At 39.1% G+C, this 121896-nt stretch overlaps 1 long non-coding RNA gene across 5 annotated transcripts; it reads right to left on the bottom strand.

The window, feature by feature from the left end:
- Positions 1 to 38742: 38742 nt before the first annotated feature.
- On the bottom strand, positions 38743 to 119911 carry LOC137861242 (uncharacterized). Of its 5 annotated transcripts, none has more exons than XR_011099485.1 (7): positions 119784 to 119911; positions 118705 to 119249; positions 101092 to 101210; positions 88938 to 89062; positions 88723 to 88821; positions 59066 to 59196; positions 49788 to 50341 (listed from the first exon to the last, which is right to left on the bottom strand). It is a non-coding gene; the product is annotated as an uncharacterized lncRNA (long non-coding RNA). The 5 variants fall into 5 exon arrangements; XR_011099486.1 differs by having other exon boundaries at positions 88723 to 88834; XR_011099483.1 differs by lacking the exons at positions 49788 to 50341; positions 88723 to 88821 and adding an exon at positions 38743 to 39634.
- Positions 119912 to 121896: the final 1985 nt, after the last annotated feature.

A 121896-nucleotide genomic window follows, 5' to 3' on the forward strand; every position in this document is an offset into this window, starting at 1 on the left:
TTGTGCTTCCAGGATATGTCTGGGAAGTTGAAGTCCCGCAAGAGAACAAGCGCCGATAATTTCACAACTTCTGTCAGCTTCTCATCCATCTTCTGTCAGAACTCCTCATCCGTCTCCTCATCCTGGTTCAGCGGTCTATAACAGACCCCGACCAGGATGCTTCCCTTGTTGGCCTTCCCACCAATCCTAACCCAAAGGGACTCAACTTTGTCATTCCCAGCCTCGAGTTCCACAACATTGAAAGATTCTCTAATATAGAGAGCCACACCACCACCCCTTCTGTGCTGCCTGTCCCATCTGAAGAGCTTATAGCCAGTCACTGCAGCACTCCAGTCATGAGAGTGGTCCCAACACGTCTCTGTGATGGCAACGAAGTCATAGCCTGCCTGCTGCACGATGGCATCCAGCTCCTCCTGTTTGTTACCCATGCTGTGTGCATTAGTGTAGATACACTTCCGCTGGGCCATTGCCTTATCCCCCGGCCTTGCCATTGTTCCCCCTGGCACAGCTCCAACAAGCCTTGTTTCAGCCCCATCCCCCATCTTACCCAGTTTAAAGCCCTCTCAATGAGCCCTGTCAGCTCCTGGCCCAGGACCCGTTTTCCCTTTAGAGATAGGGACCTGTCTGCAGCCATCAGGCCGGGTGCCGAGTAAGGCGCCCCATGGTCAAAAAAAAACAAGATTTCTGTGCTGGCACCAGCCCCTGAGCCATGTGTTTATCAGGTGGGCTTTTCGTGTCCTGTCAGTACTTCTCCCTGCCACCATAGGGATAGACGAAAACACCACTTGCACTCCCACTCCATCCACTAATCGCTCCAGCCCCTTAAAGTCCCATTTGATAGCCTTGAGGCTTCTCTCTTCAATGTCATCACTGCCTGCCTGGACTATCAAAAGGGGATAATAGTCAGAGGGGCGAACCAGGTTGGGAAGCTTCCTGGCAACATCCCTGACCCTGGCCCCAGGGAGGCAGCAGACTTCCCTACAGGTAGGGTCAGGCCAACAAATAGGGCCCTCTGTTCCACTGAGAAGAGAGTCTTCCACAACAATTACCCTTCTTTCCTTCTTGGTGGAGGCAGTCCTGAGGCATGGAGTCGACTTCCTTGCCCTAAGCATCCTCCTGGGTACACTTTCTACCTTTTCCTCAGCTACCAGTCTCTCAGTCTCCAGGGCCTCAAACCTGTTGCATAAGGGCACCTGGGAAGGTGGGGCCGGTGGGGGAGGGCATCATCTGCGATGTCAAGCAGGGACCTGTCTCCATTCCTCCTCAACTCCCAGGTCCCCTCTCTCTGCCCGACGGCGACAGGGCAGGGGGTCCACCCGCATTTGGGGTGTCTCACCCCGGTACCTCTCCTTGAGGCCCTGCAGGGAGTTGCTTCACCAGTCTATCTCCCGCTCGCACTCCCTGATATCCCTCAGCCTCTCCACCTCCTCCTTGAGCTCCGCCACCATGTGGACCAGGTCATCCACCTGCTCACACTTCACGCATGTAGTTTCTTTGCCTCCCACCGATGGCAGCAACAGGCTCAGACACTCCCCACATCCAGTGACCTGAACTGCTGCATTTTTGAACGGGTAGTCAGTCTGGGTGTGTACTGACTTTCTGGAGAGCGCACCGTGCCTGGTGGAGACCATTGCAGTCTAGCTAAGGGCTGTCGTTAAGGAGGTGTTCGTATGGGCAGGGGAGAGCACTCTGCCCTTCCTGCTCGCCCTGCCACACCACTCCCTTCTGACGCACCACACCCTGTTTGCCCGCCCTGTTTGCTGTGCTCCCTAGGGGCAGATTTTGAACGGCTGGGGAGGGGGCGCTGCTGGCTCCACCTACGCCTCGTCAGCCTCCCTCATGAGGGCTGCCAGGGCCTGGCGGCTCCCTCAAGTAAGCTCGATGCCGGAAAATTTAGCCCTGCCTGGCCTGATCCCCAGCTCTGCTGCAGAATGCGTCTGCCCTGGAGCCAATCGCCTAGGCAAGTAGACTCATGATCATGAGTCTACCAGCTGCTCGTAGAAGGCCTCATCGACTTACTCCTCCTGATCTGGAGACCTGTAGTAGACCCCTACCACCATGTCTCCCATACCAACCCAGCCCTTAATTCTTACCCACAAGCTCTCCACTTGTCCTTCACCCTCCCCCAGCTGGAGCTGGGTACACTCTTAATTGCTCCCTCACATAAAGGGCAACCCCACCCCCTCACTTCCACAGCCTGTCTTTTCTAAAGAGGACATAGCCCTCCATGACAGCGTTCCAGTCATGCAAGCTATCCCACCACATCTCAGTGATCACAATGAGATCATGGCCCCACGACCGAACACAGATCGCAAGCTCATCCTGTTTATTTCCCATGCTCCATGCATGGGAATATAGTTTTGTTTTTCCCATAAGAACTAAATAAGAGACCAGGGTTGAACTCTTCCAAGATCCCATAATACAAGTAAAAGTGAACATTTATCTGTCTCACCCATGTGGGAAAAAGGCTTTAAAACAAAACAAAACAAAACAAAACAAACAAAAAAAAAAAAACAGAAACAAAAAAAAAACAGAAACAAAAAAAAAAAACAAACAAACAAAAAACAACCCAACCCATCAGTACACCACCCATAAAGTGAATTTGTGAATTTGTAATGTGATATCGCTGTTTGTTGGCACTGTATTATTATTTTATTTTATTTTTTTTCTCTGTACAAGACAGATTCCAAAAGAACAATGCTGTGGGACTACAGGGAGAAATCAGATTTACTCATATAACTTATGTAATTAGACATCCTGCAAAATATTAGAGCAGTTACCTTTTAAACTGTGGCTGTTTTACAAAGAGAGCCCTCCCATTCTGCTTGATTTTTGACTTCTCACACAAGATAATTTTCTAAACCAGAAGTGGTCATTGCATCTGAAGCTAGTTCACTTCAGGGTACCCAGTGCAAGTACCCTAAGCATGTGCTTAGGTTCAGAGAACCATTCAAGGGACAGTGAAAGGGATGATCAATACTCCAAATATTGTTTCCATCAACAGTCTGAGAGATACAATGAAAGACCATACACTGAATCCCTACCAGAAATGGTCCAAGATTAAAACCTCATAGATAATGTAAAACATGAAGAAACTGGGTAACTTCAGCTAGGGTTTTACAGAAACAAGGGGATGAACTAACGTGCTTTGAAATAATCCACGACAGATAAGTGATTGGAGGCTCTGTATCAAAGCTGAAGGACCTAACAGTTTCCCAGCACAAGGGTACCATGATTTCCACTTTGATGGCTGTTTTTCTGTCTACATGCTGTGTGGTATGAAAGGCATGACTATTCAAAGGGCAGACTAAGCATTTGGGATACTAATCTTACATTAAGCATGGTAGAGAAACTGAACTGTCAACAACGTCAGAGTACACAGTGCTGCAGAGATGGCAGATAAGATGTCCAAACAGCATTGCCTGTTTACAGCTAAGTGGGATTATGTGATCCTAAAATGTACAGTTCATTAAAAATACAGATGAGAAAATAGAAGATCTTGAGAAAGGATGTATAATTCTAGCAAATTACCAGGAAGCAAACGATTAATTCCTCCTGAAAAGGACATTCTACTGCAGAATAAACATACTTGAGGAATGTTCACATTCATTCTTTGGAGAAGATAAGGAAATCTTTTTGCCAGGCTGTTGCAAGAAAATAGCAAGCAGTAGGTGAGGTGAGAACAATAACAAAGACAACATATCTAGGCTCTGAAATGATTCTGTTCCTCTTGAACTTACAAGTGAGCTACAGACTGCTACTACTTTTCTTCCATTATGCACAGCAGAGCTTTATCTCCTAAAAATGGCCATCTGTTTAATTTTGAATTACTTAAACCGTTACAACATGTGAACTGCAGGATGAACCCAAGAGGACTGTTCACAGCTGCTCACTGGCAATATCAAGCTTGGGATGGGACTGGTGGAATGCCATCATTTGGCTGTAAGCTCCCTGCTACCCAGCAGTTATGGTGAGTGGTCCACTGCAAAAGGTAGTCAAAATTCTGTGAAACAGGAGTAGAGGCCACTGCCACATAGGATTCACCCTGTCCGCTTAGCACAGAAAGAGAAGATGGAGACAGCACGGAAAGAAGAAGGGTTCAAGAACACTTTGACAAGTGTAGAGAGGTGCTGAGGCAGGAACAGCATGTGGTATCAGGTAAAAAATACCTGCTTTAGCCAAGTACAGATAAAGACAACTCACAGACTTTTAGAGTGTTGCAAAGGCAGAGATCAGTGCAGAGCCTTAGACTTTGAGCAGCACTTCTTTCTTCTGTGGACAGCAGGGGCACATGACTAACGCAAGATTGCCTACAGTTCACTCTTAAGAGACTTCAGAAGTTGTAAGAGACCTCTTTATTCCCAGAGAGCCTGGAATAACCATTGTAACAGATGACACGCTCATAGTAGACTGTGGTCGTGTGAAAGAAACAGGAGATTTCTCCCTTGGAAGAAGTTCTGAATCAAATGCCCCTTTCACCGACTCTGCCATCCAAGCAAATTCAAATTTACTTGTCAGTCTATGGTCAGCTGCCCATCTCAAAAGCCTTTCCATTTACACAAACATAGCACTGTCCAGCTCCTTCCCTTCAGCAGGACCATATGGATTATCCTCTCATAACCCATTCCCAGAGTGTTCTCTGGAACGATCCTAGCTTTGGTCAGGAGATCCAAGAGGGCTCAGCACTCCACATGGCTCACCCCCCTCAAAGCCTGTCAGTAAATCTGTAGAGAAAAGAAACAGCTCTTTCAAAAGAAAAGTTCAAGCTCGGTGCCAAAGAACACACAGTTTAGGAAAATGGGTCCAAAGCACTGAAGAGCATTATCTAAATATTTCATTACCTCAGTGCAACCACTTATCCAAATGAAGAGGGATCCAGCTCATTCCTGCCTCTCCTGGAAGACTCAGCTCTCTCTGCCTGCATCTGATCCAAAATGCTCACAAAGCCCTATTTCCTTTGATCTAAAGTTTAGGATTGAAAAAAAAAATAATCTAGTCCAGGTAAAGATTTTTTTAGGTCGGATGGATACAAGCCACAGTTATTCACTAATTAACATCTTCCCGATTGTGCTCTAGGAGCATTAGTATTATCTAGGATAGATTCTTATCTTTGCCTTTTTCTCTGCCCCTTTGTTTGATTCAAAATCTCTTTGACCAACTCTGACCTGACTAATAGGTAGTGAAGGTCTTCACTTTTTTTCCCCCTCCCTACTCAAAAGTAAAGTTTATCTCAAAAAGTTTTTTCTGTTACACTACTTAGAACCATATTCAAGTTAGGAGTGTATTTCGTGAATGATTTATAAACTGAATGCTTTACAGGCTACAATTCTCACGTAAGGAAACAAATGTCCTATGTACATCAAAGGCACACCCTACCGGAGAATAGGTTTCTGCCTTGCTATTGGAGCAGTAAACTCATAATTCATTTTCCATTTGCTAGTCTTGGCCACTGTATTGTATAAGCAAGAAAATGCCATACAATGAAACCTTTTCCATTGACTGTTCTGACAGCAACTCACAAGAACCACTAGAGACCTAAAAGGAAAACTCAGACATTTCTGGGTGGGAGGCAAGCAAAGCTGCATAGTGTGTGGCTCTGTCCTTATGCCCCCTAGACCCTAAATACAGTCAAGTGATTCAGATCTCATACTTGGGATACATGTCCACAATGGCAGTGGGGTCCTTGTATATGGAAACTATAAAAGAAAGAGATATTACTTGTTTATTTACTTGCTTCCAAACTGCAGTCCACCATGACCACCACATTATTTCCTACAAAATTCTCATCTCCCCAGTGCTCTCCAGGTCATTTACGTATATGCGTAAACCTGTTGTCTCACTCCCCATTGGGAATTCCTCTCAGTTTGGCAGCACCTAAAAATTTAATAAGCTACTTGCTGGCCCATTATTCAGGTCATTAATGAAAAATAAGAATAATATCAGATCCAGAACAGAACCTTCTTGATGTTCACCCAACACACATACTGGTAGTGAACCACTGATAATTCCTTGCTCTTTACATATCTTTACATATTTCAATGTCTTTCCAGCAATTGAAATAAAGTTGTGTTCTATAAATTTTTCACTTTTCCCACTCCTTAAACATAATCACTAACTTCACATTTTCTCTCATCTAGGTAATTTTCTGTCTTTCAGAAGTTCTTATGGGTGACTGTTCAAGACTCCAAGATTTCATCAACCAGCCCATTAACTACCAAGTAAAAACTTCACCTGTGCAGCTGATTTGAAAACATCTAAATTTTACCTATATTACACCAACTGTTTCTATCTTGTTCTTTCCTTTTGGTGCTGGTGTAAGCCACGTTATTGCAGCAGACCTTTATATTGAAATCCACACAAAAGACATAAAACACTCAAATCCTGCCACTCTCACCTTCCAATAGCCTTTCCTCCCTCTCAAATATTTTCTCTGATTTATATGCTTGCAGCTGGCCTTAGTGAGCTAACCTAGTTTCTACTTCATGTGATCCTCCTTTTCATGTTTGAAGTACGTGAAGAGCTCTTCATTTAGCCAACTCAGGCTCTTACTGTATTTCCTATCTTTCCTCCACAATGGGATAATTTGCAGTGCCCTTAGTAGCATTTCGTTAAGGAACTGCTAGGTCTCTTACTACATTTTTTCTTAGACCAGCCTCCCAAAAATCTAACCTAACTGTGTGTAGAGCAGACATGCCCACATATGTAAGTCCTGATAAAGACATCAAGGATCACAAAAATCAGGTTTGTAGTACTCTCATTTATTGTGTTTCTTTGTTTGTTTAAATTTCAGACAGTTACCAAACTGTTGATAAACAGTTTTTTCTCTTCATGCAGGAGTGGCTGGGTACCCTCTGGGTACATCTACACGCTTCCACATCTTCTGAAAAACAGATTTTCTTCAAACTATTTTAAATTGATTGATAATGGAATTCATTAAGAAGTGAAGAATACAAACAGTGACTGGTCATGACCTCCAGCAAAAATAATATGCAGGTGATAGCTATGCATATTATTTTTCTTGAGATTCTAGTCTAATGATTCCAGTCTCACTTCTCTAGTGTATCCCTGCCTCCAACTCATTCATTCTTTTTCCTTGAAGTCATTCTGGTCAATATTGTGATCTTTGGTATTCCCAAGGTTTCTAAGTGCAAGTGGCATCTGTCGGCATTGCAATACAAACAAGAGCACAAAGAGGAATAAATGTAGCATACTACAAGACTAGAGAGTGTCAGTCTCTTAGATCTGCATCCATTAAAATGTTTTTGTTGTTGTTGTTTTTGTGTTTTGTTTTGTTGTTGTAGATGTTTGTTTGTTTGTTTGTCTTATTCAACTGCTTTTGATGGAGTTACCAAGGTTTGGATTCCCTTCACTTTCAAGTGATCCCAAGCTCCTAAACTTGAGGTAAGTACAATTTTTTACACCAAACGTGAGAATTTTAAGTGCATAATATAATCCAGAAAAAAAGTCCATCCAAGAGTAGTGATTTATAAAAAAAGAGGAACCAAAAATTAATCCTTGTACTGTACAAAGATTTTAGTGAAGAAATAAGAAGAGAATTAAGTTATCTCATCTTTTCAAAATAATCTAATTTAAGAGCACGTATGCCATGGACTTGTGCTCTTGTTATTTAGACACCTTTGAAAACCCCTCCTCTGCACTACCAATTTATTAGTGCTCCCTCGTCTCTAACACTACTGAAATAAAAGCATAGCTTGTCTGAAATTGGGCTACTGCAAATTAGTGTTTTATTTCTGATAAATTGTATTGATACAAGCAACTTGTATTACTCCCCCATAAAAGTTGATAAAGAGCAACACATAGGACTTGCATTCATGCCACTATCAATACTACAAATTGTTAATTGAAACAGTAACTACCCTGTAGTTTATAGAAATGACTGGCAGACGCACTAGACTTACTATATTTGGTGACCTAATGTGTCCAGAAATTAAGACTACAGTCAAAAAGAATAAGGCTAGAGGCCATTTAGGCCTAAGAGAATAAGGCCTAAGGTAGTTTAAACTGTGATTGGAGAGCTGTTAATTTCCTCTCTTGCACAGAAGGTAGCTGGTAACGGGAAGCTTGCTTATGCTATGTGCATTACACCATGGTTTGATGGTTCAGCTGCACAGGCCAGAAAGGGCACAGGCTGAAAACTAATCCCTGGCAACATCTCTACCCACCCATTTATCCTGGAAAAAACATCCATAGATAAATCACCTACTATAGATGATCCGGCCCTTGAGGCCTTAAAAGATTGATGGTTTAGATTCACAAGCCACTACTTCATCAGCAAATTCTGATGTAATTTATGTGAAGAGCTGGATTCTGAGAAGTTTGTCTAGCTGTATTTACTCAATGAACAATCTCCTTGATATTAACAGGAGAAATTCATAAATCAACCTACTTTTTAGGGTGAATAAAATCCAACCCATGATTACTAGTGGTAATACTTCATGTTATAACACTTTCATATGGTTTAACTGTCTATTTTGCAGGAGTAGACACAGATGGGAGTATTCCCATCCAGATGTAATAAAATCATTACTGAAAAGAGGAAATGCATTGTGAAGTTTTATCCAAGTTCTGAGGAAAAAATAAAAATAAGAATTATAAATTGGATTTTTAAAGGACTAATTGGATTACTTTGATTTTATAAAAATAAAGGAAACATAACACAACACAAACAACATCAGAAGAATTTCTTTGCATGCTCATAGGAAAACAATATTCATAAACAAAATTATTTTGTAAGATGAAGTTTTATTAAGAGATGATTTTTAAAGAATTTTGTAGAGATCTAATATCACTCCTGTTAATGCCATACCCTGCTTGTAAGCAGAAAAATCCTTCTTCTTGAGTTGACTTGTCAGTGGAAGTCTTCATGTACAGGTGACTCATATAGAACTAGACAAAGATTATATATTCTCTAAAGAAAGCAAGTATTTTCAGAATTTGCCAGGCACTGTTTCTGGTCTTCATTTTTTGATTTATGGCAATAAATTTCGATTGACTGCTTGACTGAGGAGTGTCCTGGGTAAGACCCACTTGACATTCTCAATCTTTTTTTCCTGAAGTCTCCAGAAAATGAACCGGTCCCTTTTGCTGTTCTTTTACCAAGCCTTATGACTCTGTATCTTTATATGGAATGAAAGACTCCAGTTCTAAAGATAATCAAGACCACATGACTGAAGTGTGAGCCACTTGTATGCAGATCTAGGATCCAACACTGTAAGGTTAATACCTCCTTGTTGAAAGCATATAATCATTTTGTAGTATCTTTGTTTTGTTTTGTGTTTTTTTTTTTCCTTTGTTTTTAAAGAATAACAAAAACAGAGCCTGATTTTATGTGCCAGGGAGTAGCTATCTAAGCTTCAGGCAATACAAACACTGCTATTACTGGGGAGTAAAAGCTCTGCATAATTAACAAACATCATCAGCCTTACAGTTCCTGTAGAATGTAGTAAGTTCCTTGCCTGAAGGCTGCTCTCAGCCTAGTAAGTCTGTTTACCCTGTCCAAGATTAGATTAGTTTAATTATTATGAAAAAGACTGCTAAGATCTTACAGCCTAATTATGCAAATGTTTCTAAATGTTCACAAAAGTAATTTATTTATTTGGAGATAAATGAATCTGTTTTGTCATAAACCAGATTGCAGTCCTGGCAATGTACAAGCAGGGTTATGTGCCCTTAGGCATATCTTTCACCACAAATATCAGTGGGACCCCTGGATTACAACATTTATAAATACGTAAGTGGTTTTTATCAGTTTTTTATTGTTTTTGTAAATTATTATAATCCCAGAAAGAACTATCGCAGGTTTAATACTCACCAACCTTGTTATGAAAACAGGGTTTCTCAGCAGAAGCATTTAAAAGATGCTAACAGCTAAAACATTCCTAGTAGACCTATTAAGGTGCACCTGTTTTATTATGCTTTGGAACTGATATCTTCTAGAGTTCTCCTCTCCTAGTACAGAGTCTTGCTGCTAAAATAACCTGCATCAATAAAGCACTATTATTCTAAATACTGTGGTAACATTCAAGGTAGACAGTGCTAAGCATAACTGGAAGCAACCCCTTTTTACATTAGAAATTATGTAGGCTTACCTTGTAAACATCATTGCAGTTTAGAGATTTAATTCTTCATCTATTTGTAATTACATGACAACACATGAAATAGATGCAGAAAAACTGTTCTATATTTAGCTACTGCTGTAGTTTCATTGCTATTATCATGGAGATAATCCCTAGGCAGCACACTGCTTGCTGCCTTCTGTGAACTCATGCACATTCAAGACAGAGGGCAGAGTACTTATATTTTGGAATGGTAGATACTTAAAACCTGATCTTGACCCCCCCCCCAAAAAAAAAAAAAAAAAGGCTTAATATGTTGCACAACTATGTAAAATGGAGCGGGACGTATGCGCAAAATAAGACTGGCCTTCAAAGAGTTCAAATCTTTTTATAATGAGACAATTCATCTGTGGGTAGGAGATATTTTGCACACTGCAGAGCATACACCCCTAACTCCTGGAGGCATCAGCTTCTGAGGGAACTAAACAACATGCACCTTTAAAACACAGCACAAGAAAAGTTTAGCTGCATGCTACCAGCAAAGCAGGTGAAACAGAATCACATCTCTATGTAACTGGGACACTTGGAGCCAAGTTCATTTAAACAGTATTGTCTGTTTGATGCTGTAATGCTTTCTGGCATCAATGTTTGTTTTCTATTTGAGACATCAGCATGACATTTTACTGGAAATATACTGTATTAAAACCAATGCAGAGTGACTTCCTGATTTGTTTATAAATTAACCATTCCTTAAATAAGCAGGGAATCTCTATATGGGAATTATACCCACAGTTCTGTGTATTAAATGGAGGATGTGAGCAATGATTTTAACTGGCTGCAATGACATCACCATTATCATGGATATTCAAGACATTAGAAGCTGCTTGCTGTCAGTTAAATGATCACATCTCAAGTGCACCTGCTTTATAATTATTCATTTGGAGCAGGATCATTAGCATATTCCTTAAGTCATTTACAGGCAATTTGACTCTACTGTAATGATTTTTTTCCCTCTTTGTAACAAATTAATGATATATATAAATACGTGAGTACAAATGAAATTCACATAATTCATACCATAATTAGTGTATACTGAAGGACTGAAGGTTGTCTAACTTGCCTTTTGTTGTTGTTGTTAACAAGGCTAGAGAATGTGGAGAATCATATGACTAGTTGACAGGCACACATGAACACACAGGAGCATGTCCAAGCACCTATAGTATGTATTTTAAATACCGGTAACTCCTTTGGGGATTTTCCACAGCTCACATGCTGACAGAACTTCCCTAAAACCTCCATCATTAGTGCAAGATAGTGCTGATCTCACCTTGGCTTGCATACAAAGCTCTTTATAGAGAACATTTCTGCTGGGGTGAAGGATACTGTAAGACTGTCAGAAAACTGCAGTGCACACTCATTTTGGCCCAAAGAATCACTTTCCTGTAACACCTGAGATGCCATAATTGCCTACTCTAGGCAACATCTCTTCCTCACAAGATGCAGTTGCCTGCAAAAATGCACAGCAGAGTTTGCACAGATCATTCCTACGTATTATTTGCTCTTAGCATGTGGTTAGCCAGTGTCATTGAATTTCTGCAGAGAGGCAGTGAGGAACAAGGGAATCAAGTCAAATTCCTTCATTAATGATATGCAAGTGAAGGGTAGCATGGTTCAGCAAATTACTGGGTTGAAGTCCATTTACCAAGAGGGTCTCTTCTGTCTCCAGCAGCCCTGTTCATTACATTGGCAATGTGACAGTGAGCAGGAGACCTTCTGCAGGCACACAAAGAAGGAGAGATGGGCATGGGAGCATTTCTTCTTCTAACATGACTCACCAAAAAATGTGTGGAAAACACCCACCATTTGGGGAAATTTCTTTCTATTATACAGCTGCTCTTCAGGACTAACCTGAGAGCATCTGAGAGAGAGACATCTATAGATAGGGTGAAAAAAATATTTCCAGCTTCCTTTCAGGTGATGGCAGACGGTTCCTGAGAGTGCTAGAAAAGCCCCAAAGGATATCCACAGGAGCAGTATCACCTCTGCCCCTGCTGAGCAGTCCCTCTCGGACAAGTGTCTAAGAGGAACTGAAAGTGACCTTGGAAAGTGTAGTTGCACATGAGCATAGGAAACTTGGAGGTAGCATTTTTTAACTCCAAGCACCAGACCAAAGACCAAAGCATTCTGGATGCCATACGTGATTTTGTATGTCTAACAAATGCAAAAAAACTCTTGGATTTTTTTTTTTTTTTTTTGAAATTATTTTTGTGCTAGACTTCTGACTAGAAATCTTGGCCTTAAAAACACCATGATTTTTCTATTAGCTTCTGCTGCCATCAAGATACCAGTCAGTGCTGGTGAACCAATGGCATATGAGAAACTTAGTAGCATGATGCAAACATCCCTGAGCTCGTGATCTGTTTCCCTAATTATCCTGAGAAAATTACAGCACCCTTTATGGAACAAAAGCCTTATAAAAATAATTGTTTGTTATATGGTTATCAAATTCTCTAGTTACAATGTGTAAATTTGACAGGTGCATAAAAAATTAAATCAACTCATTTACTAATGTCATCGGTGGGTGAAGGTGCCACTGTTATTAAAAATGTTACAGAAAGCTGAAGAATACTAATCACCAACGGACATACCAGTTATAAAAATCAAAGCACAGAGACACTGTGATGGAAGTAAAAGGAAACTGAGCCCTCAGTTGTTTTAATTTTTTTCTTCCAGGTGATAAACTACTCATACTTAGATAATCTCACAATATAACAATACCTACTGTGCAGGATATATATCATTCCCAAGTATCAGTTAGAAATGGAGATTCAAAAAGACTGCTTAAACCTTTGTAATTACACTCACTCTATCAGGGTAATTTACTGTTTTTAATATACAACTAAAATGTTACAGAAAACAAAACATTGGATTATAATTTATTTTACATTACTGAAAGACACTCCCTCCAACAGTGTATTCTGCATTATTGAAAAGTGAGCACTTGCCTTCCCTTTTCTCTTGGTACAGCTCCTGTCACCATTACTGGACCAGATGGCTCTGCTCTGCAGCCCTTTCTCAGGATCTGATGTCTGCGGTGTGGCATGGGAGAGGTTTTACCTCTCCCAAAATGAAATCTGACAACTCACCAGCTCTTAAAAATGACCTGCCCTGCACATCCCTGCATAACAGCCATGGTTAGTTACTCACCAGACAATAAAGCACAGATTCCTCATAGGATTTCTCCTACTTTCCACCATGACAGCAACTGATTAAAGCAATTCACAAACAGAAGAAAGCATTCATTATTCTTTCACTCAGTGATGGAAAGCATCAGTGCCACAACAGAAAGCCAAAGGAGAGTCCCATACCTATATTCTCCTACCTAACGCAGACTCTTCCTTCAGTGCTCAAGCCAACCCAGTCTACCTGCCCAGCTTTGGATAAACGGCAAGTCCTCAGCCTGCAGCTTCTCGGTGCTGTGATTCTTCCCTGGCTCTGAGCTGCCACATTTCTCTTTTGCCTTCTCTACTACACCCTCTCTAAATCCCCCTCTCTTTCCTCAGGACAGAAGAATGGGAATTCTCCCCGGCCATCAGATAAGCTCTGGAAATAGTAAACCATCCTACTCTGCATTGTTTCTATGCCAAATTAAAGCTGTGCATCTGAAGCTTACCTGAGCCAGCACTTTTCTTTTCCTTCTAACTTTAAAGACCATTTTACAGCCTTCCTTGACATAAAGCTCCATTCACTCAGGCAGCAATGTGCAAGTTTGAAGAAACCGGTAATACGTATCAGAATAATGCAGAGAGCTCATCACGACTCATTCTTACTTTCTTGGTGCTCACTGAAAGCAGTTTTAGATTCGTGAACCGCATGATACCACTGAACAGTACCTGAGTGCCTTCTCTGGGTGACAAACTTACACAGCCAATTTGTTGGACTTGTATTCAGAGCCAGGGCAGAGCAGTATCATTCCAGTTCCCTCCCGCTGAATGCTCCTTTCACCCTTCTTGGGCCCCTTTAGCCATAGCCACTGACTCACCACAGCACCATGGATTTCCAATGCCTTTTAACTTAGGGAAACAAAGGGCAATGGACCTTATTTGCTCTGGATTGCTGCACTATGGTGTGTGCAAGTGAAGCAGAGACCCCTTTTCCCCATATCTTTGCTATAGTTCTATTTGGATCACCTGCTGGTGTGTCTACTGAAAATACATGCCCCAGTAAAGCAGTTATCTTCTTTACCATCAGTTCAGGTGCATCGACATCAGACTGTCGCGGTTCCCCTCAAGTGGGCAGCCGAGCTCCACCACAGCCGCTCTCTCACTCCCCCTCCTCAAAGAGTAATGGGGAGAAAATATGATGAAAAGGACTCAATGGTTGAGATAAGGATGAGAAAATCACGCAATAATTATTGTAACGGGCAAAACAGACTCGGCATAGGGAGATAGTAAGATTTATTGCTTATTACTAACAAGCTAGAGAAGTGAGAAACAAAGGAAAGAAACCAAAAGCACCTTCCCCCCCATCTACCCTCTTCCACCTCCTCCCCCTGAACGGCGCAGGGGAACGGGGGAATGGGGGTTATGGTCAGTCTACAGCACTTCTTCTCTGCCGCTCCTTCTCGGTCACTCTCGTCCCCTGTGCTGTGGGGTCCCACCCACGGGATACAGTCCTTGATGAACTGATCCGGCATGGGCTTCCCACAGGCAGCAGCTCTTCCAGAACTGCTCCAGATACGGGTCCATACCACAGGGTCCATCCCTCAGGAGAAAACTGCTCCAACCTGGCTCCCCCGCAGGCAGCAGCTCCTGCCAGGTCACCTGCTCCTGCGTGGGCTCCTCTCCACGGGCTACAGGTCCGGCCCGGAATCTGCTCCGGCAGGGGTCTTCCACAGGTGGCAGCCTCCGTCGGTGCAGGGCCACCTGCTCCACCATGGTCTCCTCCATGGGCTGCAGCGTGGAACCCTGCTCCACCGTGGTACTCCATGGGCTGCAGGGGGGCATCCTGCTTCACCATGGGCTGCAGGGAACTTCTGCTCTGGCGCCTGGAGCACCTCTCCCCCTCCTTCTGCACTGACCTTGGCACCTGCAAGGCTGTTCTTCACTCCTCTCACTCTCCCAGCTGCTGTGTGGTGCAGCGTTTTTTTCCCTGTCTTAAATATGCTCTCACAGAGGCGCAAAACAACATCGCTTATTGGCTTGGCTCTGGTCAGCAGTGGGGCCCTTACCAAACATGGGGCAGCTTCTAGATCCTTCTCACAGAAACCACCCCTATGGCTCCCTGCAACCAAAACATTGCCACGTAAACCCACTACACAGACAAAAGATAAGGAAACATTATGGCATCTGTATGTTGCAAAGGCAAATAACCAAATTTAAATCAAGCACTACATCATTTTTCATCTCTGACCATTCAAAAGTTTAAAAAAATAAAATAAAGTAAAAGTGCACTACACAGTACTTCACACTCAGAAGAGATTCATTTCATTTTACCGAGGCTTTCTGTATCACTCATCACTGAGGTATCCAAAACCAACATGTTTTGCTTATGAGAACAATAGCCTGTAAATTTCTGAATTTGAAATATTCATGAGAAATAAGTAAAGACATTTACAGCTTAACACACTTTGGGCTTCTAATGAATGATCAGAAAAAAAAAAAAAAAAAAAAAAAAAAAAAAAAAACAGAGTGTAGTGTAGCATTATTCTTTGTTTTAGACTATTCTGAAAAACTCATTCTACATAGGAAAACAGCAAGTGGAATTGGGGGGTTTCCAGTTATAGAGGTCATTGTCTGGGAGAAGATCTATGGCTTACCCAAGACAGGGTGTCCCTTAGCACTGCTGAGTAACTCTTGCACAGCAGCATCCCATGAAGTGGAAGGGAATGTTATTTCCTATAGCATGGAGCAGGTCTGTGGCCTATCAGTTACTAAATACTGCTAAATTTTTTACCCTTCTTTGCATTTGATATGTTTACTTTTTAAATTTCTTTTTTCCCCTCTGAAAATGTATCATTTGGTAGAGAACATCTCTTTTAACTGAATGGCTAATCCCTGTTTTGAGATAAAAGAGTAATGATAAAAGGGTCTGACAATGTTATGCCTTATTTCATTTTTAAATCAACATTATCACATCATTACAGATTTGCCAGCTCTATACAACAATTATTCAGTTGATTATTTCAGATCCCACGCCTCACTAATGCTAAGTCTTGAAAACTTTCTTTAAATAGATATTACTCTTATGATACTTAGAAGCATTTCTCACAATTCAGTCTAGCTTCCCAAATCCTGAACGTGACAAGTCATAGATATTGCAAATATTAAATTACAACAAATAGAGCACTGATGGTAAAAACAAATCAAATCAAAACCCTATGTTCATTTCTACATCAAAATTTAAAGTATGCTGTGATTCTGGTTGCAAAAATTTATCTCACTGTATATTTACTATTGATCTGCCAAAAGAATACATTACATTGAATTTGATCTCTCCCCACTTCACATCAAAACCATTCCTTAGCTCACAAATTCTTTGTAATATAAGGAAGAAAAAAAAAAAATTAAATTTTTAAAGAATGCATCTAAACCAAGGCTGAGTTTCCCATTGGTAATGAGACTAAGCATGTTAAAAGGGATCTACATCTTTGATTAACAGGAATTTCAATACCCTCAGAGCACCTGTTGACTACAGTATTCAACGTTCTGGATAGCCTTGTGTTAATCAACACATACATGTTTAGATACATGTATGTGATACCCAAAGAACATGCAATAAGCCAACTTAAATTGGTTCAGCCTATTCCCTCTGCCTTCAAAGGGCATTTCAGTGACCTGGAACCACTCTTCCTCACCCCACACACAGGCTGAAAAGTTCATCTTATTTGCTTAACTCAGGAGCAGAAGTTAGAACATTAGGTGCTATTTTCATTTCTCTTTTTCAAGAGTTCTGACCTTCCTAGACAGGCATCAGGTGTTCTTACCAGGAGGATGCCCTCTGCTATTTTTCTTCTACTTGAAGTGGGAGCCCCTCTCTGCTACATATAAGATCTTGTCATTGTTGTCACATGGCTCACAGCTTCATTACAAGCATTTTGCACATCTCTGGCTAGAAACCGTAGATGAGAACAGCTTTTTAATGTTTGCTGTAGTCTGAAAGAATTGTGCATTTATTCAACTGAAAGCAGTAACAACAAAGGAAAAAATATTATTTTCAATGGTACTTTCACTGCACATTTCCAAGATGAGGCACTGAAGCTTCATTTGCAGTCTGTTACAAAGGATATCAAGACATATTTAATATCTAAATTGTGCACAGCAGCAATACAGAAAGAAGAGACAAAATTGCTGACTATGTAACTCAAGACTGGGCTACAGAACATGCTGCTCACATTCCCTGCTCACTTAATGTGCCTTTGTGCAGAAGCTGACACATCTGTATAAATGTTGTAGGATGCTGGCTTGTAATTGAGGTCTCTCATTGCAAAAATAAGGTCTACGGAATTAAGTTTCTGAAGCGTCTGGCTACTAAAACTTGAAGATAATTAAAGCAGTCATCCACAAGATGGCTCCCTCTCTCTATTCGCATTACTGACTCAGACCTGAGCAGAGAGAACATAAATAATATTCAGGTCAAAAGTGAGATTACGGTTTGGAGGAGTAAAACTGCCTCCACACGGGAAGAGCTGACTTAGCTGACTTAGGGCAGCCTATGTGACACTCAGGAACTACACATCGTCCGCTTTCTACAGACGGGAAAGTAGATGAAGGGTTTGGTGGGGGGTTTTGAAATCACGTCAAATTGTTAAAATCACGTTAAAATAAAGGCATGCACTTACTCCATCTGCACTCTAAACTAGTGGCTTCAGTTCCTCAGCTACACACCTCAGAGGCAGTGTCTAAATTAGCAATCCCTGCCCTTCAGGGCTAACAGAAGTGTTCAGCTTCTGGACTGGATCTGAACAGATAGATCCTGATATGCTACACACATGGGCAGTGAGGCTTCTTTGCAAAGGGGAATTGAAACTGGCATTCCACATTTCGGGGGTGGAGGGAAGGAAAAAAAAAAGAAAAAGTGCAATAATAATAAAACACATTTCCACTGATTTTCTTTACAGTTTTTTGTTTGCGAAATTTTAATTCATCTCTTATACTACACCTATGGAAAATATCTTTGTGTCATCTGAAAGCATATACAGTTGAGTGGCTTTAAAACCTACTGGACTCACAGAATCCTTTCACACACATTTATCCTGGACCATTATGTATCTTTGCCTTATTTTCAGTGTAATGCAATTTACACTGTAAATTAACCTTGTTAATTAAACAATTAAATTTACCTTGTTCTGTTTATATGCTTATACATGCTTACCTTAAACTTGGGCATCAGACTTATTCTTGGGAATGAATGCTACAGATTTATTTATGAAATGATTGTTAAGGTCTAAAGAAAATTCTCAGAAATCATATTTCACAACAATCTAAAATACACTCGACTGAAACAGAAATTGTAGTACCTTGCCTTATTCCACCACCACCAATAGCTTTACACTAAGTGATGATCTGCTTATACAGATATTCCTCATTACAAAATGTGCTCTTTCTATGCCCAGCATTTGAAGTAGCTTATCTTTAGGTGGTTCCATCAAGTGGATTCAGGATAGTTGTGCTTTCAAATAACTGCCCTGATGAGCAAGACACAGACACCAAAACATGAGACTGGGAACATTTGTCACACTGTGGCTTCCTCTGACTCCCAGCAGTACACTGGGGCAGAGATAGATGCAGGGAGCTGTCTCTATCCCCCACTCTCTATTTGCTGCAGAAAGTGGCAAAGGGCTGCAAGCAAAGTCTTCAGTTCTGTGGGATTCCTAGCATGGTTTGGAGCTGGTGCCATATGGCGTTCTTAAGTATATCATGGGAATAAGCTGGGGCACCCTCTTAACACGTTATAATCTGAGGCATCTCCAACTTCAGGCTGCCTCATCTTTACCACAGCAGAAGAGTATATCACTGGCAGCTGCAGCAGGTGGGACGCTTTGAGATTACTGTATAATTTATCCTCACACACCCATGTTTATTGACCCTAGAATATAACTTCCTTGGTTGTACTCATTTTGACAGAGGATCTGTGTGGTGTGGTAGACAAGTACCTTCTTTCTTCTTGCATCATCATGATGTTGTCTCTGCAGAGCTGTAAGAGGGTACCAAAAATGCAGACCTACATCTGACTTGATAACAGCCAGCAGAGAGCACTGCTACTATAGGTCTACTTCATAGTCTGAGCACAGGAAAATACCTACAGTGTCCCCTGAGATTATGGTATATTACATTAGCAAAATGGGATTAGGTCTAGCATGATAAGGAGGTCTGGTCTCCCCTATTTTATCTCACGCATACTAAAGCAAGCATTCCTCAGTCCATATCACATGATGTTACTTGGAGAAAACTGAGCTATAAAGAGCTGCTATTCTGCCCTAGCTGCTACCAGCCACAAGAAGGACAAGCAGCTGAGAGATACCAAGGAAAAAGAGAGAAATGCTCACAGTCCTGTCTTTGCTCATGATGCCACTTACACTAGCTTTATGCTGAAGCAACCCCATCATTTTCTGCGTGGCTGCACTAATACACACCATCAGGAGAACAGTCACACTCACATGCTTGCACAGCAATGTGTAGCACATCACTGGATCCCATCAGCCTGTTCTGCCTCCATCTCCCATCATAAACTCACCTCAGTGTTCATAAGGAGTTTCTGGCACATTTCATATGTACTATTAAAATTAAGCAAAGAAGAAAGATTTTTTTTCCTTAAGTTTTCTTCAGTTCTGTCAATACCTGTTAATAGTTTCACCTGCAGCTTTGTAACTACCTCACCTCCCCAGCACATCAGACAGTCTGCCCCCAGTGCTATCTCACAGCCCAGGTACTGACCATCTCCTTCTAAACACTGACCTCTTCCTCAAAAACCATTCCCGCTTTCTCCTTGTGCACCCATGTATCAGCACTGCTGAACAGAGTTCAGTTATCATTTGGCAGGCTGTACATAGTAAAGTACCTTATCCTTCTGTTGAGGTGGGAAAAAAGAGGGTTGTGATTTATAATGAATATAAAGGTTGTCCTGGCAGCAATATGATTCATCTCCATGCTGCCAAAAAGCATGGAAGATTTTTGAAAGAAACACAAGGATATATCCCTCACTTGCTCTCAATCGGTATTAACTAAATGTTTTTTCGTTGTCAGAGAAGCTTAAGGACATTACTAGAACCTTTAAGATCCAAATCTGATGCCATACTGATTTGAATTTCTTGTAAGAATCTTATTTTTTAGAACCAGTTAAAAAGAAAAAAAACAAACAAACAAAAAAAAAAAAACACACACACACAACACCACGCACTAACGTTTTTGCTTGCAGCCTTGTAATTTCTCTGAATCATGCTGTGTTGCTGACTTTTAAGCAAAAGTCTTTATTGAAATCCACTGGAAGTTCTATTTAAGAACTGGTGGCAGGGTATGGGCCATTGACTTCAGTACAATTACCCCATGCTGAACTGCCTGCGTCTGAGAATCTGTCCTTTGTCCTTCCTATAAACTTAGGCATGCTTAAGATGCTTCACACAAATAAGACATTCAACTGAGCAAAAACATGCACAGGATTCCTTTGGAACCTGTATGAACCTCTCTTCTTTTAGCTTTTGCTTCTGGGGGTCTAATTTATGCTTGAAGATGGACTCAATGAAAAGCCAGATCTCTTTCCCTGCATATCAAAGTTTGCATTAAAATTGCTGAATTGCTGTCATTGCATCATAGAATAATTTTTATTTTTTTTACTTTCTATGAACTTTTAGAAGAATGCCTATGTCATCATTATTGCCATAATTCTTAAGAAATTACATTAAAAATCCAAATAAGGTCAACTGAGTGGTAAACAAAAATGGTGTATTTACCTCTGCTGGGATGTTTCAATATTTGAGGAATATTTTATGTCCACAGAGATGCAAAAGGCAAGTCATTTGAAAAGCAGTGTGCATGCAGAATATCATCATAATGCTCTGTAGGACCAATCTGAGCCCATCAAAATCAACCAAAGTCTGTCCACTGACTTCAGAGACTTTCAGCACTGGTTCTCAACCTAAAGAATCATTAGGCATTCTAACACCTCTCTGTTACCACCAGCACTTTAACAGACTCAAAAACTCTCAGAACAACACACAACTAGAGGCTGATGCTGTACCACCCTATGGACTGCCCAATCTATTTTCTTTCCAAAGTGGTGAGAGGAGCCAGACATATGCACTGTGGCAACTGGAATAAATGGCACAGATGGAGAAGTGTCAGATGCTGACAAGTTTAAGATCTAAGAGCAGCCCCTCCTCTAAAAGGAGATTCTTTACTACCAAATAACACCAACGCCAGGATTAAAGGCCAATAAATAGAATTATTTAGTGTATATTAAACGGAGCTTGACACTAGGAATGCAGATCAGTAACACTGGGAATTTTCACCGGATATCAAAGCACTTCCAAAATACTAATGGCCTGTGCAACCAGGCCCCCAGATCTGGGACCCAGCCCCTGAAATCATATTGCCACAGCTGAGATCAACAGAAGTCACCACTGCAGAATTATCTACACTGAAATAAAATAAAATAAAATAAAATAAAATAAAATAAAATAAAATAAAATAAAATAAAATAAAATAAAATAAAATAAAATAAAATAAAATAAAATAAAATAAAATATAAAATAAAATAAAATAAAATAAAATAAAATAAAATAAAATAAAATAAAATATAAATAAATAATAATAATAAAAAAGAAATTCTAAAACCTCTCTATTTTGTTTCAAAGAAAGCTGCAAAACTTGCTTTCCTACCAAGCACCGCCAGAAAAGCTTAAGTGGCTTGTTATGGAAACTGTTGTCATGTCTGTTGCATATTTACTCTGCAGAGGAAATATCAGTCACATGTTCTTGCATAATTTGAATTAAGCTTGTACGTACAATTACTATAAACATTAATTTTTTAAAACTGAAAACGTTAAGTAGAAGTAGCTTGAAAAGCTAGGTCTGTAGCTTGAAGTGACTAGGTCTGAAAGCAGCCCTACTGTTTTGGCTGCTAGTTAACTTCATTTTACTCTTGCAAGTATTTTTGGTGTGAACATATGCTGGAGAAACTCAGTACTTGAATATTACAAAATATAAATTGCTTACCTATATTACTGACTTCTATAAACTCTCAGCGCACACAATTTTGTTCACGAGGATTTCTAGAAGCAGCATTCATTGTGAATACCTGTGCAAATATTACTCCCTGACACAAGTGATTACCACACTATATTTAGGGTGGTCAAACACTTCTTCCTCAGCCTCTAGCTGGCAACCTCCTGCTGTGGGACAGGTACCAGCAAAACATACATCTACACCTCTCTAGGGTGCATCAGCAAAGGTCTGTGAATGCAGCCAGGGAGAGCTGAATGTGTCCTACAAGTATGCTCACTACCAAATCCTGGGTACTGCATACAGCAATGGCAGTTGCCCTAACCCCAGAAGCACAAGCTGAGCTGCTGCCTTATGACGAAACCAATTTATGTAGGTTGAAGACTGGACCAAGATGTTCTAATCTCAGCATTAAGTATTGAGAAAGTTTTTATCTGCACACGAGAAGCGTACACTTTTGAAGAGAAAAAAAAAAAAATTCTCATTTGAAATAAAACAGTTTAGATTTCAGTCAAATTATCTCCATTTTCTCAGCTAGCTTTAGGTGAGTTCTCTATTTTTTTTTCCATTTTGTATTTATTTAAGAGTTACACATTTGCCCATCCCTTTTTTTACCCACCCAAGCCAGAATATGAGAAAACTGGGAATCCTTGTGGACAACATGCAAATCTTTTATATAACGAGCAACTTTCCAAAAAGCTTGGAATTCCTGTAAATTACTTTTTCCTGTCATGTGGATGAAAGATAGCTTTGACCCTTTATATAAAAGTCTGACAATCTTCTTAACAAATATCTCCAAGCTATAGCAGCTAACACATATTTATATGAAAGATGGCTCAGAATAATTGATTAGGTTTGCTAAGGTTCCAGTTAAGGAACTGCAGCTGCAATCTGCAAAATTTATTTATTTATTTTACCTTCCCTTACTGTTTTCTTGCATAACAATTTCTTCCTTATCATTGCTTATTTTCATGCGGAGCATGTTTGCTTATTTGTTATGGTCAGTAGACACTTCATTTTAATTACTTCAAAGATAAATGTATTTAAAGGCACTTGGCTGTGATTTCAGGCAAGAAAAAAAATAATAAAATTGTTATAAAGCTGCATAGGAAAAATGGCAGAAGTATGAGCTGCCAACACCTGAAAAACAGATAAAGTAATGAATATACTGTTTTGCTTTTGCCTAGACCTTTTTCTAATGAACATAGTAGTGGCAACATGGTAACTTTTTTACTACCTAAATCTTATCAGAGGCTACTGTACAGTTATTTATCAAATGCAAACCTACAACTTCATTACTATAATTATGTAGTAACCATCCAATTAACTCCTGGGGTAAATGCATATTGCTCTTGCACTTCCTGTTCCAATACGCATTCAGCTTTCAATTCTTTGCCTTACCATGTGTGTGTTATTGGAGCAGTTATAAGGCCCTTTAGACATGAATCCCACTGTTACTGATCCTGGGCAATCAGATAACTTGAAAATGCAAGGGTAGCTTTAAGAAGTTGTTGCTAGGTAGGAGAGATTTATCGTGAAACACCATGGAAGGCAGCAAGACAAGGAATTCCACTGTGCTGTAGACACCTCCTGTCCATTCCAATATGGATAAGTCAAGAGGAACCAGATCATAAACTAGCATCAATCACTGCAATTTCAGTTAAATTCATGAAGTACATGAAATATCACCAACCCAGAAAAAAACTGCCTTTCTTGCCATGTCATATGATGATCATTGAAAGAAAAAGGGAAAAGAAAAAAAAAAAAAGACATAACAAAAGGAAAGTAGAAAGAGAAAAAAAAAAAAAAAAAAAAGAAAAAAAAAGGAAGAATAAAAAAAAAAAAGAGAGAGAGAGAGAGGAGAGAGAGAGAAAAGAGACAAAAACCACAACTTGATACGGCATGAGATACTGATGTAATCTAACCATACAGGTCCAGATGCTTTACATGAAGCCAAACCAATAGTAAGTAAGCTGAGGCACAAAGCAGAGGTGTTACCTCTGAGCACCTCCACCCTACCAAGGCAGCAGCAGCCCAGCATACAGCATGTGGCCCTCTCCCCAGCATCACGCAGGGCTGCACATCCCCCGCCTCGACAGCCCTGCAATGCAGCAGCCACAGTGCAGCTGCCTTCCGATCTTCCAAGAGGCAGTTCAAGGGCAGGAAGAGAAACTTTGCTGTTTGGTCTTCTAAAATAAACGTAATGGCCTTTTTTTGTTATGGAAATGTGAATAAATGGGATACAGATTCCTTTCCAGAAACAGGACAAAGAGAAATTTAAGAAAGATGTAAGCAAGTTCTTCCTGAAGATGTGCAGTCCATAAAACTGTCCTGAAATCCAGCATGGATGAGTCTGTTCCTTCCCTCCAAACCACTTCTGGGAATACGTTTATTGCCCTCATCCTCTTTCGCATTCCCCAATCTCTTCAAGGGCATGTAAAAAGAATTGCTTGGCAAATAGAATTTAATTGCATTAAATAGCAAATTAATCTTTTCCCCCTAGATATTCTACATTGTGACACCACACCAAAAACAACCGAAAACACAGCCATGCAAGCGGAGTCTCTTGTAAAAAGTTATTCCAGAATATTGGCTTCTATCCAAAAGGTAAGACTAACGGAGGTAATTTAAATATGCTTTGAACACAGAAGTAAATGCCTAAGCTCTGTCGCTTTCTTTGTTGAAACCCATTCTTTCAGAAAATCATTTTCTTTACCCATTGGACAACAAAATGCATTGTCAAGAAATTTTATAGCAATAATTATAAAAGATGTCCATTTGAACCCATTGAGGTCTTACTGATTTTATAACACCCAGCAGACTTCCCTGCAGGAGAACACTATATTTATGTTAGCAATATATGCGAGAATTGAGATCGTAAAATTAAATGACCACATAGAACTGTCATTTATATGATGAGCACCTACATATGTGAAGGCTGATTTATCTTGCCAGATAGGGTAGTACTAAATGGTCCACTCTCAGTCAATGCTTTTAATCACGCATTTCTTCACCACTTCTGCAACATTACACTTGAAGGACTGGTAAGCAGTTTGCTATGAAATGTTAAATGGCTACTGACAGTACAAGCCCAATGGAAGTGCTCACTAAAATAGAAGTACAGTACATATTGTATGCAATTGTTTTATGAGAGACATTATGGTTACTAGAATAACATTTCACCATTACCAACTGCTGAGAGAAAAGTCATTAAGATATTTGGCAAGCCAGTGTAATTTTTCAGCAGAACTACAGTACAAGACCTCTGAATAGCTTCTGTACAAAAAGGCAAGCTGTCTCAAGAAAACAACTTAAGTCTTTGGTGTCATTTTATTCAGAGGGGTTTATTTTCAGATTCCAATGAGAAAGTTATTGCTGCTGGAGAGTGAACAATTGAGCCTTAACCCTTATAACACTGCAATTTCAGAAGCACTATAATAAATCTTGCAGCAGTGTTTACATTAAAAATCTCTTTTCCAAGGAGCTTTTATGGCCTGTAGTGTCCTTCAGACACTTTTATGAAAGATTTCTTTAAACTATTGTTCTAAAACTAAAGAGAGATTAAACGTGTGTTTAAGCACTGTTAAATGCTGAGATGGAAACAAACAAAACTCAGGTCACTGTTTTTATCTCTGCCTCTTTCCATGTTTTCTACAAATTCTGCAGCAACAGAAATGAAAAATGCCCCCCTCCCCAAGGGAGACCCCTTGGGGAGGGGGACAGAGTCCCTCTCAGCACCACCGCTTGTGTCCACAACCACGCATTTGTCATATGGCCATCACCATATTAAATGGGGACTCGCAAACGCACAGATGTCATTCCATCCCAATCGTTTCCAGTGATATGCCTTTCCTCTTTCTAGAACTGTACTTTAATGATGTGACGAGACATTGCAGCTTCAAGGTACAAACATTTTCAACCAAACAGCCACTATGCGTCACCGAACTAAATCGTTTTCTCTACAACAAGAACGGTAATGCCATATTACAGTATTATCACAAGGTAACAAAACATAAGTAATGAGGCCCAGTGCAACCAAACACTTCTAGTTGTCAGTGTTTCCAATGGAAACAACGATTTCTGGTTAACACAAGCTGACAGCAGAGCTCACAAAAGCCCCGTAAACAATGCAGGCCAGCATTAAACAAACTGCTATTTTATTCCTCTTTCGTTCTTCATGTGCAACCATGACAATTTCCAAATGATTAGAGGTTTCAACAGGACTTGCTATTTATTGGATTTGGAAGAAGGCAAATTGGATGTTTGATTTTTTTTGTAATTTGTTTTTGTATACTTTCCACACAAATACTTCACAACAGAAATTAAAACATACCATCTAGATTCAAGCTCAAGGAACCATTTACCTGGTGATCCATTCACTAACAAGAATAAATGAGCAGAAACATGGTCAAATGTGGTAATAGTTTCAAAGATGAAAAATCATAGTTTATTATGATATTTGCCAGAAGTAACACCCCCCAAAAAGAAAATATGCATCCCAGAAAGTGATGGTGGAAATGAACCAGTTCTCAGGTAAAACCATATGAATACCGAGGTATATTGAAATTTCTGGCCAAAGCCATTCCATTCAGAAAGGCAGGTCTCCCATTCCCAGCAGAAGCTTGCATCTGTACAGCTCTTAATTTGCAAACTCTGCCATATATGTTTGATTTTACCACTATAAGCAATTCCTACTGGTCTTCCTATTCTTTTATTCACAAGAATAAAATGAAGCCACTCACTTAAAGAAATGGTTAAGTCACTGACAGCATTCACATTCGTGTCCATCACCTCTTAACTGCACTATGTCACTTAACTAGGACTGCTCCTAATGACTACCAAGTGATCTCTGTAGTCCCTTAAGGCATTTAATTGTAGGGCAGGTATTAGTGGAAGGACAAGAATTTTAGAAGTAGGGAGCTACACGTTGAGAGCCACAACAGAACAGAAGAAAAAATTAATGAATGCAAAGTTAAAAATATTTTCTAGAACTCAGCAGCTGAACTACACAACTAACATATTAAAAAAAAAATAATAAAAAATAAAGCATTAAAAGGCACATTTATTTTTCTTACAAAAATAATGGCCAAGAACTTAAAGTAACTGCTTTTATAATCATTAAACTACTCCTCATACATCAGCAAAATAATCTTCACAACTTTATTCTGCAAATTAACTGCAATTTATTAAAGATGTATTTTAACTTTCCTGTCTCCTAATTTCATGAGTTTGTTAGTACTAGAACCAGACAACCAAATCACATATGGGAACACATATCTCTAAGCATTGATAAAAATTGTTTCCCTTTGGTCTGAACAATGAATAAATTTCACTTTTATTTTAAAATTCAGTTATCACCATTTTCCCTCAGAAAAAAAAAAAAAAAATCCTTTCTTAAAGCTTTTACAAATAATTGTGAACATACACACAGATAAACTCAAACAAATGTTTTGTCTTTAAAGCTCATCTGTTGTGCCAGAAGGGTGTGTTCTTCATCATTTTTAATTTAGAATGCTAATTTTACAGAACGTGTGAATTTAGAGAGAGTTCTTCACAGCTGCTATTCCCATTAGAGCTCTCTCTGAAAAGTTAATAACATTAACAGTTTTTCTATTAATTTTACTTGTCTTTACACTGTGTTGTTGTTTTTTTTTTTTTAGGGTCCCAAGAGAAAGGAAAATAAACTTAAACTTACAAACATTTAAAAAAGAGGTTGGTAAAATTTCCCACATTAAATTGAAAATATCAGAGCTGCTAAATGCTTCACCAGGCTTTCTAAAAAGTCACCATCATTTCAATATCAATTAGCAAAAATAAAATAAAATAAAAATACAAAGCAAACAAACAATCCCCTGATACCTAAAACTTAAATTCATTTACAAAATTTTATGCATTAACTGGAAACACACCAGTAGTTGCATCAGATGTTCTAGTGCACACCTTTCTTACTTTCTCATGCAACCTCTGATGCAAGTGACCCACAGGTATCAAAACCTTTATGCTTCAAAATCTTAAAAGATGTTGGGTTTTACATTTCTTAGAAGAAAATGTCGGCTTTTAGGCCGTTTGCAGTTTCCCCATTCAAAGGAGACTGTTTTCATATCTGTAAAATCTTGGGTGTAGTTCTTCAAACACAGACTGCTGCTTCCGTTTTAAAGAACAGTTCTTAGTATTAAACTGCTGAATAGCAATACTTCCAACAGAATTTAAGGAAAGATACACTTCAGCCCCAAAGTGGAGCTGGGATAATGTGATAAGTAAACAGGATTACTTGTTTAAGCATTCAAAGTTCGACAAGCGGGAAAGCACAGAAAAAAAAATAAAATAAAATAAAATTTGCACAAAGCAAACTGTTCAGTTATTAGTGCCTGTGGGATAGTTTTGCAAACATAAGCCTACAGCATTCTAGGTTTACCACGTACGGACCCCATTTACATAAGTGAAGTTATGCTGGATTTATGGTGTTAAAACTGATGTATGGTGCTAAAACAGAATTTTGTGCATTCAAACAAAGCAGTGATTACTACCATGCCTTTCTGACAAAGAAAAAAAAAAAAAAAAAAAGAAAAAGAATCCCTCACAGGTCTCTTCACTATTTTGACTGATTACTTAGCTATTTCATTTACTCAGCATTTAGACATGGTGAAGATTTGGGATCTGATTCTCTTCTGTGCTTCAAAAATCTGATGCCAATAAAACTTACTTAAAGTCCGCTTATAGTGAATATTTATAGATAATAATGGGGAAACAGGTTCTTAACTCTATCAGCACATTATTTTCTTGTAATATTTCTGCTTTACATCATGTATTAAGGAGCCGTATTCAGTCCACATTCAAAAGCTTTCAGGTAATATCAGTTGTTTATCAACCACCTAGTAAAGATGAAAAGCATTTTGACAAGAGCTCACTAAACTCTTAGCAGCCTTCTGTATGCCACTTGATGTATTAAAAAAAAAAAAAAAAAAAAAATGACATAGGCAAAGCAGAGACGCTTAACGCCTTCTTTGCCTCTGTCTTCAATGCCAATGATGGGCTTTGGGACCCAGGGTGCCCTGAGCTGGAGGACCGGGACGGTGGGGATGACAAACTCCCAACCGACCCTGAATGTGTGCGGGATTTGCTACTCCACCTGGATCCCTACAAGTCCATGGGTCAGGATGGGATTCATCCCCGGGTGCTGAAAGAGCTGGCGGACGTCATCGCGGAACCTCTCTCAATTATTTTTCAACGATCCTGGGATTCTGGAGAGGTCCCGGTAGACTGGAAGCTGGCAAATGTTGTGCCGATTTTCAAGAAGGGTCAGACAGAAGACCCTAGCAATTACAGGCCTGTCAGTCTCACGTCAGTGCCTGGTAAAATCATGGAGAAGATGGTTCTCAAACTTAGTGAGGCGCACCTGGGGGACAAAGCAGTCATTGGTCCCAGCCAGCATGGGTTTGTGAAGGGTAGGTCCTGCCTAACTAACCTGATTTCCTTTTATGATAAGATCACCCGTATGGTGGACCAAGGGAAACCAGCTGATGTGATTTTTTTGGACTTCAGCAAGGCTTTTGACACGGTTTCCCATAGGATCCTACTGGACAAAATGTCCACCATACAGCTAAATAAAAACATCATACGACGGGTGAGCAATTGGCTAACGGGCAGGGCCCAAAGTGTTATGGTAAATGGGGCTGCGTCAGGCTGGTAGGCGGTCACCAGTGGGGTCCCTCAAGGCTCCACTTTAGGGCCGGTACTTTTCAATATTTTTATAAATGATCTGGATGTAGGAATAGAAGGTATTTTGAGCAAGTTTGCTGATGACACCAAACTTGAAGGAGTTGTGGACTGTGTTGAGGGTGGAAAGGCCTTGCAGAGGGATCTGGATAGGTTGGAGAGCTGGGCGATCACCAACCGCATGAAGTTCAATAAGAGCAAGTGCCGGGTCCTGCACCTGGGACAGGGAAACCCTGGCTGCACATACAGACTGGGCGATGAGACGCTGGAGAGCAGCCTAGAAGAGAGGGATCTGGGGGTCGTGGTAGACAGCAAGTTGAATATGAGCCAGCAGTGTGCCCTGGCAGCCAGGAGGGCCAACCGTGTCCTGGGGTGCATCAAGCACGGCATCGCTAGTAGGTCAAGGGAGGTGATTGTCCTGCTCTACTCTGCGCTGGTGCGGCCTCACCTCGAGTACTGTGTGCAGTTCTGGGCACCACAGTATAAAAAGGACATGAAACTGTTGGAGAGTGTCCAGAGGAGGGCTATGAAGATGGTGAAAGGCCTGGAGGGGAAGACGTACGAGGAACGGCTGAGGGCACTGGGCCTGTTCAGCCTGGAGAAGAGGAGGCTGAGGGGAGACCTCATCGCAGTCTACAACTTCCTCGTAAGGGGGTGTCGAGAGGCAGGAGACCTTTTCTCCATTAACACCAGCGACAGGACCCGCGGGAACGGGGTTAAGCTGAGGCAGGGGAAATTTAGGCTTGACATAAGGAGGGGGTTCTTCACAGAGAGGGTGGTTGCACACTGGAACAGGCTCCCCAGGGAAGTGGTCACTGCACCGAGCCTGTCTGAATTTAAGAAGAGATTGGACTGTGCACTTAGTCACATGGTCTGAACTTTTGGGTAGACCTGTGCGGTGTCAAGAGTTGGACTTGATGATCCTTAAGGGTCCCTTCCAACTCAGGATATTCTATGATTCTATGATTCTATGAAAAAAAAAAAAAAAAAAAGGCAAAGAATGGCATAGATTCTTAGATTCTCAAATTTTTATAGAAAACCTGTAGCAGCAGCAGATCATCCCTCCTATCAGTCCTGCCCCAAGCCATCAAGTCAGCATCCTTCCTTTGGAAACTACAGGGCATCCAAAAGGCTGCAGAAATTTCACAGCTTTTTACCGCATCAGAGAGCTCTTTCGTTCAATTAAAATAACAATAATAATAATAACAACAACAACAACACTATATTCCTTTCAACCATGTACTGCTGTACCAATCCAGCTCTTTTAGCAACTTTGCTACAGCTCTGTGGTTGCCTTCTGAAAGGAAGAAGGCTTGCAGCATTCCCATAGCAGGATCACTCAGCATTTTGCATAGGCTGGTTTGTCACCAGTCCTCAGGCACAACCAAGATTACAAAGTGCTCTTCAGGTTGCCAAGATGCCAAAGTGTCTGAATTTTAACAGGCTTGTTAAACAATGTTTGCAGGTGTGGCTGGAGTGCAACACAAGTGCAGGTCAGACTCAGATTTGACGTAATAATGTCACTCAGTTTGATGCATTTAAATTCAGTTTAAGCTACAGCAACATGCTGCAAATCCCAGAGAAACAAATCTGTCATGGTGGAACAGCAACTGGCTGCTATCTCAAAGGGCTTTAATGTACAACTTCCCTTTCAAATGGATTGTTTGGGCTAAGGAAGGAATTTCTTTAGCCAGACAACTGGCATGCCAATAGGAATGTGTCCACCTGCATCACTGTCCAATTTTTTAATGAAGCAGAATAAGAACAAAAATTGAAATCTGAAAAATAACAAAAATGAAATGTTGTCACAAATAGAAGGCTAAAAGGCCTCAACTTTTCCTCAACTGGAGTTTTATGGAACAAGGTATGTTGCAGAGGTGTCACCCTTCACTTTGGCAGGTGATCCAAAGGGAAATACACACAACATTTAGGCTTAAAAGAAGGAAGCTAAGCCTAATTTGTAACAAGGTACCCTGGGAGGTACTTAGACCTATTTAATACCTTATACTTAAGTGGAAAAGAGTACTGTTATCTTCACCCATTTGTGTCTGCTCGTCTAATTGATAAAAATGACATGATGTCTCTTTGTCATCAGACACAACAATCAGTGCTCCAGCCACACACAAACCTAGTAAAATTCTTCCCAGTGATATCACTTAAAAAGTTTTTTGAGAAAATCCAACCACTATTGTAATCCTCTAGTGCTATTCGAAGAAATGTCAGTGTTACTTGTCAAAGAACTGTTGTTTTACCTCTATGAATAAATGCAATATATTCCTTCTAGGAGTTTCTTTCATAGTTTTGCAGAATTGTGAGATGAGGTATTCCTAATCAGGAAGGGAGATTTGAAGACAAAAGGAAAGATTAAAACTGTGGAAAGGACCTTTGTAGGTATTGTGATTACAGAAATTACATTTTTTCATAGAGCAGATAAATTTTTTAAATAATAGTCAAGAAAATGGTATCAGAAAGAATACGCTAAATGAGTTTTATTTACGAACCACCATGTTTAACTGGGCAAAGTCTCAGACTTAAATTATCTGCCCACAGTGACCCCTGAAAAAGGCTTATCTTTGCAGTTTGAATATAAAAAGATCAGAAATGCTAATCATTCCATCTGGAAATCAAAATCATAAACTGTTAGATTAATGAATGCTACAAGTAGCTCTCACATGCAGAATAGCAAAGACATTGTTAGCAATTTGTTTTGACAAAAGTGATTAGAATATTTATTCTTTGTTAACACTTCTACATGTGGGCCTGGAAAAACGAAACATGTTTGTATAATTCTGTAATACACAAATCTTTATTAAAACTCAGAATGTTGCTAAGTTAATTATATGATATTACCAAGAAAAGGGATAATCAAGAAACTCTTCACAAATTCATAATCTCAAAGGCAAACAATGCTTCACTGGTCTAATCTGTAGTGCCACTTAGAGCTCTTTTAAATTGAATTGCTAGTTTTTACTATAAATTATTAAAATGGGGAAAAAGCAGAACTGCTGATTATAGTTGCTTCTGATCATAAGAAATGCAACAGCATCTAAACCATTACATCTGGTTTAGCTGCTAACAAATAGTGGGTCAAGAATGAGGACAAAATGTGAAGGGTTGTTTTGTGATCTGCATTGCTTCTGCTTATTCCATTGTGTGTAACACTTGTCCAGAAATCTGGAACAAATATATTTTCTTGAAGAAAAAAAAAATCATGGTTTTGACTACACTGAAAGTAACTTAAAAAAAAAAATAAATCTAAAATTTAGTCTATGATTTCAAATTTCAATCCAAACTGTAGAATTTCCCTCCTCTTTTGCTGTTAAAGTAACCACTAGTGCAGAAAACAGGCAAAAATTACTAGCAATTATTCACAGATTTCTAGTTCCATAGGAACCATGTAGTTCAGGGCTTCCAGAATAGCATAGGCTACAGATTGAACATGATTTCTCGCTCAAGCCCCTTAGTTGTGGTTGAGGTTTACAAAGACATTCCTCCCTGATTGCTAGCAATAGAGAATCTTAGCCTCCTTCAGTTCCAGTGATTAATTACTCTCACTATATAAACCAATTTTGTCTGCCTTCAGTTTCCACAACACGGTTTCATTATGCCTTTTTCTACTAGATTAAAGAGCCCATCTAGTATCAGAGCACATTCTCCTATGGGAATAATGATAGGTTATAGGCATCACAGTTTAGATGAACAATTCCTTTTATGTTTGATCCCAAATGCAAATTCCAGCCCTGCTCTGAAATTCCCCCATACGCTCCCACCTGGGTGGATGAGCCCACAAAAGCCTATGGGCCTTATAGCATTTCTGCAGCCTGCAAGGGCCCAACCACCACAAGGCTGGCTCTTCCTGCAGTGAATAGGAGTTTGGCTTCATTTTTTTAATATAACCAAGCCCCGAAGTCTGAACACATCCTTTAGATGGATAAAGAGTATTCTACTGGTTTCAGAGCAAAATTTACTTTTCATGTGTCCTTAATTTTAGAAATGTTTGTTCTGAGAAAGTAAGTGGAGGTAAGGAGTGGAGGAGAAGAAAACAAGCAGCAGGTCTGGGGAAGGTAGAGGGATATGATGTTTTGAATTGTTTTAATGGTTCCAACAAGGAGCAGGGAGTGTTGGTAAACACATGTATTTTACTGTGCACAGCAAGCAGAAGTTCCCCTACCTGATCTGCACTCTCACATTCATGCTTTCTCTGATTACTGGCAAGGCAGCCACTAACCCAAAGCGAAGGACAGGCTCCAAACTACGGTGTGCTTTGCTGTTGTGAGGAAACTGCTGCTGTGCCCAATCTCCCCTGTGGCTCAACTGTGGTTTCCTAGAGGAATCCACCCACATACAGTTGTAATCTCTGTCCAAGAGCAGCAGCCTGCAGGCCTAGTATGCTAGCAGAAAAGAGGAACATAGAGAGGCACCAGTGCAGGGAGAATCTGCTACAAAATTCAGAATTAAGGCAGTCCGCATTTTCTCATTCATTTGGGACAATGTGTTTTTGTTATCAACTCTGTTCATATCTGCAAACCGTTGTCACCACCTTCTCCAGGCAAGCAGCTGCCTCTGAAATGTTCAGACCCATCTCTTGGCAGCAGCCTTTCTAGCGGTGCACCAGTGAAGCATTGCCTCTCCACAAAGCAGCAGCTGCTAATGCTGGTGCCGTACATAACAGTACGCTGCCACAGCAGGTTGGGTCCTGCAAGAAAACAAATTTCTCTGGCCTAGATCATTTGACAATTGCTATCGCATGAATAATTCAATTCACAAAACCTAGCAAATGCAAACAGCAAATAAAACAGCAACCTGGTACTGTGCTGTACAGCCAGAAACGGCACCAGTTCAGCCAAAGGGCATGACAGCTGCTTGCAGATCGTGATGGCCATAGCCACTGCATGCTGGCTAACCACCGAGCCAGTGGGAGGCATCCCAGGAAAATATTTCCATGTTTGGAAAACCTATATGGCTTGCTATCCTGGTCCCGTTGCTTTCAGTTAGTAAAATTAGGTCTTAAACCTATGAAAGTAGGTTCATAATAATTCCACCTCAAGATTAACTAACCTAGTTTAAAAGCATACATTCAGCTAAACCCATGCAATTTCCTCATGTCCATAAAGCCTTTAGCTTTGCCTTACCTTCTTCTGGCTTCTGGGATTAAAATTGTTTGCAAGGACAGGGAGCATGACAGTTCTGTTCAGAAACATTTTCCCAGCTTTAACTTTAGCAATATGCACAGGAAATGTACATTATTGGAAAGATATAATGCTTTCTTTTCCACCCTTAAGTTTGTTTTTTTTTTTCTGCCCTGGTCTCACCGTCTCTTAAAGCAGGGAAGGAGAAAGCATTTAATGAGAACTTTGCCACTTCTGCCTTGAATTTATTCTGCTCATCATTTAAGAAATTATCTCCAAAAGCAGAGGAGACTGCAGCTCCAGCCCAGGCTGCATTGTGGGCTGTCTCACACCTTTTGTGGTCCACCTCCCTGGCTTACAGGCAGCAGCCTGGGAGCATGGAAGCCCCAGGCACAGGGTAGCCCACCTGGCCGAACAGACGAACAACCTCCACATCGTCTGCATCTCACTTCATAGCTGGTGTGCTTCCAGTGAGCTGCTTGGGTAAAGCAGCAGGGAAGCAAGTTAAAACTTCACATATTTGCAGAAATAACTTTGTCAAATTGAACTATTTGCATTGAGAGCTTGGATGAATTAGCAGCCCCAGCGCTGCAAGTGTTCTGACTCAACCTGTTCAGTGTCCAGCTTAGTGAACGCAGTGGCCAGTAAGTGCCCCATGCTTGTGGGGGCTATTAATACAGGAACAGGAAAACAAAAAACACAATTTTTTTTTTTTTTAATAACAATAAAACCTGGCTGTAAAACTACAATTGTCAGGGATATTTTCCAGGTTAGGAACCTTTGACACCCAAATTCACATTGCCTCTTTTATGTTTTTCTGCTTTGTTCACACTAACAACTCCCATCTCACCATTCCTGCTTACCCGCAACCACTCCATCACATAATGCATTACCAACTTCTATTTCTCCATTGTGCATAGCCTCTTCTGGTCAGAGAGGCTATCACCTTTGGTTTCTTTGTTCTTCAAACATCTGTCTACATACAGCAAGAATGTAGCAGGATATCAACGGAAACACCTAACTGTACTGCTTACACAGGAACTCTGCTGTGTCATTTTATTTGACCAGATAAATGAACAGATGACATTTATTGTGATTGACCTTGCCTTGACAACTACTGAGAACTCTTGACACATACATCCGCTTATAGAGGCAAGATGGATAATTTCTCCCAGGCCACAGTCAGTGTGAGGTTCCTTGAATAATCAACACCTAGCTTAGAGCTTGACTTTGATAAAGCATGTGGTACTCAGGGACATTAATTTGGTTCTCTGTGAGCTTGGATGATTCAGAAACATTTAGCCAAGCTCTCTTCTAGGGAATTAATAGGGCTATCTTGATCAGAAGTGATCAGCTAAAATCTCACACAATCCAACTGCCCACATCTATGGTATAAATGCTCTACCAACAAACAACAAGAAGCTTCTGATAGAGTACAACATAAATTAAATATTACCCATACAAGGAACAGAGTGACTGAGAGTGATAATGGTGAGGCCTAAGCCATCCAACAAAACATGTTTTCTTCTGCATGAAGAAAAAAGTGAAAGGCGTTTACAACCCTAATCACCCAAATGAAAATAAAACAGACTTGAAGACATCAGCAAGGTAAGCAGAGTTGAGCTTTGATGAAAAGAGTACTTTCAGAAAGAGATGGCCTGTCACCATAGCAAACAAAAGAAGAAAAGGTATTGATAACTGAAAGCAAACAAGAAATATATTTTACTTTCAAAAGAGAAAGAAGGAAGGAAGGAAGTCTATAGAAACAAGAAAAAATTGGTCATTCAGAAAGAAAAAACTGATGAGCATAGTGAAAGACAGGAAGTAAACAGTTAGATCTCGCCAAGAAGAAAACAATTAAACAATCTTGTTCCATAATATGCACAGATTTATTAGTTTGGACTACAGACTCTCTGTTGATAGACCTGCATCCAAAAGGCACTTCCACAATTTCCTGCCAAAGCTTGAGATTTTTTTTCTCCGAAACTAAAAGGTGGGGAATTGGGGAGGAGGAGGGTGGAATGACTTGAACTGCTCCTCAGTCTGCCCTTGGCTGCTTTGCCACACCAGCAAGCACGTTGTGCTAAGGCTTCCACATCACAGCCTGTTCATAAGTTGGTTCTGCAGCCCCTCACCAGTCTCAGTCTCTACTGAGCAGAGTCCCGAACACACCAAATAGGACACTTTTCCCAGCCTTTATTTTCTGTAACCCTGGTCTGCTAAGCAATGTCATCCATGCATGCCTCTGACAAGCACACACCCTCTCCCCAGCCAGTTCTGCCCGATCCAGCTATGTACACTCACTTTTCCGGTTGGTCCTAGCAGAACTTTCATCCCCTCCTTGCTTCACAATGGGGTGCGCTCACTTCCCACACAGCTCCCACTTGAACACATATTAACAGCTTATGCTAGTGCTCCAAGTTCCACAGAGCCCAGGCTCATGCAGGGGAGACTTATGAAGTCCCCTGAAATCACCATCCTTCCAGGTAAATAAGTCTCTGACAACCCTTACTACACATAGGGCTTTATGCTGCATTTGCAATTCAGATGTCTACTCCAAATATAAAGCACACGTACTGTACGAGGGAACTTTCAACATAAAGGAGGTATGAAAGTGGAACTGATTCACACTCTCTGCTGCAATCAAACTACCAGAGGATGCTAAATGATTCCCTCTGCTCTGATTTTGGATGCAATTATCTGACCTTGTTTTTTGCTTGTGACATTTTCTCGGGCAGCACAGTGCTCACACATCATTCAAGCCAGCAGCACTCAAAGTCATACAAATGTGAGTGTATGTGTATGTCTCTGAAATGGGACAAGGCGTGGAGTAAATTAAAGGCTTTTAAGTATTACTGATTAAGAAAGAGAGAAAACAACATTTAGAAGCCTTTTAAATTGCTATTCCTTCCTTTTGATCCCAAATTTCTCTTTGTTTTGTTCTGTGCAGCTGGCTGAATGATGACAGAGTGGCTTGCAATTATCTGGATGACATTAGATGCCAGCTGAAATGGACACTAAAGGAAGAATCCAACATTCTGCATACATAATTCCTACTCCGTTTGGCATTGAACCAAGTCAACAAATATAATTCCTCCCCCCAATTAAATCCCATGACCAGTGATGCTGCTATGGTAACAGAAGCCCAGGAAGGGAAAAGATCTTGGATATAAGCAGAGTTTCAAAATCCTGTAGAAGAGTTTTGATTCCAAACTGCACATGCCTTTAAGGTAAATCCCCGAAGCTCTGCACACCGAACATTTACACATATGCGACTGATGTGGTCTTACAATGCCTGGCGAATTCTGAAGGGCTTTCATTAATTTAGTGACTTGCATTTTCAGTCTTTGTAGAGTTCTTTCAAATCACAGGTATTTCTCCAACAATTCTATGAAGCTTACTAAAATAGACCTTAGAAACTGAGCACAGTTGCCAAAATAATATTGTTTTCCAGAATCTGTTTCAAAGATAGTTATTCCAAATAAACTTAAAAGTTATATTCCTATATTACCACACCAAGCAGTTCATAGCAGGTTAGTAAATCAAATATTCCATACTGCTAGCTTAATAAGATGGGGATTCATGCATGAAATGACTGCCAGGTTAATGACATAGGGAGCCATGCATGGCATGTATTTGCATATAATAACACAGAACATTCCCCTAAATCCTCTAAATTACTCATCAGTTCTTAAATAGGCATTTAACTAAGCCTTCATCCAGAATCAAAAAGAAAGAGTGAGCCACCTATAATTGAAAAGAACGATAGATAAAGACTAAGCAAAACCTAAAGTGCCAGTTTGTAGGAAGCTGGAAAATCTGCACATGCAAACCAATCAAGCCATACCAAATGTGTACAGCTGAACATAAACAGAACAGATTTGTTTCTGGATAGAAATTCTTAATGGAAACTAGGGCGTGGCTTTATATCAGGTGTTGTGCTATGGGATGAAAACAAAGGGAAAACATGACAAATCTTAAAACCAAGGCTGGAGCACAACTTACAAAGAGGAGACATTGGGAACAGCATTTGTGCCCATTATTCCTGATGACTTACAGACTCAGACTGTACAAGCTGAAAATTTTTCTTTGGTTTACTTTTGCAGAGGCCTTTCCAGACTGCCAAACATACATTCTTTCATGCTGTAGCTCTTGCTTTGGGCTCCATTTGTAGGAGCAGCTGAAGAAATAGGACACTAAAACCTGAGCGAAAGAGGAGAAGTCAGGGCACAAAGAGAAGTCTGGAGCCTTCTCCCTAGGCAGCAGTTCAGAAGAACTGGGCTAAGAGTACCAAGATGTACTTAGAATCATGCAAGATGTTTCAACCCTGGTTTGCTTTTTTCTTCCTGTTGCCTGTTATAATTGCTCAAAGGGCAAGATCTTCAGGGCAAAAACTTTCAACATGTTTGCAAATGGGCCCCCAGAGCATGCTCAGGGCTTCTCCATATCTCTGCAGTATAACAGGTTTTGTTCAAACAGATTCAGGCCCAAATACCTGTAATACACACAGGAAAAAAAAAAAAAAAAAAAAAAAAACTAGCTGGAAAAGTTTCTGCCTCACTTTAGCAAGTAGTACCTCATGTAAGCATCCCATCACCATACACACTACACAGAACAGAGGCATTCTCTTCTGGATCCTGGCTTACTCTTTCCTCCACTCACACAGAAAAACCTCCCTCAAAATCCTGCCCCAACATCATTTTTATATAACTGGATTCAAATGTCAGTAACTTCAGGCTGCAGATTAGAATCTGAGTCAACAGATTTATAAAACTGAAGTTTCTAAAGCTTGCCCAGAGGTATATTATTATTCCAGCATGCAAGAAGATAATATGCTTAATTTTTTTGTTTGTTTGGATATGAAAAACAATTTAATCATTAATTCAAATTAAGCAAGTTTGGAATAACAAGCCTTGAACTTTCATGCAATTGCAAAAAAAGTTACATTGGATGAATAATATGGAGAAGGAGAGGAAATAAATAAGGAGAGTTGGAGGGAGAGGAAATAAAAGTTTTGCAAAGTGTTAAAATATATCCACTCTATCATAAGCTGAGATCTTTTTGGTCAGAGAAAGTTCCTCAGCCTAGATAACAGCAGCGAAAAAAACTTGAACTTACTTCCCTTCCCACTCTCATCCACTGAAGTATCAATTTCAAAGCCTAAGCAAAATGAATTGCCAACATTATTAAATCCAAGCTCCCCTTTACTTCTTCATAAAATTAAAAATGCAGATGTTGTGTTATTGCCACTTCATGTATGCCAGTTTATAAATAAAAATAATAATAATAAAAAAAAAAAAGATACAAAATATAAAGTTCCAGAGAAATACCAGCTCATCCTTTTTGTAAGCCACAAAACATCTCTCTCTCTTCATGTCTTTAAAGACCAGGTATCACTGTAATGCAAAATGCTGACCATGGTTCACTTACAGTTCATTTTCCAGGGAAGAAAGCCAAATTGATATTGCCAAAATATAATTTAAAGACTCACAGAAGTGCCAGTGTCCTAACTGAAATAATTTTACATTGTGAGAGGTAAGGGATGATAAGTAGTGCTCACTTCCTGAAGTAGCTGAAACATACTGGTATGCAATATAACAACTATAACAACTCTTTTGGGCAAAGAGCAACTCTTTTAGGCAAGTAAACCATTTTGGAGAAATCTGTGCTCAGTCACTCGGTTATTAATATATTGCTATGATTTGGTAAAGTATTAAAGGAACATATAAATAGGTACTATTCAACATCAACAAAAAGACTTCCAGTGTCTACATTTAGCATCAAATACACTGAGGAAATAAGTTAAGAAAAAGAATAAATATCTCTTTATCTAAAACTATGTAGCCACAGTACCTAGATGCTTTCTAAGGATGACTTTCTAAGGATTAATGGAATTTCTATCCTTTCTACAGATTTGCCACTTACTTTCATTTACTGAATACCAATAGTTACATTTTAGAGATCAAAGCATAACATTTCTCAGTTGTAAGCAACCAGAGGAAAAGCCTATATTTTATTTACCAAGAAATATTTATTTCTTCAGAATACAGCTCTTTCTAAACTATATCCTTATTTCTCGTAGACTAAGGCTCAAGCTATTACATAGCTTTTATTTGTAAGTATGGTCTTTTGTGTTAAGAAAGATAAATGTCAGATGAATTAATTATGTATCTATAATTAGACACTGCTGAAAATGAGCTGAAACTTGTTTTGACATCTTCTTTGAAGAATGTATTTGTACATTGCATGTAGCACTGTGCACATGCATTTGCCAAACCTGAACCAAGTGAATGGCAGCTATGTACAAAAGCCAGTAGGCTTTGCCAGGGTAAACAAAATCAAAGAAAAGCACAGCTGAGGAGTTAATAAGCACTGACTTACAGGAGGGAAATTCATACTAGACAGCTTCCTCAGAAAAAGCTAAATGGCCATCAAGAGGAAAGGAAGTCTCAGACCAGGAACACATGATAAAAGCTGTACTTTGGTGATTGCAGAAAGCTTTATTTTAAATATACCCCTCTAAGTGTTTAACTAGTTTCCAAGAGGCTTGACAGTACTTTCCTCATCTCATTTTTTTCCCCCTACTAATCTGGAGATAGATTGTACCTTAAAGCAGAGCCAGGAGCAAGGGGTGTGTGCTTAAGTGGCAGGAGCCCAAGAGTAAGTGTGGGAGGCATTGTGTTTCAGCAACAAAGCATCACTCCCTGCTCCCTCACAGAGGCAAAGGAGATGAATCAACCTTACCACTAACTGCGAATTCAAGTATGAAAAGCAGCAGCACACAGAACATGTTGCAGGATGTAAGCAAAGTCTCTTCTTCTGCCTTGCACACAATCTAGGAATTTAAAGAGGCAGTGCCAGCAACCTTTCTGTGCGAGTGGCCCTACGGATGAGGTAACCACATGTGAGTTTAATAACAGTAATAATAACAGTAGGAGTATTTAATGAAGACTCATGAAGAACTGTCTATGTTATTATTGTAGGATAATGATAAATAGTTTGACAATGCTGTTTCTGGGACTGAATAAACAATTCAGCCTTATCACAGCTGTTGGACTTCAACACCCAGCATTTAAGTGCTGTCAGAAGAGTGACTCTTGAAAAATAATACCTTCTTACTCAAGAAAGCTGCTTCTTCTATGTATTCTGAGTCATATCTGATACCTTTACTGACAAAACAAGTTGTTACTAATGATAGCATGGAAGCACTAATCCCAATCTAAGAGGGGAGGCTGTATCCTAGTTTGTCTCACCATGACGCAGTTCTGTCTGTGGCATGTAGCCCAGATCACCACCAGAGATGCGATGCAGGAACACAGGAGAAGAATCATTCCCAAACACCTGGGATTAGGCACAGCACAATATTTCTCTTTGGAAGACTAACCTGTTTGTCCCTAATCCAAGCAACCCCTTTGCTGACGTGGGAATAAGCATAGCCATTTGCCCTGCAAGCATGCTCCATGCCACACGTACGTCTGAAAATCCATGGCACCGAAGAAGAGAGGCTTTACATTTGATCTCTTCCTTGTGCTTCACTGCCAGGTTCAGAATCTGCTAGCTCCCAGCTAGAGAGGACAGCCCTGCTCTAAGCAGGCACTGTGACTAACCCTGTCCCCATGCCACCCTTGCCAGGTCACACATCAAGAGGAAACCTTCTAAAGAAGAAGGGACTGTCGGTCAGGTCATATACTTACTTCTGCATGACTCTGAAACAAATTAACTTTCAGTCAGGTTAAATCCTCACAGCTGCATGGATCACTTTAGCTGGTGTCAGTGATTTTACTGATGGGTTTACACTCAAACGGTACCAAAAAGGAGCAATTTCCTTGTTGCTCTTCACAAAGCCTGTTCCAGCAGGTACTACTTGGCAGAGCCTTGCAAGCATGCTTTTGTTGGTGCTTGCCAGTTTAGCCCTGCACTAAACTGGCCACATGACAAGTGAATATAAAATTGTCTGTGGGACTTCTACCATAGCAGGAGCACATTAAACTGAGAAGTTTCTATAAAAATGAAATGACTAAACATCTAATTTTTGGTGTTCATTTTAGAGTTCCCATAAAAAACTGAAGAGGAACAGGAAAATTCCCTTATATTCACTCAAATTTCTTATTTTCTAGAGCCTTAGAAACAACTTCAGCGTTTCCATATCCGTAAGGAAACTACAGCATAATGGTTCTATTTTATGCCAATAATCTTCACTTTAAAGGACACAACCAGCAGAAAGGCAAGATTTTCTCCTGGAAAGCTTTCCCTAAATGCCAGAAACACAGCAGTGCTTTCATACCCCCTCACTGAATTCAAAACAACTTGAAACAATCGTGGGCACTGCTTGCTATCTTGTGCGAATCAGGGAAGGGAAGCAGCTTATTTCCTGATTAGCAGTTTCTCAGTGGTAGTAGTGGGAAGGGAGAATCTGCCTACCAAAATCTTAGCTCTGTGGAAATATCAGCGTGTCTATAAACAGATGGCTGCTCCTCACGAGATACTGTCCTCTCTAAGAACGCTGCCCTATCTCCTGAACCTCTTCCAATGCAGCCCTGAGCAGGCTGCACTCCTAGCAAAGGTGAGGAAAGTTAGAAATGGAACCAAGCCGACCTGTGCATATAAAAGCTCTAAATTTATTACTCTCAATTAAAATGAATGAGGATAAGGATTGCTTCCAAGTACATCAGCCAAAGAAAGTACCTGCTGCAGGAAAACAGAAGACACCGGTGTATACATGAAGGAAATTATTCATATGTTAACAAAATGTGTGCAAGCTAACATACATGGAACTGGTAAATTGTTATTCACCTGACAAGTAGTTACTACATAGGAACAATGGGTTAAAAATCTAGAATTATTTTTTTAAGCCAGTTTCTAATCTGAGAGATACTTATACACCTGCGCACCTGATTTTACCAAAAAAAAAGGGGGGGTGGTGGGGGATCTTCAAAGCCAAGTACTTTATGCAGCACAAACAGGAATATGATGTTCAGTTGGCAAGCACAAATTTACCTCTAAAGTAATTTGTTCTCTTAACTCTTCTATTAACTTTGGAGTGTCTTAAAAACCCTTAACTCTTTCTAAACTCAACAGCAATAGAAACTACTGAGAACTACAGAACTAGCTTTGTGATGAAGAAGAATCCTCAAGATAATGCTTCTTATTTATCTAATGCTAATGTTTTTTATTGCTGGGAAAAAAAAAAAAAAAAAAAAAACTTTCTTATAGTGATATTTCTCATTTTGGTTTTATTTTTGCTAATATAGCACCCAAAAAGAGAAAACAATGTCAATTTTGAGCTTGGGAAGTTTGCACAGAAATTTGGAAAAGGACAGAAATCAAATAACTTCTGTCTCAGTTTAGTTAATATTGCCTACATAAAAGCAGTGCTGGGAAGCCAGGTTCATTATTTGTAGTAACATGTTTTTCCTTGTGCAGAAGGCCTATAGAAGCCTCTCATTGATTGAGATGTTTCAAGAGCTTATCATTTCTAAGATGGTAATTCCATCAACCTATACCACAAAGCACAAGAAATGTGCCTATTTCACAAGGTGTGGCAAAAAGGGATAACCCATTTCTGTTAAATTCCTACACTTAAGCTTATAGAAAAAAATAATAATAATAATGGAGGAGTAGCTGTAATAAATCAACATAAGCCAAAAGCCTTTCTGAGCACTGAACAATCCTGTAATCCTCCTCTGGGTGAAAATTTCTTAGTGTTCTTAAGAGCGGTTTATAAGCTACAGAGAAGTTGAAGCTTAACCTGCAGCACAGCACAAGGATTTTTAGATGCTCCCCGGATGACTTTCAATTATAGCCCGTTCTTGGGATCACACAGCTAGTCACTTTTAGCAGGACACGATGCTGTCAGAAACTATGATGGCGTTAAGCTTTCTTATACTAACATCATCACAGCATAGCTCTTGGTGGCACAGGTTTGTGCAACAGTCAACAAAACTGAAGCCCACAGTCATAGCAATGTAGGGCCAAGAAGGAACCACAAGCTATAATGACACTACCTAAGCTCACCAGGCTGGGGACTGGGCTAAAGTTGATGTGCCTCCCACCCTCACATATTTGTTGATTCCTTCAGGGAAGCTGAGCCTCTCTACAGGCCTACTCACAGGCTGCAAAACCCAGCTGCCCTGGCAAGGGTAGATGGGATATGTGGTGGCCATCCATCCCATTCATACTGTGAAATATTTACAGCTACATTGTGCAGGTCTATGTTTTCTGTATGGCATTCCAATGCATCTGTGATATGAAATTCATTGATGGGAGTCATGAAAATATATGCCCATACAATTGAAACAAGCATTGTACAGACTGCAGCAAGCATCAACGTAGGAAGAGATGTTTCTTCCATCAGACTATGATATAAGGCTTTTTTCTCTACAGGAATTTCCAGGACACCAAAAAGAGAGCTAAGATCTTCTCTAAATTTGGTCCTTGATAAAATACAGTAAGACAAACTGAAAGAGATTTATACGAGGAGGTACTTGAGATCTCAAAGTAGCACCCTAGTGCTATAGAAGTGCCACAGAAGCTACTTCCCTTATGGCCATTTTTAGCATACAATTAACCATAACTCTTTATACATCTTGTGGTACCACATGTCTCATTAACAGCTGGTCAGGTAGAGCTCCTGACCGGAGGTCCTCCTACACCAGAGGGCAGGGTTTCAAAACAGGCTTTGAGAACTATGAATAATTTAAAACATAACACTATGCCCAGAATTCCCAAGTTCAGTTTGTCCGTAAATATACGATTCATTAAAACATCCTTGAGTCAGTATTAAAATCGGTATGATAGTTAAAGCTTTGAATCTGACACAATATTTAGGAAGGGCCTATACAGACTTACGGACTTGGCTTAGAGCTTGGATCCAGAAGATTAGTTTGGATTCCTAGTTTAAATATAAGATTCCTTTGTCCTAAGAACAGTCACTGCAACTCTTTCTATCCCAGTTCCACATCACTAATAGGGAATTTTGTTCATTTCTTTCCCCCTGCTGCCCTAGAAGAGACTCGTGACAGCTCAGACTGCACTTCTATCTTACACCCTGAACTACAAAGCTCAAGTCTTCACTGGGACAGATAAATGCCATTGAGATATAACTAATATCTCTTACAACAGTAAAATTAAAACATGTATGTTTATACACAAGCATACTTCCTAAAACCGAGGACTAAAAAAGTTCACTTCATTAACTTACTTAAGTTCTTTCCTATAAACCAAAAACTTCACTAGTTAGTCCCAGAGGACTTTTCAAAATTGATTTAACAGCTGAGCGCTCTTGGGGACTCTTAGGAGAATTCACTAAATACATGTAATTCATGGATTATTTACTTTGATAAGTACAAGCACTTCAGATGTATATCCTCCATAAGATATTTTCAGACAAAATTCTCAAACACGGAATTTATTCATCTATCATTCAGGTACTGTCCCAGGGTATATACTGTCCCTGTTTTGGTTGGGATAATATTAATTTTCTTTACTGTAGCTGGTATGGTGCTGTGTAGCTGGTTTGGATTTAGGATTAGAGTAATGTCAATAACATACTGATGTTTTAGTTGCTGCAGAGCAGTGCTTACACAGAGCCTAGGACTTTTGGCTTCATGTACTGCCATACCAGCGAGGAGGCTGGGGCTGCACAAGAAGCTGGGAGGGTACACAGCCAGGACAGCTGACCCCAGCAGGCCAAAGGGATGTCCCATACCATGTGGTGTCATGCTCAGCAATAAAAACAAGGGAGGTTGCCTGGGGGGCTGCCATTTGCCATTGCTCAGGGACTGGCTGGGCATCAGTCAGCTGGTGGTGAACAATTGCACTGTGCATCTCTTGCTTCATTTTTTCTTTTTTTTTTTTCTTCCCTTTTTTTTTTTCTATTAAACTGGTTTTATCTGAACCCATGTTCTCATATTTTTCTTTTAAATTCTCCCCCACCCCATGGGGAAGGGGAAGAGCAAACAGCTGTGTGGTGCTTAGCTGCCTGCCAAGTTAAGCCACATGTACTCAGCCACATTATCTTGAATTACGGTATGTATATACACACTGCTTACAACTTTCAGTCTGAAATTTACTGTTCCACCACAAGTCTCATACTGACTAGAGAGAGCTAAGAGAAAGCTAGCAATGTTCAGTTTGAACAAACTTTTCCAATCAAAGGTAAGTGTTTCACCAACATAGTTTAAATAGGAACAAGGGCAGATGGAAGCTGCAAGACAGTTTCTATTCTCTGAGAGCATTCAATGCCATAAAGGTATGAAAACACTAGATGGCAATAACAACTGTACATGTATTGTTCAACTCAAATTCACTCCTGTTAAGGCAGTTTATCAGCATCTAGTCTGATACACTTTACAAAGCACCATACTTATAAATAAATAAATATATAAATAAATAAATAAAAATAGCTGTATGTTAGGGTTGTTTTGTTTGTTTGTTTTTAAACCTAACCAGACTTCCTCAAAGGACTAGTTTTCACTTCAGGTTTCTGCAGTGGTTCACAGTAAACTCTGCTTCAGTGTGGATCAGGCTGGCATCTTTGTTATGAGACCTGAAGTTACTATACTAGAAAAGGGCAGAAACTGTGGAACACTGATAGAGTGTTGTCATTCCTACTTAAGTATTTATTTTAGAATAAATAGAATACATAGCTTAGAATATACAGCTATACAACTGCTTAGAATACACAAACATCACAAAACAATCATATGCACTTGTTAGGATGTTAGCCTGAAAATGCATTCATAGCCCAAAAATGTATTAATTAATGAAAAGAAACCTTTATAGTTTTGTCTTTCATAATCAGGAAATGCAAAAAAAAAACTTCATAAGTATCAGTAATGAAAATCATTTATGAATCAGACAGAAAGTTTGAATAATTCAAAATCTCATAGTAATTACTTGAAAAACCATGATCAGATGACAAGTATCAAGAAAACCAGAAAACTCTATAGACCAGCTGGTTCCTTTTAGGATGGGAACTTGTCTCAGTATAGTAACAGCTGAGAGCCATAACCTTAAATCAGTCAATTGCTATTTGTACCTTCACAGTATTGAGGAAGCCTGGTCATGGATCAATGTAACTGCCTAAATCCTGCACACCTGCAGATTCATCGCACCCTAGTTTTGCTTGGAACATTCTCCAGGACCACAGCTGCAATTTTCTAGGAAAGTGGGGCTCGAGAGGACACTGCAAGGAACCAAACCTAGCTCTTGCCAGTCACAAGCTATAGCATAACCAAACCCCTTGCAAGCCCCTTTGTCCTCATCTCTATAACCAGGAAAGGGCAATACACTGAAATTGAAATCCAAAGAAAGAAACTGCTGAGTGAAAAACTGTCCCTGATCACTGTAGATGAACGTGAAGTGCACGTACTGCAGCCTACCTGTCTGTCTCCAGAAATCGCAGTTCCAGTACGTCAGTGCTGTGTGGAAACAACACAAATGTGCTCACCCAAAGCAACACTCCCTCAGTGGGAAGACGCTGCCCCACAGAGCTCTGTCCAGGCCACAGGCATGCCTGCTGTGTCATGCCCTGTTTCAATTGCTTGACTGCCCAGTATGAAGCCCACAAAGTTTCCTCATAGTGCTTTATACACAGAAGGTCCTAAATAACAGACACAAAGCTTTCTGTGCACACACCCCACCAAACCAGACATGTTTACAGGCAAGGGACCCGCACAAAAGCCGTGAGGTAGTTAAGGCCTTGCTGTGGGTTTGCCTTCTTGCACATCAAGGTTACCATGTTCAAACCCTCTGCACCCACCTCGCTTTGCCCTCCAAACAATGTAGCCACATCTGACCACTTCTGTTCTGTCATACATGTAGTTTATTTTCCGTTTGTGCATCCTTGGGCCCTTACAGGCCTCAGCTCTCTACAAGGACTCAGTTCCAACAGAACATTTTTCCCTGTGGAAACCTAATGTGAAAGCCTTCCTAAGGAAGGCATCTCTAGTGTTATAGAGCAAACAAGCTGCTCCATCAACAGTGCAAATAGTTCATGTTAACACTATATTACTGAATAGTTGTGGGGTTTTTTGTTTGTTTTTTCCAAATGACATTTTACCTGTCAACACTACTACTCCACTACACACTATGCAATTTAACACACTGATTTTGGGTCACCAAGAAATGATGTAAGACATTTGCTTCGTTCAAATGAAGGAAGTTTAAATGACACACACAAAAAATCAGAATTCAAAAGTTGCAGACTTTCCTGTGAAAATAAAAATATTCTAATTTCCCCACTGATCCATCTCTAATCATCTAATTTCCTCACCTGCCTCAACAAACCAAAAAAGGTTAAATTCATTAAACTTTTGACAGGTTTTTAGGTCTAGAATTCAAGCTGGCTTAGCAATCCATCGGTATAACTAGAAGTAAAAACAGGAGTGATTCGTATCAACTTTTATTCCCCCCCATTTATAAAATCTCAAGAACAAATTAGTCTTTGGTTTAAAGAGGTTTTAGTTATTCCCAGCCCCTATAAAGCAAAGGGTAGTCTAATCATTCAAGTTTGACTAAGGAAAATTACCTACTACAGACAGTGATTAAATGCATATATAAAGCCTATACTCAAAAACAGTCAGTTTAAATATAAGTTTATTATATATTCATTAGTAAATGAAAAAGAGGAAAGTAGCACAGAAATATTTAAATGGCTGTTTTGAGAAAATTTTGAGATATGAAACCCTGCAGAAATAAAGATATCCTAAAGTAAACATACACAAAACATATTATACATGTATTATACATGTATTATACATTATATAATGCTAAATCAATTACATATGTTGTCATCTACATATGTTAGAAATGCGACAAGTCTAATTTGAGATGTCTGTTTGCAGCTGAGTTCACAACGGTCTTATAGAGGATACAGAGCTCATCAGACACAAGACCTGCCAGCATCCACGATGGGGCAAGGGAATGGTGCATTCCTAGCTCACAAGCAGTACCTAGCTGAAGGAATGGACAAGTTAAGACTCTTATTAAGCACTGTAGCAATAGCACTGAGCTTCCTCCTACACTCAGTGTATACAGACCCAAGTCATCATTTTACAAGGAAAAAGCTACTGTTTGCTAACTCAGTCTATATACAGAAGTCATCTGGGAATGCCATCATCATAATGAAAATGTAGTCAACAATCCTTTTATTATAATAACAGAATCCATCTCTCCTTCCAGTAACTATAGGCTTTGCAATCTGAAAGAAAAAAATAGAACAATCTATTTAGGTACAAGAATAGAGAAAATAGGTGTTCTCAGTACACAAGTGTGGAACAGTCTCATTGAGGAAACAAAGAGCTTTCTTGTTGTGAGTATGCTGTCACATGCGGATTTTAGAAACAAGCAATATGTAAATAAGACAATTTATGTCCATACTCCTTGTATGTGACATCAGTAACAGTCTGGTAAACAGATTGGGAAAACACACACACACACACGATGTCCTTGCTTAAGTAAGAAAAATGACAGAAAGAGCAACTTCAATTTTCATAGTTTCTACACTGTTCACATCCCTGACAGAAATTCTAATGAAATATTTTATTGTCTCTATTGTTTACAAAAACATCTTTACTTCACTGTTCTTGCTTTCAAAAGTTTATCTCCATGAAATAATGTTGCTATGAAAAAGCAAATAAATCATGTGATGACCAGAGATGGGAATTCTCTTACGAAATCACACTAAGGCTTCTCTCCTCAGAACTTCATCTTGGAAGTCATCAAATCAGGTGAGACAAAACAGCTTGGGGAGAGGTATGCAACAAAGACAGAAACACAGAATGTTTCTCCTATTCTCAGGGAAAAAAAAAAAAAAAAAAAATCAGTTTAGGGGATCTTGGGAAATACTTTCCAGTGGGGACACCTATCTTTCTGTATTTTTTATAGGCTTCCAACTATGCTGTCAGGGAATGGGTGAAGATAATCCTGGGAAAAAATTGCAGGCATAGAACTTGATAGTTTAGCTTTTACTATATATTACTGATTTATTGGTTTATCTACAGCAGATCTGTATTTGAAGTGTTAGCACCATCTTACATGCTCTGGTTGGGGAAGCGTGTATCAGTATTACCTAACCACAGAAAATGGCTCCAAATTAAAGCCTGTCTCAATCATGAAGCAGTTAAAATCCCCTGAAAGTAAAGCATCGCTGACCAGCAGGCAACGTTGGTGAGCGCAATGGCACCGAGACCAGAGTATGCACCTCACTATCAGTCAAACACTCTTTCTAGCATCAGACTAAAGAGACCCACTGAAGTCAATGATAAGGTTTCCATGGAAATCAATGAGGTCTCAGTAAGGCTGTAAAGATGCAGCATTAATTTTTTCAGCCTCACTTTCATACACATCCATTCCCTCTCTAATATCAGTTCTTATACTATTTATATAACTCAGAATCTAGTCAAGACATGTACTCCTACTTGCTGGGAGCCGAAAAGATCATGCTGATTTGTTACTTTTCTTTTAATATTTAGGAGGTACTCAGTTACACTGGGTACATAGGCTCTATAAAAGCCTGTACAGAGGTGTTGAGAAGCACTTGGACATCTGTACACAAGAACTTTTACATCTAAAGACCTATGACAGTTTCTAAAGCAAAAATGGTTTAAAACCCAGCTCAGTAGAATTTAAATACTGCATTTACTGTGTTATTAATAAACAGAGAACTAATTTTTTGCTGGCTAATATAAATCTCATGAAAAAAAAATAAATAATAATGCCTCAGTATGCATCTGCCACGTAAGTGTTATATAATTAAATGCCTAAATTGTATTTCCTCTCTTCTCTACCTATTCGACACTGCTTTGTAAAACGTCCTTGAACTTGTTGGTTTATTGCTTTTTTTTTGCTTTTTTTTTTTTTTTTTTAAATTCACGGTTGCTAGTTTATGTGGAAGCATTCAGAAGCATGGAAATTAATAACCGCAGAAGCTGTGAGTTGCTAATGGCATTGTATTTCATACAACTAAAACATTGGCAACAGACTATATTACTGTTGCAAAGTACAGCATAAACTACAAGAAAAGATTTTAAATTATTTACCTTTCTACTTCAGCACAAATGTCCTGTAGCCAATTATCATGAGATATTGCCTAGAAATTAACCAGTCATCTTGTGTTTCTATCTCCAGATTTACAATTAGTAATGCTATTAATGTGGATCCTGTACTTAGCATCACTAATTACATTGCTATGAACTAATGGTGTTAAAAATAGCAATAGCCATCAACTACCAATTAATGCTTAATGAGAGCATATAAACCCTGGCATTGTAATGAATTTCCAAATTATTGTTTCTTGTGTGTCTCTTGAAATCATACACAAAAAAAAATTTATCTAGCCCATGAAGTAAGACAGTGACTAAAAGCACATTCATCAAAACGAAATTGTGAATCAAAAATGGGATCAGGAACAATAGGAAATTAAGGATTTAGCCTACACCTTCCAGGCAAGTAAACAGTTAAACATACATTTTTAAAAGGGAACCTCTCAAATTTTGACAAAGGCAAGGAAGTTGGTGGTCACTGAGTTGTTTAACTGTTGACAGTCTTGGGCACAGCAGGACAAGAGGCTAAAATGCAGGAAGGACTGTGAACACTAAACAGCATTAATAAACCGTTTGTATATTGAGCTGTTGCAGTGCAGAGTAACACTGACTTTTTCCATATCCAAACAAGGTTTGTTCCTCTGAAGGCTATGGTATATGTATCAAAAATGAACCCTCACCACTTCCATAATGAAATATTGCTTGTGCTGTTTACTCCTGCTCTCTATGAACCAATACAGGACCAGATGCATCCAGGGCTGGAAGGTAAAGACAGAGAGAACAGGTTGTGGAACAGAGAGAACCTGCCAACAACATTAAAGAAAATATGTACTGCTAAAACAGTGAAGGCTATCTTTCCAGGAAGGAGCCAGTTGGACAAAACCCCTGGAATGGATAATCTTTGGGACCAAATCCCTGCTGCTCAATGTCATCTTTCATGCATCCTCTGAGTGCCAGGAGAGGTGAGATTAGTCCCACGACAGTGACTGCAGCAGAGAGCATAAGGAGCACAAAATTAAACTGCTTTCCTGATGAAGAAAACTGTGGTGCAATCATAGCCAACTTGACCAGCCCCAGCCTGACACCAAGGAGCAGGACACCTGCTTCCCTGCCAAGGTGTGCAGCCAAAGGGTGATATCTAAGAACCTGAGGAGAACATGACCAAGGTCTTCCATGCCCTGCGAGGTAAATGAAGCCTGGGGATGCCATAAGCAGCTCTTCCCTGCACAGAGTGGTTTAGCAGAGAGAGCCAGCCTCACATCTCCACGTGGCGAACGCTCCAGGCTGGAGCAGCAGCCTGGGCAACGTGCTCCATTGGCGCAAGTTTTCCCAAGGGATACTTTTCCAAGCATGCTATTGTTCACCAGACAATGTAATGTTTCTCATCTTTGCTCACTAAGCTCTGCATGCAGCTTTGATCAGAAATAAATCCCAGCAATTCCAGATATCTCCCTAACTGTGCTATATCATGAACACATGCTGGGACAACTGTAAAAAGACAGCAATTACCACTGGGAATAAGCTCCATGTTTCCTGTGCTGTTTTGCATGTCTTTGCAAGAAACAGGAGACAAGACAATCCCATACAAGGAAGACATTACTCGTTGCTTCCATTCTTGGTTTATCTGTGACAAAGTTGAGTAGTGGAAGATATCCTGTGCAGAGTTGCATGAGAAGTGGATTTTTCCCTCCTTAAATTTCAATTTTTATTAAAAAAAAAAAAAAAAGTTTTCTCCATGCAAAGCAGGTGGGGACGACAAGAAGAGAAAAAGTAAGAGAGGATATTCCCTAGAGAGGCTGGAAGACCACACACTCACTGAAAACAAAAAATAAATCTACATCTCCTGCACGCCAAGGAAAGACCACAGCCACTTTGCTGCACAGTACTTTGGACTCAGGCTGTCCTAGACCTGAGTCACCTCTTCCAAAGGAAGTCTGAGATAGCTTTAGCTAATGACAAAACTTTTCTTCTCAACAATTATCCAAACAGATCTAATATGAAAAATTCACCTCCAAACACGCCATTCATATTTCTCATACTGAACTGCAGGTTAGATACATCAGGACATATAGGAGAACACTGTAATTTATATTGCCATCTTGGGAGAAACAGTATCTTGATTTTAATGCATGTATAGTTGTCTGGTTTTTGTTTTTAACTTTTAAGTTCAAAGGACTATTTTTTTATGTTTTTTTTTTTTTTTTTTTTTTTTTAACTATACACACTTGTACAGTGGCCTCTTACAGCTTTCAAAGCTAATATATTGAATTAGCTTTTATATCTATCTCTTCTAGTTTCCCTACCAACAGGATACTGTCTCAGCTAATGTATTCAAATTACCCTAATAAACATCTGAACATTACATAATTATGGTAGGATTTTTATTCTCCTCTTCTTTGAACCCTTACTGTGTACAGCTGTAAACAGTTCATGAAAGTAAGAAAAATCCCCTTTATTTCAAGATTATTTTTATATTTTCTCATCTTTTTCTATCAGCCATAGCAAACTCTAGAGCACTAGAGGTACTTTATTACTAGAGCAAACAAGCAAAATGAGAATGTTTTTGTAATGGGAACCAACTAATTTTGATCTGTAATGATTCTAAAATATGAGAATGGAAATGTTTTCTTACAGCTAAGCTCTTCACAATTTTTTGATCTAAAACAATCTTACTAAGCCATTATCTACCTGCTTCAATTACTTCTCTGAAAATAGGCATCTATGACATCTTTGCACAGGAAATTCAAACGTACTTGTCCAAGATATTGTGCTGTACAAAATAGTTGAATTTCCTGCACTTCTAAAGATGCAGCCATGATAACAAAGTCAGGCATTCCAACTGACTATGAATGCTCAGCCAAACCTGCAGCATCTCTGTCTCCTTTCGCCAAAAGCATCAATCTATCGTGCCTCCATGGTGGGAAAACAGGCTTTATCTGATGTATTACAAAGGATTCAGAGCAGAACTGATAGTATACAGCTGGGATATTCTGGAAACACATGTTGGGAACACATGCTGGGATTCTGGGAACAGCAGGGAACACACATGTAGCCTGACAACCACTGTGGTTAGTTTATATGGTTCAGGGCAAATACTCAAAGCAAGAGTTGCATAACTATATACAGACCCAGACTCTGTATGCATGCAGTATTCACTGCTGGGACCATGATAAATATCATGTCTCTTTCTCTGAGATCACGTAATTAATTCTGAAACTTACCCACTGTTTTAAATTATTTGAAAAGTATGTTAGAGCTTAAATATTGCAATCTCTAGCATAATTCATGGAAGTAGATTTTTGTTTTTCATTCATGCTACATCTATTTTTTTCATTCATTATGAAATATGTTTAATCCAAATACATTAAATTCCTCTTCACTTCTTTCAGTCTTTTTACTTCAGAGACTGATTTTGCCTTGTTTTTCTGCTTCCCCTCATACAATCCAATTCAGTTTAGAGTCAGACATTCACACACCAACTTAGACATGCAGAGATTTATTCTTTATATTCCACTGGCTCCATCATATGGTGATATTTCTCTCCAGGTTCATTTCCATGCTGGAAGAGCTAAGTTCCTTTCAGAAAACTCCTAATCAGAACACTGGTCCATCTATAAAAGGACTTTACAAGAAGCAAAGATTACCCATGCAAAATGCGAGTTATAGATTAAGTCTTCTTTAGAAAACTGCAAATGAATCTGCTGAAATGTGCATCATCTTAAAAAGATGACAGCCCTGATATAACTTGCCTGTGAAAATATTCTACTTTACAGCAAATGAAACATGATCAACTTAGGTTTGTATAAAAGAAAATAGTTGAGATCCTCGACTCTTCCCTGTCTCCTTCACAAGCAAAGGATCGGGGCAGTGGAGCTTAAAGAGCAATGCAAAAAACATCACCCATATTTAAACTGATTAACTGAATGTGGACAATGAAATACATCCATGGTCAAGCAACACATTTCTCCTAGGTTATGTGTACATCACTGTAATGTCTTAACACAATATTGCTGGGAATGCTTCCCTGGCTTGTTCTCTAAAGATTGAAATAATGTGCAATATATCTATTATTCCTGTATCAGTAAAGATTAAGTATTTTTGTTTATTGCAATACTGATAACAAATAAGTTAGAGCTATTAAAACAGGTTTTATTTCCCCTGCAATCTAAGCAAACAAAATACATCTGAAATTTCCATTTTTAAAAGATGCTGAAAATACAATTCCTAGCTGTTTTGCTTTTGAATCCATTTTTCTTAAGGTCACCAAAGAAGATTGTATACTTCAGTAAAGAACTCTGGTGTACTGACACATTTAAAGCTTTTCTTTTCTTTTTTTTTTTTAAATGCATTATGGGCAAGAACGTATCAGCTTTATCCTACCCTTGTGAGAGTCCGTACATTTAAATATTTTAAAGTTTTACTTTTAATAAGCAAAAAATCATAGTAAAGATTAATTACAGTCTATGACGTACGCCCTCCCAGAATACACCGCCTGAACTATAAGGTAATGAAGTACACGGAAAAGAAAAAAAAATCAGTAGAAATATATATATTTAAAAAAAAAAAAATTCTCAAATGAGTATTTGTGGATCTGAAGAGTTATTCGTCCTAATAATAATGGATAGATTTGAGATACTTTCTTAAATGTCTGATTTAATGAAGACATGGCAACACATTTGCACCATGGGAGATATTATTCAGTACATGCAGCAAACAACGGTCTCTTAGTAGAGTCATCAGCCTCATTACTGCTTACCAGAGATGTGCATACCTTCAATTACGTTTCGAAGTGCGTACTGCATATACTTTAATTTTACTTAATGAATAAGCTCTTCTGAACAGTATCAGATCCCAGAAATCTGAACTTTGTATAAGAATCTGAATTCACAAAGCAACCCAAACTTTGTCAGTGTATGCACTGATGTGTGAATTCTGAAGCTCAGTCCAGGTATCCAGCTCTTAACCTCTGCACTTGCATCTTTTGTCTCTCTCGGCTTTCTACTGCACAAGCACAAGAACGCTATATAAGAAAAGTAAATATTTGTTCTTTGATTGAACTCTACGGGTAAACGTTCACATAGGGTGTTACAAGGCATAGAGACTCTAACACAAGGTGGTGCTCTCTTCTTATTAAACAGCTTGTTGTTTGGTTTACACGTTGAAAGGAAAATGTCAGGTTTCTCTAAAACTCAAAACGCTTTTCAGACATAGAATTTCAATGTCAGTAATTTCAATAAGCACTAAAGCGCCTTTTTTCCCCAAAAAGGTGTTTTATTGGATGAAATGAAATTAAATCCCTCACTGCATTTATCAGTTCTTCTGTCATAGTTCTGTCTCCAGATCTTTCAGTCCATCATCCAATCTCTCTAGCCATTTCTGACTTTTTTTTCCCCTCCTCCCACTATCTGGATGTCATCAGGACTGAGATTTTCAGCTGGGAAGGGAATACACAAGCTCTTTTCTGCTGAGAAGGGGCGGGGCAATAAAAATCTGTTTGTTAGGTTTGTATCAAGTGGTAACTGAGGATCCCTTTGAGAGTTTATGAACAGTCTCCTCAAATCACACAGGTTCCAGCCATGAGACTCGACTCCAAGCTCAATCCCCTATTAATGATCTAACCGTGGTTTACTTCATACTAGCATTACTAACAGGAAGTGTCAGCATTACAGTTTTTGCCACTTCTCTCCCCTGAGCAAACACTGGTGGGCCTTTATTGCCAGAACTTCCAAATCAACCCCCAAAGCACCGATCACAATACTGTCCATGAGAATGACAGCGCATGCAGCTTTTCCAGATGGGGGAGAGGTGGTGGGGTGACACAATAACTCAGCTTGCTTGTTACAAAAGGCTTTCTTTTAGATACAAAGAAATATCAGATCTATTTCAAACTGCACATTTCTGCCAGGTTTTGAATTTTCCAAGGTAACATTGGTAACAAATACAGCAACGCCCTGTTGACAGCAATCATCACAGACAGCACTCCCATAAATCCTGTGGTTTTTTTTTCAGTGCAGTTCAGACACATGGAAACCTATGCATTACCTCGGAGCATGTGAAGTCCTTCAGCTCAGTATGCGCAAAATCATGGGTAAAAAAACCTTGTCCCTAGTCTCTTACAGACCATTCTGACTTTTTTGTGAATATTGGCCATCTGCAGGAACCCTCTTAGAAATGCATGCTATAGACTGCAGAGGCACACCTTGTTAACTATAAGATTAGTGCATTTAATCTCTCATGAAGACACCAGTGGTGGAAATTTCATACTGAAAATTGGATTCTTGCCTTTTTCAAAAATGTAAGCTACCAAGCAGCTGACTACCTTTTCAATCACCTTTGAAAATTCCATGACAAATTAGAGACAGTGGAAATTCAAAAACAAAATCAGCAAGATGAACATTTCTCATCCCATCTTTAGAATTAAAGAGTATTACAAGAATAGTAAGCATATGATAAATTAGTTAACTTTTAAAGACCTGTGTTACACAAACATCTCTTTAATCGGATTACTTTGGTGCTGTAGGAGTGTGCCATCTTATATTTCCTCAAAGAACATGCTGTTCGGTTACTGTAGCATTTCTATATCTGGATTAATTAGAAACGGAAATGTGGATACAATTAAGTTTGAAATTAAACACACTTTGTAGCAGTGAAGATAATCACTGCTTTAGAATGATCTGGCTGTTCCAACCTGTGAAGTATCAAACTATTCCCTCAATTAATTGGAACAGTACTGTGTGTTCTTGGAGCCAGCTAACTATGGCACACTGTACAGAATATCTATGGACATATCAGTTCTCTGACCTATTATTTGACCTGTATTATTTGATTATAAGAATAATTAATGTTGTTACACAATTAGTGATGTCAAGCATAGTACTTACACTTCTAAATGACTTTGGTCGATTATGACTTTGGTCTTATTCTAGCTACTGTTGGTTTGCACTTCCTGCTGTATTCAGTGAAAACACCCCAAACAAGCAAACTCAAGTGCCACTGAATTCAAAGTCCTTTCCTGTGAACCAGAGCAGAAGTGATTATTAATTTCAATTTCTATAAAGGGTCTGCACAAATAGTATGTTCTCTCAAAACAGTTAAAAGACAAGTCCCTTTCCCCAATACTACCTGTTCTTGATGAAGAACGAAAAGTTCAAGTGCAGAAATCAAGCAAGGTTCAAGACCATAGTGACTGGGATAATACTAGTGTAACTCTGTGCTTTCTAATGTCAATTTATCTCTCAGTAGAAAGACAGCAGTGTAAACTACATTTTATCCTAAGAAGAAGATGCAACAATAAGGTGATGTTCTTGGGGCTACGACTCTAAGAACTCTGTTAGCAACAGGCCATTGGGAAATAAACTACAAGGCCAGTCAGTCTCACCTCTGCCCCTGGAAATGTGTTGGAACAGCTTGTTCTGCATGCCATCTCCAAGCAATTGGAAGAGAAGAAGGTTATGAGGAGTAGTCAGCATGGATTCACCAAGGGGAAGTCGTGCTCGACCAACCTCATTGCTTTCTATGATGGCATCACCAGCTGGGTAGATGAGGGGAGAGCAGTGGATGGCATCTACCTGGACTTTATCAAGGCTTTTGATACTGTCTCCCATGACATCCTGATAGCAAAGCTGAGGAAGTGTGGGATAGAGGAGTGGACAGCAAGGTGGGTTGAGAACTGGCTGACTGTCCGAACTCAGAGGGTGGTGATCGGTGGTGCAGAGTCCAGCGGGAGACCTGTGACTAGCAGTGTTCCCCAGGGGTCAGTCCTGGGTCCAGTCTTGTTCAGCATCTTCATCGATGACCTTGATGAAGGAATAGTGTCTGCCCTCAGCAAGTGCGCCAATGACACAAAGCTGGGAGGAGTGGCTGACATGCCAGAAGGCTGTGCTGCCATTCAGCGAGACCTGGACAGGCTGGAGAGATGGGCAAGAAGAAACCAAATGAGATTTAATAAGAGCAAGTGTTGAGTCCTGCACCTGGGAAGGAACAACCACACATATCAGTAGAGGCTGGGGGAAACCTGCTGGAGAGGAGCTCTGAGGAGAAGGACCTGGGGGTCCTGGTGGATGACAGGTTGACCATGAGCCAGCAGTGTGCCCTTGTGGCCAAGAGGGCCAATGGGATCCTGGCGTGCATTAAAAGGAGTGTGGCCAGCAGGTCAAGGGAGGTGATCCACCCCCTCTACTCTGCCCTGGTCAGGCCTCACCTGGAGTACTGTGTCCAGTTCTGGGCTCCCCGGTACAAGAAAGACAGGGATCTCCTGGAAAGAGTCCAGCAGAGGGCCACAAAGATAATATAGGGCCTGGAGCATCTTTCCTATGAGGAAAGGCTGAGAGACCTGGGTCTGTTCAGCCTGGAGAAAAGAAGACTGACAGGGGATCTCATCAATGTGTCCAAATACCTGAGGTGTGGGGGACAGAGGGATTTGGCCAACATCTTTTCAGTGGTTTGTGGGGACAGGACAAGGGGTAATGGCCACAAAATTGAGCACAGGAAGTTCCGCACCAACATGTGAAAGAACTTCTTCATGATGAGGGTGACAGAGTGCTGAAACAGGCTGCCCAGGGAGGCTGTGGAGTCTCCTTCTCTGCAGATATTCAAGGCCCGTCTGGACACCTGCCTGGGTAGCCTGCTGTAAGGAACCTGCTTTGGCAGGGGGGTTGGACATGATCTTTCAAGGTCCTTTCCAGCCCCTACAATTCCGTGATTCTGTGTGATTCTGTGAAATATAGCACCACGAGAGCCAAAAGCATTTGTTCCTTCACAGAGAGGGAGATCAGCTCTGTTTAGTACATTAAGAACAGAGATCTCCAAATCTGCACTATTATTGGAACACCTGAACAGGTGAGGAAAAAAGGGAGAATGAAAAATTAGAAGAATAAAATTTAAATAAGCTCTCTCCACCTAGAGTTGGTATGGCAAATTTTAGGTAGATCAAACTTTTAAATTTGCTTTTCACGTTTTAAAGCATGCACCATACACATGTGAACAAAATAAACAAATAACAAAGACAATGGAAAATTATCCAAACAGCATAATTAGAACACCACGGTCTTCTTATTGCCAAGCCGTTGGCTTTAACTACTGGACTACATGGCTCATGTCCTAATTAATAGAGAAATTCAATGTTATAAAAATTTCCAAATCTTCTTTTCTTTTTTTTTAACCTGAGATGGAGATTTCCAGTATCAAGCAATTATAAGTGTCTTAATCCACTCAGATACCTCCTACAAAGCTTAGCATGTGGCAACAACATTTTGCAAGTCTTGCTTTTTGCCTTCACTGCTCTTATTTTTATTTATTTCTTAACTTCTATCAATAAGCTTTTCATATTTCATAATCTTAGTCACAAACCAGCTTTGCTGAGGATGGGAAAGTACTCTGTGGTTTCCTACAAAGCTACAGTGTAAATGAAGGAGAGATTCTTTTACAAACCTAAAGCAGCTGAGCAGGTCTTTATGCATCAGGTACAGAAACCATCTTGGGAACCTGCACAACAGAGTCCTACGCCATATTACCCACAAAGTGTTCAACTTTTATTTGTAAATGTAATAATATTGATAGGCAAAGAGGATTTAAATATCCTCTTAGGAGTTGGACTCGATGATCCTTGTAGGTCCCTTCTAACGTGGGATATTCTATAATCCTATCACCATGGGGCTGTTTAAACAAATACTATAGACTGAGAAAAATACTTCTGGGCCATGTTTGTCATTAAGCAGTAATCTGATAACTCTCATGCACAAGTGCTTGTGGAACATGGGATAAGAATGAAGTAGAACAAGCCACGGAAGGTGCAAGATTGAGAAGAGTCCATATAATCATAGAACAGTTTCCTTTTTAATCCCGACATCCTTCTGTGAGCCCCTGGCTTTCCTGCAGAAATTTCCAGTATGTCAGAAAAATCTCATAGGTGGCTATTAATCCACATAGGATATTTTTGCTTTAAAGTTTGGGGGGTGATTAGTCAATCTGGGTTTCATTAATCACTAAGAGTATTTAAAAGAGAAAAAAAAAAAAAAAAAAGAATTAAAATGGCCTTACTTTTACGTACTCTAAACAAGCATAGTTTTTAATAATAGCTAGACATCTTTCTTAGAGCTTCTCAATAAAGAAGTATGCAAATACATATTAGTTTCAAACATGTGATGAGTTCTAGGATAAACTCAGTGGACGTTACAAGAATATGAAGTGTTATATGTTTCATAAACTGGCATGCACAAGTTCCTGAGGCGCATCCTGAGTGGTGACAAGCCCCATGGTGCTTGCAGTAGCTATGTAAGCTTCACCATCAGCACTTCTCCTGTGAAGCTTGAAAATCTTTTAGTCCTAGCTTTTTCCAGTGGCTCATTATGATACTTGAGGAAAATCTCTTTTCCAAATGGAAAAGCACAAATTTCCCCAATGGAAAATTCAGTAAGTCCAATGAATTCATATTCTTAACTCCCCAAGATGCTTCTGACATCTTCTCTGTCATATCTTCTGGTTTCCCATCTCTAAAATTATGGCATAATACACCTCACTGAAATGCTGGCTGAAGCCAGTTACAAGCTCTTTCATAAGTCCCTTGCTTACTGTTCCATGGTCACCAATGAACTACAAATGATGCTCTTTGAAACCACTCCTACACCAGTCAGAAATCTCTGCACACAGATATTCTCAGGTCATCAGTGAGGGAGGAAAAAAAGAAAGGGGGGGAGGGGAGGGGGAGAGATCTTCAACCCAAAGCTTTTTTAATGTGCAGCTCCATTAGAAGTTAAGCAATCATCTTATTGAAAATGGCACTGTCGGTTCTGTAATCATTACGCTATGTAACTTCACCAGTATTGCCATGATATCTGAAACGTACCCCTAACACATTCTGAAGACATGGGATTTGGAGTCCTCTACACTTTGCTACTCAGTTACCAACCTCACTTTGGATAAAAACAGGAAACGTGTTATATAACCCTTACCATACAATTCTCACTATCAGAGGACAGCAGACACAAATAGATCCACTCACACAGGGCTGAGAAACGAAGGAACATTTCAGATCTAAAGCACAGCAGGCACTATTTTCCTGCTGACCTTTTCTTTGCAGCAAAGCGATGGCCCTGGTGAATAAATGACCAATCTTGGTCTTTTTTTGTTAAACTGATTTTTGCCATTTGGGGGCTCCAGACCTCTCGCTTTCTCCCTAGGAAGGCCTATCCTCACTGCAAGTTGCTCTCTGGGTCAACAGCAGGAGGTAGGGCTGGTGGCAGCTGCCTGAAGGGAGAATACAACAACTTATTACTGCTTCATACAGGAACAGCAGCCACCTCCGATTTTGTGAAGAAAGAGAAGGAACACTTGTTTTGCCCTTAGCCATCTCCCCTATTTCATCCCTACTTATAAAAGGTATTCACACAGCCCCTACTGAGGTCTTGCAATCTCCACTGCCCTTGCAATACTTCTGTGTTAAAGAAAAGCATATCATATCTTTGTGCACATCAGAAATTGTGGTACAGGAAAATTGAGTTGCTTGAGATTGCTTGTAGGAGAGTGAAGTCACTCCACATTTGCAGAAAACCTCTTATAAAGAAGTTTACTCCCCAGAAAATTGCCAGTAACAGCAATGTTGATAACTCTGCAAAACATAGATACTACACCTCTTTTTCTTTCAGGTGCAATAGTTGTAGAACATCATCTGTGCCTTCCATTTTAAAATACTTGTAAAGTTCTTAAAATACTTTAAAGCTAAGCTGAAGAATCAGCCATCCATCTTGCAATAGATCAGACAGGCAGAATAGAGTGGACTTAGCTTCCTCTACAAAATCCCTGGACATGCTTCTACAACCCCAACTTGGTGGTCCATGGTGGAAAAATACCAGTCAGTAGTGTACTCTCTGCAAACATGGAGCTGTGGGCACACCAGTATCTTAAGGCGGAGTGGGAAGAGAGAGAGAACAAAGTATGCCACGGGTGTCTTACAGCTTAAAAACTTTTCTGAAACAGAACACAAGGAGACAAACTGCTTCCAGAAAGTGAAGGGTTTTCAAATGACAGATTTCACTTGCTACCCACTCTTCTTCTTTTCCAGGTTGTCTATTAATTCACCATGATAATTTGGGTAATATGCACAGTCACTAGCTACCTAAAGGAATTGTCAGACACAATCACCAGTGTTTCTGAATAATCAAGGGTGGGTAAGTCACATTATTTTGCTATGACTGTACAATGAAAGCTGTGTTTAAGTGGTCTTCCTTAGCTTAGCCACTATTATATATAGTTGTAAATATTGACTTACTGGATCTACACAACACATTTCAGCTCTGCTTAAAGGAGGTAACTCATCTTGACTTGACATTACTGTCATTCCATATACCCCGTTCTTTTAAAATCAGAATACATGCCCAATAAATATGTTTCACAAAACTGATATTAAGAAATTTATACTATGGGTGAAGATCACGTAGAATTCTATTTTATTTTATTTTTTTGATTTGCATAACTACTTAAGTAACACTTTTGGGGTTAATTGTCTCATGGTATTGTTTTTTCGCTTTGGCAGGGTATGCAGTATAAAAGTCAAGCTAGACATTTGTCTCAGGTAAAGAGGAATGAAACATTTGTTGGCTATGCTGTTACCAGCTTCCTGGTACAATTTTTGGAGAGAATAATTATGCAAAGTGTGGAATTTATTATTTATTTCCAAGTTATATTTAGTACACAAAAAGCTAAATCACTTGTTCAACTACTATATGTACTGTAATTACACTCTAATTTCAAGCTTTTGGTCATGCAGTTTGCATAAGTAGTTGTAATTACATATTTAAGGCATGTAATCATGTAATAATTAAGATACACAATTCAATTATATAATTAAGATATGCAAATGTGTAGGACCATCATGTGTCATTGATTTTAAGTAGACTACCCCATTAATTCTGAGGAGAGTTCTGCTTAAAACACATTTCACAACACAGCTTGCAAAGAAGAATTACACAGACAAGGAAAAAACAGACACGTTATTATACCCTTTTGGATATCTGCCTGAAATGTTAAATAAAATAAAATTGAACTATCAGATTTTAATCGTATTTACAAGCTTGGTTCTTGTCCTAACCTAAAATAAGTAAATAAAAATCCAGCGAGCAAGAGAAGTTGTATTCTTCTCCAAATGGACCAAAATATTTGCAGACTTGTTTTTAGGCAAGCATTGGTACAGAGAAAATAATCTCCACAAATATCCTACTACTTCTTAATTACCTGTTATGTCCCCAGAAAGATATGTTAAACAAGCAAGCCAAATAGCTAATCATCTCTTTGCATGTTGCAATACCAAATATGGTTTTCATAGTTTATTTCAGAGAACTAGGAAAGGAAAGAGCAATTTTTCTTAATTGGATGAAAACAAGGGAACACACAAAACAGAGTCATTTCCACTGTGGTTGTTTTTATGCTCAGCAACAGAAATTTTTTATCCAAAATTATAAAATCAAGATTACTGACCTCAATTTTACTGCATGATATTTATGTTAATGCTTTTAGCCTTTTTTCCCCCCTTCCCACAATTAAAACATACAAACAAAAGACAAACAAAACAAGGAGGACTCTGTGCAGAACACCACAAGTAAAGTTTAATGGCTCCTTCAGGGGTTTTCTCTCTAAGAGTAGAAGAGCAGAAGCAAGAAAGCCACTGCCAGAGCAAGGAGGGCAAAGTAATTGTTGCACTGACCTACAGAGATTATGCAATCACTGAGCCTCAACTTCCATACATGCTCAGCACTAGCAAACCAAATTAAGAAGGGGATTTCAAAAAAGATGGTAATACCTTGATGAGTAGTCCAGAATAGATAAGTTTCACCTTTCCCTTTCCGTTGACATATCTTAAGGAATAGGCACTAGAAGTTGAGCATCAGTCTTCTACTAAGCAAAGTGATAAGGAGAAAAAGTTATCTCCCCACAATGAGTTTGTTTAATAGCAGCTTGGTAGTAATGTGTCAGGAGAAATATGTGAAACGAAGGAAAACGCATCACTGAGTATATCCAGTTTGAAAGGAAGCACCAAAATACCATGGTATAACTCCTTTTACACCCATTTCCCTCTGCCATTCACAGCACTTGATTGTATGTAAACTTGTGATAAGGCTGTATTGGGAAATCTCTTCTATTGAAATGGGTGTATCTGGGACTCAGAAGTCCTCAAACTGGAACAACTCCCCGTTATGCCTGACAGATTTATACTTATTCTAGAAATAGACAGAGGAGCAAAATAAATATTTTTTTTTTATAAATTCTGTAGGAGATTTTTACTGTCTCTCTCAGGAAGAAAAAAAAAAAAAAAAAAAGCCTCTGGCTTCAAGATATAAACCATTCAATAGATCTGCATTAGTAACCAGTATTCAATAACCAGTATTCTCCTCAGATGACAGAAATGCTTTAAAGATCCTACTTAGAATATTCATACAATCTAGGGTGATTTTTTATTTTTTTTATTTTTTTGCTAAGATTAATATATTTTATCATTCTTTTAGTATTCATTTGAAAGATAAAGACATACATTCATAGTTCAGGATCTTAGGATGCTCCACTGCCTATTTTGAGTTTAAATAAACAACCATACCCATATTCAAGTATGCAATAAGAGAAACTGAATTCTGCCAGGAGAACATACGCGGGCAATGCTATTTACATTTCTAGGTACTAGAAGTCAGGAATAGATAGCTATTGTACCCAAACTATATCCCACAGGACAGAGAAAAACACACAATCTCACTAGAAAGCTCAGAACTAGAGCCTATTCCAGCAGCAATTAGCACAACATGACTCTGATTTTTGGAGGCATTTCTATTGCACGCTTTGCCACTCCACAACTAATAAATACCATTTATAACCTGGCAAGCAACGTCTCTGCAGGTGATCTCAGCTATTTTCAAAGTACTCTTTTCTCTCATTGCTGAAGAATAAAACAGCTATGCTTGAAGAAGAATTTGTGTCTCTCTTTGAAGGGCTACCACTAGCATTTCTCTACTGGCAGTATTTCAAAGAGAAACAACCGCTTCCCTCTAAGGCCCTGAAGTTCTTTGGAGAAGGGAAGGCTACTCTGAAGTGTTATAATGCAGAAGCATGCAATCTTCTGTCTGAAATTCAAGTTGAAGTGAGAGGTCTTGAGGGATCTCACAAAAATAGGATGACACACTCCTATTCCTCCAAATTTTCCACCTTATCTTTACAAAGCACAACCAACATATGGTTTTCCTGTAATTTCAGAGGATTTTGCCATGTAATACTGGCAGTTGGGAGCTGCTGCTGTGAGACTCCCCCCTCCCTCCCCCCCCAAAATATGGAAAGAAGCTGACAGATGGATGCATATATTCATCTTTATTTACTGCTAACAACACCCAGACCCATGGTGATATGGTTTGGCCCATATCCTTTCAGCATTTCCTCTGGCCATTCCTTGATTTTCATCATTAGCTTACAAAGAATATTTCTACCTAGACATGTGGTTTTCTTTTCTTTCTGGATGATTACTCTACTGACATACTTCAATTTCAATTCCTTTTTGTCCTTATCTGTTTTTGAAGAACTGGTTAAAAGAAGAAAATAATACAAAAAGCTCTTTTTTTGTACACTTTTTTTTTTTTTTTGGCAGATATTGAATAAGTATCTCTTTTCCAACTGCCTTAAGGAAGGTGAAGAGGTTCCCTTTTCTCTAACGTTTGTTCTGATTATTGATGGAAGAAACTAGCTCTCTGAAGCTTATCTTGTCATGAATTTATCCCTTGCTCAACACACACTCCTGACTCTTTCTCTGCATATTAAACATTCACGTAAGCAGGTTAGACTTCAAGCTTTCTACAGAGAACATGAACTCCTAACAGGAGCTAGCCTTCAGCTCTGACCTAATGGACCACAGTGTATTCCAGAGGCAAACCCTCACGTTGTCATCCTGCTCAATACTATTACAATGGCAATTGACCACTGCAAACATTAAGATCCTGAAAGTTATTAGATGTTATAATTTAAATACATAAGGACTTTGATATTATGGGTAAATCCAGTAGTAGACTAAAATAACATATAGCATGCAATTTGGCAAACATCCTCAAGGAAGAAGTTAACACATTGCAAGACAGCAATTGCAAATGTTCACGTGAGCTTTCACAATAAATGTGCTTCACACACACACACACAAAAAAAAAAAATTGTCAGTTTGGAGTCTATTTTGTGGGTAGTCTTAACATAAAAATCATGACTTGAATGATAGTGTAATATTTATTATTGCCAACAGATGTAAAGAGGGAAAATATATTTTCCTACTGAAGATAGAAATGATAATTGCATATATAGTATGCATCTATATCATATTAACCCAGTATACCAATCTCTATCATCATCTGTGGATCAAATTTGAGTCCCTTATGTGCAGTGTCCTTGAGATAAGGTGACTTCTGCACATCTGTACTATTTTTCATCACTTGCAACACCACAGCCCAAGTTCCTTCTCCTTCTATCCCTTGCCTTTGCTGTCTCACAGACTAACCAGGACGAAAGGCAAGGGGACTGTGTATAACATAGTCCTTTAGTAATACACAGGCCACAAGCATCCTCAAGAGCCTATGAAGGACTCACCTCATTTCTCCTCATGAGGATCCATCTTCACATCCATATAACCATGAATATTTGGCATTCAGTAATACCAAAGCTGCTAACAAACACAGAGGACAAGTCTAAACAATGATGGTGTCATAAGGGCATTGATCACCAGTGACCTTAACTTGTAACTCACTAACGTTGGTTCACACATCGAATGGCACAGGGACTGCATATTTTTTCAATCATGAAGATGGTGTCAGCTACTTTAAAAATGTTCTCCAAGATGTGGTGAGAGGAAGACACACTTGTATATGCATTACGATTTGACACCAACCTCAAGATGCATTCAACTAAGGTGTCACATCTCACCTCAAGTGGAAACAAAGAAATCAAGTAGTAGTACAATAGCATTTAACAGCTGATAATAATGTTTCTGTCTGATTTGCTATAATTACACAGATTGAACAGTCTGTGTTACAGGCAACCATTAATTACCAGTTCTATACCCCAAGTATATATTTTTCCTCAGAGTTTTAATGCTAAAGTCCAAATTCTTTTCATAAGAGAAGTAATCCAGTAACATTTCCTTCCACACCAAAAATTTTTTACTCCATGTAGTGCAGACATTTAATTTCTCTGCTGGCACTCTCAAAAGCAACTAATACTTCCAAGAGAAACTCCATGTGAAATACCAAATTCTTATCAAGTCATTTGCTAACCACGTATTTTAAACATATCTAAAATCATTTCATGGCACAACTGCTGCCTTTCACATTTATTAGTAGATTTTTAAAATTTTTATTATATTAAGTCATTCAAGGGCAGAATTCATCATGACAATAATTTAAATATTTTTTGCATTTCAGAAGGTTTACCATAAGACAACTTGCAGTGCCTGCAAAAATCATGTGTAATATTGGTAACATTATTCAGCCTATACATTTACTAACCTCCACTGCTCCAAATTCTGAGAGACTTAAAATTAATACAAATAATGAGCTGTTTCTTACTAACTATTTGTGGTAATCATTTATGTCTCCAGAGCATATAACTCTGAAAGTGGTTTTGGCAAAAGTAACAGGCCTGTTAACCGGCTTTTCAAAAACATGCATTCCCACTACATTTACACATAAATCTGATGAATCCAAAGCTAAAACTACTTAAAATAAGAATATCCAAACACAATTCTTTAAAGTGAAGGAACACTTTGGAACTCTTTTACTTGACTGATGACTTGTGATAGAGGACTGTGAATAATTATTGTTAGACAACAAGAATAATGCTATATAAAACAATTCTGAAAGCCTTCTTGCAAAAATGCACACATACATTTACTGAGAGCAAAGTGCTATCTGTAAAAGCAAATAATGAAAAACCTTGTTAACGGGGAATTTAGCTTTAAAATAACTCCATGATTTAGCTTAATGTCTCCTCATGTTTATACACGCGTTTTGAAAACTAAATCTCTTGAGAAGAGTGCAGGCTAAATGCAGCTTCCACAAAGTGATCCATTAAAGTGACCGAGAGCACAAACCCATGTGTTCCACAATGCTGGATTTGAGTCTGTTTCTATTTCTCAGAAAGAAATTATCTTTCAAATCAGACATTGTGATTTCCTAAGATATAAAGTACTCACAAATTGTAACCTGAAGACAAAAAAAGAAAAAAAAAAAAAAAAAAAGCATATGAACACTGTTAAGCAAGTACACAGTGACATTACTAAAGTGACAACTACATCTTAAATTACAGACACAGTACCAACAAGAAAATAAACATTTTAAGACTTCATAGCAACTTCAGCCCATCAATAACCCCAGTGTAAAGATATTGAGACTAGGAGTCTATACTGAGACCTGCAGTATACTGCAGTCTACTGCAGTATATACCATACTTACGGAAATTATGTGTTTCACTGCAATTCTGGTAAAGGCATGTTCTAGCTATGACAACTCAAGAACCCTCCAGAATGTTAAGCATAGCTACTTATTCTTCAAATTTTAGATGTGAGCCTCATACCTTGTTTCTTCCTGTTGTTCCAGTTATTACATGCTGAAGTCATTTCATATTGTGGGTGATCAGATGAGATGAAATAAAGAATCAATGTGCAAGTGGTTCCTGTTGTTTAACTCTGAGGAAGTACAACTTTTTCAGCCATCCAATCAAGGGATTAAGGTAGTTGTAAGGTTTCTATCACATTACTGAAAATTCAGATTCAATTTGATATTCAGAATCTTTCAACATCTTCTTCATTAAAAGAACTTTGCATTAATACAAGTAACACGAGGAAAATGAAATAAGGATGATCATACCAAAACCTGTTTCCTCCCGTGAGAGTAAAGAACCCTTTGATGGCTCTCCCTCCTTCTCTCTATTTGTCCTTAAGTCATCTTGGAGGCTTTTATACTTCCTACAATAATGCTTGATTTTGCTGTGGAAATGAGTACTTTTTTCCTCGTTAACATAAAAACAGACATTAGACTCAGCAGCTGCTGCTGAAGGACTTGTTTTCTTCCCTGGCAATTCACTGTCATAAGCATCTCCAAGCAGACAACACAATGTTGTGCATTGCTACCTCAGGTTGCAGTACCACTTAAACCAACTAAGTTTGGCCTCTCTTCTTCGTCTCTCTTGCTGAAGTATAAACATTTCAGCATTTCTTAGCCACACTATGGCTTAAAGGCACTACATATTCTCATAGATTAATTGAAATAATTGCCGAGGCAAACAGCTCTGGGGCAGACACGTTCTGCAGTGGAGCAGGGAATCGCGATAGGCAAGGCTTTTTTTCGGCATCGAAGCCACTTGAGGCAGCTGAGGGAGCTGCCAGGGCCCGGCAGCCCTCACAAGGGTGGCTGACAAGATGTAGGTGCAGCCAGCAGCGCCCCCTCCCCGGCCATTCAAAAGCAGCCCCTAGGGAGCACGAGGTGAACGCAGCAGTTTCTGTAGGCAGGGCCCCTTGCCACTCTCTTGCAGGGGTCTTTCCCTTCCGTACCGGTAGCCTGTTTGTGAGGAACCTGGCCATGGTATCAACCAGGCAGAAAACTTCGCTAAGAAAGTCAAGCACCTGGTACGGCCCACTGACTACTTACCTGCTATTGGTCTTTCAGGCTGGTAATAATGAGGTAGCAACGAGAAGTCAGAGCAATCAAAAGGGACTTTTGAAAAAGGCTTTGGGGTGACTACTTAAAGGATCGGGCACAGGCTGTGTTTGCCTCTATCTTTCCGATAGAGGGGATTGATGCTGACAAGCGGGCTCACCACATTAACACATGGCTTCAGGACCGGTGCAACTGGCAGAACTTTGGGTTCTTCAATCATGGGAAGGTCTACGTGACAGCAGGCCTGCTGGCACCAGATGGGATGCGCCTCTCTCAGAGAAGGGTAAGGATTTTGGCTCAGGAATTGGCAGGGGTGATAGATAGGGCTTTAAACTAGAGTTGAAGGGAGAAGAGGATAAAACCAGGCACTCCGGTGATAAGCTAAGGGTTGGTGCACTAGAATCAGAGGGACTGTGTGCTAGTGAGGTCCTTTGGTCAGCTCCACAAGGTGCTGCGTGTAGGGAGGCACATTTGAAGTGCTTCTACACAAACACATGCAGTATGAGAAATAAAATAGATGAGCTAGAAGTCTTGGCCCAGTCCCACAGCTACGACATCATCGGCATAAGCAAAACCTGGTGGGATGAGTCCTGTGGCTGGTGTGCTGCAATAGATTGTTACAGGCTCTTCAGGAGGGACAGGCAGGGTAGGCAGGGTGGTGATGTACATGTATATGAAGCATGGGCTGGACTGTGTGGAAATTCAAGCTGGCAATGGCAAAGTTGAGAGCCTCTGGGTAAGGATTAAGGCATGAACAAATAAAGGGGATGTCGTTATGGGAGTCTATTACAGACCACCTAGCCAGGACAACAATGCCAATGAATTATTCTTTGCAGAACTAAGAGATGCCTTGAGATCAACTCCCCTTGTCCTTATGGGGGATTTCAACTTGCCAGACATCAACTGGGATCACCACACAGCTGACACGAGCAAGTCCAGGAGGTTCATAAAGCACCTAGATGATAACTTCTTGGTGCAGGTGCTAAGGGAGCCGACTAGGAAAGGTGCCCTCCTAGATCTGTTGCTGGAGAATAAAGAGGGTCTTCTGGGAGACATGGCAATTGGCGGTCATCTCGGTCATAGTGACCATGATGTGGTTGAGTTTAGAATTTATGGTGACAAAAGGAAGACTGCTGCCAAAACTTCAGCCATGGATGTAGGGAAAGGAGACTTCAGGCTGCTCAGGGAACTAGTCAGCAAAGTCCCCTGGGAAACTGCTTTTGAAGGCATTGGTGTCCATCAGTGCTGGTCAGTCTTTAAGCACTGCCTCCTAAAAGCACAAGATCAGGCAATTCCAAAATATCGAAAGTCATGCAGGCAGGGCAGAAGACCGGCCCGACTGACCAGGGATCTTCTACTGGAGTTTAGGCAAAAAAAGAAAGTATACTGCTGCTGGAAGGAGGGTCAGGAAACATGAAAGGAATACAGGAATGCTGTTCATGTTTGTAGGGAGAAAATTCATGTAGGGAGAAAATTCAACTAGAGTTGAAGCTGGCCATGTCTTTGGGAGACAATAAGAAAGTTTTTTTAAATATGTGAACAGAAAATGGAGAACCAAAGAAAACATAGGTCTGCTACTTGATGGGGAAGGTCTTCTCACATACAATAGCATAGGCAAAGCAGAGACATTTAATGCCTTCTTCGCCTCTGTCTTTAACATTGATGATGGGCTTTGGGACCTAGGGTGCCCTGAGCTGGAAGACCATGACAATGGGAATAACAAACTCCCAATCGACCCTGAACATGTGTGGGATTTGCTGCTCCATCTGGATCCATACAAGTCTATGGGTCCAGCTGGGATCCATCCCAGGGTTCTTAAAGGGCTGGCTGACGTAATCGCAGGACCTCTCTCAATTATTTTCAAAGGTTTTGGGAATCTGGAGAGGTCCCAGTAGACTGGAAGCCGGCAAATGTTGTGCCAATTTTCAAGAAGGGTAAGAAAGAAGACCCCAACAATTACAGGCCTGTCAGTCTCACATCAGTGCCTGGTAAAATCATGGAGAAGATGATTCTTGAAGTTATTGAGGCGCACCTGGGGGACAATGCAGTCACTGGTCCCAGCCAACACGGGTTCATGAGGGGTATGTCTTGCCTAACAAATTTGATTTCCTTTTATGACAAGATCACCCATCTAGTCGATCAAGGGAAAACAGCTGATGTGATGTTTTTGGACTTCAGCAAAGCTTTTGGCATGGTTTCCCACAGGATCCTACTGGACAAAATGTCCAGCATACAACTTAACAAAAACATCATACGATGGGTGAGCAATTGGCTGACGGGCAGGGCTCAAAGGGTTGTGGTAAATGGGGCCACATCTGGCTGGTGGATGGTCACTAGTGGGGTCCCTCAAGGCTCCAGTCCTCTTCCATATTTTTATAAATGATTTTGATGTAGGACTAGAGGGTGTTTTGAACAAATCTGCCGACGACACCAAACTTGGAGGAGTTGTAGACTCGGATGAAGGTGGAAAGGCCTTGCAGAGAGATCTGGACAGATTGGAGAGCTGGGTGATCACCAACCACATGAAGTTTAACAAGAGCAAGTGTCGGGTCCTACACCTGGGGTGAGGCAACCTTGGCCATACATACAGACTGGGCGACGAAACGCTGGAGAGCAGCCCTGCAGAGAGGGATCTGGGGGTTGTGGTTGACAGCAAGTTGAATATGAGCCAGCAGTGTGCCCTGGCAGCCGGGAAGGCCAACCGTGTCCTGGGGTGCATCAAGCACAGCATTGATGGTCGGTTGAGGGAGGTGATTGTCCCACTCTACACTGGTGTGGCCTCACCTCAAGTACTGTGTGCAGTTCTGGGCACCACAATACAAAAAGGACATTAAACTGTTGGAGAGCCTCCAGAGGAGGGCGACGAAGATGGTGAATGGCCTAGAGGGGAAGACTGATGAGTAGCAGCTGAGGTCACTGGACCTGTTCAGCCTGGAGATGAAGAGGCTGAGGGGGGACCTCATCACAGTCTACAGCTTCCTCGCGAGGGGGAGGGGAGAGGCAAGTGACCTATTCTCTGTAAACACCAGCGATAGAACCCACAGGAACGATGTTAAGCTGAGGCAGGGGAAGTTTAAGATGGACATCAGGAAGAGGTTCTTCACCAAGAGGGTGGTTGCATGCTGGAACAGGCTCCCCAGGGACATAGTCACTGCACCAAGCCTGTCTGAATTTAAGAAGCGATTGGACTGTGCACTTAGTCATGTGGTCTAAACTTTTGGGTAGACCTGTGTGGTGCCATGAGTTAGACTTGATGATCCTTATGGGTCCCTTCCAACTCAGGATATTCTATGATTCTGTGAAAAGGGAAGGAAATAGTCAAGATTCTCTTCACAAATCATATTCATGTTTAAAATAAACGCTCGTGGTTCAATTCTCTAAGAACTTAAGTACTTCCAAAGTTTGCTTCCTTCCTTTTCTCCCTTATTTCATCTTTAAAGATGAATGGTTCTCTCCTTACCCATTTTTCCTTTTGTAGCATTCAACAAGTAGAAAGTCATCCCTTTTCCACATACAACAGCTAAGATTGGTGTGTTTTATTAAAAAGAGGTGAAACAGCATCTCACTTCTTATAGCTCAGTTATGTTCAATCAACCTGACAAAAAAATGTTCTGGAACTCTTAAATGTCAGAGCTAATTTTGTCAGATTTGCCTTTCTTTTGGAAGAAAAGAGCAATGATGATGCAAAATTGTGCCAAAATGCCTTTCTGAAGACGCTGTTGGTTTCGGTGTAACCTTAGGGATAGAGGTTTTCCATCCAGTAAGACTGAAAACACAATGTTCCCTTCTAAACAACCTGCTGTCTTCTAGCTAACTGCCAGTGTATGGATGTACTTCTTACAAGAGCATCTATCCAAACTAAACACTAGGGAAAAAGTTGCAGTCCACAGGTGATGGAAATTATCTGCCTCCCTAAGGAAATGCTTCTCCTAGTCACTAACCCTTTGTCTTCAGTAAAAGGCAGTAACAAATTCCCACCAATCTTCTCAGGCAACCTAGCTCCCAGGGCTCTCTGTGACATTGCACTGCTATACAAATGTAAGATAAAAGCTCAGAGTCCTTTGAAGTCTCACGCAGAGCAATACTTCATTAAGGTGACTATATACAGAAAAATAGCTTGCACTGGCTTATCACAGAAATGGGGCTCTCTTTCTAGACTGTTTAAAGAATTGAAAAATATTGCCTCTTTTCCAGTAAAGTACTCCGGGAGCTACTATTTATATTGTGGTAGTTAATAGTCAAAAATATATTATTTGGTTTAATCTAAGAGTATAAATGCTCAGAGGGTGCAAACTTCAGTTAAACTAGAAACAGTTTTTTATGACACTGCAAAAAACAATGTTGTCGTATAGAGCTACGAGCTATAGTAACCATCCATTACCACAGTGCAATTAAACAACCACTTCACCTACATACCAACAGCACAGCTTTCTCTATTTTTCTAGCACAGCAGAGTCCAGTAATCCCCATCGAGTTTGAGTGTACTTTAGGTTTATGTTTCATATTATTTTTAATTATAATGTAAATTAGTAATTTCCATCATTTACTCACAGAGGAAAAGTGATATATTTGAAGAGCTAAATAAAGGAAAATATCAAAATACACTTCCATAAGTGAAATGCTCAAATCTTCAGTTTCCTCAAGGACAGAGATATTTTCATAATAACCATTCACGAAATTCAGATTGAAATCAGAGTCCTACCCTTCCTGTGTTACTTTTCTCATTTGCCTCACCTCATTTGTTTAAGTACTAGCTGATTCTGTGTTACAACTTTGGCACAAATATGCAGCTTTCCAAGAAAGTCAGGGATGACCATAAGTCCTGAAACAAGGACTACCTAACAAAAATAGGACCAAAAAGGTGTTGAGGGATTTCTTGAAACAGCAAAAATCCCATGGCTTGCTGCAGCTGAGCAAACCAAGCTACCAGGGCAACTATGAGAAGTTCCCATGACAGTGTTCCCACATCGCCCAATTGAGGAATTTAGAAAAATATTGTTACCAGCTTCAAGGACAAGGTCTACATGACTGCTAACCACAAGGGGGTTGTTTTCTTGCAGGTGGGGTTGTTTTCTTGTAGTTGTTTGTCTGAGTGCTTTTGACCAATAATCTTGTGTGAGACACTATCCGCCCCTGTTAAGTTCACTATAAAAGTTAGGCTATTCGGGCAATAAAATGGAGCATGATCTGACCATACTGGTGTCTGTCATGCTTTCAGCCGTGCTTCTTGCAACAAAAAAGGGACATTTAATATCAAACCCACTCAACATAAACAGTCAGTCCTGTACAAATTTCTACCTGACTCTTCTGATAATGATAGTAATGGATAAAAGTGCAGGTTGTTCAGTCTTATACCTGATTATACACACATTATCTATCTACGTCTTTCTTTGTCAATATTTTTCTCAGATAAAAATCTGTTGAAATTACACCACTCTATGATTGATGGCAACTGTTAAAGTGGTGCCCTGAGCTACATGTGTGGGAACAGTCTCATTGCTTAATTTAGTAATGAAGCATCCAAATCAGATTGCCAGAAGCTGGCAGTTACCATACACTAGCTATGTTCTTGCATCCTTTTACAATGACTCCTCTTCTGGCCACAGTCAAATGCTGCATGCTAACACTAGGGAGACATTGGGCTGTTTCTATATGGCCATTTTGATGCATTTACAAAATTTAAATAAGATTGATAATATCATTAATAAGTCATGTCTTACATAAATAACCTACTCCTAATACTGGACCACTCTCCTGTCATTTGGAAATGTAAAACAAGCATATGGAATTTGTTATTTTGTTTTTCGAGTCATAAACATTACTCAAAAGACAAAGTTAAAAGATTAATGAGAGCTGATCACAGTGACTTGTGTAACTTCAAGATGAGGACAATGAAAAATGCAGCTCCTTGGCATTTATGGAGGAGGGTGTGTGGATGAATCACACAATTGATAGATACCCTTGTTTCAGAAGGCAGCTCTTCTGCCAAGTCATGTACTTTTTTATCTAATCCAATTAAGAAATCATAATAAAATCTACTTTACTACTTTTCCTGTATCAAGTATTCTTTTGCAAGATATTCATAGCTGTGTACGCAACAAACTTCAGGGGGAACATTTCAGTGCTATGAAGCACCCACAGAAAGGGCAAGTCTACATTCTACCAAATCTGTGTTCTTGCTCATCCAAGAGGGTCCTGTTTCCAGCATAATACCAAGAAAGCACAATACTTAATAGCATTAAATGGAACAGTTTTCACCCTAATGGAAACCACAGCAACAATGTTAAAGAGACATTTCACAATGGTCCTCAAGACCAGAACATTCGCACAAAGACACAAGTCCCATAAATTTAGCTGGTATCCTAGAGGCAAAGCAGACTTCACAACTCAAAGCATAAAAAGATAAACAACTGTGGGCAATATTCAGCTTTAGTAACAGTCAGAGGCTAAGAATAACAGAGAACATTGAATCTCTCAACAGCAATAAAATCTGCCCAGCATCACTGGGTCTGGCTTAAAAAACAAACAACAACAAAAAACTGTTAATGACTAGGGTCCAACGCTGCTCAATGGGATTTGTGTAAATAATTAAATAAGAAAAGCCAGCACTTACATTTTTTAGTTTACATGATCACTGAAAATAAGGATGGATAGCAATACCAATTTTTTTCTATTATAAAACTCTTTTCTTTAAGTACAAATGGTAGACTAACAGTATCAGGAAATCAGGAAGATGCAGGGGGGGGAGGGGGATACAGGGGTGATAAAAAAAGAGCTGTTAAGAAAAACCTCTTTTTGTCCAGTTAATGTTATAAAGTTACCAAAATATTTGTTTCTTTCTGAAATAACAGTAATATTCACTACAAAGAAGAAGATATATTTTACTCATGGCCTTTTCTCCAAGGTATTTTCAAAAGTCTACAGATTTGGCCCAGCGTAAAAATACTAGCAACATTTCGTTTTGCCAAACAACAGCATGTAACAACCACGTGCACAAGTACACAACTGAAGCCTCATAAGTTGGTGCAAATCCTTCTACAGCTAGCTTCCCAGGCCCCTGTTTCTTGCCTTTTGTCCAAGATGTGGCTCAGCACCCACCAACCCCCCACCAATGGGACATGCTCCCACTACGAGCATCTGCGTGAAGCTGTGGGGAGGCCGCATGCTCCAGTTGTGTGGGGCCTTGAGTGTCTGATATGCTCCATCCTTTAGCCTTCACACTGGCAAATTAAATAAAGATGCTATTTCGCTTCTTTACACAACTGAGTGGCATTTTAATTAGTCTACAGTTAGAAGTGTTAATCACACTATGAAGTGAGGCGATAATTCACAGCTAGTAAAACTTCCTGCAATGGTTTTACAAGCACCAGTATACAGTTTACCACATCTGTTTTAAAAGGAAAAAAAAAAAAAAAAAAAAAAGAAAGGGAACCCACCACACCACAACAGTGCATTCTCTTTTTCAATTAAAATCAGCTTCCAGAAATCCATTCCTAAGAGAGGGTTTTTATTCCTCTTTGAAAGGATACTCTAAATCCCTAATGATTTCTTTCAAAGGGCTTTATATATTAACTTTATTTACTATTTTCATTTTGATAGATTCAAAAAATATATGCATAGTAATCCAGGCCTCTCCTTCCTGAAAGCTTCTTTCCTTCACTCCACTGAAAATACTGTATTAACAACTTTTGTCCTTCTATTTGTCATGTATTCTACTGGTGAAAAGCTTTTATGTGCAGCAAGTTTTCAGAAAGGGAAGCTGTGTTTATTATTGAAAACACAGATCAAAAAAAAATGTTGAATTTAAGCAGCTGAGATCAAGCAGCAGTATAAACATGCCACCAAGTTTATTTTTTATCTTTTGAAAAGAATGCAAGACCTTCACAATAAATATTTTTAAATTAATCATTCATTTGCTTATTTTTGTGGGGAGCACATTTGTGCAAGATGATTTATCTTCTGCACAGCTCAGCCATCTGGCTGTTCTGAAAGTCTAAAAGAACAGGATAAAAACAAATAGCTAAGTGATTCCTTTATTTTTCTAAGGAATATGATGGGTGTGGTGGGGCTGTTCTGGCAGGCTCCATGCAAAGGATGGCTATAACATAGCATCATCAATTTGATAGACAAAATTTTTCAGTGCCATTTTAGATAGAATCCTAAAATGTACTTAACACTCACATCCAATGTTTTCAGTGAGCAGAGGTAAGCAAACAAGTAAGTACCTGAGAACTCAAAGGTGCCTCTGTACACAGATGCATCTCCAATTCTGATTAGCACATTCAATACAAATTTACCTATCAGATGCAGACATTAAGATGAACTTCATTCTAACATGATAGGAAGCATACAGAAAGCTTCATAACTCCAAACTACATTATAGTTACCAGACGTAATAAATGTGCAAAGTGTTTCTCTGCACAGACTCTTTAAATTAAAAATCTGAAGCAAGAAAGAACCCCAGCTTTTTTTTCCCCTCCCTCCATTTTCTGTTACTATTTTAAATGCACTCTTTAAAGGTTTCTTCATCAACAAGCCAGACCCATGAATCAGTTTAGCAAAAGGCTAACATGGCATCATCCGCACCTATGCAGAATTTTCTTTTGTCATGATTAATCCCTGACTCTGAATATCTTAAATGAACCAAGCCACAACAACATAAATGGCCTTACTTATTCAAGAGTGTGGTTTTGAACAAAAATTGGGCAAATCATTTCAAAGTCTATGTGTCAAATAATCAGGATATATAGAATTTCTCATATTTGTTTCCCTTTGAATGTCAGGCCTCAACTCAGCAGGAACATTTAATAACTTGTCAATAATTTGTGCATGGAATGATCTGGTAAAATCTTGTCACAGTCCATGCAATTCATATACATCTTTTATCTTTCATTAGGTATACATGTCAGAGTCACTGTCTATGCTTTTGTCTTTGAATGTAATCACATATGCAGAAATCAGAAATAAGACGGCATTCAAACCACACACTGCATGAGTAGTCTGAGGACTACTAATTTCTTAGTAATGCTGGCTTTTCTCATAAAGGACAAGGAGGAAATCAGCTTCAAAAACATCACTTTCACACACATTATTAAAACTTTTAGCTTAAGAAATGGGGCAAGGGTAGTTACAGATCAGTCCAACATGGTGCTTTGTTATCCATATGAAATATGGAGCTTGGCTCCAATGAGCTTGCCTTGGAGCCAAAATTGAGGGAGGAGGAAGAGGGGATTACTTGCAGGCCAGAAGAAAGTGGGTGTGATCACGGGTGACTAAACAGACCTCCCTTGTGCATCACATCCCCCCCCACACCCTGCTTTTTGCCCTTTTGCCCTTTTCTGTCTCTCTCTCTTTTTTTTTTTTTTTTTTTTTGGCCAGTGCATAGAGGTTACACTTCTCTTGGTCCAGAAGCACAGAACTACTACAGCAGTCTGATGTATTCCAAGCCATTCACTACAGCTAGTAGAAATATGCAGGATGAAATACATTGTTCCTGGCATTTTAATTCTATTTCAAACCAGAATATCTAAAAATCTCATATGAAAATCCTTTCAGGTTAATCTAGTTCATTTTTCACTCAGTTCATAAAGAGGTTCATAAAGAGGTTCATAAATTATCTTGCCTAAAAACAAACAAAACAAAACAAAACAAAACATTTGAGCAAAAACTCATCCACTATTACTATAGTGCTCATTGCAAATATTTCCTTTTATTGAGGTATCTTCCCAGTGTTTTTCAGAAATTGATTAGTTAATCAATTAGCAAAATAAAATTTATGTGGCACACATTTATTGGTGGTCAGATCAGAAATTATGAAATTGAAGTCCAAAGAAATTACGTAGCTCAACACCAGTCTTACATTTGATAACCAAACCCGTAGAATAAGATAGGAAGACAACTTAAGGTTATGTCACTAGGAAAAAATAAAACTACCACTTTACATTTACTATTTACCTCACTATCACACAGGAAAAACAAACAAAAAATTATAAATGAACTTTGCTATTTCTTCCACCAAATCCTAAAGCTTCCACAGCTGTTGTTGCTGTTGTTTGTTTAGTGTGGTGTATTTTTCGTTTTGGTGTTTTGAGAAAGAGAGAGAGGGGTAAGGAGGATTTTCACCTGATGGGGAATTCAAACATGCTTTTGTCCTGAAACTTGCACTAATTGTACAGAAGTTCATGAGCCTTGTGCTGGCAAGTGTTCTTAAAACGTAACCTTATGGCTCATTTATGTAATTCCCAGTTCTCTGGTAAAAGAGAAACTATCAGCATTATGTGCAGTACAGCCGAAAAAGTACTACTCTTACCACTCCTTCTTCAATATTGTAAATAATGGGAATATTTTTTCCCCATGTTCTCAAATTCATAGCTAATACTAAAAGAGAGCATCAGCACCTGGAAACATGAACAGATGTTATCCAGCCACTGAAAGTAGGTTCACACATTGACTGGCTGTTTGCATTAGAAGCCATCCTTTCACACTGAGCTGCAAAACAGCCCAAAAGCTGGTCCTTTATGAATAATAAGTGGACTTCCCCCACCCTTTTTTCTTAGAGCAAGTCAAAGATGTACAGAGTGTGAGAACACGCGTTGCTGCTGCTCATTCCCCACCTCGTACATGCTGCCCCCTGCACCCCTGCCAGGTGGGGGTGTCGGGGATGTTTGGCGGGGAAACCAGGAACCTCCTTGCAGGGCCCCAAGCTCAGAAGAGCCTCACCCAAGTTCACCCTTTTCCTACCATCTTATGACACTTTATCACCCCATTTAACATACACAGACTAGTGTCCTCAGGCCATATCATCACACACTTCTGTTTAAAAGCAGCCAACACACCAATAAAAGTACAAAAAAGTCCAGAGAAGCTAATATTGAGATTTCAAGTCTTTCAAAGACAAAAATTTGAAATTTAATTGCACAACAGAAATGTGGATTTCACTTTTTAATTAAGGCACCCCAGTTTTAACTGTTTCACCCACCCACCCACACTTCTTTGGAAGTGAAAAACTACTCATAGCCTCCAAAAACACTAAAGATATAAGTTTAGAAATATCTTAATTTAGCTACAAAATAATGTTTTAATATTTTTTAGTTACTAGAGGATAAAATGCTTGGTTGATGGTTCTTAGTGTTATCAAACTTTGCAATTAACTTTTATTTGATCTTCTGCTTCCAAGAAGAAAGTCACGTCAAGTATTTTGGCAAAGGCCCTTCAGTTCAGATTCTAGCAGAATTCATTATCAATACCACTGTATTGTTGTATCCAGGTAGGACATGTATGATACCTTTGGCATTATACTAGCATGAATTGTCTCACATTATTTTATATATAATATATAAATGCACATATACACACACGACAGACTATAGCCAAACATAAAACACAAAGTTATTCATCAGATTATGAGGAAAATAAATGGAACAAGAATATTATGTCCAATCTGAACAGACTGCTATTACCAGTCATATTTTTAAAAAAGCAACACCTGAGAAACTTTATTTCAATTCTCATGTGACTGGGGTTCAGATCATTCAGATTTCCAAATGAATTTTCAAAACTTTGGCTTTATAGTAAAATTTACATTTAGATGCAGCAGAATACAAACAGCTTGATGCATAACATTTTTTTGTTAAATACGTAGCACATTCTCAAAATTAACAACTTCTCCAACAGCACTTGCAAATAAATATAGTTGACCATTTTTCCATCTTCTAAACACCATAATCTCTCTTTAAGTATTAAGAGATGTCATGGTCTGAACTTTTATGGATCATAAAGCTTCCATTGTACATCCAAAGGTTACTAAACTTTAAACAGTTGACTGAGATTTATGAGGCAAATGTAAAATCTGCTTGTATGAGTCAGGCCTCGTAACTAAGCAAGGAGAAGGTAGCCCTAACCATGGAAATAAGGTATATTATTCAAAAACACTCCAGGAAATAAGGCATGATGGGGTAACAACATCATGAAAGCAAAATACCACAGAAAATAAACCACAGGAAAAAAAAAATCAGGAAATGGAGTAAGTCAGATTTTGTTCCATTAAATAGTAACAAAATTAGAAGTAAGACATGTAAAGAAAAACAAGATAAAGATTTGTCATCACTGAAGGGAAACGGAAGCAACAACAGCTAGCAACCCCATGGGACATATAAAATAAAATCAGAATGCAGAAATGCAGAGCAGCTCAAAAATTGATGGACTTAAAACCTTCACTTTTTCACATCACCAAAGTGAAAGAGATTAAAATCAGAACTGTAATGCTTTAGGAACATGTCAGCCAGATCACATTTGCAAAAGATGCCCATCTTGATTAGCTGCAAGGGAAACATTCAATTCTACTAGATTTTGGATGAGAATGTAAATGAAACTCTTATCATTGCTTGAATCCCTGAAATGCAAATGTAGGGCTCTGATTTACTACTAACATTACTGAAAAGCTTCTGACTTTCTTACCTTAATATCTCTAAAGTGAATGATCTGATGGGGAAAGAAAAAAAAAATGTTTTGCAGTTCCCCTTTCCCCTATCACCTCAATGTTGAGTGACTTAGCCCCCAAGAGTTAAAACCAAATCAAAAGCAAACCAAAACCCTCCAAACTGACACCACAACCACCAAGGAAGACATTATCTGTATATACTGACAGAAAGAGGAGGGGGGAATAAAAAACAAACAAACAACAAAAACAACAACAAAGACAGTCAGAACCTGCAAAACTAAGCAGAATGGATGAAGGAAGAAGTAGCTGCTACTTTGACACTTCCCAATGTTTTTCTTCAACTCTTAAGCCCTCTGTTTTCAAAGTCTCTGGGGCCTGACATTGCTGGGTTACATTCTTGTGTGTAATGTTTGCCAAAGAGGAGGAAGCTCCACACTGCAGGATCTGTCTCATCCTTGGGGAGAAAATGTGACCCGTGCTCTGAGCCCCAAACAGGCCCATGCAGGCATACCTTAGGGGCAGAAGCTAGGGTTGTCCATCACTGCTCCTGCTGCAGTGTCAGTCTATGGACAAAGATTCAAACCAGTAATGAATGAGCCAGACTCCAACTATGAGGACAAGTGAGAAAAAAAGAAAAAAAAAAAGGGGGGGGGGGGCAGGGCAAGAAAGGGTAAGAAAGTTTTCATTCGAGAAGCAAAACTTACAAGATTACAAAAATATGAGAGCAACATATGAAGAGAAAAATAATAAAATAGAAATACCAGTACAGGCCTGAAGAGCTGCTTCTCCTTTTGCCGTGCAGTGAAGTAGAAATTTAAAATGTTATGACAAGGGGTATTAGGATGATAACCAGAAATCAGGGAGACTCGAGACATTTAAGAAGGCAGGACATAAATATGCCTAGTTTTTCTGCTAGGCAACAGCTCTAGAAACCTCTGGTTTACTTCTAGAGACTGAAAATTTACAAAAGATCAAAAGTTAGACAACAGATTACATTTACAGAGCATTACACTCTACAGATTGCTAGATAATATCCTACATAACAGCAACAGATCTTTGATCAAACTCTGAAAATTGGTGTTTATATTCAAAGTAACTGCACTGAGCATAGTTTACACTCTGGAACCCAATTTGGACTCCTTTAAACAAGTAGACAAGGCCAAGTTCAGAGCTGTGAGGTGTTGAGAGCTCTCACTGCAGTGTTTGCAGCATGGAGGGCAGACTGGATAGAGAAATTATCTGAGTTTTAAGACTGGCTGGAAATTGTGGAATAATTAAAAGAAATTACATAGATCTAATCTTCTACATGTAATGGGAAATATTAACTTGATGATCAGGCATAGTGATGTTGACTTACTCTAGGTGACAACCTGGCACAGGGTTAGTCCAGAAGGCAGCTGGCAGCCTGTGGCTGGTGCTGCCCTCAGTTCTCCACTGCACCAAGGGCTCCAAGTGCTCTGGGACTGCTTGGCTGCCTGCACACTGTTCTGAGCACAGGGGGCTCACACCTCAGCTGTGAATCTATTCTGGAATGTACTTTAAAGGAGCTTAATAGAATAATAAAGGAGAGTGCATACCAAAATATGGCGGATACCACTGAGCTATTTTTTTTTTTAAGCAGTAGAACTCTTACTGTTCTACATGCTACAAATAAAAGAGGTTTTATTTTTTAATTTTTTCTCCCAAAATGTCAAGACTTGTCCTACTTCGGAAAGCTTTTTTCATTGAAATAAGAGTTTGAAAACACTTTTGTAAATATCTTATAAAAAAAATCACTCAATTTTTTTCCATTAATTTGTCAATTGTGCATAAATAAATGAATGGATTTTGCTTAAAACTATTTTTTCCTTTCAGTTGCCTTTCTTCTGATCAACTTTTTAACTAGAAGATTTCCTTTCCCTCCCATTTTCTAGTTACAATTCCTAGTGGAACTGGGTTCAAGGACACACAGCAGAAGGCAATGTTGGATTCCTCAGCACGCGGGTCTTCGTGCGTGACACACATGGCCACATGGCACCAGCACTATGCATGTTCTGACTGCCGCAAAAGGCACCACAACACAGGTGCAAGAAGTCTATACCTTCTTTCAACAACCATTTTTAAAGCCTACTTTGATGTTTCTTCAAGTACTGCAAGAAGTAAAAACTTAAAAACTTCCTCAGAGAAATATACAAAAAAATATATATATACAAAATATATGAGAAATATACAAAAAAATATATATGATAAAAATATATGAGAAATATAGAAATATAGAAAGAAAGAAATATAGAAAGAAAGAAAGAAATATAGAAAGAAAGAAAGAAATATAGAAAGAAATATAGAAAGAAAGAAAGAAAGAAAGAAAGAAAGAAAGAAAGAAAGAAAGAAAGAAAGAAAGAAAGAAAGAAAGAACCAAATGTCTTTTCAAGTTATTTCTCCACAGAATCTATTTGATTTTCAGTCAGTTCCATGAAAATATAATTTCTCAGTGGGGAAAAAAGAAACAGGACCATATGAAAATAAACACGACTGGTTCCTGACATGGTCCTCCGAGCTCCGTGAATCCTGAAGGGATTTTGGTCCCAGATTTGCTCAAAGTGGGAAGAGTTGACTGTTCCCAGCCCTCCGCCAGGTGCTATCTGGTGACAGGAGGATCTTTCCAGCGCATTTCAGCAACCAGCCGGCTTGACAAATGTCCTGCAAAACTGGAATATTGTATCTCAGCAGTACGCAATGGAGTTTTGCCAAATGTCTAACAGCCCTATTATTTCTCCCTGACAGGCTGTTTTACAGAAGTTTTTCTAATTACACTAAATGAAAGTATGGGTCATTGGACGGAACAGAAGGATATTTACATTGGGCCTCTGATATCATTATAACAAGATAAAGAGCAAATACAGGCCAGAAATGTTCCATTCAGAGTGACATTACAACTTGCTATACCATATATTTACCCCCAAAAAAACATTCTTATCACAAAACAGATATTTCTCCTTAACATGAGACCACCAAAATGAAATAAAGTAAAATAGAAGAAGATCGAAGAAGATAGGAGTAGAGAAATACTCAATGTTTCAGAAAAGTGGAAAGAATGTAAGAGCAGTAGTGCTGTGACAATTCAGACCAGCTAGAGATCTAGTCTTAGCAAAGCAAATTTATTGTAATTCAAAATGATTAACCATTAACAGTCAATTACATGCATACTGCTAAAAACCATAAGACAAATTTGTGTCTTAACAAGTATGAAAGGTACACTGATAACAAGACCCTCTTTGGTTTTAAATGGACTTTAAACCCAACTTTCCCTCCAGGTGTTTTATGTTAAGTAGAAGTATCTGCCTACTGTTGGCATTTATCTCACTTCTCATGCACGTAGCACTAATTTGGCAGTATTGGGGTCTTATGATAAACAATCCCCATGGAGCTTTAAAATTCTGCCTAATAATTCACTCTCTTTTCTTTAACATTCAACTGGTCACGGAGTGGATGAAAATGGTTATTGAATGGGCAGAGTCAGCCTTTCTGTACCATTTGTGCATTATCCAGAAAAAATGAGGATGCATCTAGGAGGAAATAATACATCTGACATCTTTGAACAATTTCTTCTCAACTCCTAAACTGTAGTAGTTCTATTGTGGCAAGTACAGATGTTATATCATTTGTGATGAGAACTAAAATCAATATCTGCCTTGTAAACTGCCGTTAAAAAAAAGAAAATAAATAAATAAATAAATCCAGCCATTCTTTTTATATATATATATATATATATATATATATATTTCACACTACGGTCATGGCATATGTAACAGACAACATATTACTAGACAGATAGTATATAACATCAGTAGTTCCTATTCATAGGAATAAAAAGCAGCAGTATATATGAAAACTATTCATATTCTCTTTCTTACTATTAAAAGATGCTTGAGGGGAAAATCTTTGCTGATAAGCATATTCTGACAACATAAAAATGTAACTGTACATTGAAATTATAGCTAAATACCTATTTGTGTAATTTTCTTTTTAATTTTGTTTTACTCAGACTTTTCAAGCTTACTTTTGATAATACAAGAATAATATCAAATATGCTTAGGAGGCGGAAGTTTCCCAGTTCAGCACGTGTTAAGTCTGCACTGCCGAACAGAAATATTTAGGCAGCCTCAACAAAAGCCACTTCCATCAGTTCCACTATTTAAAAAAATTAATCATCATTTAGAACAACATAATGTTAGGTGAATGCTATTATGAATTCATTAGTAAAAGTGCCTGTAATATAACCTCCGAACATAAAACATTTCTATTTTCAGGGAGAAAATCATTATAATGCATGGACAGACACACATTTGCATCCTTGACTTTTGTTATCCAGAATGAATTAGATTTCATGGCAAAGAAAAACAAGGGAAGGTCTAATTTTCTTGGAAAAAATGTGTGGCATTTTATTTATTTATTTACTTACTAATATACTATTAGAGCAGGGAACACAGAGTTCTTCAGGAAGGTGGGGAGGTCTGGCAGGTATGTCTTTATAAATGGTAAAACCACACTTAGACGTAACCTGAAAACAGAAACTGGTAGTGGATCACTATAGCAATACTACCATTTCAACAGCTAATCATAATTCACCAACGGAAACTTTTACACATGTATCTCACCACAAGAACGCTGCATCACCTGTATCCCATGAAAGAGATCAAAAAACTTTTGAATGAAGGTAGCAGAACATGGTGCTCTTGAACAATCTTGCAAAGTCACCTGAACTTTCAGCAAGATGCATTTTAGTCTCGTCATTAACCACTCTGAAGAAAAAAAAAATATGAATCAAAATCATTACAGCCTTAAAATCTAGCAGTACACCATCAGCCTGGTAGCCTGGCCAAGAGTCCATTCCTGGCACCTCAAAAAGCATGTGTGCAGTCGAAGGTTTTTTGTTGCTGTTTTTGTTTTGTCTGAAAAAAGTGAAACATATCATCTCTACCCCCATTACAACTCTAAATTACCCGGGAGGAATTTTGTTATTCTCTAGACAAGTCTGTGTGTATTTGAGCATTGGTTCACCTATCATACTGTGAACAATGAAACTCATCCTATGAAGTTCAAACCAACCCAAATAAAGATGTGAAATCCTTGTGTTTTACCTCCCAGGCAGCTACGAGGTCTGGCAAGGTAACAGATTCAGATCAGTTTAGATTTTGAAATATACTGCTGTGCAGCATTCTGAGGCCTCTACAGCATGCAGTTTTAGAGCTGTTGACTATGTCTGTGGAACTGCAATGTCTGTCAGTGACTAGTTAACTGCAATGTCTGTCGGTGACTAGGTAATGAAATTTATCACCTGGAAGATAAAGGACTATTTCTGAGGAGATAACAGAGCTCAGCTTTCTGATGTTCTGGCAAAGTGCTGTCTGCACACATACACAGTGCTGGAAAGGGTGCCAGGCAGCAAGGAGCATGAGTTCAGAGCTAACATCTGCAAGTTAGGCAGTTCACAGTTTCATACCTAAATATTCAAAAGTGACCCTACTCCACTCCTAAGTGAGAGATGAAACAGACCAGATAGTGAAAGGAAAAGCAGGGTAAGTAATAAGTCTTCATAAAATGGTAATTATAAAGAGAAAAAAAATAAATCATAAATATTTAAATAATAGGCGTAAATAAGAACACATTTTGACAGCAGTAAGAAGAAATCTAGTTAGAACAGATTACCTGAAAAGAAGTGGTGTCTGTAAATGGGAGACAAAAACATTCCTTTGAATTGACATAATTTCATCTTGCTGAGTGCAGGTCTTACCAAAGGCCCTCCTGGGATTCTCCAAGAGAAGAGGTCACCAAAGGTCCCACTCCATCCTACTTGGCCACCTTAGGGTTGCTTTTCAACCCATGTTTATTTTAGAAAATAACTTCAGAATAAAAATAGAGCCAGGCATGTAACAGTCCTCAAGATGTGTTGTGTACTCTGCTGATTACTTTCATGGTTTAAAAATTCATTTTGAATTTCTGCATATATATTCAGTGTCACGTTCTGTTATAAAAGAAAATTCTTCTACATAGAAGGTCTGCACAGTGGCCTTGTGATCTACACACTTAACGTGATCCACAAAACACTGCATTCCCCACTGGATTTTGAGGGTGTTTTGAATTTCACAAGCTAGTGAAAGTTGGTTATCTGTGAATTCATGAAAAGTGAAAGGCAGCAAATGCGCCACTTTCAAGTCTGAATGAGCATTTTTGTTTCCTCTCTGTCACAGACCCCAAACCTAGCAGTCATTTAAGCCTGGAGTATAATGAGCCAAAATTATCAGGAGAGTTGACCACAAGTGACATATTCTAAAGAGGAAATTGTTTTCATCAAAACATACTGTCATTAGTTTCTCCATATATACTACAAAAGCTGAAATCATAAACACAATAATGCATGGTTTCAAAACATTAACTGAGGCCACAGAGGCAGCTAGATTAAAGAATCCACAAAGATCTCAGTGTTCATATAGAAGGAGCGAAAAACTCAAAGTGAGGACCTTCTGAGAAATCAGAAACTGAAATTATATACATAGCAGGATAAAGTACTTAACTGAATATTTTAAAGGGTTTATTTCAGTTTGGCTGAATAAATTAATTTTACTCCCCATCTTACTGCACTGCTAAGGATCAGTTAAATGAGTTGTCCTGGGCCACAGACCTGAAGCTTCAGCTTTAACCTACAGGAAGTGTATAAGCAACCGCTGCTTCAAAAGCATTGACCCACCACCTACTGACTACTGTGAACTTGGGATTTGACCTAGAAATTCATTACACTGCTGTTGTCTCAAAAATATAACTTTCTGTCATGGTCTAACTGAGAGTAACAGGATTACATACAACTTGGACAAACACTTCAATTTCTCTTTGTATTGAAGTAACTAGGCAATTGCAGAACTTCCATGTTCTTATAATTGGAAACTCTTTTTTAAAATAAAAATGTACATTTATACATGGTCATTTGGACAATATTAGGTGAAGTACCAAAAAAAAAAAAAAAAAAAAAGCTTTTATTTTTCCTGATATAACAGCCACCATAGGCTTCTTCCAGTTTTTCTATTTTGACATTGAGTAAGTCAAGTGCTTTCATTTCCTCTTGTACAGGGAGTTCTCCATTCCTCTGATGATTCTGGCTGGACATTTCAGTTTGGACCCACATCTCTTGATCATAAATGATTAGAATTGCTCAAAAACATACCAAGAAAGGTCTCAAGTGACTGAACATGAGTATCAGTACTCACTCTTTGGGATCACTTCATTTGATATGTTTCATTTTTCCACAGCCATGTCACACTGATGGCTCATACTCTTCCTGCGACCAACCAATGCACACAGATCCTCTTCTTCTTCAACTATTTCAATCTGTGAGCCTCCAGAAAAGATGCTTTGATTCCCAGGTGCGGTTTGTTTTATTGATTTTCTATTATTTTTTGTCTCCAAGCCTGTCCCATTCTTTCCTTTATAATATAAAATGGTCTGCTGCCTTCACAGTCCCTCCTAATTTTTTTTGTCAATTGATTTCATCAGCATAACACAATTGTTTGTGCCAAAGTTATTTAAAAAAATAAAAATAAAAATAAAAATAAAAATAAAAATAAAAATAAAAATAAAAATAAAAATAAAAATAAAAATAAAAATAAAAGTAATTTTCTCCAAGCTAATCCTCAAGGAAATAAGTAATCTTCATCCAGACAATCTTTCTTTCATAGCTATTTGCTGTTGACATATTTAACCAGCTCTTTATGTGTTGCGTACATTTTCTACCACTTACTATCGTTACTAATAGGTTTTCATTATTCCTCCTGGTCCATAATTAATAATTTCCCAGCATTAGATTTAAATGGCAAAGACTTCAGAGTCTAGTCAAGTATATAAAGTATTGAAACTATCGATTTTGTTGTTCAAGCCATAGAAGATGAATTTTCTCTTTTCCCTTATGCACTAATAGACAAAGATTGCATTTGCAGCGAGACTTTAAAGTAAGAGAGCAAACATAACTATGGAAACAGAACCTGAAAAATATTTTAAATATCCACCAAAAGAGCTCCAAGCAGGGATACAATATGGAGTCACCCCAAGAAAAAATATCTTGAACAAAATTGGAGATTACAAACCATCAGAAAATTCTAGGCTGCTTCTTCTTCTACTTAGCCTTTCTTTGGGAATCCATTCCTGATTAGGAATGACAGGGTTTCATTGCCTGCTTTCTTGAATATTTATTCGAAAAGAAGCCAGCTGTCCCCATCACTGGGAAGCACATTCACTTTCTTCCCCTACCAATCAAAGCTTATAGTCTGCCATCTTCTCTTCCAAAGACCTTTAAAAATTTGATACTTTCTCTTGCTATTAATAACTTTCCACAACTCCAAACACCATTCCACAATTTTCAAAAATACAGGCAAATAATATAGCTTTCTAGAATACTGTACATCACAGAAACCTCTCACTAAAAATAAAACTTCTTTAAACATACTCATTAAGTAACACAACTGTACTGACTCTTGGTGAACATACATAACAAAGAATCTTGGATCTTGTGGGAAGTTTTACACATACCACTTCTTTCTATGTTTCATTTCCTCATGAAAAAATACTTATCACTCCTATTCCTTGACTGGTCTCCACAGGCTCAAATCCTGTAATGCAGCAGATTTCTGAGGAGTCTCACAGCACAATTTACATATTGCATGCTCAGAGCACCTTGCAGAAAAACTTTTCAAACTTGGAGGAATTATTTATTATTGTAGTATAAATATTCATGCAAAAATACAACAAAAATTTTTAAGCACTTAATAAGTAAGAAAGCATCATAAGTTAAATCATTTCTTACATAGCCCCTGTGAACCCAGCCAAAAATACCGGAAAAAAAAGTTCAAGAAGTAATCCTCAAAAATAGCACATTGGGATTAAAAATAACCCAGGACAAATGAGTATCAATCTTGTTTAACCTTAGGTTTAAAAATAGGATGGTTTTATTCTGTGGTATTATCCAAATAACTTGAATCTCCACCATGAAGCCGTAAAAATTAAAGTAATCACTAGCACAAAAGAGTCATTACAACAGAGCATAATAAGAAAACAGAAGGTGCCAAAGCACAGAAGTCTACCAAGAAAGGAGCTCATCTAGAGTGTATTAAGGTAGATTTTACATGTGGTCATTGGTCATTATTACATTGTAGGAATTTTCTGTAAACCAAGAAGTAGCTGGGTAGCAAAACCACTACCTATATTAAAAGTTGGAACTTAAATAAAAACAAAAGTATTCAAAGGTGAACAGCTAAATAAGGAATCAAACAATAAATTTTAGCCACAGAGTTACTGTAAGGTAAGTAAATAACATTCACCATCCCAATTGCTCTGACAGGCTCAGATTCAACTTTTTATTCAATTTCTTTGTGGACAGAGTGCTTCCTAGGAGCCAGGAATTGGTCTGATTAAGACCAACCAGTAAAACTGGGACTCTAGGATACTCCTACCCATTTACAGAAGTCTGCGCATATCTCTAAATCTTTCCTTGAAACCAGAGACCTGGATGGTTTTTAGGAAAGAGATACATCTCATTATAAACAAATATGGCAGCTCACCAAAGCAGGCACGCAACAGTAAAGAGAAAAAGCTAAAGACACTAGTGTGCATGCAAAGTCAGCTTTCAGTGAGCCAGAGTTTCAGCTAATATGAAGCAGCATTGACCTCACAAACTTCTTTGGTTCTGAATCATCTCCTAACCTTACAGCACATACACTGCACATGACTTTCCCCATAGAATTTTTCACAAGCCCAGTCTCAGCTTCCACCACCTCATTCTCCCACAGCCTCTCTCAGCTCTACCCTGTTACCGACACAGCTGGTCTTCATTACTGCACTCTCAGTAACTCTATGAAAGCATGTCCTGCACAAATCGAAGTGCTATTCTTGCTTCTTTCTTAGAGCTAGAGAAGTTCGAAAGCACCACCTAATGGCACAAGTAACATCGTGAATATTAACTTTTTAAAGTGCTTCTAGAGTACCTAGAGACATGAGTTCACATAAGTAATTTTAGTGGCTATTTTCCATAGCAAGTAGGATACAAAAATGAGAAATATTTACCCCACATCAAGGACAAGTCATTGCACATTACCAAGCCAAATTTATACAAAGTTATATCTTCCTATACCATATATGAGAGTTCACTGAAATCCTTAATTTCCAAAATGGCTTAAATATAGAGTTTGTTAGTGCAATGACCACAATTTTGCATCTGCATTTAGAAGAGAACCAAGTGAATTGTACTGGAGATAATTAAACAAGAACATTTCTACCATTAACTGCATCTGAAAAAAAAAAAAAAAAAAAAAGTGCTGCATAAGATAATTTCAAGACCTCAATGACAGGCTACCTTATATCATTAGTATTTACTAAAAAGAAATAGGAACAACTGGAAGCTGTCTGATATCTTATTTTATCCGAAGTTTACTGCTTGGCTACTGTAGTGTTCCCAGCTACTTTCAACAGTACAACTGAAATGAAGAACTTTGATTTCATTGACAACAGTTTGGAGTAGATTTTGGCAGAACACCACAGACTGCTATGGTCAACCTCTGACTCTGAAGCTGCCTGATATTTTGTTCAATCCTGAGCAGAAAGACTGAACACCCTTCCTGCCTCCGTTCTTGCCCTAGCAAAGCCAGAACAGGATCTGTGCATGCCTATTTACATCCCTTTCACTGTAGTATCCAATCACATAGACAACTGGCACATAGCAACTAACAGAACTGACACTGCTCCAGCACCATCCAATATTGTTGTCTTCATAGAGATAATTATGCAAGGTAATTGATGATACTCTGTCATTACCAGTAAAAAGAATTCTATCTTCTGATCGAGAATGCACCCTTTATGTAAATACTAACGTCACACTACTTCTGCAGTTCGAGAAACGCATGCAGGAAGAAATTGAAAGTCTTGCACCATATCACAGCATGTCAGCAGCAGATCTAGAAACAGAATGCAGAACCCCAGACCTGGTCCAAAGCTCTATGGCGTGTCACATAACAACTTCACTCAAAGCAATAGCAGAACTGAACATCATCTCCTCTGCTTCCAAGACTTTCCCAAATGACAGTCTAGACACATTAGTAATGCCCTGTGAAGGTGAATATGTTCAAAGTAAATGTCTATGCAAGAACTTGAGTTCCCTACATTCTGCATACACTAGATGTTTGACATATGAAATAGAAATGCCAAGAGAGTGAAAGGAGAAAAAAAAGCTTCACTTTCTCTAAGAGCATCAACATTAAAAGTGAAGGCATTAGAACAATTGTATCATATACAGGAACTTTTTTCTATTTAAAAATTTACAGCTTCCATCAGGCTATAAACTTTTAATACCAAATACATGACAGCCAAGCATTCAGATATCACATGGCCTCCACAGACACAAATGGACAATGGTGTTATTGCCCCTTAAAAAGTATTCAAATAGGGATCCAAATATGAATGTACCTGTACAATCATTAATGTCAGTTATTCTGCTGATGTAGATCCAGCTAGGTTTTTTTTCCCCATTTAAATTTTATAAGTCTCTTATTCTGATCCTCGTTTTAAATTTCCAGTTGCTTCCATGATATTTGTACCTCAAAAATGCTACTAAATGAAACTGTTATAAATAATAATTAAAAAAAAAAAAAATCAAGCAAACAAAAAAAAATCTACCTACTTTGAAATAAGCTTGTACTGAAGTTATTTCTATAGAAGGTAGGGAAAAAATCACAATGCACCTGTAAAAGCTTCTTTCCTATTACCTACATTGCAGCTCTTCTAGGCAGTTTTACATGACTTATAAGTTTGTTGTTTTAATTAGCTAAATCATGTTTTTCCCATATAAAGGTGTCTTCTGAAAGATTCATTCCTCTTCAGAACCCCAAGTTTTTCACTGTTACCAGATCCAGAGCAATCTGAAGTTTAACCAAGTCTTTAGTGTTTATAATGAAATGTATTTCTATTTGACTCAGCCATACTAATTATACGCTAGCCCCATATTTGCTTCATTTATATTTTGTCTTATTCTGATTGCACAGAGGAAATGCTAGTATTAGCCAAATTGAGCAGAGAACCAGTGTCAGCCTGGGACCATTCATGAACAACCAGCAGGGAAGGAAAAGATAGAAATCCGTTTATTACTTCTTATAACAGATTTTTAAGATGTGTGTGGGCATTTCTGACATTACCTGTTATGCTGGTTATATATACTAAACCACAACAACATTTAATACACTGAGAATTGCTTATATATCTTGTATTACTTAGGAGTGCTTGCTGTGCTTTATGTTTAAACCAGATAACACAGATTGTTTCCTCCTCCACAACTGTATAATAAATCTAAATTGTAAATCCCCATTTATTCTGACTGCCTTGACAAGACTCCTTTGAAATTATCATATATTTCATTTAAGAAATTTTTTAAATTTTCCCATGTCAAAAGGAATCTCCTGGGATGGAAAAAAAACAAAAACAAACATTCTCAAAATAAAGTAGTTAAAATTAAAATATTATAAAATAATAAAAAGTGGAGCAGATTCAGAGCATGGTATTTTTTGTCTACAAATTGAGCATGAAGGTTTGTTGATTTGAGGGGAGAGGTATCTTTATTTTTTTTCATCAATATAAATTGGACTAGTGGGAGAAATCTTTTGCTTGGGTTTTATAGCTTCTGTTGTAACCGAGGAATGAGGGTCCATTCAGTATTATGGCCTGTTTTCATTGCAGCAATACCAGTTCAACTGATGATGATGATTAAGTGGTTTAGCAGACAGACGACTAGAAGTTGGAAAGTCCATGTTCAACTAGGTTTTTTCTGGCATAGTCTATTGCTCCATCTCTCAGTTTCTCTAAAATTTACTGATATAACATAAGGAATAACATTCTGTATTTTGTCAGTTCAAACTTTACAATAAAACACCACAACAACCACAACACAAAGGGAAACGTTATTTAAAGTGTAATGCATCAGGTCATTAAGACAAAGTCCCCAGATCCAGTCGAGACGTGGTATACACATCTGATATACCATCTGATATGAGATGTATGCCAGAGTCGCTAAAAAAAAAAAAAAAAAAAAAAAAAAAAAGAGAGAGAGAGAGAGGGAGGGAGAGAGACATGATTTTTAAAAAACTAGGTTAGACAATAAAATAGGCAAACAAAACTGTCAGGAAGTATAAAAATACATTGACATGGGTCTTAAAATATGAGTCAAGCCTCCCAAGGTTGTGCTGGTGAATACACCATGGGTGTATTTCTTCCTTAGCCAGTGCTCTAAAATTGTTATCACAGAGACTGACCAGATACCCTGCAACACTTCTGTGTCTCTTTCGTGATTTGCAGAGCTCAAAGAACTGTTCAGAAATAGTAAAATTATAACCATTTTCTGTTTATAGATGGGGCAGCTGAAGGGCAAAGAGTGAACATTTATGTAACAAGCCACTAGCAGAGTTCGGTATTAGTCTTTAACCATTAGACCACTAAAATTCTTAGTCAGAATGTTCATATGATTTCTCCAAAGGCAGGAGAAATGTATTACCATATGAAATAGAATATGTAGTACCATATGTGAAAACGTAAGGAAGCCAAGCTTCATTAATTTTATTACTCATAAACTACTCATGGAAAAAGGAATCCACAAAGGAGAAGCAGGCATAGTAGACTTTTTTTTTTATTGTTCACGCTGACAAAGAGCAGGATGACTAGTGGTAAACATCATTTATTTTCCTTTAAAGTATTTGCTCAATTCATCCAAGCCTCTTACAACCTTGAAAATGGATAGTGCATTACAAAATGTCCTAAGAATAATTATAGGAAATCTAGAACAGAAAATTGACCACGTCTATATAAATATCTTAATGTCTACACAGGAATATCCACCTCCCACTGTTCTTACTTCCATGTTGCCAGGAACCAGCAAAACTGATGGCGCTGCTAATATTTCTTTCCATATCACATTTTTCATCTCATGAACTGATACTTTGTGTTTCACTCTAACCATATTCAAAAACAAAACGAAAACAGCAGCACCTGGTCTGTTATTTCCCCATGATTTTAAACATGCACAGGAACAAAGAATTTGTTGTCTCTCATATACTGTAAGTTTGTTTTATTTAAGTGGTGTACATAAGAGTCTAGCTATCCTCTCTAACCACTGCACCTGATGAAATGCATCCTGATTTAAACAGATAATATGGGTTGGAACAAACTAAGGTTGGTAGAACATACTTGATGCTTCATGAAACTGAATGGGAGATTGCATACTGTCTGAAAGAAGCAGAAATGAAACAAACAGAAAAAGAATGGCTCCCAGTGATCAAACTGAAAGAAAATTTGATATTTGCTAAATGATAGAAGAGACCAGCAACATAGACTTTATTTTCTACTGATTTTTCTACTCAGAAAGTAACCAGCAGCACTAGTCCTTACCATTAAGGATAACATTGTTTGTTTGTTGCTTTTCTTTCCATCATAATAATCAAAATTTCACTAAAAATAAATTGTTTTTTTTAAAAATAAAAGTTCTGGGACACTAAAGCATTCTGACTGAATGGAACTAAATGATGTCCTCTTAGTTGCTCCAGTTTTTGAAGTAATTGATGAAGCCTTTCCATTACTTCAAAGGAAGTCAGATTTAACTCTTGCAGACAGTTTAGGTGGGGGTTGGCACTAAAATACCCTAAAACACATAGAAAAGAACAGTCACTTCTGTTTGTACCAAACATATGCCATAGAAACAACTCAGTGATGGCAATTTATAGCACGCTAAGTAAAGCTGAGGAAGAAAATGAAAATTGTTTTCAAGGGAAGTGAAACTAAATTATGTATTTGGTTCTGGTTTGGTAAATTTAATTTAATTACACTTTTTTTTTTTAATATTATATGTCAGAATAGTCCATTAACTCATTGGCCAACATTCCACTGCAAGGACTGCATTACAAAACCAATTTTGATTTAGACTTTTAAACACTAAATCAGCTGTTACCACACAGCAGATATAGTTTCCACATAACTCTTAATTTGAGCTCAAGCTTCAAGTTTAGTCACTCATTGTATGATTCAAGGCTGTCCTAATTGCTGCCCCAGGACAAAAAAAATAAAAAAAAAGAAAATTTACCTCAAAATACATCACCAATCATACTGAACTACTATTACCTTATTAATAAGAATTAAATACTGCCTACAACTGATGCAGAGAATGTATCTCACCAAGAATGCTATTTCTAAATAACTAAGAATAAGAGAACTCTTTGGTCAAGAAGGAAAACATTATTTCAAAGTTGTCTGGATCTGTGAAATACAGGTTTGGATCGAGGTCAACAGCATAGGAAGAATGAAATCTCAAGCTTATTAAAATAACAATATTTTGCACCCTCTTCATGTCTTTCAGTATATTTAAAATGGTAAGCTAAATTTGCAGTGCAAGAGCTTGTAGTAAATTCTCTCTGAGCTGTACCTATTGGTTGCCTTACTAAGGTTTTGTTGGTTTGTTTTTGGTGTTTGTTGTTGCTTTTTGTTAAGTCTCTCCCTCCATAAAGGTTGCAACCTTGCAACACTACCCCACCAGAACTTCATCTTGAAGACCTTTGAAGAATTACCGTGCATTACTCTATTAGTTCTACTGCAAAGGAGGATCTTAAATGGAAGGACAGGTGGGGGGAGTGGAGCAAAAATAAAATTCATAAAATTACCATATTCTGAATAATTAATATTTTTTTTCTGTTAGCTGATGGACTCCTAAGATTCTTCCATGAAGAATGGAAGATTTCTCCCTCTTCAATTATTTTACAGTTCTATATCTAAAAGCAAAATCCCTACAAACTGATCTATGTTGGTAACACAAGAGTAAAGCACAAAGACTATGAGGACCAGATACAATATCATCTTTAAAATGCTTCAGTTGACTTTTATGGATTTTAGATTTTACTATTTCATTTTATTGCACAGCAACAAGGACTAAGATACAGAATGTAATACATGCAAAGGAAGAATCCTTTCAGAAAAGGCTGAGTATATCCTTTAGCACCATTTCTGTATTGTCTTTAGAAGAGATTAGGAAAAAGAAAAGGCAGCACTATCTCATGGCACGGAAACTAATGATTCAATACCCATAAAGACACGCATGTTCAAATGCCCCTCCACACTCCTTAAGCTCCATTTAAAACGTTTGTAGAACCTACCTTAAGGAATGCAAGCACCCCTTAAAAGGGTCTCGTAGCCTGTAACTTAGGTTGGTCTCACACTGTAGGAGAGGGCACACTTTCTCGTACATCAGCCTTATCTTTCTAGGGCTGGTATTCAACCTTTATATATGTGGATATATAAACCGCTTCACTTCCCAAATAAGAGTACAACTAGGGCCTTCATTTGGCAACATGGATTTGGACCAATTTAATGTTTACAGAACCAACTGTTTGAGAAGTTTCATCACTAAGTACATTCCCAGAAAGAGTGGATATTTTTAACTATGCCTTATGCTAAAGCAGAAGTGAAGCTAAAACTCCTAACTGCCCCACTGCCTCCTGATATTTATTAGGCTAGCTGAATACAGTCAGGCCAAAGAACAGATAAATGCTTGGAGCCATTCTTTCAACATTTGTTAGCAATAGGTTTTCACGATGTTTGTTGTTTTTTTTTTTCAAATGATCTATCAACCAATAAAATATCTTAGCAGCAGCATTTTCCCAATGTACACGTAAGTAGGAGAAAAACACTTAAAGGATCACAAAGCAAAAAACAAGAAGTTCACAGAGACAAGAAGTCAGAAATCACAGTTCTACACAGAAATCCCTACCATTTGCTCTGCTGACTGATGGCGGCAATAACCATGGTCTCATCGCTTACAAAGCATCAGATCACATGCTCCTTGCATTCAGTCCCAGTGCTCAAATGCAAGATGTCAGACATGAGCAACTAGGAAAGAGAAAAGGGTTTTTTCATTTGTTTGTTTTTGTGTTTGTTTTTTTGTTTGTTTTGCTTTTTCACAAAATAGCATGTGCAGAGTGACAAAAGCTACTTTTTCTGGCAGAAAGCTCACATGCACCAAAGCACATGGACGCTAATATTAAAGTTCATTAAAATACACTTTAAAAAAATTATGAAGAAAAATTCTCTGAAAAATCACTTCATAGTTCTGACTGAGAGCTTGCAAGAATAATCAGACAGGCAATCATTATGGGAAATAGCAGCCAAGCACACCAAAAAATGACATCGCAACCACCCATCCAAAAAGAACAACAGGAAACCAACACTCCAGCTCTTGGTCTGTACTGGGAAACACTCAACAACTGAGCTGAAGCTTCAGCTCAGTAGTAGTTCATTTGGTACTTGTGGTTGAGTGGACAATATTCTTGAGCCTACTAAAATCATACAGGTTTCTAGCCCCAGTTTGACTTGGAGGTTCTTTAGAAAAGGTTTGAATGTTTCAAATATATTTATTATCAATCAATGGGACACAGGATATACCTCTTAAATGCAACTTTTGGAACTGATCACATAAAATAAGAACAATTTACCCCATATACCCTTTCAGGGACAATATGGTTTACCCTGGAAACAGCAGCTGCATTCTGTTGCAGGGTAAAGAAGAAAGCCTTAAAATATTAGCTTCTGAATTGAATTTAGTGTCAGGAGAAAAAAAAAAAAAAACCAAAAAAAAACTTACTGAATTTAGCAGTCAACCAAGACACTTTTCTTGAAAGCTATTTTTTCTCCTTCCCCAGACAGAGATAATAATAGTCTTGAATCACCCATTCATTTTTCCATTTTTCACACATTTAAACTTAAATCTCATAACTGTTTAGTTCTGACGCCAAGGGGAAATGACCACACAAGTCTGATTGATTGTCAAAGAAGAAACATCACTTACAGTGCCTTCTGGAACCAAAGTCTTTCCTTCAAAGGCTTTAAATGCATCCAATGACCTTTATTAAAAATAGAAAAAGTGGTTTTTTTTAAACACTCGTTTAAATTAATTAAACAATGTTTCTACTAATAAAGCAAGAAAAAATCCTATCAAGTTTTCTTGAATTTATCTTTCTTTATAAGGATAAAAGTTAGCTATTATTTTAGGACCCCAGGAGCAACAAAGAAAAAGATTAAAAAATAAAATCTTAGAAAAATATCTTATTATACAAGCACAACAATAAATAAGTTTCTTACCCTAATCAAAGTGGTCAATTATCTTGTAGCTCAAATAAATAATACATTTGGAAAAAAGTGCAGAATTTGGAGAGGATTAACTGTTTTGTCTATTCATGCATTATATTCACAAGGTGTTCCTTCTGACAGTAACCAAGAAAATACAAAGTCTGTATTCATGCACATGCACCAGCTGCAGGGCATCGCCAGCTGCTGTGTGGATTTCATCCCGCTGTTATCTGGAAAGGACTGACGTATCCCACTTGGTATGGACCATTTGCAAGGTCTGTAAATTGACTAAACTTCTACAAATTTCAATGAAGATTGCATTATTAATGATTTTCTTCCACCCTTAACATCTTATGTCCGATAAGCCACTGTTCTGCTGCTTACACAATACAAACACAGAATTTTACTGACTAGTTTCCATACTAGTCAGTATGTTTCCATACTAGTCAGAGTGAAAGCTGTACCATGTCTAGGGTATTATAGATACAACAAGAAATTCAAAGAATCTTACATTTTGCCCTGTTCCTAACAATACTTTTTGCAGTCTCTTTACAAAGCAATCTCAGCAGACAGTTTACATTACTCTCAATGCTACTGGCCCCATGGCTCTAATTCTTTATTAGCATCACTACACTCAAACATATTATTGACATTTAAAACTTATAGGAGAGGAAAAAGCCACGACCTCTTGCATCAGGAAGCTGTTCATCATTGGATTTTATCCAAAGGGAATGTTAATGATGATACAGAAATGTGGTTAACCATTTTTCATAAATATAAATGGCATCTCCCATTTAGGATATGTTTCCTGTTTACTGTGGGAAGTGCAGTCAGAGGTGACATATTAACCTTGGTTTGTTTGCATGAACTTTTAATCTTCAAATGTGGACAAGCTGACTCTGAAGTTATTCTACCTGACAGATGAGAAATTGCTCCATCTTGTCCGCTCATGACAGAAGATTTCAGCAGATTACATGGGGCATCAGATCAGGCCCCCGTGCATACATTGTACTGTGCAACCATAATCTATATGGTGAGACTTCTCTTTTTGCAAGGCCCTGATGAGTAATTAAATTACAGGATTTATCAAAAGAAGAATCTAAGAATTGCCCTTGTGGCTCACAACTAAGGTCCATGCAGCCCTGTGTGTTGTCTCAGCAGAGGCAGTAAGAGAAACTATTGGGAATAGCACAAGAGCACTGTGGTCCCTCTGACTTCCCCAGCATCTAAAGCTCACAGCTAATAGGAATGCCAGAGGGCACATCTCTGTCTAGTCCCTTTAGTATCCTTATGGGCATAGGCAACAGCCTCTGCCTCCTTCATGGCAGTCTTCCTGAGGATGCCTAAGGTTTTGTTGGCTTTTTTGGCTGCTGCACTCCAACACGCTGATTTCAGGAAACTGTAAATGATAGATCAACGAATTGTTTCCTGAGTTTTATCTGCCAGTTCCGATATCAGCACCATGCAGGCATGTTCCCTCCACAATGCACTACTTACATTGGAATACATACCTGCACTACTTACATTGGAACTTATTTGCTGTCTTTTCCTCCACTCAAAGTTTTGCAGAGATCCTTGCTATTTGCTCTACGAGACAATGAACTCAACGCACTATTGTGGAGGAATCGTTAAGTGAGGCAGGACATGTGAATGTTGAGCAGTTGGGAGACAATGGGCTGGTGAAGCACCGTACTCAACTCACATGAGCCTGGGCACGTATGCAGCTGGCTGAGAGCCAATCAGGCTCAAGGACACGATGCCCTTGGGCCATCGGGAAAGTCCCTAAGGTGGGACAGGTAGCCAAAAGAAGGAGGACCAGACTGAAAAGCCCGGGAAGTGTTAACCAATCCTGAGCTTAGTTTCTGCAATATGTATGAGTTGATTATGTTCAAACTAGATAAAAGACGACTGAGCTATCCATTAAAGTTGAAGTTCACTGTTCACTCATATTGATGTGCTGGGTCTTCCTTCCGTCGGCAACAAATTGGCGCCCGAACAGGGACAAGTCTGAACAGGATTTGGACACTGCTGGCAGTGATCCAGGGCCACGGTTGGACGGAATAAAGGAGAAGCCGGTCCTGCAACGCAGCCCAGGAGGTGAAAAGGACAAGAATCCCTGCACCCGCGCCGGGAAGGTGAAAAGGACGTGGAGTCCCCCGCACCCGGGAGTGGATCCCGCCGGTCGCGCGTCGCCGAGATCTGCAGCTCGGAAGGTGGAAGGGAGTCCCCGCACCCGGGATGAGCCTATTTAGGGTCCCGCCGGAAAAGCGCCGCCGAGGTCTTTGCAAAGGCTGCAATCGACGTATATAAAGGTATGAAAAGATAAGCGGCGTATTATTTGCTCAAATGCTTTTTAGAAAAGCGGAGCATTTTAGATACAGATTGTAGAAAAAGATTTGCCAGGGTTATTAGTATATGGGATAGCTAAGGGTTGTTTTACAAGTCCTGATACAGTTTTTGAACAAACAGAGTGACGTAAATTTGGAAATAAATTGTTTGATGATGTTAGGAACGATGTTAAGTTTACTGGGAGATTTGATGAGGCCATGGAGAGTAGTGGCTAATGCATTAGCCACACATAAAGATTAACAAAGAGTTGCCGCTGCTGCAACAGAGTGGTCAGGACCACCAAGAAGGGTTAATAATGTTAATCCACAGCAAATAAATATGGAAGGAACAGATTGCCCGTTGCCACCTTCCGTTAGAACTTTTACTATTACACAGGGGGCCTCGGGAATTTCGGGGGTGCCTGTGACAATGTCCTCTGTAGCAAAGGAGGAGCTCTCACTACCAACAGCTCCAACTGCTCCAATAGAAAGTGAGAAAGGAGCAAGTGAAAGGACCAGTGCTAACTCATTTCTATCAAATATAAATCCCTTCACAACAGGGGCGCAGGGAAGAGAAGGTCTGCAGCTATCGAAGGCCTTTGCTGTTACGCCCCCTGTTGACCTGAACGTGCCTTTTGACCCAGGCCCTATTGGCCTTGGAGAGGAGCGATGGAGGCAAATAGCAAATGAGGCACTGCATGAAGGGAATTACGAAACGGCAGCACAGTTAACACAAGCTTTTCCGGTAGTATACTCGCCAACAGATGCACAGGGTAATGTGACCGTTAATATGACAAATTTAGACTGGAAACTATTAACTCAATTACGATCTACCGTAAATGATTCTGGTTTAAAGGGGGAACCTACTCGGCAAATGTTAGATTATATTTGGGGAACTAATATATTGCTCCCCGGGGACATACGTGGTATAATGAAGCTGATCCTAACACAACATCAACAGCTTCTTTTTAATGCGCATTGGCAAAGTGTTTGTCAAGAGGCAGTAGCTGTGATAAGGGCACCTGGAGATCCGTTGTATGGTGTCACGTTGGAGGAATTGATGGGACTCGGACCATATTATAGATTAGAGACACAAGCGTTGCTGGGTCCAGACAAAGCTAAAGAATCAATGAGATTGGCTCGAAGAGCCTTGGACCAAATTAGAGAGCCAGGGGGGATACCATCCTATATGGGCATCAAGCAAGGAAGGGAGGAACCATTTGGGTTGTTTATTGATCGAGTAGCAAACGGCCACAAGCGGCTGGGGTACCTGATTATCTAAAGGGCACTATTCTAAAGCAGTGTGCAATTCAAAACTGCAACCCTTCAACTCGTAGTATATTAGCTACGTTACCGGGAACTTGGACAATTGAGGAGGGTTTAGAAAGGATGGCTCAGGTACCCGTGGGTCCGCAGGCTATGTTGGTAGATGTAATAAAACAACTAGGGAATAGCATGAAAGAACAGGCACAGGTATTCAGAGAGACTGCACAGCAATCGCAGAATCAAGTACTCGCTGCCCTTGCTCCTTTGCAAACGCCCGGAGGCCGTCCTACTGGCCGAGGGTCTTCACTGCAACCGCGTTGTTTTCGCTGTGGGATCACCGGACATAGGAAACGAGAGTGCAAAACGAGATCAGTGTGGTGTCATCTGTCGGTATGGTGCGTCGGGAAACGGCCAGAGCAGCAGGAAGGACCGCCCCGCGACGACACAAAAAGCGGCATTTACCACAGCGGCCGGAACGACACCGTTTACCTCCGACCAGTCACCAGAGGGAGTCTCGGCTTGGATTTGGCAACAGCAGTAGATGTAACGCTATTGGACTCTAAACCCACCAGGGTAGGAACAGGAGTTATGGGACTGGTTGTTGTCAATGGTGATCCTGTGGGAGCTTTATTGATCGGAAGATCGTCTGCTGCCTTGAATGGATTGCAGGTATTGGTTGGACTTGTAGATGGAGACTATTGTGGGGAAATACAGATTATGGTTTCTGCAATGTTTCCTCCAATGCATGTGCCGCAGAATACAAAGATAGCTCAATTAATTCCATTGCCACACCTTGCGGCATCTCTACCACCGATGGTCAATAAGGACCGAGGACTCGGAGCATTTGGCTCCACAGGAAAAATAGCGTTATTAACGCTTGGCATGCAGCAGAGACCATGACAAAAAATCACAGTATGTTTAAAAGCAATAAATCGTGAAGGTCCAGATCAAAGATTTGAATGGACTGTATTACCCCAGGGAATGCGTAATTCACCTATGTTATGTCAGCTTTATGTTGACGCAGCTCTGCAACCGATTCGACGAAAATGGCTAGAGACAATAGTCTATCGTTACATGGATGATATTTTGTTAGCCCAGAAGGAACCGTTTTCTCTACAACAGAAAAACGACTTAACACTGACCTTAAAACAAATGGGACTCGTACTTGCACCGGAAAAGGTTCAGGAGACAAGTCCCTGGAAGTTTTTGGGTTGGAAAATTACAGATTCCACTATTCAGCCTCAAAAACTTACAATCCAATCGGATATCAAAACTCTTAATGATGCTCAAAAACTGCTGGGAGATTTACAATGGATCAGGCCAGTAGTCGGGATTCTGAATGAACTGTTAAATCCCATTCGGCCGTTATTAAAAGGAACTGATCCTGCTTCAAAAGTGACACTATCAGAAAAACAACAAGAAATACTACAACAAATCGCATCTTTGATCACGAGTGTCACGCATCGACGTATATCTGACAAGCCACTCGATCTTACCGTTCTATGTGGCTCAAAATGCCTGATGGGTGCCATAACACAGAAAAAAATAAAAACGGGGGAGAAGGGAGGAGAAACTGTGGTATTAGAATGGATAGCTCCTCCGTTACAACCTCGACGAACAATTCAAGAAAAAATTGCAACATTAGCAGAATTAGTAAAGAAGGGGAGGAATCGAATATTGCAAGTGGATGGGGTTCCTCCAAATATTATCTGGTTACCCATGAAGCCAGGCGATTTGGAATGGTATATGCAAAACTCTGAAGAGTTACAAGCTGCACTACTACAGGATGGCGCTACTATAGTAGCAAAAACGTTACAATCAACTGCTCTGACGTGGATGGAAAACCAGGGATGGATAACTAAGCCAAAACGATCGTCTATCCCACTTAAGAATGCAGTGACAGTTTTCACTGACGCAGGAAAACGTTCTCGAACTGCTGCAGTGACTTGGAAGGATGAGCATGGTTGGAAACATCAAATTTTACAACCCCAAGATAAAGACTCATTACAGACACTAGAACTTCTTGCAGTAGTATGGGCATTTATAAAATGGAGAGATGTTCCGTTAAACGTGGTATCCGATTCTTTATATGTAGTAGGCATAGCAAATCGTATAGAAGACTCAGCCTTAAGAGACTTAAAAAATGAACGGCTGTCAGAATTAATAATCAGTCTACAGATCGCCATAGCTCAAAGAAGTGAACCGTACGCAGTAATACACATAAGGAGTCATCAGTGGGAAGAAGGCCTGGGAGAAGGCAACGCTCGAGCGGACCGACTAGTCGCCGCAACAGCCACTGAAGCACCACTGTCACCCTTTTGCAGAGCTCGGGAGGCTCATGCTATTTTTCACCAGAACGCTAAAGGACTTGCGCGGGCTTACAAACTGTCTAGAGCTGATGTGCAGGCGGTAGTAAAAGCTTGCCCAATGTGTAGTCATTACAATTCGGGTGTGGGAATCGGAACAAACCCGAGAGGGATTAAAACCAACGAAGTGTGGCAAATGGACGTCACTCATGTCACAGCATTTGGCAGATTGAGATATCTGCATGTAACGATAGACACTTATAGTCACATGATTTGGGCTACACCGCAGCCTGGGGAAAAAGTTCAGGATGTATGACATCGTCTTGCCAGTTGTTTTGCAGTAATGGGAGTACCACAAACCATAAAGACAGATAATGGTCCAGCCTATGTTAGTGGGCCACTTAAGCGATTTATGGAACTGTGGGACATTAAGCATATAACTGGTATTCCACATTCACCAACTGGTCAAGCTATAGTAGAAAGAGCTAATGGAACAGTTAAGCAGTATTTGGAAAAGTTTAAAGACATTACAGATATTAGAGAGAGGGTGGATAAAACCTTATTTGTTCTCAATCATTTGTGTGTATTTGGAGATGATGAGGAACCACCCGCGACAAGTCATTACATTAAGTCTGAAAATGATAATAAATGTATTATGAGAGTACTGTACCGAGATATGAAAACAGGACAATGGCTGGGGCCTGCTGATGTGATTTATATGGGGCGAGGTTATGTGTGTATCTCTTCCCCTACAGGGCCAACCTGGGTTCCTAGTCGATGTGTTAAACCAGCCATTGAAGAAAAGTCATCAAGTACGAATAACAGCAACCATGGCTGATCTAACGGCACAAGGGATCTTGGTTGCATTATCTTTGACAATGACGGCTGGACATAATAGTGCCATCCTAAGCAAAATCGATCCTCAAACCAGTATGTGGGTCACTTGGGCAAATCAAACCGGACAAAGTTCATTTTGCCTATTCCTCGCTTCTGCGTCTGATCCTTTCGTTGATGAGTTGATTATGTTTGAAATGGTTAAGGGATCATACGCAAAAAATTGTAGTACGAGATAGTTGGTTTGAAGGTTGGTTTAAATCTGTTTTTGGGAACGTGGGTGGATGGTTTTTTCTTCGTCAAAGAGGAACTTCGTTTTCTACTTATAGTTATATTGATTATAGTTGCTGCAAAATAAAAACGGGGGAATTGTGGAGGAATCGTTAAGTGAGGCAGGACATGTGAATGTTGAGCAGTTGGGAGACAATGGGCTGGTGAAGCACCGTACTCAACTCACATGAGCCTGGGCACGTATGCAGCTGGCTGAGAGCCAATCAGGCTCAAGGACACGATGCCCTTGGGCCATCGGGAAAGTCCCTAAGGTGGGACAGGTAGCCAAAAGAAGGAGGACCAGACTGAAAAGCCCGGGAAGTGTTAACCAATCCTGAGCTTAGTTTCTGCAATATGTACGAGTTGATTATGTTCAAACTAGATAAAAGACGACTGAGCTATCCATTAAAGTTGAAGTTCACTGTTCACTCATATTGATGTGCTGGGTCTTCCTTCCGTCGGCAACACACTATCATAACACAGACATGTTAACAAATATCCAGTAACTGAACAGTAAAAATGGGTAAAGAAAAATCCAAGGGGATATTCAGCTTAAGAATGAGAATCTTGTTCAGAGTGATGACAGGCATTTATTATTATTTATATCAGAGTGGTAAGAAATCCACTTAAAGAGAAAGTCATTGCTTTTCTGTACTAAGTGACTAGGGCTTGCAGCTGAAGGAATAAATTATATTTGTTATGTCTATAAAACTTTGAAAGCACAAAAACCAGTTATTTCTTTTCTCCTATGAAATTTCAGGAGTGACATGTTAGCATTAGCGTAGAGAGGGTAAGACGAGTCATCTATTACTATTATCAAACCTTTGATTTGACTAGAGCTGGGAAAATTACAATTCCCGTTTGAAAACTCATGGCATTCTGTTAAAATAGGATATTAGCACCCACCTCACAGCTGCGTATGCAGCGATTACCTACAGGCAGCTTTACAGCTGAATATATAAGGCTAAGTCCTGACTTCAGCCGCTTGTCTGTTGCCCCAGTAAAGTTAGCATGGGCAGTGGTTCACACACAGCACAAGACCTAACAGGGTCAAATGCAGAACCTGCCACATAGCTCCCCAGATACAAAGCACGAAGAACGTGACCCACAGTCATCAGAGTTGCCAACGTTACACAGCACTGTCTCTGTGGCTTGTGTGCCTTTGGGAAAGTAGAGCCATGCTGCTTGAGAAAAGAGACAGCAGAGCTGCATATGGCTTCTTCCTCCCTACAGGAGGGTTCCTCACCTGCTCTTCTCTTGAGAAGGCAATAAGCCGATTCTCAAACCCACCCTGCTCAGAGCCACAGGAGACCTCAACACTGAATATTTTCAAAAAGTTACAAAAACTTTGCTCCGTTTTTGGAGATCTCTTGCTCTCTCTATGGCATTTTCCTTTGGCTATTCAGCTCTGATTAATAGGAAGTTACTCCAAGTCACTTGTAATAAAAAAAAAAAAAAAATGGACAAGAATACCAACTCCTCCTTTGCCATCCTGGTAATGAATTAATTCTGCTCAACTTCAAAGCAATCAGCAATTTTATGGTTGTTAAATGAAGTTAAGTCCTTATTTACCAATGGAGCTGTTCACACAAATGAAGACAGATTACGCAATAAAAATGTCCTGAGTTACATCCCTAAATAATGTTCAATTACCATTAGGTTTTGCTGTTTGGGACCTATCTTGAGAATGCTGAATGCTGTTGTATTGCAGTATATTTAAAATCTCTGACTTTCTGAAATGTTATTGGTACAGAGTCTCCTGTATTTCAAAATTGAATTATTTCACAATTTATTAAATAAATCAGATTCTAGCACAGCATGCAGAATGGATTCCAGTCACTGGTATTTATGATGCTTTTCAAATGAAAACAAGCCATTGCCGATTATATTTATGACCTTTTTAATTTGTAATTTCGTTTATAAAAATAATAGCTGTTTATACAAACAGTAGCAAGCAGGTTGCATTGCAAGTGAATGTGTGTATACTTATGTGGAAGGTGAATATTACAAGGGGTTGATACATGTACCATACACCTAAACTTTTACATTATCAGCTTTTTTCCCCACAGATGGTCATAAGAGTCTCCATTAAATTATGATTTGGTCTGTTTGTATAGCATAAAGGCAGTTCATCATCCTTCTCAAATATATCGGGTTATTACTCATAATAATAACTCATAATAATAACTCATAATATAAAATAAATAACTCATAATAATAACTCATAATAATAACTCGTTCACTCTGAGTTACTCAGTTTCCCTGAGAACAAAAATATGATTAAACAGAAGCACCACACAGTGCTTTGGAGGTGAGAACAAATGCATTAAGTGTGAAATAAAGATAGCATAACATGGCTCTCACTTCCCAACAGCCGTTTGGCAGTGCAATGTGTGGATGTGACAATAATGACAGCATACTGTCCTCAGAGGCAATAAGGCTCGTATCTAGACAAGCACAGAAAATGCGTCAGAGTTCCAGGGAGCCCCAGGATAGACACCTTGCTGCACAAGATGTATCACTTTGGGCTGCAGGAAAGCAGGGAGCAAGCATTACTACAAGCAGCAGTGATCTCCCTACTCAGGTGGGAAAGCTTTAACATTGTGCCACTACCAGAGCAGTATAGTTAGCAGATAGAGTAGATTTAATAATATATTCTTATTCTTTCTTGCTGTTGATAAGTACTAAAATATAGTATTAAGGTTCTATTCTGGCCTCCTTAAAGCAACAGCATATTTACTTTCACATAAGTTAGTCAATTTAAGAGAGAAAGAGAGTCTGCCTTCCCCTCCTCTGTCCCCCTCAAGCTGGAGGCCGCTGCTGTTGCTGACAAGCGAATAGGGTAATGCACCAGAATCAGGATAACCACGTGAGAGAAGTGCAAGACCACTGACAGCTTCTAGTGGAGCATGAGAGAACAAGGCATGTGTATAAACCTACAGCCAAAAAGCCCAACAGACATGCCCAACACAGAAGGGGAAGAACAAGTATTCAGTAAGCTCTTTACATAGTTTCTATTATACTCTCTTCTGCCAAGTGCTTTCTAACAACCCAAGACAGAAAAAATTGCAAACCTAGCAAAAGCCCATTCATCTGCAGATGTAACCATGCTCACTTGGGAGGAACTGTGCTTTCCCCTCTAGGCAGACTTTGCACATACTCTGTGTGCATGGGTGTCAACACTCCAGGCCCAGCTGATCACACTGAGATGCATCCTGCTACACAGTGGTGGCTTTGCTGCCTGGCTAACTCAAGAATGAGCCTTCAAAGGGGCCTCCCCTCAGTGCACAGCAGTGGGGGTGCTCAGTGAAGGAGCCATGTCTCTTCCTCAAAGACTCCCTACCTCAGCTACTACTAAAGACCTTCTTTTTTAAAGAGAGAAACCATGCACAAGGTGCTATAGAAGGACTGTAAGAAATAAGAGCCACCAAAATGCATCCGATTCATCTTCTCTACCAAAATCAATGGGGACCTACATGACCCCTCAGGTACAGTGCAGTTGATTATAGCTCTGTACCATCACCTATCTTTTTAACTTGGAAAAGGAAAAGAAAAAAAAAAAAAAGGCAGCATTTATCAGTGATAAATGTTCCTGGGCTGGGGGAGGAGGGGGACACGACCGTTTGCCCTGGGTAACTAAACTGAGGGTCTTTTTCAGCTCGCAAGGTATTACTTTCTGTTGCAAGCACAAGAAACAGAAGAGAAATGCAGATTGATGTATATTTATCACAGATTCCACCTGGAAGTTCTAAAGGGCTACCATTGCCAAAGGATTGTTATTAACCATACATACACATTAAATTTCCTACAAAGTCCATATTTAATTACAAACAGACCAGTTCTATATCCTCCTGCATATCAAGAATTAATTTTTTTTTAAGTATTAATGTAAAAATAGAAATGTAATGCATTCTTAAATAGTAACAGCCTTTGTAAACCATGCAGATGCACCAGCAACTGTTTAATTAACTTGGCAGTGCCAAATGGTAGGAAGAAATCATTTTTCTTAGAACTATTCTCCCTTCTCTACTTTCCAAGAACAGTTTTCAGGATACAAAATGATAGCTGTTGACACCTTGTTGTCATTTTGGTTTGATAAAGGTAGATTTGGGATACTGTTAGTCCAAATAATATTTCATTTTTTCTGCTTTCTCATTCAAATTGAAACAGTTGATAAGAATTATGCTTGGAAAATTTGGGCATCTTATTATTCAGCTAGGAATCTTCTGCTTTATTCTTCATAAAAAAAATTTCTTCAACAACAGGTAAGCTAAATAATATTCTGCCAGTCAGTCATTGCATTTCAGGGAGATTAAATGGATTCTTAAGAAAAAATGGGTATTAGTGACAACAGGATAAGTGAGTTCTCTCTGGTACATGCTCTTCAGGGCATGCATGGGAAAAAGGATGGATTCAGAGAAGGCTGAAAGGCTAACTTGCTTATGAGGGTTTTTTTAAAAAAACTTTTTAAAGCAAATATAATCTTATAAGCAAATTGCCCAGAATAGAACCTGATTCACTTTGCCATATTTTAACCATTGTTAAAGCTAATATCTAGTAAAATCAGTATTCATCAACACTACTTACGTATGCATTAAGTGTCATATTCAGATCATTTATACTTCAGGGCAACTGTCTTTCAGCCAGTGCAGCAAAACATGCATGGGCTAATAAAACCAACGATAAAATTATTTAGCACACAGGATGTGGAAAGATTTGGCCAGGCAGGTATTTGCTGCTCTCCAGGAAATTCACATTGAACATTATGATTCTCTGAAAGCTAATTCCAAAAAGCAAATATGACCCAAAAGAAATCAAATGTGTTTCAGATCAGGATCTTCATTGAGAACTATACACATTGCACAGTCCTCACCAACAGATACAGCTATATTTTACCGTAACAAAAAGAAATATTTAGAAACAGATAGAAGAACAGCACCAAAGCAGGATAGCATCATGAGGAAGACAGAAAGTAGATAAATGATATGTTATGGCAGATGCAAAAATGATAGGATTAAACAAATAGATATGTATGTATCCAAGGTTAATGCTCAAGCACAGTAGACAAGGAACACGAATGAAAAAGAACATTCAGAAGAGAGAAGCCAGAGGTTCTCTGTGCAAGAGACTGCAAAAAGACAGAATATCTGGCAACTGCACATGGAACATATTTTCAGGAGAGCATGGTAAAAGGGTGTCTTCTAAAAACTCAATTCTGTAAGTGAAAAATAGTTTTGCCTGTCAACAATACAATCATTCCATTAGGACTCAGGATCAGAGCAAAGGCTGACATAAGATCTAGCAATAGGCTGTGACCTGTCATTTTCCACATGAGCGATTCGATTTTACAGCACATACAAAGCCACATTCTGCACAGGAGACAGTTCACTGTAAAGAACCACACCCATTCAGCTACTAAGGTCAAGTGTGAATTTTTGGAGGCTGAAGAATGGAACAAAGCAAATACTGCTTATATATTTCTAATCTTTAGCCAAGCTCTCATTTATCAGTATTAGTCATTTCAGATTGTTAGCATTTCTCAAAGTGGAACTAGTCCCACTGGATCTCTTATTTTGCATTCAACTCTTACTGGTGTTACCACAGACCTTCTCAGCAAGCATGTCTCTGATGCCGTGGCTATGACTGCTGCATATGTTAACTAGCACAGTAAAAGGATACTTAATGCAACATGTGTTTTGACTAAAAGGCTGTGAATATGAGAAATCTGCTGCTTATTATGCAATAAACTTCATAATTAAAACCAGATACTATTTAAAAAGAGTGAAGTACTCACATGTAAGCTAAGAGATATACTCAGAAACAAGGAGACTGATGAGGAGTTTTCGCATTGCTTGCTGTAAAATAAACCGACAAGCACTGCTTTCACATACAAAAAAGATATGGCAAGGCTGCACACCAACTTGCTGCTTACAAGCAAAACGCATTTCTTCAAACCATTAAGTAAAACAGATAAGCATTTTGTTAACACTGAGTTAGAACACAAAGTTAACTTTGTCCAAAATAGAAACAAATAATTTCAAGTAACTGGCATTTCTCTCACTGCTTTGTGCTTTCCCATGACTGCAGACATTACTGCATGTAAACCTACTTTTCAGAAAGACCGTTGTAAGCAAATTTGCTCTCCAAAAACATGTAGCATACCCATGGAAAGTGATTTTCTCAGACTATGGAGAGCATCATTCTAATACCTGAAACAGCAAACTCCTGCAAGGACACAGGAGGATAAAGTAGAAAAGATGTTAAAAAAATAAAAAAATCACACTTGTCAAGTATCAAATCTTTCCATCTTTTAGCACCAAGGTTTAACAGAAAGCCACAACCCAACAACAGGACCAAGAAGTGATTAAATAAGCTGCTTCTTTGCTGACACATCTTGTCTGAGTGAAAATTCACAGGGGAGCGTATGATTTTCACAAACATTTTTCTGGGTGTTTTATCCTCCCAAGATTGAAAACACCAGAACTTTTGCTATGGACAGATGTACACTGTCTGGAGTATGGATTCCTTGTGCTATTTTTTTGTTTGTTTGTTTTGTTTTTGTTTTTTAAAGTTTACACCAGTGCAAAACAACAATTCAGAGAAATTAAAATTAAAGCACAGTTAGTTGGACAAAATAAGGTTAGCCTGGGCAAACTTCTGACACTGCTGTACAAGAATCAGCAGAAATACTATCTATAAGACAAGGCTGTCAAACAAGGATTTTTGCCTCAAGCAAATGATATATCTCAAGAAATTTCATTCCAACAGCATCTCTGAGCATACAGAAACACTGGCAGTCATCCTAGGATAGGACTTTCATTAAATATCCCACATGTGCAACTCTTCCGATTTCATCTAAAGGATGAATTAGTTATTATCAGTCTACAACTTCCTCATAAGGGGGTGTCGAGAGGCAGGAGACCTTTTCTCCATTAACACCAGCGACAGGACCCGCGGGAACGGGGTTAAGCTGAGGCAGGGGAAATTTAGGCTTGACATCAGGAGGGGGTTCTTCACAGAGAGGGTGGTTGCACACTGGAACAGGCTCCCCAGGGAAGTGGTCACTGCACCAAGCCTGTCTGAATTTAAGAAGAGATTGGACTGTGCACTTAGTCACATGGTCTGAACTTTTGGGTAGACCTGTGCGGTGTCAAGAGTTGGACTTGATGATCCTTAAGGGTCCCTTCCAACTCAGGATATTCTATGATTCTATGATTATTTTCATGCTGTCACCATTCTAGTAAATTAAAATGGAAACACACCCCATCTCTCCCCCTCCTGCATATACAAAAAAAAAAAAAAAAAAAAGGAGAAGACAAGAGAAGTGCCAGACCTTTTACTTCATTTTGTTCACAGAACATTTATATACGTGCTTTAGAAGAAATAGCCATATGGGCACTGTATTCAGTTTTACACTGTCCTCACTGATGAGAAACATTAGATAAAAAGCTGCTCACCCAAAATCAACTGTGTGTCTGTAACAGAGAAAGAACTTGACAGTGTTAACAAAGTAGCATTTCTTTTTATTAGAGTGTCAGTGAAAGGGTCTTTTTGCATTGTTTAATCTAAAGCTTTGATTTCTGGGAGGAATAGTCAAAGCTGGCAGCTTCAGTCCCTCATTGTTCTTTTAAGTCACTAACAAAGACATTGACTTTACACTAAGCAATAACAAATAAGCTTTAACTGACATTTCAATAGCATTTCTCTATTAATGTTTAACGTTGTTAAGAAAAGAGCATCATTTCACCATTAGCAGCTTCAAGGGCTTGTGGTCCTCCAAGAGGGCTGACTCTCTTGCTTTGCCTAGCACTGCTTACAAGATGTAATTCTTAGATAAAAGCCTTAAAATTTTACCCTAGAGTGCAACAGAAGCATTTGCACTTAACAGCTTTTCATGAGCACAAATAAGCCTGCAGCAATGAGAAATCAACAGCTTCATTCCAAGTTAAGGTTAGCTACTGTGTGACATCAACTCTGCCAATTCCAGGAGACAGCAATGATGTGAGGTCCTGATGCAGAGCACTAGCTTAAAAGAGCAAGCACGGCTCACTACCACATGGTCCCTAACCCTCAATACATACAGAAAAACAAAATACCTCCAAAAATGCAGAAGATCTTACTTGGGATTTACCTAAATCTGACATCAAAGTTAGAAACAAAGACCAACAACCTGCCTTTAAATTCTTAGTTTTTCCTCCTGAGATGTTTTCAGTAATAATCTTAACTTTTACGACTCATTAATTGTATCTGGACTTGCAATTTTACTTATCTGGGTAAACAAGACTCAGGTTTTCCAATACAATTGCTCCTCTACAAATCTTTCCTTCATAACTGGAAAGGAAGTGAAAAGGACTGTAAATAAAAATAAAGCTAAAAACATCTGTGATCGCATACATGCATTTAACCCTCCAGATCTTATTCAGTTCAAGCTTCACACTGTACAGAGCTGTAAAATAAAGTACACATTCTGAGAAAAAGAGTAGTTAAGTTCCCTAAACTCGAGTTCTCTAGACTCAAAGACTGATTCAGGATAGCAACTCATCTTCACAGATGAGCCAAATTAAATTATGGAAAAAGCATGGTGCATATCTCCTTACTACTAGTAAAATGTACAAGCAATACAGTTTTCTGAGAGAAACTACATTTTACAAGTATAGATATGTGCCCACCATAGTCTCCCTTAAATCCATTCCTATAAATAGCTAAATTTCTTTCAGTTCATTTCTACCTCCCTTGTTTTTGATCTCTCCCCGCCAACATTAAATTCTGTGTTGGTTTTTTTGTTGTTTTGTTTTTTTTGTTTGTTTTTTTTTTGTTTTCTCTTCCTTACAAACTGAAATAAGAGTGAGCTCTCCAGGGCAAGGCTAATCACATTGGACAACTTTGCCTTACTAGTAAGGGTTAGAGCCCTTTCTCAGCAGTTTTAAAGGTCTTAAGACAACAGGTTGCCACTGAAGAATTTCTGGTTAGAGGTTACAGGGCCGTGAAGCGGACTTAACAAAGACAAACACACAGTGGTTAATCAAGATCAGTGTTTCTGCCAACTGCTTTAATTTTAATGTTCTCAGCACATCATCAGTTACTACCTGATCTAGCTCAGTACACAACATACAGACAGCCCAGGTCACAAGGTGCTTGATACTGGAGCTGCACCCAGCCATGATTATAGCCTCCCAGTTTAGTAACGAACCACAAGTCATTAAAAAGCAAGCAAATCATGATGATAATAAATAAATAAACCAACAGAAAACCTACCTGACCAGATTATATCACCTCACTCCCCTTCAGCCTCCCTCTTCACCACTGGGCATTTTTCACAGGTGGGGCAAGAAGAAGTTCACAGCAATCGGGGCACCTCATTAACCCCACATGGGCTGTCACTATTGCAAAGCTGCTTCCAATATTCAAATATTTTTAATTATCTGCCATCCCCATCAATCACAATCACTGCAGGTGCCTTGAAGATATTTTTAAATTGGTAATACTCTTCCAAGATCAACTTAGTGGTTTTTTTTGAGCAAATGTGCAACAGTTAACCAAATGTAATATGTTTGCCCTGATTTGGGGAAGAAGACAGTTAGTTATGCAGTTGAAAATACAAACATAACCTAGCAAACTTGATCCAAACTTCTATATTCCTATATGCTTTAGAGAATTTCTTTTCAGCTAGGAATATCCATACTAACCTTGAATAAAACTATGCTCTGATTTCCCAAAGGGAGGTAGGGCTTCTGAAGTTACATTAAGACTGATGACAATAACAACATGTACTTAAGCACCAGTTTTCACCCTTGTGAGCTCTACAATAAGAAAATCAGCGGAAGCAAGTTACACCATCTTAAGCTGCAGGCATCAAAATTAATTATTTTACACCAATGCATGCCTCAAAAGGGACCACTGTCATTAGCATAATAAGCGTTACTGCACATTGTGAATATTATGTGTGGGTTTTTTATGTTTATAAATCCCTTTTGGCCATAATTGTTGTGTTATTGTTATTTGTAATAAAAACACAAAACAAAAATTTGAAATCTTATTAAAATGTATGCAGTTAAACACGGACTAAAGTGTATATAATCATCCCACAACTTCAGACTTTATGGACAATATCTATCATGGTAGGTCTTTAAATATATTAATTGCATGGATTTCAAGTGCCATTAACATTCATTCAATATTGTTATTCCAGAAAGCTTCCAGCTAGGATTAGGACCTTTTGGAAACAAAATTTAATTTGCAGAGAAGATAATTTTAATCTATTTCAATGTATTAAAAATGAACGGAAAAATCAACTAATATTGTTTTAAACACTGCAGACCTGGCCCACAGCTTACAGAAATTAAAACCAACCCCTCCATCGATAGCAGGCAGTAGAGCAGAGCATAAACGAAGCAGGGCCCCAACTGGGGCCCAGTTCACCACACGTTCCCTGCTGCAGGGAGGTGTGAGCTAATGCACTTTTTCATGCTCTCATCACCTCAGCTGAGTCCCCTAACTAATAGAGAGAGCAGATGCTGAGGTGGAAACAGACGGTGCATTAATTGCTTCTTTTAGGATTAGCATTAAAGTGTGTAATGTGTAATATTTAACCCCCACCCTCAGAAAACACCCTCTGCTCCTGCACTTTTTGATCAGCCACTAGCACGCTGCAGTGATAGAAAAGAAGGATTTTGCCTTAAGCCAACAGAACATTTATAATCATTTGACTTTGTACAAACAGCATAGCTTAATCTTGCTTCTGTTTCTGAATGCAATAGTTGTTTGCTTTCTAAAGTGCTACGAGGCAACATTGAGTCACTGGTGCCAGATACCGTATTTATAATTACATTTCAGAGTCAATTTATGAAACAATTTGTTAACATATAATAACTGTTCTTGGTGAGAGGAATATTTTTGAAGGGCAGTTCTGCAGACAGTCACTCTGAAACTCCTGGTACTTAATCTCATAAATTTACATTTGTTAACCCCAGGCTCCAAGCAATTTTTTCCTATTAATTACTGCTTTCCTTCCCAATTTTCTCCAAAGTTTTGGTAGTCATATGTGCAATTTCCTCCCTCAGATTATTTCACAGCATTACAACTAGCTTTAAAACAACTCATTTTCTGCTCAGAATTTGCTATGTTTTAGAAGTGAACAAAATATTTTTTCCTACTTTCAGCTCTGTTGTAAAGACCAATTAGCATCTGTGAGTACTCCAGTACGTAGATATAAGCAAAGGAAGAACAAGGAAAGAGTTCTTGTAACTGCCCATGAATTTCTTCAGGAAGAAAGGGGAGAGAAGTCTTACACAACATTTTTTTCTACCCCCTTTTAATAGAAGCACTGGGTATGATATAGCATAAGATTTGACAAAAATAATCACAATTTTCTTGCTAACAACTGTGACTTGTATTAATTGAATCATCCCCTTCAGAGGGAGAACACACATGCTGCAAACACTGCCTGAAAGGAGAAAGGAAAATTCCACTGAGAATTTGATCTGCCACTTACTGTTGCTGAAATAACAGCTGATAGCACGAATCACACCAACCAATCACACCGCTAACATCTCTCCCATGTTAGTTTCCACTATCCCTATCTGTGAGCTGTTGCTGTATACATCTTAGCTGTTTACCCATGTTACAGATATGCTCCTCAGGACTCACGAAGCGAAAGGAAACCTTTCTGGTAACATCAGTGGGATTTGGATAAGATCTTTGAGCCACAGACAAGGGCAGAAAAGGCACCTCGGCTGTCTTGAATCAGCAACTATCAAGTCCTTGTCTACAAAATCAAACAGAAAAGAAGAAACCTCAGGAAGGTAAAGTTTCAGGACTGGTACCATATGCATGTAACCCAGAAGATGTAAGACCGACATTAATTAGCTCACATGCAGCAGAACATTTTAATTAACTAACCACCATCAGTGTTGTCTTTTTTCAGTTAAAAAATAAAATAAAATCTGAAGAGCCTCAAAAGTAGTATTTCATTCCATTTGTATCTGGAGGGGGGGGGAGAGCAGGTAGAGGGAAGCAAAGAGAGCATTGGCGATCACATGACACTCTTCAATGTGAGAGAATTATGAGGAAGATAAACTTGACTGCGTAAATTTAAGTCAGGAAAACAAGCCTGTTTAGATCAGTCCAAAATGAAAGGACTGAACTTAATTAAGTAGCATCTGGCTTATGGCAAATCTCATATCATAAATGCTTTGGATAAGTATCTGCTGACCAAATCTAGACTTGTCAGGACTTTCCAGTAACTGCTATATAGCAGACTTGTTTAGAAGCAAAGTTTAAGGTATTAACTTTGGTCTATTTTAGAATCTGTTTGCAGCCTACATAAGGGATTGAGCCATACAAAAGACTATCTACATATTGCAATTCAGGCCTACCTGAATGTGAATAACTGCCATTATCCACAAAGATGAAAGCAAGCTCTAAAAGTAAAAGAACATGAGAGGCTTA

Source organism: Anas acuta, chromosome 9, assembly GCF_963932015.1.
Source record: "Anas acuta chromosome 9, bAnaAcu1.1, whole genome shotgun sequence".
Lineage (NCBI taxonomy): Eukaryota > Metazoa > Chordata > Aves > Anseriformes > Anatidae > Anas > Anas acuta.